This window comes from Stegodyphus dumicola, chromosome 6 (assembly GCF_044657685.1).
Source record: "Stegodyphus dumicola isolate Sdum_Otavi_A_Nest chromosome 6, ASM4465768v1".
NCBI classification, from domain to species: Eukaryota; Metazoa; Arthropoda; class Arachnida; order Araneae; family Eresidae; genus Stegodyphus; species Stegodyphus dumicola.
In genome coordinates, this window is record NC_140773.1 from 60,434,115 (window position 1) to 60,578,293 (window position 144,179).

The window sequence follows — 144,179 nt, forward strand, 5'->3', positions numbered from 1 at the left end:
ATTACTAAAGTAAAATTCTACGTGATCGAAAGGATTATCTGCTGAAATTGTAGTTCAGTTTTCTTAAAATATGTTTTGAAGCCACTATTATTTAGCTTGTCGTAGTATCCAGCTAGCATTGTGAATTATCTCAAAACTAAATAGCACGAGAGCCGGACTCCGTATTATTTAAGCTGTATTTATAATCTGTTGTGATAAAACTTAAGTCGTAATTGAGGAAACCATCCATTTTAACTGAACAAAATTTATTCTTATGTTGGCTCCATAGCAAAAGTCGATGTATCTTCGGAACTTATACTACTGCCTTTTTTTGAAGAAGTAGAAATACTCTCAGCCATTTTTCCAAAATACAGCCATTCACAAAATAAAGCTAAATCCTTTACCAAACATTCCAGTACTAACTTTAGATTTCAATCCTTAAGCAAAACTGATAGATAGACAGATCAGGGTCTGCCTTCAAGAACATCTTTCTCAAAGTTTCACTGAAATGTCTAACAACGATTAGCCAAGAAAGATTTATTATTGCCCTCTCTTCTGAAGTAAGAGTCACGTTCTTTGTATTTCTTTTTAGTCATTTTATTTATCAAAATAATAACCGAAAGCGATACATTTCAGGCAATTCATATCATTTTGTCCATTAAAGTCTTTTGGTCAGACAGATGAATATTCGGTATTCTACGAATAAACTTATCACATGTTGTTCTTAAGAATGTTTTTTTTTTTCCCGGAGAACAGGAGGCCGGAATAAAGAAATAAAGAAAAGGAACAAAATTTTAATAGCCAAAATGAGACGAAGATACATCATACCTCATTGACACGTAGGCGGGGGTCAGCAGACAGGGAAAGGGTAATCAGTTATCACCCGTGGGGCCTAAATATCGAATAAATAGGGTCCTATTGTGCAGCACTCCATGAGGCAAACAAGCCGTCTGTTTGAGGATCCTTATTAACTGCAGCTCCTATTTAACTCCTAACACATTTATTTTTGTTTGAAAGCACTTTTATTTTTCTTTTTTAATTCCACCTTTCAGGGTGTGTAACAAGCTTACACACAAAACTAAGTGAGTAATATTGCTTTCAGCTAAGTTTTTGTCATATTGCATAAGCCCCCCTAGTGGTTAGTATGAAAGGCCGGATCTCAGCAGGGTATCCGAAGAAGCCATATTTGGCTATTTATCACCTTCAGATAGGCATGAACTGGCGGGAATTTTTATCACTGCAGGGGATCCTGTCTTTTTCATCTCCTTCTTATACTTTTTGCTGCCATCCAGCAACTGCTGCTATATGTATAAAGTTAAATGGCTATAATTTACAAGGTATTTAAGTGCTGGATCTCTGCTGTCTAACCGAAATACTTGAAATGTATTTACGTTTAGGGCGCAGGAAGTGACCTTGGTTATCTTTCTGCTCGGAGACAGACGAATTCATCATCCACTCAGGAGGTCTGATCTAAAGGTTTCGATTAAACTGAAAATTTTGGATTAATATGACGGAACACAGATATTGCTTCGCCTTCACTTTAGAAAGAGAGTATTAATCCTTCATTGATATAAAATATTTGGTGACCGGAAAAAATGCCCACAGAAAAAATGATCACAGAATAATCCTCACAGGTATAAATGCTCACAGGAAAAAAGCCCACACAGAAATATGCCCGCATAGAAAAACGCTCACATGGAAAAACGCTCACTTAGAAATATGCTCACACGGAAAAAAGCTCACATAGATATATGCTCCCATGGAAATAAGCCCACTGATAAATAAAATACGTAGAAAATCCTTACATTAATCAATCAATGATTAATCAATTAAAACATTGTACACCTACTTGAATTTTTCAAAGAAAAATTATTTAAATTACCGAAACATCTATGCTATATATATCTAAAACTCTATAACTTATAATTAGATTTAAGTTGTTATATAAGATTAACAAATGGGCCGTTTTGAATTCGGAAAAAGAGAGGAGGAAGGAAGAAAAATGAAACAGAATATACAGCGAAAAATTATTACAATTTTAATTGTTAAAAAAATAAATTAATAGTAAGGATAAGTACACATTTTATAATACAAACATTTAGAAGAATAAGCAAATAGAAATAATTATAATATTTAAATTATGTAAAATACCTTGTTATATATAAATCATATTTATTTCAAAACTTATATGTATTTCTCCCGCCTTCTTAGCATGCCTTCGTGGTGTGGTGGTCTGCATGCTCTGCGCTTATTCCAGACGTCCGTGGTTCGATTTCCGGGGAAGGCTTTGCTCACTTTTTCACATCTCCTGCTTCCAAAATACCTAATGTCTCTACGGTTGCGCCCGAACTAAAAGGGTGGTGGATGATGATTCTCCACACCCAGGATTTCGAGATTACGTCCCTTAAAAACCCCAGTCGCCCTTTAAAAGGGGAGTATATGAGGTATTTCTTCCGCCTTTCTAGCATGCCTTCGTGGTGTGGTGGTCTGCATGCTGGCCGCGTACTAGGGAGGTACGTGGTTCGATTCCGGACGAAGGCTTTGCTCACTTTTCACAACCCCTGCTTCCAAAATACCTAATGTCTCTACAAACTTAATATTAGCTAATATATGTAAATATCTAATTTTATCATCGATTTCAATAGTTTCTTACATGATTCACGATTACCAAATGTAATTTTTCATTTTTTTTTTTTTTTTTTTTTTTTTTTTTTTTTTTTTACTTCAGTATTCCCCCTGTATTTAGAATAACTAGTAATAAACGTTGACAGGCTAAATCCTTTTTCAGTCCGTCAAAGAAAAAAAACATACTAAAGCTCTCGTAATATTTTGTTGTTTTAGGAGATTTTTCGAAGGCTGCTTCATAATGATTCCACACTTCGATTGATTGGAAACTGTGGTCTTCTAGAACTCTTTTGGCTCCAAACTTAAATAGCTGCATTCAAACATCAATGTCTATAGATACACATCAAAAGTATGCAAAAATAGAGCAAATAAAAAACCAAAATAAACTATTGGCAGTTACAGGGAAAAAACAAAAAACGTCGTACAGGGGACAGTGGTATAAAATATTACAGTACATGCAAAATTTTACTATAGTTTTCATTCTTTTATATACCGCCCCTGAAAAGGTCAGTATGAAACATTTGGCCAATAACTTTTTCAAATGATCAAATAATTTTTCTTTAAAAAATTCAAGTAGGTGTACCATGTTCAAATTGATTAATTATTGATTTATTAATATAAGGATACTTCTACGTATTTTATTTATCAGTGAGCTTATTTCCACGTGAGCATATATCTATGTGAGCTTTTTTCCGTGTGAGTATATCTCTAACTGAGCATTTTTCCATGTGAGTATTTTTCTATGTGGGCATATTTCTGTGTGGGCTTTTTTCCTGTGAGCATTTATACCTGTGAGCATTATTCTGTGAGCATTATTCCTGTGGGCTTTTTTCCTGTGGGTTTTTTCCTAGAACCAGAATATTTACTCCATTTCTGGTGGGAAGAAGTAAATTTAAAAAATTAAATTAAATTGCATCTTAAACCTTGAAGAGTTTACAATTTAATTTTTTTTTAAACTTAAATATTTAAATATATAAAAATCATTAACCTTAAAAACCTTTCAGTCTAAGCTTTGTATACATATTCCAGATTAAAGCCTAAAAGAATTTTTAGTTAAACAGTTACGAATTTATAAGTTAATAATTCTCTGGAATTCAATATATAAAACACAGGTAACCTCTAGCTTTGAGGTTAGGTTAGGTTATTTGAAATTTCAAAGTCTTCAAGGCTATCTGCTTAATGCCTTTTTGAAGGACTTTCTAATGGAAACTAATTTGTATGTGCTTTACACAGGAAAACTATACGAAAACTAACTTTTCAGCCAGCCGTTTCGCCTGGCATCGAACCTAGGTCGAACGCGCAATGTTCAGTGATCCTAAAAACTCACCATTGGTGGGATCTGTATAGTTGAAGTGAGTTATCAAAAATAACAACGCTAAATGGAAGGGAGTAGCTATGATATTATTTCATCATAAATTAGCATTGCGTGGATACTAACACTGCTTGCAGCATAAGTTAGCATTGCGTGAAACATATGTTTAATAAAGAATAGCTTTGACTACTCAAGGCATAAGTAGGCATTTGGTTTCACTTCATCACTTGGGCTTGCAACAAATATTTCCCTCGAGTGATAATGCTGTTTATTTTGCCATGTCGCCAAATACCCTTACCAAAAACAACAAACACCCTAACAGCGGCTGCAATTTAAACAGAGGGAAAGTTAAATAAAAGCAAATATATCTGTACCAGGTAGTTAATATACGGCATTAAAAACATCTGCTATTTATTTTTATAATGTGATCTAATTTAAATCATTCAGATATATTATTAAAAAATAAAGACATCGGCTATTAAGAAATGTGTCTATTGCTTTTATATCACTCATTTTGGTAGCCTGTTACAGATCGATTCAATTCAAAAGCTAAGTTAAAGATTTTATGTTTTGCGAAATATTCTGAAAGCTGGTTACACAAGAAACGCGGGGAAAGTAAATTAAACAGTAGCAACACTCGCGAAGGTATCGTAATGTTCATGATAATATAACGCAACATTCTAAATTTTTTGGAGAAATACCGCTGAGAACATTTTTAATTTCATTAAAATATATTAACATTCTATAATTTTATCTCACTCAATGTCTTTTCATGATCGAAATATCTCATTCGTTAGCAGAAATTAGAGAACAGTTTGCATCGTTGTAAGGTTAATTGACTTAATCTAAACACTAGTTTGACTTACTTAGATTACCAGTTGAATTGTCATCCCGTTTGTACCTTTCAATCTCTAAACATTAAATACAACAATGTACAACAATATAAAAACAACTTACAGATTAATTTGCGCTTCAGCTACAGAAATTAAAATAATTAAAAAAAATTGCTAGCCTGAAGGGCCAAAAATGATTTAAATTACTTTTTAATTTATGTTCCGTTTTAAAGCTTAACCTAGCTTTGCTATCCCGCTATTTCCAAGACCCAGTGGCACCGTAGTACAGTGCACGACAATGCATAATGTATAAATACTGCAATTTCCAGTGTAGACAAACTAAAATCAAAGGTAAAGTCACCAAACTCAAATCAAAGACAAACTCATCAAACTCGAAGTACATTGCTGCAGACAGGAGATAGCATGAAAGTTTTAAAATAGCAGATGAGGTTACCACTCTCTGTCCTAAATTTTTAATCTCCCGCTTTATTTAAATTCACTTAATTTACATTTTCTCGTGGTTGAAACATTGGAGATTCAGGAAAGCTTTAACATCTGAAATTATGCTTTTATTTTAAATAAATGTTACGTATGAACTATTACGTGTTGTTGTGACTTATCTCACTTGCCTGACAGTGACATCAGGACAATCTCATGGAATTCATTGTAGAAAGGAAAGCAAGATTGCGCCTGACGTTGGCAAGAGCCTTGAGCACCATACAGGTGATAATACGACTTCGCTCAGTTCCGCCCCCAATTTTGAAGGAGGGCTCCCCGGGGGAAGGGACCTACGGTCTTCCATCCTTCTTCCCCTACCATCAACCTTTCGAGAGGACTTTCTGCTCTCCCCATATTTACAGTGTCCTCATGCCGCACAGACACAAACATTACAAACATCCATGCCTTCTTCGGAATTTGAACCAGCCCATCCGTATTGCACCAGGCTCTCCTAACCACTATACCGTCTGGGCGGTATATGAACTATTAAAAACCAGTAAAGAAATTACATCTTTATAGGATCACATATATCGATCGAATAAAAATTAACAGGTCATGCAAAAAACAACCAAAAAGAGATTTTATGGCATAATACTTTTTACTTCTTTCCCTGAATAAAATGCAAGATAGCTATAAGCGATGGGGAATTAATTAGCCTAGAACATACTGAGGTCTTCCATGTGAGGGTCAACGTCTCCAGATGACTTTTCATTTTTATATATAATACGTTTACCAATTCATTAAATATTTTACGTAACTCCTTACTACTGCATATTTGCTACTTAATCTTATCAAAACGTTTTTATGACTTTTTATGTAGATAGAGAAATTTAATATACTGTTAGTTACTTACTACTAAGTTATTAGCTTCTTATGAGATATACAGCATGAGGTAGTGATAATTCGTGCTAAGCCAGGATCAAATATTTTGTATTTAATGAATAAAACGAAAGTTAGCAAATGAAACGTTTTTGCAAAAAGTTTGTACACATTACACTCGGAAAGCGTACACTTTTGGATGTAAGAATGTAAGAATTAACATTAGCTTCTTTTCAATTAAAAGCAGGCCTTTTCCCGTCTTATCATCAATATCAAAATTCCGATCATCAGCACGTTCGTCTACTTAAAAATGATGGATTATCCTTGGCTCTAATGCTTTTCTTCCAAACATCGTTTTAATATCAGCTTTCTTCTATTGTTTGAAAAATCGACATATTGTTTCAAAAGCAGATTTGATTTTATTATTTTTATGCTAGATTTAAAAGATAGCTTTAAGTATTTCCTTCAAATATTTTCCCGTTGTTCCATAACGAAGGCTAAAAGACTGGCTACAATGTATATACAAAGTTCAGAAATGATTTTCGAATTCAGGTTTGAGCTAAGCACTTTAAGTTTTTAAGGAGGTCTATACGCTTATAGCATTAATTTACCTAATATAATATATATCAGATGCCCACTTAAGATGAGTATCATCCGTTTAACTGCCGAACTGTTGCAGCTATAATCATAAAACAAGGTGTTTAGGTACAGTAAGCACCTCGTGGACACGAATGCTAAAAACAGAACACTGAAAACGCACATTTGTTTCGCAATTTCCGAACGTGTGACGTCACGAAACTTGAATGAAAATTGAAAAGATTTATCGTTCGAACGAAAACCAGCTCGCATTGCGGCATAGTGACATCACTTGTAATCTGCATTCGAGAGGACTGTGGTTCAAACCTCGCGAGGTTCGTGCTTGTACTTATCTTCACCAACAGAGTATACAATATACAGATCGTGTCGCAAAACGCATCAAATCAACGCAACTTGAGGATGATGTGCGAAATTTGTGCATTATGCAAATACTATATGAAACGTCCCGCCTGTTCTCCTGAGACAGCTATAAAAGGAATATCTCCTCGGGGTAATATGTTGAAGCTCATGGTCATGAAATGATTTTCAAAAAATGATTATTGTGAGACAGTTCTACTTTACAGTGAAGGTATGATCTGCAGCGCAATTGTATCGGCATTATTCCTCCTTCACACAGACCCATCCTACAAGTTGTGAAACGTTTAAAGGAGACAAGCTGCGTGACTAGCCGGCTTCGATCGACAGACAAGCTAAGGTAGGATGGAAAATATAACCTGAAGTTGTATTATCAGACACCTTCCCATATCCAAACAGCAGCACAAGACAGATAAGTGAAAACTGTGGCTTCTCAAAAAGTCTCATTTGGAAAAACCTAAACGAATTAGATGCTCATCCATACTTGCCAACATCTAATAAAGCATTACTGGTCGGGAATGGCGAGAGACGTTTCGCATGGTGAAACTTCGTCATGAACCAGACAAAGGTCCAGCCAACATTCTTTGCAGATATAATGTAGACAGATGAGGCATGCTTTTCGTTGAATGAAATGTACACCCATTACTGGACTCTGTAAAATCCATCATGTTCTGCCCACATTCTACATCAAACACAGTTTTCGATTAATGTTTGGAGTAGAATTTACAATAACAGGATAATCGGCCCAATATTTTGCCAGGATACGTTAACGGCTGCACGATATTTAGACGTTCTGAAGTGTGTAACATTCGATTTTGTTCAAAAACTGCTGTTGTTTCAACTGTGGAACGGATGGTTCCAAGATGACGGCGGGCTTGCCCACAAGACATCACCAGACAAGCAGTACCTGATGGAAGAATTCGGAGAACGAATAATCGGGTGTGGTGGTTTCGAAATGTGTCCTCCAAGTTCACCTTTGCTGTAACATAGAAACTCTAACTCCGCCATGTTCCAACAGGTGGCGCTGTAAGCTGTCTCATCTAGTAGCGCATAGCCGTTTTACTATACATAGAAACCTTTCTTATGAGTACAACTGCAAGCTTTCGGCAGTTAAACGGTTATACCGGACTTACGTGGGCACCCTTATATACAAACGCATTAAGAATATCCGTCTCTGTTCTGCATTAAGAATATCCGTATCTGTGTTGCTGCCGGTGTTTATTTCACATCATCGCTGTCTTGCTGGCATGATGGTAGGCGAGCTGGGTACCATTGCCTCGAGCCTCTTTTCGAATTTCGGAGAAGTTATGGAATGTTTGTAAGTGTGAAATGCTTTTCCTGCATGGGAGTATTTAAAATACTGTTGAGCCGAAACTCTCTCGAGAAACTGGTTGAAGGGGAACAAAGTGAGAAATCCTCTTAACTGTTTCTCTGGGAATTTGCCTTCAAAACTGTGATGAAGCTGGGCAGATTCGTACTGTCACCTATAAGGGGACGTTCACAAGATTATTGTCACTACTGTCATAGTCCTAAGGCATAAAAGTTAATAATTCCGTTCTCATCTGCAGAATATGGAATAAATTCTATGTCGCAACCAGTCAGGAAAGATGAAGTTGCGCATCCATGAATGTGCAACTGTTTCAGTGAAGTCATCGACCGAAAATTAGTACGTATTTCCTTCACTATGACTGGTCGGTTTTCATGAAGTTAACCAGTTTCTCTGATATAGCAAGTCTCGTTGCCTAGCAATGAAGCTCGGCTTCTGCTACTTATGAGAGCAAAGCCATGATATGAACGATCCCTAAGATACCCAAATCTGAAACCAACGACAAGAGAAACTCTTACTTTTGGACCAAGCTAAAATTCGCAAACTTGATCTGATATTCTTGTCAGAGATGTGAGATAAGTCACAATGTTTTGCACCATTTTTTTTTCTACATTCCAACACATAATAAAAAATACAAATATGCTTTTATACGATTTGTCTAGAAATCTATCTTTTCTCATTTTCAGCAGCAACTTAAAAGGACGTCGTTAGCTCAAGAAATTCAGAGGTGTTAAATTTAGTAGAGAATAGCTGGATTCAACCATGCGTAATAAATAGCATCTTAAAGCGTTGTAATAATTGCAAATAGGTATCCTTTTGTTACTACAGCGAGATTAGAGCTAAACGCAATATTTAAGTATTTAAATGCTCATTAACCATTAAAACCATTTTGAGGTTTTGTTGCGCTTTTCTTGATATGAATTTAATGCAATAGTTATCGTGTTTCACTAATTCGTAGTCTTGTCGCCATGTCACAGTTTATAAATCGTTCAACTGAATAAGTACCAAGGAATAGAAAGATTATTAATGTTATTTAAATAGTAATAAAAAAATGAACAGACAGCAAGGTATAGAGAGGGGGGAGATGACTCGGTAGTGGCTAGAAAGGGGAATGCGTCATATACTTAATGTAGTTCCCTCTCCGAAAACATTTGAACTAACCGAAGACCTATGACATTCATGAATGATGTTTAATTTCAATTTTTTTTTTATTTCTTATACACTTCGTCTGCTTTTTACTTTTTAAATTCTTATTCCCTCTCCTTTCTTCCCCTTTTCGTTTTGCTTTTCTCTTCTTTTTTTTTTTTTTTTTTTTTTTTTTGAGTGACAGCAGAATGGGATTTGAGTTCTAAGCTATGTTTCTTGTCCCCACCTACAGTGAAAGGATCAGCAATAAAACTAACAACAACTGGAGTTATTGGCTCTGTCAGGGAAGACTGCTTAATAAGCTTAAATGGGGGAATCTATGTGTTATTTTGTTGTTATTGTCATTTTTTTAAGCAATGAAGAGGGGGGATACCAGAAGATTAACATCCCAACTAATTGCGAACGTGCTGAAAATGGAATAACATTCTTGTCTTGAAGGGTTGTAAGAATTAAAGATCTATTTGGAAATGAAGGGTATTTAATTGGATAATTGCGTCCAGTTTTGCCTTTTCTACCATCATCATCTGTCGGATCAAAGAATATAAGTTTATGAAGTTTGCAGCTACGTTCCACGGAGTTTTGTACTTTACTAGTGGACCATAAAATTTTGTAGCTCAAGAAAGCACTGACAAATCTTTTGTATGCAGAATCGTCGGATTAAAATTTTGGTTTAAAGCCAAGCAATAGTAATGGAGATTTTAGTGATCCATAAGTAATTAAACAAGCATTAGCCGCATGGCAAAGCATGGATCACATTCTGGGCATTTTCATCCCCTTTGTAAGAATACCATCATAGTGGCACCCTGTTATATAGGTACTGGTCCTCTTATGCAATGTTAATCAATATTTGCAGAGGAAAAAAAATTCTTCGCAGTGGCTTCCATGCATAATAGTGCTTTAACATTCCTATGAAGTCATTTTTAATCTTGAGAAAGGCAATTTTCAGATTTTGAGGAATGAAGAGTTAAGGATCTGCAAAAGCCTCATTTGAAGAGGAAAAAAGTCCGCATGAATAATATTTTAAAGACAAAATGTTAAAAAAAAAAAAACACTCTCATAACCTCCTTTACATCTTGAATTCTTTCGTTTGTGTTTGTAGAGAAGATATTAATGCAACCGGCAGAGATAAAACTAATCTTACTTTTTCAAATCCTTTCGAGTCCTTCAAATAAGAATTTGAGAATGCGAATATTAAATGTACATCTACAGTTTTTAATAAAATCTAAATAGGATTTAGTATACACAAATTAAAACTTTCGAATCTTAAAGTTCGTTTCCTTAGTATAATATCGTAAAAAATTTTTCGAAATACTTTTATCAAATTTTTTATATTTTTTCAAAATTTTTTTAAATCAAACAAATATTAAAGATGGAAGGCTATTTTGAGTAATTTAGACAGAATTTGTTAATGAGAGTTAAAACATTAACAAATTCTGTCTAAATTACCTCCAAAAATTAAGAATGTAACATTTAGTGCTGCATTCATTTGACGCTGAGGATCAAGCGAAATTGCAACAAAAGTATTTATTTTAATGAATGCTTCTATTGAACGTCAATAAAACTAATCTTTCTAAAATTATTTTAAGAGATGAAAAATTTAACCCGTTGTTAGGTTCAAGAGAATCAAATGAGGAGAAATTCGTGTTTTCGAACCTTGATTTAGCAAGACTGTGGCATTCGAGAATTCGATTGTTCCGTCTCAAATCAGCCTAAAGCTAGACACAAAATACGATGTAGTATGATTTGCTTTTTTTCTACTAATCTTCTTATAATTTTAAAGACAAGTGCGAAATCAAAAGCTTCTAACTCACATTTTAAAGCATTCTTACTAACATTTTAAAGCATTCTTACTAAAAAGTAGTGATGAACCAAGACAATAGATCAAATATCAGTTTTTTGGTTCAAAATATTGAGAAAAAGGACGAGAACATTTAGTTGCTCGCGGTTTATTTTTTAAAGCAAGGAATGAATCAGCTTTGGGATGCAGACGATTTTAAAGCAAATTATATCTGAGAATGATCAACGTACTATAAAAACTTGATAACTTATAAAATTAGATTCTTTCAAAACTCGCCTGCCTTCTGAAAAATTTGGTGCTCATCAGTGACTGGATGGATAAGATCGCCGAACAATGGTTGCTTGAATTGTATTCAAATCTTGGCGAATGGGCTGGCTGCAAAGGTATTTCCGTAGTTTTCTTCACGAGTAGCGTAAATGCCTTAGAAAGGCCTTCATTAGGTCATCCCTCAGATCTTCCTTCTCGCTTGGTTTGCGTAATCGTTTAACAATCAACTTATTATTTGAGACTATGAAAAGCTGCTGAAAAGTTCAAGTCAACCAAAATTGTTAGAGTTTGTATTGTCTCTTACATCGTGGCTATGGAGATGAATGTTAGTTTTCCATCTAGAAAACGTAATATACAGTCTCTCAAATTAATGAATGGATGGCCGAGATAGCTAAACTGTTATGTCATTCATCTGTAGACTGTGAAATAATGTTTTCGAATCCTACTTTAAAAACTTATTGAACAAGGTTTCAAGTCCATTAGCTTGAAATGTCTTAGGGACAAAAACTCGTGAATATGGCAAGCATCCTCTCCAATTGTCCCTGCATAACCAATCAATGAAGTTGCCCAAACGCTACGCTTCCAGGTTCAAAGACAGAATCCGATATCTTCATGTTCTAGCACATCTTGGCGTTAAGTCGCGATGGCCCTGCCACTGTTCGTGTTATTATAATCAGTTAATGCGTCTGCAAAGTATTAAATAATTCTGCTCGCCGAAAGAGATGAGAGGGAGATACAGATAACACTGCATACTTTCTACAGAGCGCTAGATCTCCAATGCCATCGGATGACCTTGGGCCCCCACGATCGCCATCTCCGGCGGAAAGCAAAAAAGTACGTTGGCTGCAATTACCTCATAATGGCGTTACTTTTCACGCTCTCTCATCAGATAACTTGTTGCCTTTTGAATGTGGGACACGCGGGGACTCGTCTGCGGATGAGGAAAGTGCAAGGAGAGAGAGGTAATTCGATTCAGGTTTCAGACCCAACAGCTTCTTGCTAAATCACGCAACTCTGCCGTTGCACAGGTAATCAGGAATTTAAGCAAGAAGAAAATGGCAACAATAAAAAAGGACTTTCTTTAAATGTGATGCCTAACAAAATGGCATTCTATAAAAAAAAAAAAAAAAAAAAAAAAAAAAAAAATAGTGTCAAGGTTTAATTATCACTAATTTAATCGTAAATTACACGTTAGTATAGTTCTGTGTTTCGAAGGGAAGTCGCAATTATTGTTTTTATTGGTCACGTCAGAAATGCTCTGAAATGCCAGCACACAAGAGAACATTGTATTTTACAAGATAGTCATTTCCAGTTTTGGGAGCTTGTTTACATATTATGAGTATATGCTCAGATTAGTATTCTACGTATGTGAAAGCACGCAGTCCTTTCGCCTTTTAGAGGCCTGTTTGTATAATAATTATGAGTGTAATATTAAAATAAGTGTCCTTTTTTATTTTAAGCATTATGCTTCTAATAATAATACTGGTTGAATATAGCTTTAATATTTATGAATGCGATGGTACTTGTAGATTTAAACAAGCTATGGCAATAGCATTAATATTTATGATTGTCATATTAGTTGAACATATGTCTTAACTTATTTTAAAAGAATAAATTTTAAAAGCGCAATGAACGATTCTATTACGAATTGCAGTGACGTTGTACATGTTTATAAAAATAATCAGTTTATTATAAATCACATAATTTAGATGTACTATTAAAAATAATTTCAGTTAGCTATATTACAAAAATATCTTTAAATTAAAAGGTAATACTTGCCGGAGGCAAGCGGTTATAAATAACAGCCGTAAAATAATAAATTATAAATAACAGCCGTAAAATGACGTGAAAATAGGAACACCCTACTACAGATATGTTTCTAATGTCATTACTACTACTATTGCTGCTGCTAATAATAATAAAAATAATGTATAATAAAATTAAAATATAAATAATAAAAAACACTGGAGTCTGAAAACTTAAGATTACATTCCTCACAACTAAAAATCCCCCCCTTTTTTAATTCAAAAATTTAAAAATAGTACAAATAAAAAAAGTAATTTTATTCCATTTGTGCTGGAATTATAAATAGCTCATGCTGTTAGGAACATAGTTTATTAACTACAAAAGAGGTTCAAATTTTCTTAAAACTTGTTAATGTTCCAGTATAGACTGACTGAGTGTAAAAGGATACATGTCACACAACTTCCTGATAAGAGCAATTTTTTAAGTATTTAATAATGATGTGAAATAATTTAACAGAACAATAGTGTTATCTATTATTTTTCCAGTTTAGTACTATTAATCATAAAAATTTAAGCAAAAATTCTCAATTTTATTTGTTTTTATAATTATTTTATTGTCTTTAAACGCTAAAAAGAAAAACGTAAGGTACTGAATTTTATTTCAACGTCTTGTAAAATTAAAAAACAACAATAACAAAAACAATGATTTGAGTTGTAGTGTAATTTAAATTATATTTGTTTTTAAATACTTCAGTTATAAAATTATACTTTTTGACACTGCATTCAATATAAAATTATTTAATTATTGCTCAACCAAAATGTCAACGAATCCTATACAGTAGGATTCGCTGACATAATTATTTAACATAATGACATAATTATATTTAGCATGATTAATCTTAATGATATAATTATTTAACATAAATTATTTAATTATTAGCACAATCGGAATGTTATTCCTTAAGGGGCTATAGTCTCGAAATGGCATTTTGCGTTAAATCACTATAAACGCCGTATCATTTTTCAAATTGTTGCTATCAAATACTATCGCCCTGTATTATACATGTTAAAAGAAATTAAATAAATGAAACTGCTTGAATGTATGCATGTTCCTCGCCCTGTCAAAAAACAACGGTACCTAGAGCCTTCAAATTTTGAATAACGCAACCCTCCAGCCTTGGGCACCTAGAAGCCTGAATTTTGAATTTCGAATTTTATATTTTATAAAACGTTAATGAATTTTTGATTAAGAATCTTAACTATTTGAAAGCGATCAGTTACAACACTTTAATAAATTATTTTAATCTCCAATGAGAGATGATCAACTGGGAATTCTAAAGATATGCTTTTTTTGAATATTTTGTGATTTTTCCTCTTGCCTTAAATTTTAGGTTGAGTAAGGGCGAAGAACTTGATATTTAATAAACAAAATTACATAAAAAACACATAAAACATTAATAATAAAAAGACAAAAATATTTTTAAGCCGTCTTGCTAAGAAAACCTAATATGAACTGAGAAAAGGTTGAAAAATAATAGAAAAATGTATGCCAATTGATTAACACTACATGGGGAATCATAAACATATGCTGCTTTTAAAATTTTGTGATTTTGCTGTTGAATTATACACGGCGTAATTGCAAAGGAAATGATGTTTAATAATAAAGCTAAAAAGACTAAAAGCAATGGGTCAGCAGGAGGGAGTGCAATAGCAAACTAGTAGACTGCAGAGCTCTGCGAGAGCGTAAAAAAACCTTAACAGCCTGAATTTTTGCCTTTTGGCGCGACAGATTTTTCTTTGTCTTTCCTTTTTTTGACGTAGTTTTTTGATGAAGCATTTATGTTCTTCTTGTATTAAAATCTAATTCCAAATTTTTTGCATAGTGTATAGGATTGGTAAAGTAGTTTTAAAATTTAGTTCCCTTCCCGGTCGGGTGTAACCTTTGTTTTCAATAAGTTACTTATTTATATGGGAACAGAATTTCCTTGTTGGTACGTATCCTCCACGATATTCCTAGTCACAACAAAGCTAATCAGCATTCTTGACTCCTAAAGTTAAATGCCTAGACAGAAAGCGAAAAGTTGTTAAGATGCATTGTTTTAGATTCAAGCAGCTTGATTTCTTCATGTGTTTGTCTGTTGTTTTAAATTTAAGAGATAACTCAAATAGTTTTTTTAAATTGTCTGAAATTTTTCTAACTAACGTATTTATCGTGATCTTGTTAACTTATTAAACTATTTTTTGACTAACACTAATGGCACTAATTTGTGACTAGCACTAATTTATGGGAAAATATTGTACTGCTTTCGATAACCAGCTGAGTGATATAACAAGAACTTCCTTAAAGAAATATTCCTCATTATTAACATTTTTCATTTACATCTTTGCATCAGTTCTGTTTGCACTGATAATTCTTACTTGATTTTTAAACTATGCAAAGCATTTTCGTTACAGCTGTAGGTCGACCAATCTTCATACGTTCTCACATATATATTTCTTTTCTTTTTTCTTAAATTTTATTCAAACATTTAAGAATGTTTTCAGTGTTCTGATATTTTCGTTTTTATACCATTTTACGTCCGGAAAAGAAATACAGAAATGAACGCCAGAGTTTTAGAACTGAAAGTTCGAGGAAAATATAAGTAAGACAGCTCTATTTGAAATGCAAAAGACGTACTCATTTAAAAATCGAAACCGTCAGAAAATTCTTTTCTAATAATGCTTACAGTCTTTATTACAATATTAAACATCATCAAAGCATTATAATTTTAATTGAAAATCGGGAACCAATCCAGTTAATGTTCTTCTTTTGTAACAATTGTCTTCATTTTGTGGTGACGCTTTCCTGTCTATTACAGCATAATAATAATAATAATAATAATAATAATAATAATAATTGCTGTTATTCCACCACACAACTGACTGTCACTCCTGATTCTCGCTACCTGCAACGGAATAGAAGGGCTACCTCTCTGAATTTCAGAATACCGTATGCTTTTGTCAAATGCACAAACTTATTATCTAGTTACCTTAAAACTTCGAAGTAACATCCATCGGAACACACATTTGCTCCAGTGTTTTTAAAATTATTGAAAACATTGACAGAATGGCTCTTCTGTTTTCTGTCATTGACTGTTCATTAAGCCTTGGTCATGGTCGAAAGAGGTTCTTAACTCCGTTTTTGCTACAATACAAACTATGCTATCTTAGAAGATGTCCTTTACACATTTCTTCTAGGGAGAATGCATAACACTGTCTAGCAGTCAAATTCAGTTATAGCAAGTTTCATGACGACATGACCTTTTCACGAACGAGCTGAGGAATATTTCATATAAATGAATGGTTCTCAAACTACAGCAATTTTCATACAGCAAGTTCCTTGAAGTACGCAGGCAATTCTCAAGCAGATGCTTCTTTAACGGTATTCCTTTTTTTTTTTTTTTTTTAAAGCTGAAAGCTTTTTCAGATCATTCGCCATGCCTATAAGTTTATGATGCTTTTTGTTTTTTCCAAAAACTTTATCTAAGCATTGTTCTTCATCCTTAATGTACCTAAAAAGAAGTACTGTCTTACGTTAACTATAACTAAACATTGAATAATAAATTACTTTGCCACATGTAAGTCAGTAGTTCTGTTTTTGAATAGTATAAACCTTTTCAAAACACATTCTTTAATAAAAGGTTAAAGTTTAAAATTGATGGTCATTGCCGGTTGCCATTGACTTGTGTGTTTTAAATTTTATGTACAATTTTGTCTTCGTGGGGTGACAGGGGGGCTATAATGCCTCCTTGGATCACCTCTGGAGGGAATGGCGCATTTAATCGTTTTGGGCGTAATGTAAAATCTGAAGGCTTTCAGATTTTATTCTTATTTAATAATTTTTTTTTTTATTATGAAAACATATTCTGCTATGGAAAGAGTAAAAAAAATACACTGCTGCCAATAAAATTGAAACACCAGGGAAAAATTATATGACGTACGTCAAAATCACATGAAAGGAAGAAGAGGTTGGGACATAGGAATGATTTAGTATTTCAGCGCATTTAGACGGCACAGGAGGAAGAAACGGCATCTGAAGCACTACACAAAACTTGTTGTTTTCTGTTTTATTTATTTTTAAACTTTTAAAAATATAATACGTTTTAAGAACATTTTATGTTTAAAAAATTAATTGTAATCCGAAAGTTTCAAAATAAAAGTTTTTATTTATTTACTTATTCATTTTTAATCCCTTCTTAACTATTAGCTTTCTTCTCACCTAAAACCAAATAAAGGAATAATAAAATGATATTGGTACGCAATGAGTATTGAATCTGACACAAAACTCGAAATTTATAGTTGTTTCATGATCTTCGCGTGCATCGGTCGAGAACATTTTTTAACGATTGTAACATTAGTTTCGGCTGATTTGAAGTCCAATTTCGTACCTCTCCCTCCCCTTCCATTTCATTCGGCTGCAGGCTGCCAAGGCCAGTGTGAAAAAGAGGTTGGTCCCAACCGGGTAACCTTGGCCTTTCCAACACCTCTACCTTGCCACGCTGAGAAACCGTCTGCGGGTACCATTGGGACGGTTTCATCGTGATAGTTTTGACACCTCGCAACCACTCGCTATATTGGAATTTGCACGGCCGGTTTCGGGATGGTACCGCGAGCGGTGCTGTTAAACTTCGGAATAATATTTTAACTGTTTTCTGTTGTGTCGCCTCCAGATCTTTCAGTATTACTTCTGGTAATTACTGATTTATAATTGTAATGAATTTCCAGAAAACATCATTTAATACCATTTTACAAAAGCATGTGGTTTGTTGTGAGTAAGAGAGAAAAAAAGCAGTGTATTTCTGTTCTTCTCTTGGTAAACGTTGCTTTTTAGCACATTGGGGGAGGATGGGTTTTAAACAGTCTAATGTTTAAATTAGATGTGCTTGAACCTTATGGAAAGGTTACCGAAATTAAATAATATCAAATAATAAAATTAAATAAAATATATGGAAATAAATAAAGAATTAATAATTTAAGTTAAATTAATGAAGAGCTGTTAAATTAAAATACCGAAGATTATCTTATTCGGCGCTCAGTCTGGAGTTATGCTCCCGTTGTTACTGAAAGACTGAGGATTACCGAAACCGGGCCCTGGCTGAGTTTAAGGTTTAATTTTAGTTCCCATTTTTTTTCAGTAACCGCAAATTAGGGAAAATGAGCAAACAAAAATATGAGTCTCAATAATTCTGAAGTGCACATCGATATTACAGGGCTTCTGAAACAACCAATAAGCGTGCGGAAACATTTACTGATGATTTTTAAGGTATTCTTCTGCTATTTTATTACGCGATTTCGCGGTGTCTGTAAGCACGTCCGACCAGCAATCAGAAGGTCCGAAGTTCTATAGCCATCGTTGATTTTTCATATTTCTCAACTACCCGACTTAGTTTCGTATACTAATATTTAGCCCAAGTTTCTGTCTGTATTTCGATGTGCTATTGCCATATGCAGTTAGATACTAAGTTATATTATTGCTAAAGGCTTATAGAGACATTATGTATTTTTTGGAAGCATGAAAGTGATGAAAAATGAGCAACGCCTTCGCCAGGAATCGAACCACGGACCTCTGGAATACGCGCCCAGCGTGCAGACCACTACACTACGAAGGCAAGCTAAGAAGGCGGGAGAAATACCTTATAAGTTATTAGATAATAATCTATTATTTTCTGAAAATTTAGTTTAGCTTTTTGCCCCAAAAGAAAAGGATCAAGGTTATCAAAGTCACTTATAGAAAGTGCTTGCTAGTTACAATGTGTAACTGCAATCCATGCATAATAAATTAAATGTACTGTTTGATAATATAAGAATGATCTAATAGATGTAAACGTAGTTAGACCTTATATTTTTTTCAAAAGTATATTATTATGTACCTAATAAATGAGTGAACTATTTGTGTTCCTTTTTATCTACTCAGTTACAGTGTTATAAATTACTATTTAAACTGAAGATAATATTTATTTAAGAAGTATTATTTTTGTATTAAGGACAGTTTTTATTTAGCTATTTATTTATTTTTTTTGGTTTTAACTAAAAGTGAAGAAATGAAATTTTTCTTCCCATTATCTGGATATTAGAAAAAAAATTTAAGTAATTATTCTCTGTAGTGGAGGGACATGTAATGTCCTTCTAAGTTATACAAATACATTGTATTTCGGTTACACTGAAAAGGTGTTTTTGCTTTTTGATCTCAAAGTCGACTGTAAATAACAACATAAAATGCATTTACGATGATATAAATAATATACCATGCAACTACATGTGCACTTATATATCTACTCCACGTAGCTTAATAATAATTCAAAAAAAAAAAAAAAATTCAGATTTTACATTACGCCCAAAGGGGCGTTTTTTTAACGTTCTGTGTGTTACCTTTAATTATTAAATATCATGTTCTTCTCCCTTAAACCATAACATTCAATTCAACAGCAACATCGCAAAATGATTTTAAAATGAGTATATCTTTAGAATTTCCGATACACAGTCTCGCGCGCTGGAGATAATTCTTTTTTTTTTTTTTTTTTTTTTTTTTTTTTTTTTTTTTTTTCCGCGTACAGTGTCGCTATTGCTCGCTTTGAAATCGTTGAGTTTGTTAATCAAAAATTCGTTAAAGTGTTACAAAATATAAAATCGATAATAAAAGAAATTTCAGATTCCAAATGAGGGCTTCCAGACGCCCATATTTAGTGGAGGATTACATTATTCAAAATTGGATGGCTCTAGGTACCGTTGTTTTATCACAATGCGAGAAACATACATACATTTATACAGATTTTTCGTTATTTAATTTCTTTAAATATAATACAGGGCGATAATATTTGGTGAGAACAATTTGAAAAGTGAAACGAACATTTAAAGTTTTCGACGCAAAATGCCAAAACGAAATTAATAGCCCTTCTGGGCTAACGCAGTTTGGGCTAAAAAGAAGATAAAGAAGAAAAGTGCCTAAGACGCTTTTCGTGAAAAATCACAAAATATGAATAAATGATGATAAATAATTTATGCCTTTCTTAATTACCGTACTTCCAACTGTCAGTGAGGTTAAATCGCCTTATTTAGTGCCGTAAACTATGCAGATTTATCAAAAAATAGGGCTTCATCCTACGCCATATCCTTTTCTTAATTATGTAAATGTCGGAGCTTTTATAATTTCCGATTAATCATAAATGAATCCTTTAACTCTTAGAGGAGTATATGTATAATTAAAAGCCTCTTACTAGAACAGTGATCATTATGTTGCGATGATCAAGCTTTTAATGCCAATTATTATTAAAATTAATTGCAGCATGATTTAATTTAATAAGGATCCTTATTTAAATTAATAACCATCAGCATTTCAAGCAAATTATTCTCTAAAAAATATGTCGCCATATAAAAATTTGCTTGTGTGTGTGCATGATATAATTTTCAGAAATTTAAACTGCAATTTATTTAGATATTAAAACATTTATCAGTCGCTTTTGCAGGATGTTACTTACCCAAACACCTACATGCACGTTTGAATACTCTCAGTTAAAGCCATAAAAAGAGCTGTTTTTGAAATGGATAATTCTTCTTATCTGTATTACATGTAAGTTTACTACACTGATATGCAAAACTAAGAGAATTTGCAAATTATGTCTATTTTTTCCGAGGGTAAGATACCAAAGGTATTAATTATGCTGCTCAAATGTAAATATTGAGAATCGAATACGTAAACGTACGCGTACGTGTATACGGAGCTGTGTTTGTGGAGGGAAGTGCGCGAGAGGTTCTCCGCGATTTGTGTGCTCGTACACCTTCACGACATTTGTGTATTTCTCGCAAGTGTTGAGTAAATTTTATAAAGTATCAGGTAAAACGAGTAGCCGCGAGCATATGAATGAAAGAATGGGATGGAGAATTGTCTGTAGATAGAGGCAGGCCAGTCACACTATTACGGTGGTGGAAGTGTAATGGTTTAGGTAGGCATTATGTTGGATCACCGCACATCCCTACAATGTGTTTCACAAGGACTTCTGACTGCTGTGGGGTATAGAGAGGAGTCTTAGAGCCCTATGTTCGACTTTTCAGGGGCTCAGTTGGTCCTGTGTTTCTGCTAATGGACGATAAAGCTTTTCCACATAGGGTTCAGCTCGTCGGCGATTACCTAGAAAAGCGAGGATATTCGCCGCTTTGTCCAGTCACATTTCCTGACCTTAACCTATGTAGCATGTCTGAGACGTTCTGACTAGGATAATTTCCTCTGCCATCATCCTCCTAAACCAGAATTAAAAACTATCCTGTTGTAGGAGTGAAGTTGAGTGCCACAAGCACTCCTTAAGTACCTCCTGGCCAGTATACCATCACATTGCGCGACCTGTCTGGCTGTGAGAAGGTAACATACCGCATATTGGACTCAATTTTAATTCTATAACCGATGTTGAGCATCCCTGCACTATGGGCTTTACTGATATTCATGTATACATAAAACTATTTTTTAATAGTTTATCTCTGTATTTGTTATAAATCTGTTTTCATTTCAAATTTTATTAAAAATCTGCCCGGTAGTTATTCAGAAATTCTACATAATGTGCAAATTCTCTTAATTTTGTACACGAGTGAACATGAAATATCAACATTTTTCTTATGCTAGTAAGAATCATATTAAATATTTTTCTTAATAGCCATAATTAACTTGTCAAAACTACCTAATTTTTATAATATAATATTCTATTAAAATAATAATGATACTCATTAGAAGGCAGAACACGCAATATTTCGATTCTCAGAATTCTTAGTGAAACTACTTTGTCCAACTTTGCCTCTTGCAGTTTCTGTTTAGCCGTATTATCGTAGACTTCCTTATTATATGCTTTGAAATAATCTTCCTTTAAAATTAGACAGTACTGCCAAAGAAAAAGTTACCGCTGTGTAGTAATAATAACAATAATTATTCCGAACTGATTGAACAGTTTATTTATTCAAATAAAGTATGCGATAATGTAAAAGCAGATATGTAGTTATAGGAATAAATAAATTTTCAAAAGGAATTTTTTGAAATCGTGTTGATGTTTTTATACATTTAAAATGATATTAATATCATTCGGGTACTTATATTGGTCGTCATTGACAGTGTTTAAATGTTTACTTACATGGATCGTATTATGTATTTCACTGTTTATATATAAATCTCTGCATGGTTTAAAATTTGAAAGTCTTTCCTTGGTGCCTGGTACTCAGGGGTTCATCAGTTACTGCAACAGAAACAACATCTGAATGCTCCAAAACTGCATATTTTTGTAAAAGTAGAATTCAAGTTGTTCAGTCAAGAGCACTAGAAGTCAAAAGTTGCCTTCAGTAACTGCTTGTATTGCCAATATAATTTTTTCTGACAATGAAATATTTAAAGAATTATTCCCAAATTCTAAATTAATGATAAATAGCTTAATAAAACTGACTTATTTTTATTGAAAATTAAATATATGAAAAAAGTGTTATTTATATGATCAAGAATATTCTAATAAACAAAAAAAAAAAAAAAAAAAAAAAAAAGATTACTTCGTGGCATTACGTTTGAGTTTCACTAATAGAGCTTAGTTAATTTACGTTTTTTCTATTGCCTCTTTACTCCGCGAGGTTTGCGCGTTCTAAAATTTATGTAGATTCGAGTGGCAAACAGTTTAGTAAAGTTACAGGAATAGCTCGAATCCCTGTATGAGAGTTCTTGGCTTTAACATTGACCGCCTACCGTTTAATTGGTCCCTTGGTGATCAGCTGCTGCCTCGCGTAAGTTTGAAAATCTCAAAATAAACTTGGTTGGTAAATTCATAATTTTGAACCACTGCTAGCGGTCATCCGTGAAACTTGTAAAAAAAAACTAGATATTGCAATTAGGCTCCATAAGTTCCAGGCGACTGGAAGTTTTGCGTCGTCTAATTTCAGTTTAACCCTTACAAGAGGTGAGGTAGAATAAACTACTGCTGTGTCTACTTGCTTGATGAGTTTAGCTATTCTAGAAGTGGAAACGCACCCGAAGAATCAAAATAACTCCTAGATAAAATTTTATTTGAGCTAGTTCGGGGAAGCGGAAACTAAATCCCCGGGTAAGTGTTCCAAAGTTTTACAAAGCTGGCCATTAAAACTGGTAAACCAGGAAGGAAAGCAAATAGAGTAAGCTTATTTCTCTTTCATAACATATACAGTATAATGAGAAGAAGACAGGATTAAATTTACATGTGATTTGAGATACACAGAGTGCAGAATTCAGTACCCAGAGCTATGATCTTGGCAACAACAGTGGCTGTAATCCGGCTGAACACTGAGTTGAACATCGAGTCTTAAATGACAGATACGGTACTTCATTCCTTGCAGCTTCAGCTGTAAGTCAGAGTTTATCAAAGGCAGTGGCTGGCAAATTGTGGTATCCCAGATTCAAGGCAACAAATGACCAGATGTTCTGGAAGAATGCAAGATCTGGAGAACGTGCTGGCCAGGATAACTGTAGAACACCTTCTGTATCGACGAAAGTCCGGATAGCACGAGCAACATGCACTCGTGCATTATTTTTTTGAAAGATCGCGTCACGCAGGCCTCGAAGATAGGACACAGCCAGGGTCAGAAACAAGGTCTTAACAAGTCAGAAATATAACAGTGGCTATTCATATTTCCATTTATGCAAACAAGACGTGACCAGAATTTGTATACAATGATACCCCATACCATCAAAGTGCTGGGTCCGCATGACGATGCTGAATGCAAGATAGCAACGTTCGTTCTCCTCAGTGCCCCCATACAACCGATTCGTCCATCTTGAGGCTGTACACAGAACCGGGATTCATCTGAAAAGATGACGTGGTGGTTGCACTCCTGTGTCCAGTTTTGTCGTTCGCCACACCACTATAGGTACATCTGGTCTCTGAAACAGTCTGAAGGGAAGCTGCAAAAATGGTCGCCTTGCTGAAAGTCCGTAACACTGCAGAAAGTCCTAACAGTCCGCGTCGTCACTTTATCTATGCGGGCACTTGTCATCCTTCACGCGAGCTGAGTTCCTAAATCAGAGTGCGTGATGTGACTGTAATGTCTTGCAAGGCGGGAGGACGTGTTTGACAAACTAAGTCGTGGTTGTAAGTAAGATCGCCGGTCACGTGGGAAGTCACCCACCCAAGTAGTAACTCTAGCCACTGCTGCTTAAGAATTGAGTTAAACTCAGGCAGTCCTTCGTGGAAATAATAGTTGCAATAATGAAAATAAAAGCCATAATTCAGTAGATGGAGAGAGTAAAGCACACATATACATATTTACATGATACGCAGTTCTGCAGTAATTCGTATGATGCAAAATACATGACGGGAAAGTCACGTGGGGTGGCCACACATCCAGGTTGTGGCCCTTAAAGTTGCTGCTTAAGTTATCCAAATCCATGAACGTCCGTCTTGTTTGTAACATTAGGCGGAAATAAATTGTGTTAATTTAGGATGTTTAGGTTGGAAAATTTTGATCAGCACTAAGAAGATAAGCCGCGTAGCGCCTGAAATATTTATCTTCTTTTAAAATTTCAAAGTTTAAAGTAATTCAGTTGGTCGCAGTCCTGTGTATTAGTGAAGAAGAGCTTGTTGACATTTTGAAGAAATTTCTTCAGAGGTTCAATCCATAGGTCTTCATGTAGAAGTTTATTTCGGACGTAGAAATAGAGGTTTGTGATAATGTGTAGGAATCCATTTTGCACAATTTATCAATTTATAGTTTTTTTCAAATCAGAATCAGTAGCTGTAGCTCATGCTGGCGAAGCGTACGTCATGATTGGTCGGATGATAGATAGTTAGATAAGTCTTTTTTTCTTGCTGAATTCACATTCGAAAGTTTTCCAGAAATGGGATAGAGACGCTATAATTTTAACAGCTTTGTTTCGAACTTGTAAAATATGAGAAGACTGAATAAATTTGTGATTCAAGATAATTCCTAAATATTTGGCTTCTTTAACCACAGGAACAGGTTCACTAACCAGGATCATATTGGTCTTGAGAGCAGTATTACGTTTTTCCCTTCTAATGAGTAATTGTTGAAACTTCTGGACGTTTATATTAACTTTCCAGCATTTGCACCAGTCTTCTATGGAGGGAATATTATCTTGCAGCTTCTGGATCGCATGAATGATGTTTGCAGACTTTACTGCCAAGGCAATATCATCTTCGTAGCATGACAGCATACAATTAATTCAGTAATCAAGCTTAGGAAAGTCAGAAACATAAAGTAGATACAGAACGGGTCCAATAACCGAACCTTAAGGGACGCCCAGATTCAATGCGATAATTTAAAGGTTTGTGCAGTTTTCTCTGTTATACACAAAGTAGATAGCGTTATTCGTACCTGCTTTGTGCGCATTTATTGAAATGTTAATGAGTTGCATATCCATCATGCAGAATTTTTTTGATGCAAATTTGACGTTTGTTGCATACCGCCTTCGTGGTGTAGCAACTTCAGTGGCAGTCTTTAATGCATTTGATAATAATTGTGTAGCTCAAAAAGAATTATGTATTTTATTATTAGTCCACAGAATACGAACAAAAAATGAAAAAGGAAATTACTGCCTCTGAATATCGAAAAATTATCTTTCGAATCTGGTACAAGATTACATTCAGCCCTTTTAAGTGTCTGTTTGATTTAAAAATCCGTTCTCATCCTCACATAATATCACGGGGGTGTTAGCAAAGAAGCAAATTCTAAATTAAATCTTTTGAATTAAAAACTCATCTTCGTTGTTATCTGCAGGATAGCTAGAAATTTCAGCAACGTTCGAAAACTACTCAAAATTAAACAGCTTATGTTAAGAACTGCGAAAAACTTTCATTTGAAAGATTATTTTTCTGTTTTTTCGATAATTTGAAGATCAAAATTCTGAGCTGAAAGAAAAGGATTTGTGAGAAATGTGCAAAACTAAATTTTATAAAATCTATATTGTGCTTAGAAAATATTCCTACGCAACTTTATATTGTGACTGTAAATGCATATGGGTAAAAAATTTCAATAAAATCGGATCAACAGAAGGGAGTTGAAAAATTAATTTCAAAGCTTTAACTTCAGAGAAAAAAAAAAAAAAATTAAATTAAACGGTGTAAAAGATACTAAGAAAAAATCTCTCTCAAATGTTCTAATTGGCTCACCAGCGGCCGAGCAGTTAAGTAAGTTCGGGTAAAGGTAGTTCGATCCGGGGTTCGAGTCCCGGCGAACGGGCTGGCTGCATGGGCGTTTTTGTGGTTTTCCCCATGCGAACTTGGATACGAGCCAGTTTCCCTTAAAAAGACCTCCACGGGGCATCCCTCCCCCCCCAAAAAAAATGTTCTAATTGTTCTTCTCTGTTTTATGCATGAATGTTAAAACAAATCTATGGATTTAACATGCTTTGTATAATAATCGTGTAAGTACTGCATTGTACATAGTAGCATTTCTTGCAATAAATGAATATGCTTCCTAAAGATTAACTAATTTCTGCCTTTCACATATCTCAGACAATAATTTCTAAGTGAGTCACAGTTCAGAATCTTTGAAAGCTGAACTTGTCTTACAGAAATAAGTAGTCTAACATTATATTAAAAACATTTCATTTATCTGCGTTATCTCGAGTCCCTGAATATTTGTCCACTTTCATTCCTTCTTAAGCTTCCCGTAACGTTTTACCGTGGCGTGGAGAAAACAAAATCCTTTTCATCCTCGCTTGAGAAGTCACTCAGGAAACAATAGTATTCACATTCCCTTTCCTCTTGAAAAGCTGGCAGATTCATGGATGTCTGCTTATTTCGAAGTTCTCCCGTTTCTGAGGGGAAACTTCAAATAAACGAAGGGTCGTGCTTTATCGCTAAATCGCGCACAAAATGGAATCATGTGTACTGTTGTATAGACATGGAGTGGATTCCTATCTTCTGAAACGTTTGGACAACTGCTGCAGTTTTAAAAACTTAGGTGAGAAAGCAAGTTCTTGGTTTATGCGTGTTCAACTAAATAGTTTCAAGCAACTATGTCTGCTTGCAGTATCATCTGTTTTTTGTATCATTTTAATACCGGATATAATTGAACAAAAGTGATAATTAAAAGGAGATTAAAGGAGCTAGCTTTTCCCTTTTTAATAATAAAGCGAAGAAAGAATAAAAAGCTGTCATATTATGCTCCCAAGTTGGCAAAAATATGGAGCCGTTTGCTTCTTTTTACTAGTAAATACATTGTTTATATCATATGTTGTTTTTATACGTTTAGTAAAAACACAGCGGCATTTATTTTTTTCCCTTTCTTTTGCAATAAGCGTTTTGAACAATGAATTATGCTCTTGCAGGGAATCAAATCTGAGATTTTCATGTTGCTAGCCAGGTGTACTGATCAGTATGTTACAAACATACATGGAAGGAATGTCTTTTAATTCCTCGCAACACAAATGATTAAAAAAAAGAGTTGCAAAAATTGACTCATTAAAAGATCTTACGAGATAAAACAGTAGTCTTTCTAGAAGTCAAAACTGAAGTGCATTGCAAAATCCTAATATAAGAGTCCTCCCACCTATTCGACAAGAACAGTTCTGTCAAAAGCGGCAATAGTTGAAATGCAAACGCAGTACGTTTGTAGCTTAAAAACGTGAATATTAATAATACGCTAATAAAAACTGGTACTTTTTGCGTTATCAGCAAGAGCAGGGGGGAGCTAAATTATGCATTTTATATGAAATATGGTGTAGAAAAAAGGATCGAAAGTTTATCTTTAAATTCACGAAACATGGCAGATAGAAACATCAAATTCTGAGTGGAATATAATATGCGCCTGACATTAATATACGAATAATTTCCGAATTAGGAAGAATAAGTATAATCCTAAACGGATAAAACTAAATTTGGGGATACGTTTTCACTATTGTAAAGTAATTCAGTGTACTGCTATTTGACTATTCATGAGACAACCATCTCTTAAAGAGAAATAGTTTTAAAGAAAAAAATAAGTTAAGGAAAAAAAAAATTATCGTTGAAAACCGAGGGATATCCGCATCTGTGTAAGGAGTTAAGACACTTCTTCCATGCTGTATTGCATTTTAACTGTCAGCATATTTAGCCAATTGTTCATCAATATCGATTCTGGGCAAAGGTACTGTGTAAGGTATTTTATCCTGTAACTTTTCGGTGTAATTGGAAAGCATGTCTGTCTCTCAATCAAAAATTCTGGAGTTTGACTCACAACGAGGGCAGTGCTCAATTTCTCCTGTTTCCAAAAAATGTCCAATAATGTCTCTACAATAGCTACCTAACTAAAGTGCAGTGGACTATACTGTAACTCGTCATCATCCGGATTTGGCAACTAGGATCTTTTCTACTTCAGTTACCAATTGTGTGAGGTAGTGCAGCACCTTCTAGATAGTTACAGTTCTTCGAGACGGTGTTGGGTAGAGCAGAGCCTTAAGTATGCATACAGCGCTTGTGGCAAAGGTCAAACTTGCGCTCGTCGCATTTCTTCTTGATTTAATGATAACTATTCTGAAACTAAATTATCCCCATCAAATTGGGTTGATTTTGAAGCTGCTGTAAGGTAATAATTTATTTCTAGGTATAAATAAAAATAATTTAAACAATTTTGATTCGTATTTAATGAATAAAATTGATAAATACGGGTATTGTAGTACAGTCAAAATAATAGTTATCACAAAAACAAAAGTTTAACATATTTTAGAATTAAAGAAATTGGTTAAGTACGTTTTCATTCACGCTTAACAAAGAACTTTAAGACGAACAGCTAAAATTTCCTTTAGAAGATGCCATGAACTACTGGAATATATATTAAAAAAATTTAACAATTATTGAATCATTTCAAAACATGATTTCATCTGTACGAATGCTTGCGCAGCACGGACGCCTGCTAAATTATGGCTGTGAATAGTTCATGGAACAAACTTATTATTCCCTTTATCATATATTCCTTAAATTATCATAAATTTCTTAACAAAGGCTGCTTAAAATAATTAAGCTTCAACAATATTCAATCTGTGATAGGCTTTAGTTCCATAGATAAGCTTCGTACATGGTATAGGTACCAAACGCAAACCTTTTCCTCAAGAAACAAAAGTAATATTAATTTCTTTAGGTGCAATGTAGTTATGATTTTCTCGCGTATTTGTTATTACACGAAATAGTTAGTTGTCTATACATATTTGAAAGATAAGAATTAATTAAGATAATGATTGAAGTCTATGGAACAGACTTTACATAACAAATAATAATCATTTTACAACAATTCTTACATTTTGGCTGTTACACAGTTTGCCGTAATCTTCTTTTTGATTGTTATCGATTGGTATTACACATAAATAAATTTATCAATAAAAGTCCATTTTGACTGAGCACTATTTTCTTAAAAAAAAATTTCTCATCATGTTTTATATGTGGTGATTAAAACTATTATGACATGCCTTCATTGTTTTTGCATTACTATATTTGTTAAAAGCTTGTGGAAGCCAAGGCTAGGTATATAAGTCTAATCCTTTGAACAAATATTTGGTAATATGAAACAACCTTTTATCGATTATTTACAAAAGAAATATCAGAAGCGTTTCTTAAGCGAACATGGTTTCTTTTTTCTTTTCTATTCAAAGATGGCCCATTACCTCCTAATTACTTTGTAGCTCGCACCATAAACTAGCAATAATGATGACACTCTTGACACAGAACAAAATTAATTTATCTTTAAAAATTTATGCAAGAAAAATGCCTACGGAGAACAAAATAATTTATCTGTAGAATCTATCCAAGAAGAAAAGCTTTCTTTGATGGTGAGTTTCAGGCAAGTGGATAGTAGCTACAGGTTGAAAAGAGCGCACCTTTAAACAGTGCTGCCATCAGAATATTTAAATCTCTTTTATGTATGCAACAATTACTTTCGCCGCTGTCACAAAGCGATGACAATTAATCACACGCAATTCGAAGGCGATCAGCATTTCTGATAAATAATGTCATCTATCATTTCTGTAAAAAAGATAAAAATTCTGTTCGAGACTCCAGAGTTAACCAAATAATCTAATTTCAGTGGCCGTTTGTTTTTTAGGTAATGAATGAATCATTACTTAAAAACAAAGCTTTATGAATAAAGATGCAATGGCCAATAACCTTGGTTTGAAGGTGTAACATGAAAACTATATTCTCTTTCATTCAAGAAGTTTACTGAATATGCTGGTAGAACAGCTTTATTTGAAATGTAAAAAATGTTTTCTTGTCACCTTTCGAGTAGCATCTATCTGAACATACATACTTCTTCCATTCCTAAAAATATTTGGGTTTGGATTTATTGTAAAGCTCGCTATCGAATTATTGTCTTGAAGGTAATGATGCTTTCGTGGGAGACTTTCTAAGGAAAATCAGCTTCTATTCACGTCATAAAATGTAAAATCACTAAAACAGCCATATAGCAGGTCCATTCGCAGGGATCTGAGCGAGTCAAATAATAACTACTCAGCTATTTTATTCACTTGGCCTTTGGTGAGCCTTGGAGCATTGATAGACTGTCCCTTTTGGTTATCTTTCATAGCCTGGTCATCGCAATGGTTTGAGTTATTTAAAAACTTTGACCTGGAAATGTCCTTTTGATAAGAGAGAACATGGCTAGAAGCGTGAAAACCTAACAAATATGGTAGTTAAGTAAGGTAGGGAAGGATTTGTTTTTGATTTAAGAAACTGTAGCTTTTTTGCTCAGAATGCGACACTGTGATCGAAAGATGCTTTAAGCTCCTCTTCACTACAGCACGAATTAAGCTGTCTTGGATAAGTTCGCTTTATATATTTGTAAGGAATGTTTTGTTAATTAGCCAGTTATTTATAATTTCAGTCTTTACTATAGCTTCTCCTTTCCATATTCCTGACTAGAATAGAAATTAGTAGCGAGCATTTAACTTGGGATTTTTGGTTTTGAGACAGAATGTGTTTTGGGCATCACATGCGCGCTACGTGGTTAAGTTCCTGCCAGCTATAATTATTCGGATTTGCGTTCAATCGCTGCCGACACTTTAATTCTGGCTCTCCGGTAGAGTTAGTGAGCTAGCTTCTAGTGGTATTTAATTGCGTAATCCTTGACTACTGTTCAATGTTTGATTTAATTTGGACTGCTCTACTTTATTCTGCATCACCACGAGTTCTGGAAATTTGTAGCGCAAGAGAATGCCTCTATGTTCTAAATTCTGTTTAATTGAAAAGGTTATTTTAACGTTTTCAAAACTTTATCATTGTTCTGAGAGACACAGTTATAATTCATTTCACGTTTGTTAGGGTTATTAGACTAAAATAGCATTACCAGATCAAGTGTAACCATACACATTTTTTTAATTTAGAGTAGGTTATTGCCCGTTGATAATCAAATTCAGCCGTTACAGTGGCATGACTTGTTGAATACAGCAAACGTTTTGAACACAGGCGTGAAACTGTATCCATGCTCTGTGCTGCCTCCAAAACTCACCCAATTAAACCTACGTGCTGAACTCAGAAATGCGTTATTGAGTAAGAATTTCATAGGAAATATCGATATTAATTCTCTTTACATATAAATCCAAAATACGAAACAGTTTTAGATTTTGAGTTTTGAAATTTTTTATCCAGAGGGCAAATACAGTTTTCTTTGGAAAGAAATAAAATTCGGAAAATGTGCTAAGCTTCTTAATTACCCCATTACAACTTTTTATGGTCCTATACTAAGCTACAAAAATGCGTTGTTAATTTTGAAACTGTTTCACAACGCTTTGGTAGTTCACCAAACTGAACTGACAGTTATTTCTATGATATTCAGATGTTTTAATAATACCTTTGTTTCAATTACCAGTATCTGTGAGAGTAAGCGATGTTCCGAAACCTTTCCTGATAAAAGCATGTTATTAGAAAAATTAGATATTTCATTTTGAACAAAGAGGTTACTAAGCTAAAAGCCATACGGAAACTAAAATCAATGAACTTGTTAACAGATTTGTTTAAAGGAAGGACATTTTTGTCCATGGCTGATAAGCGAAACGAACAGTGGCAGTTAAAAATTTATATCTTTCGAAAAATAGTTGGAATGTTGGAATAGAATGAAAAAGGCAGATACATACTTTTTTGCTTACAGTACTGCTTTTGGGAATAATGGATTTCATCACAGATAGCTGCGGCCACTGAAGGTGATACTTTTCTGAGGGCTCTAAACGTTTTCATAAAAATGCGGCTGATCTTTAGCAGGCATAAACGGCTGGTGTTCTTCGCTGTATTTAGGAATACTTTTTATGAGCAACACTTGAGCATTTCATTTTGCTAAAAGTATTCTGTTTGATGAATATGCTGAAAACGTAGAAAAATAATTTTAAAAAAGAAAATGCAGTTTGACGATGACAATTTTTTTTTCTGCTATATTCTTTATTCTTAATTTCATGAATTTGTTTGAAATTTTGTTTGATTGTTCTGCTTTTATCATATGTTTCCATTCTTTACAATTTTCTGGTCTGGAATTTTCGCAGATTCCCCCCCCCCCCGTTCCTGTGTATGTATGTAAAGCTTTTTCTTAGCGCATTTTCTTTTCGCTTTTAATACATTTCTACTGTATTGTAATACAGAGGCTTTCAAACTCTGCAGTATTGTAAAGGTGGTGAGAAAATGTCGCAATATGCTTGTTGTACTATGTTGTTCATATTATAGTATGTTCGTTCGTTATTATGTCATTTATTTGTTGTTATTATACCGTTTATTCGTTTTGTGCCCTCAGAATAATGTAGAAATGTAAAACATTTTGTAGAATTTCTAATTTAATATAGAAAATCCTTGAAAACTGACTGATACTGTAGCTTCCACTAAATGCTATTTTAAGTTTTAAGAAAGTGAACATTAGTGTAAAGCTCCTAAAAGTTTTATTTAATCATTCTATGGTGACCAGATGCTATTAATCACGGCAATATGCAGTGAGAGTTATCAGTTTAGGATTCAAAGTTGTTAATCTCAAGTTAACTTCTTTAATTAAGTCGATAAGGTATACACTCTCAGTTTCTAACTACCTAATAATTATTCTTATCTAAATCAGTACTTGCAGTTTTCTCCCATACTGCTGTTCATAACACACATAAGTTTAGCATATTATTACAGTATTAGGACACATAAGCACAGATATTGAGTTAGATATGGCTTGCCTGTAACAGTAGGAGTATTGCTATCGTTTTACGACCTCCACTCATGAGAAATAGCACGTCTGTTCTATCTTAGTCGCGTCGTTTCAATAATTCTTATTTTCATTTATGATAATAAAAATAAAGCATTGCAGTTTTGTTATTAAGGTATTGTTTCTGAGGGGTTATAAACCATTTCTTGTGACACGCAAACAAGGAGAGAAAAAAAAATTGCGGGTTGGGTGTCAATATGTTTGAGAGCATTTGATATAATGGTTGACAAAATTCAGGTTTCGAATGATGTTGATTTCGTACAGAAAAGGGAAGTACATTTCGAGAGACAAAAACCTAGTCTTCCATCTACAGGTACAAATTGCAAAAGCAAATTATACTGAGTGAACGTATTAATTCTCTTTTCCAAAATAAGACACACGAAGAATACCGAGCGCCATCTATTAAAAAAAGAAAGAACGAAATAGACCGAACGGAGGGCAGAGAATTCAAGATAGATGGCTTCATAATTCTGCATACTAAAAGATTGAATGAAAAGCATTGATAAAAGTAGCAGCTTTTATTTAGCGTGTAAACCTCAAATTTTATTCATATTATTGATTTTTCACTCGCCCCCCCCAAAAAAAAACATATAATTGTTTTACTGAGTTTATTATTATTTATTTATTATTCATTTTACTACCGATGAGTATTTACAGCTCTCATGGTGTTTATTTGGGTTAATTTTATTTCTTCCTCTCCATAATTCCATGCTCACCGTATTTAGGATGATTGAACTGATAAACTTACTTAATGGGACTGTAGTTTCAGGTTTGATTTTGTTATCATTAGGGTTTTCGTTCTTGACGAAAGCATACAGTGTCTTCTGAATTTCGAAGTACATTTATCATTTCATAAACAAAATTTAAATTTTAACTGCAAGACAATAAGGTGAATTGCTAAACATCTTGTGGTGTATTAACTAAAACATCAGTGCCGTCATTTGAAGACATTGTTTCGATTCTCAATATACGGACATTTCCATTTCGTATTTTTCTCACTCACAGAAGTTTCTAATGCCTTCAGAATTTTACTAATTAAAGTTTCTAACTCTTAGAGGGAAACATATGATAATTCTTTGCCACAGCAATCGAAAGGAAGTCTGAGAACAAATTATTTGTAGACGACTAGCTGGGAAATATTTTCAATCAAAAGAACAATAAAAATTATTTTGAAAGTATTTGTTTGAAGACTGATATGTGATTGATACAAAAAATACCAAAATTAGGAGCGATGTACATTTATAATTAATAAGGAATTATAATGAGTGAAAATAACACGCCGAGAACCGAGAAAATAGCCATACTATGGCTCTATTTGCATTGGTCTGGGAGATCTATGGATAAACTTTAATCCTGTTTTATCCGCTCTGAGCAATGTAACCTCATCTCAGAATGACTAAGTATACACAGAAGATGTTTGTCTGAATTTTTAGTTCTAAATTTAATCTTGGAAATTGGTAATGTTAACAGAACCTCCAAAGTGTAAAGGGGAATCATTTTCTTAATCTCTGTATAATAAATAATGAACTTCTAAAAGACAGATCTTTAAAAGAGAGCCATAATTTTAAAATGATTTGACGACTGTACGGCTTTCAATTTTCTTAATCAAGTAGCTGAATCAAAAAGAGCTTTCAAATGTATTATTGTATAATATATTTTTTTTCTTCTTTCCGCTTGTCTTCGCTGTGTAAATGGATAGCATGTCCAGCTATAACAACTTGGAGGTCCGATGTTCGAATCCCGGCTAGGCTATTTCCTTACTTCGAAAAATTGTAAAATAATTCTACAAGTGACGACCGAACTAAAAGGTGGTGAAAGCTAATTAGCAATCGGAAGGTCCGGTGTTGGAGTCCCGGCGAAGGTACTGCATGTTTTTCATGTCTCCCGCTCCGAGATATTATAGTGCCTAATAGCCTTTATAAATAGAGCCGAATTAAAAGGTAATGGACTATAATTCATCATCATCAGAACTGGGCGATTGAGTCCCTACATCCCCAACAGCCCTTTAAGACGGAAATATATAAGGTATTTTCTCCCTTCTTTTCGCGTGTCTTCGTGGTGTGATAGAATAGCTATAGCATCGGGAGGTTTGGTATTCGAATCCCGGCATGGGCATTGCGCATTTTTATTTTTCCTGCATCGATATAACCTAATGACTCTACCTTTGTAAATCTGAAAAATTCCTGAAAGGTTGTATAATTATAATTTCTAATTAAGAACTCGAATTTTTCAGCGTTTTTTCGTTGTTGTTGCCAAAATGATTTATGCGGCCATGAAATAATTATGTATAGGCCGATATAGATAATCCGAGCCCTTAGGCACAGTGACCATCTTGTCTGTGTCCACACTTTTTTTTTTTTTTCAATGAAAGTTAGAATTATGAGAAATTAAACACAATCTGAGCACGTTCTAAAAGCTAGGATCTTGCAAAACAAATGCTCTAATTAAGCCCCAGTACATTTTCCAAAACTTAAGAAGTGTTTCTTCATTATGTCAAAGGCTGCATAACTGTGTTGAATGTATTGCTATTATACTAGTTCATCAATATTCCTGGAATAGGGGAGGAATTTTATTGTCCTATTCGAGGAAGAAGTAAGATCGAGGAAGAAGTCGTTGTGTAAGATTTGTCCATTCGATGGTGATGATTTCAGGGAGATCTGAATAGTTGAATTTCTGAATAGTTGAGCCCCCCCCCTGGGTTATTATAAGTAATTGCTTTGCCTAACTGCAATGATAGCATTCTTTAGCTATTTATTTAAAATACCAAATGTACAACAGAAAGTATTTTTTGGGAATAAATTTTAGGTTTAACTAAATATTTGTTGGTCCCTGTTTTAAAATTCATTATTATGATTATCAACAGTCATTCTTATATATAATAGGGTTTACTGTAATACAGCTTGGATTTTCGTAATGCTTGGAAATTCCATAAATTTCAGATATTTACAAAATTACTGACTCCTTCATTCGCATTTAAAAACGAAACTATTTCATTATTATTAAAACCAATATAAGTTTTCAAAGAAACTGGACAATTATTTTTGCGTCATACGACCTTTCCTTGTTGAAGACATTTGTGTATTACCTTGAAGTCATTCACATAAAGTTCCTGTTTCAAGTTCAAACCTCCTATTCGTAAAAGCTTTTCATTAGAAAGACGGCGACATTTACGCGAAAGGAATCCTTGCATATCATTACAGAAATAATGCAATGAAATGCGGTGGATAGTTAGACAGCTTTCCTAATTCGGCGCCTGTATTGTTGGACACTGAATTGCGCATTGTATAAATAATTGCCCCGTAGAGCTTTTGCATTATGTCACTGAGTCACGTCTTGGGCAATGTAACGCCCCTCTTTCTATTGCTGGCTTTAGTGACTGTTCTTGGTCTGCCACAGTCACCACCTTCTGTCTTGTTCTACAATGGCTAACCTTAAGTACTTTGAAACAAATCCAGAAAATGACTCCTTTCTTATAAAGAAAATCTTTAATGCTGCGAGCCCATGAATAATAGGTCAACTATTTCATCTATAGTGTAAACGAATGGAAATTGATTGGCGCGAAGAGTTTTCTACAAGGAGGAATGGTTGGTCAGTGCAAAACCGTCACTTGCACTCAAGCTTCTGGAGATTAATGATCAATAGAAAAAAGCCGTAAAAAATGAGCTCTGTTACAAACTATTTCACCCTATGAAAAGGTTTGTTAACCCGTAAGTCACGCATCAGGCGTTTAAAAATAAAAATAAAGATAAAATGTGCCTCGTCTTTTTTTTTATATATATATGGGCTTCTCCGTGTATCGGAAAAGGGCATAGAAGAAATTCCTCCCTCCCTGACCCAAAATGGTGTGGAGGAAAAAGTGCAGATCTTGCTTTTGTCAGCTAGGTTTCTCTTTTTGTGTGAACGTTGTCGTGTATCACTTTGTCCCCATTCTGTCATAACCAAGCGTCGGAACATCTCTTTCGAGTCCAAAAGAGGATGAAAGTTGGAAAAAAGTGAACCCTTCTTTTCGTCCTATTACCGTAATGTTCCGATAAAGCTCCGGAAGTTCCGCCGCTCCTCTTTTTCTTCCTCGGAATATCGAATCGATTCCTTCGATTTGGAAACAAATCACCGCAGCAAATATTGCTTCAGTTTTAAATTCTATACGTAAAAGTATAGCAGAAATTTAAGATTTCTTTAAAATGCCTTTTAGAGTTTGAGCGTAATCTCGAAGTTTATGAGAAATTTGCTTTTATCAGTTCACGAGTCGGTGTTCTGCAAACTATAAATTCTTCTCTAATAAGTATGAGAAGTTTCTTAACAAAAATAGCAAATGCTTCTGTAACATACATACTTGATTCATCCATTAGAAGACTAAACAAAGTAGCGCTCCCGTATTCGTGCTTAATACAACACACCAACAAATCGCGCATTACAGTGAATGCTAGAAAACAGCATATTCGTGTAACATACATATTTGCGACTAGATTAAATTAAAAAATATTGCAAGTAAAAAATTTCCACCGCTAATTAAAGCAAGAGGAAAATATTTTGCGCACTACGGCACATTGTGCAAATAAATAAAGTCATGTAAAATTTACTGTACTCTAGAATATATTCTCTCTTGGACTTAGGAAAGTAAGGGATTCTGACATTTTATTTGAACCTTCAAACGCCAAGTGAAAATGAAAAAAATTAATTCTCACATTATTTAAGATGATGAACAAAGCAAACTAAGTAGTAAAACAAAGTAGAACTAAGAACTAAGAAACACTCATTTTCCTAGCATTAGTAGCACTCTACAGTCTGTACACAGTTAGTCTGTTTCTTTAAAATAAGATTTTCAAGCTCTTTTTGAAATTTACTCATTACAACCATAACATGTGTCGTCATCACCGCACAGCATTTCCCCATTTTATCTAAAACTGTAGATCAAGCCAGCCTTCATTCCTGCGCTTTTTACGAAGCGAAAAGCTCTAAACGGCAGTGAGAAAGGGGTGATGAGAGAACTGGACCATCTTCTACAGTTGTCGTTACCATGCTTATGACGCAAGTCAAGCGGGGAAAAATGACCTTGAAGTGCCTATTCTAAACAGTAATTTCCAAAAACTTGCAACATTGTTTTCTCACGTTTAGGACGTTTTTGTGGTAAATAAGAAGTTAAAGAACACAGAATTGTGCTAGCAAGTAACAAATGAGAATAAGGAGATTATTAAAAACAACAGGGGAGAAAAGTTAAAAGAAGTATGAGTGCAGAAACGATGATAAATCAAATTTCCATCTCACTATTCGGTAGCCGAGATTCTTTACCTACCATTAAATGATCAAGTTCGAATGTGAGCTGTGTATCTGAGTGATTGTATCAGAATATATATTGCCTGTAACTGGAAAATACATATAAAGTTCACATTAACCATTTCTAGCCCCTGTACTTTATATGACCAAGGAAAAGAAAGATTCAGGTATTTAGTTAAAATCGGTCCTAAACGAGCGTGCATACGCATAGGAAGACATTGTCGGCTTGCTGTGCTGCGAAGTATAGTAACTTCTGTTGCATTTCTAAGCTTACAACTTACGAAACTTAATAAACTTATGAAACACAAAAACGCAATCCCCCCCCCAATCTTCCTCTGATAGTTTAAACTGTGTGTAAGTGAAACCGTGGATACTGAATCAGCAGATATGTGGGGGGGGGAAGCGAGACAATAAATCTAATTTACTATTCGGAAAAAAAAAAAAAAAAAAAAAAAAAAAAAGATCAACAGAAATTTTAAGAAGTATTTACGTATTATCACTACCATCTCGGTAGAAATCTCCAAAGCTTTAAGATGCGTCAAACACTATTAACCTCGCGCATAACAGTTTTTCGGATTTTTACGGATAAATAGTGAATTACTATTCCAAAGGGGCAATTTGCCTAGAAGGACTATTAATTTCGTTTTGGAATTTCGCGTTGATTAACTACAAGCGTTGTTTCACTTTTTAAATTGTTGCCGCCAAATATTATAAATCTATGAAAGAAACCTCGGGAAGCTTTGTTTTAAATAGAAGACGTTCTAACTCATATAGACCTTTTTTGTTTCTCATGCCTTTGGAAAAGATTTAAACAAAATATACATAGCGAAGATTCTGAATGTCTAAAAATAACTGCCGTTTGTGACGATACTTTCGAAGCAAAATCGTTTGGCGAAAAGAATGGTCGCCAAATATCTCTTGCATTCATGGCATTTCTAATCCGATAATCTTTTTTTAAAAAATAGAAAGATCCAAGTCATTTGCCAACTTACCGCCTATGGACTATACCACCTGAGCCCTCCTTCTCCCCAAAATAGAGAGGATTTTTATCGAGGTAGAAAAACGTATTGCACACAGCTATGAGTGTATAATTCCAAGAATGTGTCTGTGGACTTACTTTTTCGTCTCTGCACGCAGTCTTATGAACCTGAACTTGTACAAAAGGTCTTAAAAACTAAGAAATGCCGCTATGGGAAATTGTTAGAAGCGACTCTCATACCTTGCGGGAAAAGCTTGTCATGTCACTAATAGATTGCATAATCAGTTTTCAGTGGATAGTGGTTAGGGGGGAGCCTATTACGGTACCCAAGGCCCGAGTTCGAATCCTGGGGAAGACATAGATGTTTGTAAATGCATAGTGTCGGAGCGGCATGGTGGCACTCTAAATATACGACGAAGCCGAAAGTCCTCTTGTGTGGATTGGTGGAAGGGGAAAGAGGTGGGAGACTCCTGAATCCCCCTCCCTCCCTTCAAAATTGGGGTGGAAAATAGAAGTCCAACTTCTCTTTGGAGTAGGCTCTGACAACCATTGTTCCATGTAATATGGACAAGACAACAACATAACTTGTGAACTTAAAAATTTTCATTACAGGATAATATGAAAGTTTGTCATATTCATCGTCCGTTATATCTTCAGGCCCATCATGGAATTCTGTTTCATCTTCACCATCGCTGTTATTCTGATCTGTAAATAAATAATCATCTTCCATTCCGTCTTTAGAAATACTACACTTTCTAAATAACTTTTGAATTACGGGTTTAATTTCATTTCATGCTTTTATTATCCACACACACAATATTTCTAGACTAACAGTTCTATCTAGACTGGCAAATGCATCATAGACTGGCATGACGCATTTGCCCCTCTTTGTAAATGTTTTTCCTTCTTCTAACACTCCTCGTACTTCACTGTCATTTTAAAATTTCTATAAATGTTTTATTGATAAACATATCTAAAGTCTGAACTAATGATGTTAATTCGCATTGAATAACTGCCATGTCTGTATTGCACTTTTTCAATATTTTCTACTCATTATCTGTTTGATGGATTTTGAACATGTCCTAAACTAAAAATCTTTCTGGATTCTTTAAGGCAACAGAACGCTTTTGCCAAATTTTTCTTATGCACATTTTCACCATATTTTCGTCCATCCATCCTTTCTCGGGAACATAAATGAGAACTCCATTTGGGAGATTTTTGCACAGTCGCCTCCGCCTTTCTTTTAAAAATAACCATAGGTTTTAACTTTTGTACTGTCTTGCTAAGCAGGAGAGTACTACGGTGAGGTGAGATTTTTTTGTCGCCTGTTGTTTTATGTAAGCCGTTTTTGTGCCTTTCACATCAATCACACGCATTTTGTTTCCCTTATGGCCTGTCAATTCAGTATACCATTGTCTGAAAGCCTGGAAATAATCTTCGACTGAAAGACTTCAAAAAGTAAGAGTATTGCGTATGTATTGTTACGTTTTTCCTCCGGGCGTGTGTTCGAATCCCACTTCTGACACCAGCTGTTACATTATTTTCTTCCTCTTGACGTAGCGTACGTACGGGGTTCGTGCGGATTTGGAGTGAATAACGAGAACAGCACTCGATGAAGTATCGAAACACACTTTATTGGCGAGTATTCTCAGGAGAGCTCCAAAATCAAGTTTTTACAGTCGTCGAAGAAGTACTATAAACACGCTGACACAATCAGCGACACAGCCTCCAGGTTATCAGTCTATAACGGTGGTGACAGCTTCATTGCAAAGCATCAGAGTACAGCCTCTGACTCTGCTCGGTCGTTCTGGGAACTCCACGTACTCTCGAGACTCTCCACGCTACAGCTCGCGATGCACTCGACGATACACTAGAGTACAGCTCCCGACTCGATTCAGTCGTTCCCGGAGCTCAGCGCACTCTAAGACAAAACTCGACGATGTACTACACTAAAAGACTCCTGCAATGAACACGACGACCAACTCGGCGCTAGACTTCGAGACACTCGCTCAATGATTTACTATCAACTCGCTAGACGAGGCACACTAAATCCGCACAAATTGACTAACTCTCCGCGTACCAGAAGGGTGTATATAGCTTTTGGCTTGTGTTTGAGAACATTCTGGTCTAAACCGGTGCGAATTCGTTCCAGAAGGTTCTCCATCCGTCTCTGGCATATCGCCAGATCGGCAATTTCTGACCAAATGTGGCAACCCTGCTTTCCCTTGCCATTTTATGGAAACCCTAAAACTGATTTGCGGGGAAGCCATCTTACCTCACCTTGACATTTCGTAACAGTATCCGTCATATTTTTTCGTAAAGAAAAGGGTGCGCGTTATATGGTGAATATACTTAAAATTAAAAAGGATTCTTTAAAATTATAGGTGTGAGTTATATGCCGAAATATACGGTATGTAAATTTTCCCATTTTAAGGGGCCCAAAAAATAAAATCTTCAAGGGGCATGTAGAAGGTTAGTTGTTCTTTCACTTGTAACCATTATTGTCACTGACATGAAATGTTCGTCATTCACTTAAAACCATTATTGTACACTGTAACCATTGTAATCACTTGTAGCCATTATTGTCACTGACATGAAGTGTTCGTCATTCACTTGTAACCATTATTGTACATGAAGACTTCTTTCTTCCTTCCCCCCCCTTCAATGCTTTTCTGACTTATACTATTTTTCGTTCGTTATTTTATGCCATGACGCTTTAAGAATTTTTATTTACCGTTACTTTCAAGATGCCCAACTAGGCATCATTCTGCAAACTGGATTTGTGGCACTTTTATTTTAGTTCGTATCATTCTTCTAAATTTCATTTAAACCTAGACTATCTTTCATGCCTACTTACTCAGATAGTTCCTTATTACGAAATGCAGTCAGCAATTCTTCGGAATTTTGCTAACATTTTGCTTTTTAATTAAATGATTTTTTATTCTGAACTTTATTTATCTACTTATTATCATTACTTGGCTGAAAGGGGGATCTTTTAATATGCTACTTAGATGCAAAATTAAGAAGTCATTGTGAGTTTATCAGTTCTTCTATCTAGTTATGTTCATTAATATTAAGCACTGATTCAAGCTGAAGTCCCTGCCTTCCTGAATCATTGCTGTTTATAATTTGCGATGGCACTTAAAACGCAAGTTTGCATTCCTAAAAATAAAAATATGGTAATAATAACAAGTACAGCATTATTCTGTCGTCGACTGACACTTTGTCTTCAGCAGCTCTGGCTACAGCTTTCAAAGGATCAACTCCAGGGGAGTGATCAATCATATCTTGGATTAAACTTCTGGCGGACTGACGAATTCGGTGACATTGTTAATACTCACCACACATCAAGCGCATTGTTGTATGTATTTTTGAGGAAGTTAATGCTCATATACATTTTTATCTTCTGCCTTAACATAATTTTATCTGAAATATACATCATGAGCTTAACGGCTTATTTTTTAATTCATCTCACATGAATAACTTTCCTGTTCTGTTGGCAGTAAAATAAAGAATATCTTTTTTCTGTGCTCAGATGAAGTGTTTCTTTGCTTACCAAGTATTAGTGACTGATCTAAAAACTGTTAAAAATTAAAAAATTTACAAGAAATATAGAAGTCGTTCTTTGAAAACTTGATTAAATGTCTAGATTATTTGTATAAACTGGCTTAGTCGAGAGAAAGGGAGCTTCGGCTGTATAATTGCTTTCCTTTTTTCATCTCCGTGAAAATATTTAAAATCTAAAGCCGATTTTCCTTAACAGTTTTACGAATCTACTTTTACGCCTGTGGAACTGCAAAATTTAAATGCAAAATAATTTGGAGGCATAAATAAAAAAAAAAAAAAGTCGTTTAAGCAATTTTGATTCGTATTTAATGATTAACCTCCTGAAAATTCAGGTGCTGTATTATAAAGTCAAAATAATAATTATCATAAAAATAAAAGTTTAACATATTTTACAAGTTGTATCTCTAAATTTTCAAAGGCTTCCATCGTTTGATATTTGAAACTCTCTATTTCGCAGTCAAATTCACAAGCAAAGTCGGTATTATATTTCAAAGCCAATTCAGCTGCGCATTGCTGCAGTTGAACTAGTCCTTTCTGATTTCAATGTTTATTTTTTCAGTTGAAACTTTTTCCGAATTGTGAAGCACATCGAAAACGCTATTTCAATGTTGCTGAATTCTCTCAGTTACTGCTTTTATTATTTCAGCACCCTTTTTAATAGTAGTGTTTTTCTTCTGTAAAAGTATTTTTTAAATTTATAGTTTCCTTAATACTGTATCCCAGAACACTAATAATACAACGAAGATGAGTTTTGTTAGCAAATTAATAACATTCGAGCATTTACTGCAATTTCTACTATAACTTGAATTTGTCCGTCACACATTTCTTTTAGAAATACTAAGGCATTTGACTTCGTAATACTTTTACCGCATCCGCATCCATTTTTCTAGACCATCTTGCTTCACTAAAACTTTTAAAACGAACAGATAATTTTACCTTTAGGGTGCGAGACTGCCTATCGTAAATTCTAAAGATATGCAGTTTTTAATACTTTATGATATTGCTCTTGAGTTGAATTGTTTGTGGTTTAAATGCGAAGAACGTGATATTTCATAAATAAAGGTAAAACACAAAAGGTTAAAAAAACGCCCCTTTCGGTGTATTGTTATTATTATTTTTACTTCCTTGTACAAATTGTAATCACGAAAAATTTCGAGCATAATGTTGTAGAGACATTAGGCATATTTTTTGGAAGCATTCAAGATGAAAAATTAACAACGCCTTCGCCGGAAATCAAACCACGGACCTCTGGAATACCGACCCAGCGTGCAGAACCACTACACCACGAAGGACGCTTGGAAAGCGGGAAAAATACCTTATATAATCCCCTTTTTTAAAGGGCGACTAGGGTTTTAGGGGACCTAGTCGCCAAATCCTGGGTTGGAGAATCAGCATCCACAACCCTTTTAGTTCGGGCGCCACTGTAGAGACATTAGGCATATTTTTTGAAAGCAGTCAAGATGAAAAATTAACAGCGCCTTCGCCAGGAATCGAACCACGGACCTCTGGAATATCGGCCCAGTGTGCAGAACCACTACAGCACGAAGAACGCTTGGAAAGCGGGAAAAATACCTTATAATATTTCAATGAAAATATTCATTTCAACTCCTTGAATCATTTGAACGATGTTTTTGCATGACATCTGTACGTACGGACAGAATAAAAGACTGTTTTTGTGAAAAAGGATTGTAAAAATGGGTTTAAAATGGATTTAGAAGAGTTTTTTTTTTCTTAACGTATACGTACGTACGTACGTACACTACGCCAAAAAAAGGGGGGGACAGTTATATGTCTTCCGTTCTACTGGAGCCGATTGACGAAATTCAACTCGCATTTTTCCATGTCTCGAAAGCGCGACTTGGAATATGTATTAGAATGTATACATAGCATTGTTCTAATATAAGTATTTTGACACAAAATCGGACTTTTTCTGAAATAACATATCAATTTTTTTGGTAAATCGTCATTTACGTACTTTATATTATACGAAAATTTTGAGATAAATTTACATTAAAATTGTGAAATCTCCCTTCATAAGAGGTTTAATTTCCTGAATTTACTACCACGTCTAAACAGCAACACACCATTAAGACACAACCGACTAACGTGAAAACAAAGAGCTGATGTATACATTATAATGCACTTGCGCATTGATTGGCTAATAGATGAAATTACAACTTCACCTGACAGCTCGTGATGAGCAGCAAATGCATTAAAAGAGGAAAAAGTGATAAATATCAATTTTTGTCTTTCTGATTGGGAGAAGAAATATGTTAACTGAAAAAGAATGTTAGTGAGATGTCGTTCATTGAAAAATGCATAAAAATAGGATGAAAATGTTTAATTTAAATGATAGGATTCATAATTCTTTCATACCTTATACAGGATGCGCTCATTTTCAGCCTTAACTTTGTTAAAGAGGCTAAGTTTTTTCACTCACTGCATAAAAAATTAAAAGAAACTCCGTGAGTCGAAATGATTGCTGACACTTTTGATTAATTTATTCATCTTGTGAAAGGACTTAAACAACTGTAAAGCTTCTCTTTCAAGATTTTATTTCCCTTTCATTGAAGTTCATTTTATTCCAATTAATTTTCAATTTGCTCCATGTCAAGAGAATGAACCCGAAATTATAGAGTGTAATTCAAATTAAACTACAATTTGACTTGAAAATGTGCGCAGCTAATTGGAAAGATATTTTAAAGAGTACATTTAAATTATTTTGAATTGCTGAAAAAAATTTAAATTATAAAGAAAAGTGAACATAGAATTTTTAAGAAAGCTGCCGATAATAATATTCCGTCTGAAAGGCGGGAAAATGCTTATTGTCTTTGAGAAGTTGTAAAAATATGCATGTTCATACTGAAACCGGAGAAAGCCACAATTATTGACGTAATTTGGGCTGATATTCAGTTGTGTCAGTTACTCTGCATAGTCAAAATATACCAAAAATATACCACAGTTTAAACCTCAGCATATTTATAACTACACGGTTTGTGATCGCAAATTTTTTATTATTGCTTAATTATCCTTGATATCGAATTTTCTCTTTTATTTAATATTACGTATATAAAAATACTTAAAATAAATAAAATAAAAATAAAATGCCATTCTTATCATCGACATAAAATTGTAATGTATATTTAGCACTATTTTCGATGTGCAGTACGCATATCACTATCAAATCACTGGCAAAAAGCTTTCCATCAAAATGTTTAAATTAAGATTTCTCATTATTATCTTATTTTTGCTACCTATTGCGGCAAAAAGTAAAAAGTAAATAAATAATAGACGTAAAAATAGACATGAAAATGGGGGGGGAGGAAAATTAGTACGTATATTATGGATTCATCAAACGTGGAGGTAACTAAGATTTAATCGAGTTCAAAATTCTACCACAGTCGTAGAATTGCGAAAAATACGATAAAGTTTCTTAAAGAGCCGCGATAACATAGACGTTTCAAAACATCAACAAATTCAAGGTTTGCTTAAAGAAAAAGGAAAATTGTGTGATATCCTCGAAAATAAGATATAATATGCAACACGTTGCAAGGGCGCTTGTACGTTGACCTGAAAGCGATCTTCATTTCTTTCTTTTTTTTTTTTTTTTTCTGTTAAAACTGATTTGGTTGTCGATCAAATGCTGTAAATCCCATCTCTTTTTCTCTTCGTCATCCATCTCATTCATTTTTTCTGTTTATTGTAGTCTTAGCATCGGCAGCTTTGTTTTTTAACTATAGTACAGGAACGGCACATGGTTAGTCTGACTTTTCAGCACAATCATTTTATTGCATTTTTCAATAATTTAAAATTTGCATTTTATCAATCACGAAAAATTATTCAATTTTTTATAGTGTTCTTGTCTGTCTGTCATGACTGAAAATCTGTAATATCAAATTTGTGCAGTATATTTTTTTTAAGTGAAACCGATTGCTTATTATTTCTGTTAACCGTTTTCATCTCAAAATTCTCATCAAACGAAAAGGATAAAAAATCTGAATCTGATAGCTCTAATTTGACTAGACAAATAGTTAAAAATGAACTGGAGGACTTTTAAGGGAGGGAAATTGGTTTACTATCCGTCACTCTTATTTCCTGCAGTTTAGAACAAGGAAGAAGAGTTGATCTGAAAAGAGATAATTGTACACTACGCCCACGACTTTTGAATTATCCGTCATTCCCACATAATACTTAAATTTCGAGTTTGATTTCATATGGAATAATCTGGTTGTGTAGACTGGCTCCTGCTTTATTTTTCACGGCTTTCCTTCATATATACAGTAGTGTTCCTCCATTTTATACTACTAAACTAAGAGTTGAGGAATCTAGTGATCAACTAAGCGAATAATCGCTTAAGTCCAAGAACAGAAACGTAAACTCATTTAATTACTCCAAATTATCATTTATTTGCACCTCATTTAATTGTTCCAAATAAAAATATACAGACGGCCTCTTTCTCAGGGCGTCCAGCAAAGCCTTCACTTGGTATTAACTTAAGAAATAAGAACTACCTAATGACAAACGCAAGAGATTTAGCCGAAGCTAATCCAAATTCTAACCTAGTTGGCCCGTAATATAAACTAGCAGCGAAGACATCAAAAGGTGCGTAATATGGCCGAGCGTAGTAACAGAGACGTAGGCCGAGAGACGTAGCCAGTGAATTCTCAAGTCAGTGGATTCTCATTTGCTTTTAACGCGATTCTAAAAACTCATTCTGGTAAGGAATTGTAAGCTGAGGCTAGAAGAGATGCGAAAAGATAATAAACTTAACTGTGAACAATAACTGTTATAAAATTAGGATATACCTTACAATAACCACAACTATAAGTTCATCCTTATTAGCAAATTCTCATCCTAAAAATATTCTGAAGGGCATTCTTTTTTCAAAAATTAATTAATTAATTAATAATATTTCTAACCATAATTTGATTGGGCTTACATTGCGCCATATGTTTAATATAAATCGAAGCAAAGTAACTACTTCTCCAAACATTTTGGTTTTCATCCTTTTTATAGGTAGTATTATTTAATAATACCGCTCGAAAAGAAGATATTTTTACGGCTTAGTTATAGGGTTAGGGTGGAATTATTACGCCAGTATTTTCTCTATTCCTTCTTTCTCACGGATTTGGTTAAGCTGCACCATGCATCCTATGGTAAAACTGACAAGGGGAGATTTTTTGGGGGGCTTCCTTTCCAGAATACCGAAGGACTTTTTTTTTTTTTTTTTTTTTTTTTTGTGGTCGCCTCTTTCCTTGATCCTCTAAGCACGTGCTAATATTGCTTAATGGTTCAATCCTGAGGAAGGAACAGATTAGGTATGAATCTAAAATTTACATGCTTCAGAGCTGTGGAAACCAAATATGCTAATTTTTGCTTAAGAAAGTTACGCAAATGACATGCTGCATGTCATTAGTATGTCTGCACGATCTGACCATTTTCACTCTTCAAATTTAACCTTTCCCCGATTTTGGTTTAAATTGGTAAAGATTCGTAAACATCAAGTCAGCTGCAATGTTTCTTCGAAATATGCTTTATGTTAAGTTAGCCTCCAACTGGTAGCTTCGATCAAACATCAAATAGACGTCTTTCATTAGTTTGCCAAAAGAGGATTCTTAGCCATCCTCTACGCCAGTTGTCTCCAACTCAAACTGCATGCAGACCGAATTCACTGTCTAAAACCAGCTGAGAGGTAAAAAAAAAAAATTTAGCAGAATTTATATGTTTACTGTAAAAAATATTTTAAATATATTTTTAATTTCGTTTGTTAAATATTTATCAAAACATACATAAACATCAATAATAATATCGCAAAGGACAAAATTCAAATTTATATTTATTTTCTATTTGAGATTTAAAGTTCATAACTGTAAGGGTAAGATTTCTGTCGTTTGAAATTCAAATGCATTGACAGCTAAATATTAAATTCTTATACTGACATGTCTTTCAAATAATTCTAACATGTTTAATTAACCATTAAATAAATTACTTAAACTAGAACAAATTACGAAAAGCTTCTAAGTTTCCGGAAAAAATTTAGGACAAAATTTGACCGTAAATAAAAACAAACTGATCTCTTTCTCTTATTTAATGAAATTTTTCTTCGATGCATAAATAAATGAAAATACATATGTTAATATGTAAGTAATTGTGATATTCTTTATTTCTTACTATAGCGTGACACTTGATGGCGTTTCAATTCTGATAAAGTTTGTAACCTTGGATAGAAATTACTAGAAATTATCTTAATCACAGGTTGAAAGTGCTGATAGATCAGTCAGGTTCTTTTCTTTTTAATTTTCAATTATGAAAAAAAAATCTGTTCACATGCAAATGTATTCGCAAACAAAATGATTATTCTTAGTGTAAAATTTCGTGACTGAGATTTCTTTTTATAAATTACGAATCGCTGTTAATCAATTCTATTATATCTTCATATGCTTGAATAAGATTAATATCCCCTTTCAAATTAGCTCCATTTATAGGCTTTCTGAGACGTAATTCATTTTTGTTTTTAATGGAAATGGAAATAATATAAACTCAGACTTCAAATAACTAAAATTTTGAAATCTTTGCAGCACAATATTTATTACAAATGTGAAAGTATTCGCAGGCCACATAAAATTGCTTAGAGGATGCAGTTTAAGACCACTGGTCTACTTTACTGCTTACTGGCTAAACTACTCGCAACACCACGTAAGAAGCAGCATTTTTGATCTAGGACTAAAATGTTGCGGTTGTTAATCTAGCTGTTAAATTCTAAGGAAATGTGAGTTTCTTGGAAAAGTGGCTTGTTGGCTTAGTATCCTGCTATCCGGTAGCTATTTAAAAGTCATATCAGTACATAAAAATGTTCTTTAGTAGTTTTCTGCTTTACCACATAACCGTTGCGAGCATACTACATAAACGTCAACTTTCGCAAAGTATTCTCGAAGCAGCCTTTAAAAATAATCAGTTACTCATGATAATCGTGGAGATGAAGTTTCGGTGGTAATAGCCAATTGGTTGAAAAGTGATAATGCTTTAAATTGGATCATGTCTCGAGCAACTTCATTACAGTGGATAGTACCTTGTACCTATCCAGAAGTCATTCTTGGTCTTTTTCCTGCAACCATCTCCACTTTGAATAGCATTTAAACCAAGATTTCCCGTTTGCGATGTCAGGTTAAGGCAAATTCAAAATTAAATTACTGCACGCTAATTTCACTCTATTCCAAGTTGATCGTTAAAGTTTCACAATAGCTGCGTTTAGGAACTCTCTCAACACGTCAGGCATCAATCAAATAGTAACAAGAAATTGTTAAGGCGCTAAGTTAAGTGACATTCAGTCATATCATACTTGCACTTTTTCTAGTTACTTGTAGTTAATCCTTAATTTAAGTATACTTTCATTTTTTTCAGAAATCAGCAAAAGGTGTAAACGAAGTTACAGAGTAGAAAATTGGGGAAATTAAAATATCTCACATATTCTTATATATTCTGTCTTACATATTACATATTTTGTCTTACATGTTCTTATATATTCTGTCTTACGTATTGCGTATTTTGTCTTACATATTCTTATATATTCTGTCTTACGTGTTATATATGAAATATGTATTACATATTAACCTTTTTCGGTTAGATTCAATAATATAACGGGGAAAAAATATTTTGCTTCATCCTCTGTGTGTAGCAAATCCCAAGAAACTTGTTTCCGACAGAATAAGAATTTTTCAATGGCGTTTTGTTGCCAGTTTAATTTTAGCATAAACTAATATGCGTAGCTTTAAAATTTGCGCTTATTAAAACCTTATCTAAACATAAAAACTAAAAACCAATTTACGCTTAAGTGCAAATATTATGTAATCGATGTTGTGAATCCGTATTTTTTTTTTTTTAATATTCATCCGTTCTAAATATGAAAGCCTGAACAGTGATTAGTTAATTTATTTGCCGATTTAGCATAAGAGTCTGAATACACTGTATATATAAGTAGTGCTACATCAGTTAAGTCGCTTCAAATACATTACATGATACTCAAGTGAGTAGATAAAAACAAAACAAAAAAATAAATAAATATCTTACTTCTTCGATTCTAAGGCAGCCAGCCAACGGTTGAAGGGGATAAGATCGCTGAACATTGATATTTGGTCCAAGATTGAAGCGCGGGGTACCGAATTGGCTGCATGTTCATTTTCGTAGTTTGCCTCATGTGCAATGTGAAGATGAGTTAATGTTCTTATGACAATGTAAATATGAGTGAATTTACTTTTCTTAATCTCTCCTTTATTAGCTAATTTTCGTTTGTTTTACATAAACAGAAGCAACCAGTCATCGACTTTAAGGCGCGATTAACGTCGCTAAAAATGGGGCTCATCTTACAATCACAGCTTTTCCCAGATTATATTTGTTCCGAAATAATCTGTTTTTAAAAATTAATTATTTAAATAGAAATAATACTCTTAGCATTAAATCAAAGTCGATCATTAAGAGAATATTTGCGAAATGTATTTGAACGTTTAATTTAATTCGCTTTACATTTTCTTCTATTGGCGGCACTAATATTAAAGTGTGCATTTTGGAACCACGCAACAGCATTTTAGAATAGGAAAGAAAAAAAGTGTTTTTGAAACGCAGTTCATGCCTGAAAGAATTTCACGATGATAGACCTATAAAGCTGTTTCTGACTTCTGCCTAAAATCAGTATAATCATTTTCTCAATAAACTTAGCAATTGACTACTAGGTTAAATAAAATAAAATAACACCCGAATAACGCTTATTAGAGATACTGAGGCAGGAGGAATCAGCGGCAATTTTCATAAATTTACAGAACTAGTTTTGAAGGTTTGAATACAGAATCCTCTTCAATTGCAGGAGTGAAAAAAAAATGATTTATATTTTTTATTTTTATTTCTTTATTTCTTTTATTTCTTTTTTATTTATTTATTTGCTTTATTTCCTCTTGTAAGTGAAGAAGAAGTTTCTGTATTCAAACCTTCGAAACTAATATTCGAATCTAAATTTATGAAAATTGCCGCTGACTCCTGTTGCCTGAAATTTTTAATTAGGGCTCAAAAATATTTATTTTTTACTCTCATCCCCCAAACTGTCATACCTATATTCGAATCTTGAGATTTCACTATTTATTCAAAACATTGCAGCGTGTTAAATGCATCGAGACCTATACAGTTTACCAAAATCGTATGTAAATTGTTTCACGCCGAGAATCGAACTTGCTACTTCTTAGGTTGCAGATGAGCGCGCTTCGATTGTTCTACCCCAATAAGAATTGTCATATATATCGCCTGAATTCCAAAATGTCATTAACCTATTAATTTAAGAATTAATATTAAAGTGTGTTTCTAACTGATTATTTGCTTTTAGTATAGAAAAAATAACCGAAATTAAATATTTGCTGTTATTTAATTGTTTCCATTTTTATTAACTTTTTGAGGCTTAGTGATCGAATAAAAATTCTTAGTCAACGGCAGATTCTAAGCTTCTTGTGTGTAATAAAATCTAGATAAGACAGCTTAAGAATGAAGTACGGATTTTGTTTCTAATATGAAAATGAATGCGAGACGTTAATTAAATTAACTTTTCTATACTGATTTCAATATCTAAACTATGCATCTGGAAATCTCGTTAAGATATTTTTTAACAATAATCTGAGAGCAAGCACTTTCTTTCATTCTCAGAGCAAAATAACTTCTACTTCAACTTCTGATTAAATTATTAAACTTCTAAGAAGTTTCTTTGTCTTTTATACTTTTACAGCAGAATTTAGTCAGAGGACTGTCAACCCGAAAACAAATGCCGTTACATACTTAACACTTTGTTATTTATAACTTTCCCTTTTTATCGTATATTTAATTTTTTTTCTGCTTCTCATATTATCTGTTCGTTCTTGACTTCCGAAATGAAATAATTGCTCTTCACGTCGCAGCGTAAAATTGCTTCCTATGCAAGTGTTTTCTTTGATTATCATAAATAGCTTGAATTTCATTGTCTTACTAAATTCTGCTAAAACTATCTCAGAAGTGATTTTGCGATATATAGAGAACTGTCGACTCGAAAACAAAGTTGCACATTCATATATAAGCACAATGCATTTATTACTTATAACTTTCTCTTCCTAGCATGCATTTAATTTTTTCCTGCTTCGCATAATATTTATTCGTTCTTGCTTCCGAAATAAAATAATTGCTTTTCTCGTCGCGGCGTAGACATTTAAAAAAAAAAATCAGAAAACACTAATTTGCAATCAATTATACTATCTCCGTTTTCTCATTCATATTTCAGCACAAAAGGAAAGAACGACGAGAAAAGATTTGTTGCGATGAGTCCGTTGCATTCAGTTGCAAATTGCCGAAATCATTAACAATACTCAGAATAGAAAACGACCCTCTTTTCTTTTTCTCCTCTCCCCTTCAACTTCTTTCCTCTATTTTCTTTTAAAGAACAAGAACTGTAATTAAAATGACGCGGCGCAAAACATTGCCTAATGACAATCGGAGTGCGCGGAAGAAGAATTAAATGGAAATGCAAATATATTGGACTTTCCCTTACATCAGGGTGATGGGCAATTGTAATTAAGAGTCTGTATATTCTTTCCTGACAATGCCGGAGCGGAATACGGAAAACAATTATTGTTTTGTTAAATTATTAAGGCTTCCTTATTAAGTCAGTTTGAAGTATTGAAGTATATAAACAAGCTATAATGAAGAGCGCTGATTAAACATTGCTCCGGTATACGGATGTTCGTATCCATGCATTTTCCATGAACAAAAAATCCTCCGATTATATTTTTGCACGCGCGATGATTTAAAAAACAAGACAGAAAAGAATAGCCGTTGTCGGGCCTTGTAATTGATTATTTTTTCGGGAAGTGTCCATCAGTATTTGCTTTAGTTGGCGTTATTACATATCCTATAAGTTGCAATATAGAGTAATATTAAATTGCAAAATCTTTCTAACTTTTAAATAATAACATAATGAAAATAATTATCTGGAGCCTCGACATTATTTGACATCATTCGAGGTATTATGTCACCGATGCAGATCGAGTAATTGCAAACTTCAATAAAATGCAAAGCCTGTTCTGGATTCAAAATTGCAAATATTAAAACCACGGATTTATGCAGCGCAGTAGCGCTTCTTTTTAACACAGGTTGGTGAATTTAATGTAAGGTAAAAGTAAAGAGATGCATAAAAAAATTTTCCACTAATATTGTTGTGTGTAACATAAATATAAAGCACTTTTTCTCAAAATGTTATCCGCGAAGACATCTTTACTATAGCAAATAGCCCTAGTGTGCTTTGGCATTATCAAAAACGATCTATTCTCTCATAACGCATTTACTATACAGCTAACACAAACAGAAATTCTTAAATACATATTATTTTAATTATATTCTAATGTGAATTGTCTATTTCGCGTTAAAACTAATGATAAAATGATAAAAATTAATTTTTAAAAAAATCTGAAAGGTTTCAGATTTTAAATTACATCTACATTTTAAATTACATTTAACGTTTTGTGTGTTACCTCTATTTATTAAATATCATGTTCTTTGAACTTAAACCATAAAATTCAGTTCAGTAGCAATGTCGCAAAATAATTTTAAAATGAGCATAGTTTTAGAATTTCCGATACACAGTTCCGCTCCCACTGGAGATAAAAAGGTTTTTTCCCCCCGCAGTAGAGTGTTGTCATTGCTCGCTTTTAAATCATTGAGTTTGTTACTCAAAAATTCGTTAAAGTTTTGCAAAATATGAAATCGATCATAAAACAAATTCCAAATTTCAAATTTGGTCTTCCACATGCCCATATTCGTAGGAGGATTACGTCATTCAAAATTCGATGGCTCTATGTTTTATCACAATGCGGGAAATAGACATACATTTATGCAGATTTTTCATTATTAATTTCTTCAAATATAATTCAAGACTCTAACATTCGGTGGCAACAGTTTGAAAAGTGAAACGGACATTTATAGTGATTATATTATGATGATAAGTATTATATTATTATGATTGAACGCAAAATCGCAAAACGAAAACAATAGTCCTTCAGGGACAAAGCCCCTTTGGACTAAAAATAATTTTCCGTACATGTTTTTCTTCTTTTAAACACATTTAAAATTGTCAAAATTTTTTATTTTATATTTTATTCTGTGCATTTTGTTTGTTTATTTTTTAACATTATTCTGGCAAAGCTTTAGGAATTATTATTGTGCTTGAGTGTAACAACTAAAATAATTGCAAATCTTGTAAGAAATGAAATAAATTTCCGTTCTTTTCTTAAATAACTTAAATTCGTTAAACATTTTATAAGCTGAAACCCAAGCATGATAAATAATACAACTCTAAATTGGCCATAAGTTTAGTTACTATCAGAAGTTCGTCTCGGATAATGCTATTGCTATTGTTTGTCGAAAAGTGCATTTAATTAATTTTAAAACTTCCATATATAGTATAGCATTTTAATGGGAATCAAGAGCACCACATAAAATTACAGATCAATTTGACAATGAAAATTGGGGGAAAAAAAAACTCCAGCAATTAAAATTATATTCTCACGAGATTTAAATAGAAAACTCTTAGAACCGAGTATTTGAACTGAGCTCGAAAAAAACGATAGTAAATGAAAATTTAACAGCCAAACAAATTTCTAAATGTGCTTAATTTATCATCATAATAATAATGTGAAATACGATAGTAATATTTCTTTGTCATGTGCAGTGAAAGAACTCATAAATTCGAATTAAACTATGTAACACAGTTTCAAATAAATAAATACTAATTTAAATATAAAAATTAATTTTGTCGTATGCTCAAAGACCCTATCATAAAAACTAATTAAATTTCGTGCGTATATGTGTTGTTGCATAAATTTAACACCTGAATTTCAGATTAAAATGTCGGACTTCATTATATATTCTATTTTAAGTAAGAATGTTCTTTAATTAAGACATAATAACATGCCGAACAAATACTAATTCAGAAGTCAAACAACAAAAACCAATTTTGAAAATATAAGGCTGATTTTTGTTGTTTGACTTCTGAAATTAGTAAGAATGTTCTTTGTTTACATTTTTGTATATGTTTTACTCTCGGTTGTATGAACTCTGCCTTAACTTCATGAATAATAGTTTTATTAAAATATGAAATAAATTTTCTGACAAATGAGATAAACCAGTTTAAACAGTGTTATCTTAATTTTACTCAGAGATTCACTGCTAGCGTAGGAAGGGTTGACAGGTCTTCTTCATTCTGTGTATGCTCTATGTTTTTGTGTTGGTACACATTCATGCATGCAGGTTTCTCGTTATCTCCTTTCATTATTATTAGGTTGTTTCCAATATTAGTGTGCATATTTACAAAATCTGGTAGGAGTATACTTACACTTTTATAATGAGGTTTCTTTTTTAAATGATTATGTTGTCATTATTAATTAATACAGCCATTTATCATGGCAAAGCAGAAAACTTTAGCTCTCGAAGCAGATATTAATCTGCTAATATTAATAGAAGATGATACGGTGCTAGAATTTTCTCTTTGATTGACAAGGTTGTCGTGGATTTTCCCCTTCTTTCCTATTTGAGGCATATTTACTAGACAAATCATGGTAACTGAATTCTTTAAAGGCAGGTGCAACTCGTACATTTAATTTTAAAACTTCCATATATAGTATAGCATTTGACTAATTAATTAATTAAAAATAAATTAATGAATAAGAAATAGAAATAAAAAACATTTTTTTTTATCCAATTGCAGGCATTTTCCTATTCAGCATTGGCCACTCAGAGAAATAACAGTAGCTGTACTCATTAAAATCGTTACCTACATTTTTCTTTTTAGGGTAACTCTTTTAGGCGGCTGGCATTCTAAGTACCTAGAACCAACATAGAACCTTTCATTCATTACTAACTTTTTTTTTAAAAAAAAGTGAGCTCTTTTTTTTTTTTTTTTTTTTTTTTGTTGTTGTTGTTGTTGTTGTTGTTGTTGTTTTGTTTGTAATATGGTTTACATTCCATCCATTCCTTTCTATTAGAAACTTTACCAATCAGGATTTTTGTAAACAAGTGCTCTATGATTGAACTGTATTAATTATCTACACAATAAAAAAAATTCGTTAGCACAAAAACAGCGCTTCATATATCATACCTCAGATTTAAGAACGTCTGTCAAAAGACTCTTAATATATATAATACAGTTATTCATATTAGAACACAAGATAATATCCTACTTGAAGTTTTGACCTCACAAAAGTACAGCCTAAGGGTCGCTACGATGGCGGTATCCGAGTTGTTCCAGCAGAAGGAGGCCTTTATCTAGAAGCAATCGGACAGTTAGCAGTTATATAAAATAATATGTAACGTCAACTGCCAGGTAGTTCAGAGTTTAATAACTACGCGCAGCTATCGGACGCCTTGATCTAACTGGAGAAGAAAGATAACAGGTCCTAGTTTGGAACATCATCACTGGGTGGCGCGCCGCTTCCACTAGCCTAGCTAACCCCCGTTGAAAGAAAGAGATGGAAAGATACTACATTTTAAAAGATAACTCTGTTAATTACATTTCATAGCTAAATCAAAAAGGATCTGCTTGTACAAGTCACATTTTTCATCTCTTCTCATGACGTGAGGATCGAAAGGTAAATTAAGGAAAATTGAGCAGAGAACATAACATATCTGCTTCTAAAAGTTGCATTTTTCACTTCTTAATTGACATCAGGATCAAATGTAAATTGAAGGAAAATGAGTAAAGAACATAATGTTATTTCAATTGCAGAACAGAGAAGAGGATGCTTTAGTAACTGAAAAGATTTAAATGTTTTTATCGTTGTCTCTTAAACATATATTTAAATATACGCTTTGGTTTGGCAGACTGGTTAATTGATTACGACAAAACATGTTAGAGCCATTTGACTTAGAAAGAATGTCTTAGCAGAATTTTTTTAAACTATTTTTTATGCAATCGCTATTCGCGTAACGTAAAGAATAATTGCTGAAGCCAGCCCGTTTACTGGAAACTGAAATTGATATAAACCACCACTGATCTGTAATCTTATCCAATCCGTTTACTGGTAGGTTGAATAATGTAGGATTAATTTATAGTTTTATTAATTAATATGCTTAATAATCAAGTGAAAATTTAAATTACATAAGGAAAAGAAGACACCTTTTGATTTTGAGAGAAAGGAAAATAATTTTAGCTATAATCCATACTCCTGAGGAAAATTTAAAGATAATTATGTTAAGTGAAATCTTCAGTAAAAAAATGAATCAAAGTAACACAAATGTTATTTAATACAAAGACATATAAACTGGATTCTTAACGCATTCATTCGAACCATATGGAACTACAGTAATTACCTGAAGACCACAGAAAATAATTTAGCTGAGCTGACATAGCATAATATTTCAAAATATCTTGCGATATAAAATAAAACAAATGCGATACTTTGCATACTTTGTCAGTCTTTGTAAAGGCGTCCAACCAACAAGCATATTCACACTTATGCTTGTTTTTAGATCCTTATTCTTTGCAGACCGGTGTATGACATGGTAGTACAATTTAAACCCAATAAAAATCAGGTACTGAGGCTCTCGTTAATGTAACCAGAGTACCATGCTACATTAGTTAAATTCTCTTTTTTCTTTTCGCAAGCCAATTTCACATAAAGAGCTCCCTTTTGGCTTGGTGGTAGAAAATATGGTTGCCATACCTTTGGGCTTATGTTCAAATCACGCAGAAGGTATGGGTGTTTGTAAGTATACAGTGTCTTTGGGGCATGGAGGCACTAAAATACGGTCGATCCGAAAGTCATGTCGAGAGAATGGTGGTATCGGAAGAGAACAAATTCCTCGGACCTGTCTCCTCTGTCAAAATTAGGAAGGAGCTTGGCAGATTCGTATTGTCACTTATAAGGTACTTAAAGGTACTGTACTTATAAGGTACTGTACTAAGATACGGAACAAATATATTTTAGGACACTATATCACATATGTTTGCTTGCAGCCAAAGAACTTGAATGTTTCCTCTCGTTCAGTGTAAGTGTCTGCATTGAGCTCTGAGGCAGAGCTCATTGAAGAAACTCTGATACTATGATGGAAATTGTGAGACTACTTACCGGATAAAGGAAAAGTAGTAAATAAATCCTTATAAACTTTGAGCTGCACATGTGATTCGTATTTTTGGAAAGGAAATTTTTTTATTATTTTCAGTTAGTTTTATGTTAACTCTTAAATCACGTCCATGTCTTCAGAATGGAAAATTTTGCATTCTTAGAACTTTTGCAAGAATAAGGATATTCCTCATAAATGCTGAAAGAAATGAATGCGCTCTAAAGGAACATTGGATATTCAGATTATTGATGAAATTATCTTCAGTTTTCATACTTTCCTTAAGGGCGAAACATTATATGTTCTTTTACCTAACTCTATTCACTGCGTACTGAAGAGAATTTTTATGTCAAAATTCATCAGGACGTGAAGCTGTAAACATATAACTTTCTGCATTGAAAATAAGATTAATATTGTCGACAAAATAAAAAAAAAAGTACTTAAATTCACGACAAGAGTAATCCTTACCTCTTGGCCACGATAAAATTCGTGGACCTGATCTGCTTGTAAGATTCATATCAGAAGAATTAGAAACAACAGAAAAAAAAAAAAAAAATCTGAAATGTTTCAGATTTTAAATTACGTCCAAAGGGGCGTTTTTAACATTTTGTGTGTTACCTTTCTTTATTAAATATCATGTTCCTCGCACTTAAACCATAAGATCCAGTGCAACAGCAATATCGCAAAATAGTTTTAAAACGAGCATATCTTTAGAATTTCCGATACAGAGACTCACGCGCTGGAGATAAAAATGTTTTTTCTGCACAACGTTGCCATTGCTCGCTTTGAAATCCTTGAGTTTGTTAATCAAAAATTCGTCAAAGTTTTAAAAAATAGGAAATCGATCATAAAACAAATTTCAAATTTCAAATTTGGTCTTCCACATGCTCATATTCGTTGGAGGATTACGTTATTCAAAATTCGATGACTCTATGTGCCGTTGTTTTATCACAATAAGAGAAATATACATACATTTATGCAGATTTTTCATTATTTAATTTCTTCAAATATAATGCAGGACTCTAACATTTTGTGGCAACAGTTTGAAAAGTGAACCGACATTTATGAGTCCGACGCAAAATGCCAAAACGAAACTAATAGTCCTTCGGGATTCAAATCCCTTTGGACTAAAAAAAAAAACTAGTACCTATTATATTGTTGGAAACACTGTGAATACTCACACTAGAGTGACAAAATTTTACTGAAGACCACCTGTGATTATCATAGCCAGCGTTCTCTCTAATTTTTCGCACAGCTTTACGAAACAAAATTACAGCAGCACCGAACAAAATTATTAACTGTATGCAATAAAATTAAGGCTATAGAATGTTTCGTTTGAATCTTCTTCAACCATCTGCATTTTAGTGTCCTGTTGTCGGATGTACGTCAGAAACGAGAAGTAACTTCTCAGAAATTTATGGAGAGAGCATTAATCATAGTAGCCAGTGCGTTAATGTAAGTTTTACTGTATCTCTGTGAGATCTGCTCTGGCGTCTAAGGAATAAAGTAAACTGACAGTGAAAATTTTTGCTGCATTTTAAAAGATATTCACTTTTAATAGTTCAGCAGCATTAATAAATAAATCAGAAATCTGAATTTAATTATATTTGCTACGAAACAGAATAAGCTTGAAATCACTAAATGCTATGAAATTAATCAAATGAGTTTAAAACTATACGTTTTGCATATTTTCTACAGTGATAAGTATTATACATCAAATTTCATGTTTCTCAAACTGTTTTGCTCGTACAAACAAATTCGGCGATAGTATCGAAAGAAAATGTTGCATACAGCCCACAAGAACAGCAAATGTAAACAACATTTTCATAATAAAGACTGTAAAATCCCTTTTTGCGCATGTACATCCATTTAATTTTGCAACAAGCATTAACACTGTCATCGCAATTTCTTTACATAGCTGACGCTTTGAATCTGTAAACCTCAAATATTCTATTTTAATTAATGAAACAAAAAAAAAATGCATCGAACATTTTGAAGACGACTGTGCGCGGTTTTTTGTCTTCTGTGAAAAGTGATCACTTCAGAGAGAGGATGATTATCAAGGATGTTGATTATAATAGATCTGTATTTTTTGTTTACTCCATCAAAATTTCACTGTCTGTGTGTTTGTGTGATACAGAAAAATGGTAAATAAAAGTGCAATAGATCGGTTTATTGATATTAATCGAAAATGAGCGGCCATTACGTTAATAAAATTATGAATTAAATATAAAGAGAAATAGCAAATAATGTAAGCAATTTATTAAAAAATATCAATATTAGTAAAAAATGTTGCTTCTGAAGAAGAAGGCTTTATATACTCTAGAAATTGTTTTGTTCGAAATTTATGACTCGATACGATTTCTCTTCCCCCCCCCAAAAAAAAACACTTTTAAATATCGTAAAAAACATACTGCCCTTCTGCTTAAAAATTAAACCTGTTGATTAAAATAAATTTCTCTAGCGATATATAAACTATTTTTAATCAATCTCTGCTTCTTTCTTCCAGTTTTTATTTTATTTAAACAGTAAAATATTCTTGTTTTATTAGAAAGAATTATTATTTTTTGGTTGAAAATTATACTTGAAATACTGGTTGAAATACTACTTGAAAATTATAGTTGTAAATATTAGTTGTAAAATAAATATTTATTACTTATAACTTTTTAAACATAATGTACATTATATGCATTATGTTTAAAAAGTTATGAGTAATAAATATTGTAACAGACCTATTTAAGTGTAATTGAACTATTTTATTCACGCAATGAACTCATGAACTGTAACCGAACTATTTTATTTAAACGCCATCTCGTGGCGATATGAAAAAACGTCAGTCGACCTCCAGCCGCCATGAAGCGAAACTATTCCACCATAGAAAAAGAAGCCTTAGCAGTAGTATGGGCACTCAACAAATTTAGAGGATATGTTGAAAGCCAGTCTATCACAATCACCTCTGACCACCAACCATTGAAATGGCTGATGTCTTTAAAGTCACCAACTGGTAGGCTCGCAAGATGGGCCTTACAAATCCAATCCTACAATCTGACTATCAATTACATTCCTGGACGATTGAACTTTATTGCTGATCTATTGTCTTGTCCTATTTGTGAACACTCAAGTACAGATTCTTGTCAAGTATGTGCTGTCTCTGTCGAAATCCCTACTATTAGCCCTGCAGAATTAAGACAATCACAGCTAGAAGATGATGATCTTCGGAAGATCATCGAAACTTTTGAGAGTCCAGAGAAAGAAACAGACTGTGCAACTTGGACTGGAAGAGGCTACGTTATGAACAGAGGAGTTTTGTACCGATATTCCCCTGATTCAGAAGAGGAAGAAGCTCAACTAGTTATACCTCAAAAAAGAAAAGCAGAAATCTTGAAAGAATACCATGATTCGCCAACGGCCGGTCACTATGGATCTGAAGGAAAATTTTATCGAATAGCAAAACGATACTACTGGGTTGGAATGAGAAAGGATATAGCAGAATATGTCAAAAGCTGTCTCGAATGCTGTCGTTATAAAGCCACTAATCAAAAGCCATCTGGCTTACTTCAAACTCCAGTCTATGCTCAACGTTTTGAGACCTTGTCAATTGATCTTTTCGGTCCCCTTCCTGAAACACCGTCTGGTGAAAAATGGATTTTTATTGTGCAGGACTGTGCTACGAAGTGGACAGAACTATTTGCTTTAAAGGAAGCCACAGCCAGAGAATGTGCCACTATTATTTTGGAGGAAGTCGCCCTTCGATTTGGGTTACCTAGGAAAATAATAAGTGATAATGGTACCCAGTTTACTAGTGCTGTTATGCAACAACTATGCTATATCTTGAACATTGATCAAAGTCTTACTCCTGTCTATCACCCACAATCTAACCCAGTTGAAAGGAAGAATAGAGATCTGAAACCACGTTTAGCAATACTTGTTGGTAACGACCATCAGTCATGGAAGGATAAACTGCCATTAATAAGGTTTGCTTTGAATACAGCCAAATGTGATTCAACTGGACATTCTGCTGCTTTTCTTCAATTTGCACGAGAGTTACGAACCTTAGATGATGTAAAGCATGATATAAAAGCCGTAATTGAGAACGATAATTTTGTTCCCGAAATTACTCCATATTTGAAACGTTTTGCAAGAAATGTACAACAGGTACGAGAAAGAGTCGAAATGCATCAAGATAAGCAGAAACGATATGCTGACAGAAAACGAAGAGAAACACCGAAATTCGTTCCTGGAGATAAAGTTTGGGTCACCCTCCACCCAATCAGCAAAGGTCCACTGAAGAAAACTGCTAAATTCATGCCCAAGAGAGATGGTCCTTATGTGATAGTGACTACAAGATCTCCAACCACTTATGATATTGCCGATCCTCATGAACCAGACAAAATTCTCGGCAAGTATCATGTTTCAGCCTTGAAACCATATCAAGATCGAAATAAGCAAAACTCAGCTCGTGTAATTCCAGTGGTTCCCTTAAAGAAAAGAGGACGCCCGAAACGTGTAATACCGCCCGAATCTGCACCTGTTGCACAAGGTGCTGGTGACGCAAAATCTACTGCTCGTCAAACTGGAGCCCATTCATCTGATTCTCCGCCCGCTGCACAAAGTAGACAAATGTCAGTTCCTGACTTCTTTCCGAGACGTCTACGAAGTCAGAGGGGGAGGATGTAACAGACCTATTTAAGTGTAATTGAACTATTTTATTCACGCAATGAACTCATGAACTGTAACCGAACTATTTTATTTAAACGCCATCTCGTGGCGATATGAAAAAACGTCAGTCGACCTCCAGCCGCCATGATGATAGCTTACTATGTTATGTTATTCTCAATGTTTGATGTTCCATTTGGTATATGTTTCATTTTTATGTATATTTCTTTTGCTTGTAACCGTTCCTGTGTGCTCTGTTAATAAATCCTTTTAAAGCTAGCCGGCATTAGTGTCTATTGAGGAACGGCTACATCACAATATTTATTTTATTCTGTTTCGAAAGTTATTTTAAAAGTCATGCCAGTGTAAAATAGTTGTTGATTACCGTTTGAATTTGTAAAAGACTTAAAATAGCAATAGGCTATCTGTAGGGCTACTACTACCGGCAGCATTTAGTGGACGGGGCACACTAGGACTTCACTGTAAGTCCTATCACTTTGTTAGTCCAAAAGAATTATCTCATTATTATTATTTATATTTTTTATGCATTTAATAAAATTTTGCGGACAAGCCTTTTCTCAGACATTGCCAGTTCGTTAATGGCACTTTCCATGCATTAAGGTGGAAGCTGATGTATCAAGTTTTTTTAAATGAACTTTCGTTCAAATTCCATGAATTTCAAGCAATGAATATATCTGATCCGAAGAAAGTAGGCTGGTGGAGTGCCGCATGGAAATGTTTCAGTTTGGTACCGGTGTCTGCATTTTTCTCTGCAGCTATCCCAGGTTGCGTAGTTAAGCTGTTTACTAGTACTACGAATAGCCACGCTCTAGTGGCTGTATTGATACTATTCCAGAAAAGAACAATACTAGCTTTACTGTGGATCGCATGGAGCTGCGGATCACCGCCTTTTTACTTCTTTTGTTTTACATTACGTTACTTTATGTTAAGAATAGCAAATGTTCTGTTTGATTTAAAGAGTGTCGTTTCATTGATTACTTTATTTTAGGTTCATCACTGAACCTGTTACTTGGATCATGATATGCATTGGTCATTCTCACTTTAAATTAAAGTTAAACAAAAGCGGAGTTTTGTCAGCTATTAAATTTGGCATGCATTTATTCCGTCGATAAATATATTATTTAATTAAAATTGAATCTTCATCTCACTGCCAAAGGCATTTGCAAGAGCTCGCTTTCAGCTTACGAGAACACACTACTGTTTAAGAAGATAACCTTCGCGTGCTTGTCCATATTCGATTAAACGAAAAAACAAACACAAAACTGAACCTTTCGAAAGTCTTAGTGCCCTGGTATAGTTCTTAGTATTGTGCTATTCTTTCTTAGTTTCAGGAATTTTGCCAAAGAATAAGACATCTTCAAAACATTAAAATTTCAGACACGTTTCTATCATTAAATCTCTGAGTATAAAATATCTGATACTAGCCTATTGCTGACTGCTTAACCTGTTAGTAAGTCTTTATTAATGATGTTTCTTTCCGGCATTCTTCAAGATATTACAATGTTTCTCTTCACAGAGAAGGAAAAAAAAGAATTGTTTCTCTCAAAATGCACTGAAGGTGACCCTTATTTCGACATACAGCCTTTAACATCGCTAATGTTTTTTTCACTTTTAGATTGGCGATACCAATATCTGCATTTGAACTATTTTGCAGATTATATTGAAAAGAAAACATGAAATTTGTTTAGTGAAATCAATGTGATTTGCCAGTGTATCACACTCACTTCAAATTTAGGATTTAGAATAGTTCGTAAATATTTCTTCACAAGCTTTAAAAAAAAGGGGGGGAGAAATGTTTGGGAGATGCTGAATGTTCGTTTCTATTATCTTAAAATTTTATGCAGCCTTTAACTTTTGATAACAAGGTTTATAGCTAGAGACATAAGACCTTGTAATACTCGTAGCATACAGCCTTTGGACTCTTGATTCAAACTGTTTGTGGCGTTTCTAACGACAAAACAGAAATTAGAATTTCTATCTTGTAAACGAAGCAAGGTAGTCAAAGATGTTTAGCAAAATATTAGAGAGTTCTTGATAATATGGGAAAACGCGCTGTCTGCACATAATTTGCTTACAGATGATAAAGTTTTGATAAACAAAAGGAATGTTTACATAGACATCTTTATTATTTTTGCAGTACATGAGTAATAAATTAGAAATGAACGATTCTGACAACATTGCAACTTCGGTTATTTCTTTGGTGTTGGAATATGAGTATCCCATCCACAACATCTATCCTCACTACACAGCAGAATCATCTCTCAACACAGACTGATTCTCTGAATCGTTTCCAGTCTTATTTGATGACAAATTAAAAGGTGCTTATCCCCAGGTTTTGCAGAACCTTTATATCTTTCAAAGCCACTATTTCAGTGATGCAATTGGGTTCTATCTTTAATTATGCACTTTATTTCTAAACAAATAATGTAAATAAATTAAAATTAATTTATTAAATAGATTATTATTTTCCTTGCAAATTTCTTGCCATTAACTTCATATCTTTTAGCATTACATGATATACACCCATGTCCATAAATTAAGGATAATTCGGAGTCACGCGGAAATCGAACTCTAAAATAAATATATCACCTGTAAAATCACTACACACATCTTCAAGAATCATATGCAAATTTCAGGAAGTAACCAGGTGACACCAATGGTACGTCACAATGACGAGAGTGTAAGAGAGTGATATATAAGGAATGCAGGCAAAGAAGTAAAATTATTCGCAGGCGCTTTATAAGCATTTCAGTACAATAACCGAATAGTTATGACACAAAGGATGCATTTGGATGATTTTTTACGTGGTAGAATTATCGGCCGTCTGGAATGTGGGCGTACCCAACTGGAAGTATCAGATGAACTTGGAATTGCCCAGAGTGTCATCTCCAGGCTTTGCAACGATTCCAAGATGATGATAATGTGAGTAGACGTTACAGCACAGGTCGCCCCAGAGTTACAACGCCGAATAAGGATCGCTATTTGGCAGTTACTGCCAAAAGAAACAGGCGGAGCACAGCCTCAGACCTGTCTCGTCAGCTCTCTTCAGCCACTGGTACGACAATTTCAAGGCAGACCGTGTACAGACGCTTAGGGCAGATTGGTCTAAATGCTCGTAGACCTGTCAAATGCGTTTTACTTACTGCAACTCACTGTCGCCTGCGGTTAGCCTGGAGTAGAGAGCAGTGGGCTTGTGTGATGTTTTCCGACGATTCTAGGTTTAGCTTGCAGTCTGATTCTCGCCGGACTTTCATATGGAGAGCTCCAGGTACCCGTTACCACCAAGAAAACATCATTGAACGACACCGTTACGGTGGTGCAGGAGTGCTTGTTTGGGGTGAAATTATTCTGGGTTCCAGAACTGACCTTCATGTTCAAATTGGAACCATGACAAGCCAAGTCTATCGGGACGTCATTCTGAAGCAAAATGTACGTTTGTTTCGGGGCGCCATGGGCGCACAATTTGTGTTTATGGATGACAACGCCCGTCCTCACCGTGCAAACATCGTAAGCGAATGCCTTCAATCGGAGGATATCACCCATATGGACTGGCCAGCATTCTCACCGGACTTGAATCCAGTAGAGCACGTGTGGGACATGCTTGGCCGACGAGTTGCAGTCCGTCAACCTCCTCCTACAGGTCTACCAGAACTTCGGAGAGCATTGCTTTTTGAGTGGTGTAATATCCCCCAAGATCAGATCGATAATTTGATACCCAGCATGCCTAGGTGTTGTACGGACTGTATTGCATCGTCTGGGAGACATACAATGTATTAACAATCATACCAACCATGTAATATGGGTTTTTAGTAAATAGGTTTTTTTTTTTTTTTTTGTAATTTGCTCCAGGGAGAAAAAATCGCTAATTTTTTTAATAATATCAAACATATAGCATCTTTTTTTGCTCTTTACCTTTTGTTTAATAAATAAGCTTTACAAATAAGTCAAACTTGTTTTGCTTCTAACTCTTCCTTTGCCTGATTTTGCATTATCCTTAATTTAGGGACATGAGTGTATTTATTCAATCAAAACTTTACTTTTAATTTCATTAACTAGTAATTTTATCTGCTGAACATGGCGCACAACTACTTGTTTAAAAAGTAATCATTTGCGTAATTACTCTGTGTCTACAGCTCTAGAATGATCCATTCGAAGGTTAAAGAGATGCTGATGGACTGATGTTAAAACTTGGAACGTGCATATATATTTAATAATCTTACTGATTAATCATTAATTTTTTCCCTGTTAAAGACAAATGCCGTCTATCCTTTCATGAAAGAAAGGAATTATTGTAGCAGAGTCAAGGAATCACTCTTCGTAGTTGTTTTATGTTGCGAAATAAATACCAGAATTGCTTTCATTGTTTAATTCTTTTAGTTATTAAGCGTTTAATTATTGTAGACAGTATAAACTCACATTCTAAGCTGAAATGTGGGATATCTCGAAATAATATTTTTAGTCTTTGAACGTTAATAACAAGATCACTAGTAACTGCAAATATTAACTTTTTGGTGTCACATATCTCAAAGTTATAATGTTCAACTTGCTACGCTATTGGCAAGCAATACATTACATTCAATGCCGCAAAAGAAGTCAACAAAAATTAAAAAGCATAAACATATAATATAACAAATATAACAAGATACATAATAAACTTATGTATCTTGTTATACCGTGGCCGTGGCTTTGTAATCGTACACGTTAAAAAAATCTATTACATCGTCACCGCACTTTGTTCCTTGTTGTTTTGTTGTTGCTACTCGACCCTTTTTTTCAGGTCACTCTCAGTTCAATCCTTCTTATGCATAGTTAGGTAATCTCTTAACTATTACGTATCATCTTAGCAGAATATCAAATTCTGTCCTTCATTGTCTTCGCATACTTTGCATTTGTTTTTTGTTTTCTTATCACTGAGAATGTATGCGAGTACTTTGCTTGGAAAGGAAACGCTCACTTCTACTATTTAGTTTCCTCTGACACTTATCTTACAGTATGCTGTGACAGAAATAAAAGCAACAGATTGTCCTCATGCCTCACATATACTCAATGGAGACAATAAAACTTCAAATGCAAAACATTCAGTCAAGTAATCTTTAACTACTCAAAAAGCGTAAACATTGTTTTGGAACTCTTTATAAACGTAAGTTGTTAACAGTAATTTACACGTACAGTCGAAATTGCGTGTTTTGCAAGAGAATGGCACTTCTAATTAAGAGGCTACAGTAGCTTCGTTCTACCCTTGAGGAGTAAAAATGGAAAATCTATTGGTTAGGAAAAGGCCTAAGAGATTTTAAGGTATCTTGGAATAAAAAAGGGTCAATGCTCAAAATATTCGAATTTTGGATTTTCACCACCTGCGATATCATAATCATAAATTTCATCTTAGGAAAAGACACAATGTGGTTCCGCTATCGCATTTTAAGTTAGACTTATTTTTTAAAGAATAACTTTGTTGTAGGGGTATTTTGAAAGATTTATTATAATAAGGTTTTTCACTAATTTATAAAGTATTATTGTATTTCCCTGAGGGTGCTTTTATGATGTACCTGGTAGAATGTCGAAATGGCAATTAAAAGATCCGTGGCTCTATTCCCGGCAAGGATATAGCTAATTTTTTACATTTCTTCCTTAAAAAAAGTCTGATGTCGCTACAACAAGCGCATTAAAATAAGAATTAACTATATACTTTCTTAAATATGTGAAAAGACATCCCTTAGGAAAATATTTTTCATGAATTAAATTTTACTTTAAAATTAAAATATCAGTTGATATTTAAGTATCTTACTCTGAAAATATATGAAATAGACCCTGGGCCGTTTTATACCACAATACGGATTCTCTTAAATTTCTGTTTAAATTTCATTGACTATATTTGATTGATTCGTTAGAGATTTGGGGGGGGGTTAAACACAGCGACAGATTTCAGTCGGAAAGGAAAAGTTTAAAACCTTTAATTAGTGTAAAAATCTGTAAAATAAAAGAACTTTACCGTTAATAATGCTAAACCCTTTTTAGAAACATATTTGGAAAGCGTTAAAATAATTCTGATGCGCACAGCAGTAAATGCATTTTCTGAAATAAGAGTATCTAGCAAAAGTAAGTGGACGATAGAATTTTTTTTCTCTTTTACAACTATAATACGATGAGACAGTAAGGAACGTTTATAAATATACCAGTTTAGTTGAGAATTGCCAAGTCAGGGAGTATGAAGAGCCGGTAGACAAGTAGTCGAGAGGGGAGGTCTACAGAGTTGATTTCCAGGATGGTATTTTTTTTTTTTTCTCTCTCTTTATTTATCCAAGAGTACGTGCTTGATGAAGATGTTCTTTAACATCTTACTTTTGGCGATTTAATCCATCAAAGAGGAAAAAAAATCGCCTTTTTTTATATTGATGTACGTTTTTTTTTTATGAAAATTTCTGCATATTTCTGCAAAAGGAAATGTCATTACTTACTCAATATGGCATTTTTCTATGAAACGTTTTGTACTTCTGATCATGACTAAAATTCTTAGACTATTCAATGAATGGTTACAGTTTTAAAAAACTGTCAACCGAAATTAAAAGAATACATACATTTTAATTGATGTTAATATTTTAATTAGGATACTATATTTCCAATTATAAGCTCACTTCAGCGTACTAGAAAGCTTGTTTAGCAGCGCACGAGAGAACTTAGGTGGAGAGAACACCGAATTAGAACCAAACTTCAGTGGAAGACCGTTCTCTTCACAGATGAGTTCCACTCTAACCATTTACTCTCGACATATCTACACCCAGAAAGAACCAGAGATCCGCTGTCTGTTCCCTCAACATCCAAGACGGAGAAGTATGGCAACGAGGTTTGACAGTCTGGGTGGACCTTATATTGAACGGACATACAGACCTTTATGCCTTTCAAAGAGACTCTTTGACTTTGTGGGGGGTATAGGGGAGAAATCTTAAAGCCCTGTATTCTCTTTTTTAGGGCTGAAATTGGCCTTCAATTTATTTTTATGGATGCCGACGCTCATTTACACACGACTAATCTGGTGGATGGTTCTCTGGAGAGTCAGTATATTAAGCGTATGGCTTGTATAGCCAGATCTCCAGACCTAAACCTTATAGAACATGTCTGGAACTCTCTTGGAAGGATAATTGTAACGCGCCATTCTCTCTCTCTCTCAAAACCCTTCAATTAGTATAGTATAACACCGAAGTTCATAGTATAACACCGAAGTTCAATTAGTGTTGCTGTGGGTGGGGAAATGACTACCATTGGGACTTATAAATGGCCTCATTTCCAGTGAGAACTGTTAGAAGGTACCACACGCCCTATTAGCTTATTTTTTGTTCGATTTTGCAGGTCATGTCTGTGTATCATGACTGTTGTACGATATACATTTTTTGTATTTTATCGACCCCTCTTAGTATCAGATTTCATTAAAATGTGTCCTTCAGTTCTGGAGATAAGCAACTAAATGAGGACATTCTCTTAATTTGGAACACCAATGTGTTTAAGGGAAAAAAAGGTCATCAAATTAAAAGTACTTAAGTAGAGAAAAGATATCATCGCTTAAATTAGTATCTAAACCAACATTAAACTATATAATCAGAATTAAACGGGTTAAAATAGCTAGAAATTTAAATGCAATACAACTGCAAGACACCTACACCTGCGTTGTGTAGGTAATTAGCCAGACATTGCTGTGTTAAGTTCTAATAAAGAAAAATTAAATGAAAAAATTTGAAATGTAATAATGCAAAGGAATTTTATTCAGTCCATAGTATAACACCGAAGTACGGACTTCTACATCTTCTGATGTAATCTTTGGTTAAAAAAAAACCCTCAAACGTACTGGAATCACTTTATTACGCATTCAAGTTTGAGCAATTCATTGAAGCACCCATTCTGAAGTTCGTCGATTAATAACTGTATTTTCACAACTCTCAGAAACGAATAAAGTACTGCCAAATTGCTATTTTATTTCTGACAATGGGCATTCATTTTTATTACTCTTCCCAAGAAAAAGGGTGTACGTAGTAATCTTTGTCCACTTTCATTATCATAACAGCCAAACCTGGCGCCAGAATCTTCTAACTGTGGCAACCCTGACCGTGAAAGACCACTAGAGGTGGGTCCAGGCACTCGAATTTCAACAAGGAAGCCAAATATTTAGCTTGTTCTCGAGATTTTATTTTCCTACAGGGGAGAAAGAGACGGCCTGGAGTGCCATATACCACAAACTTACTAAGATGACTTTTCATTTTTTTTACGAGTTTTGGATGGCTAAATGAGTCATAGTTGTTGCAAGCATGCTCAACATTTCCCGCACGGCTTCGTTTCCGCTGATATCATCCTTCCTGATGGCGGTAGATCGGGGGGATTTAAACCTAAAAGCTTTTTTTAATTTGGTTTTTGTTTTTAACAAGAAAGCTAGTGATTCTTTATTTTAAATGCTCAGCACAGTGTAACTGATTACAAGACAAAATCAACAGATTTTTCTCCAAGTGATCGATCGATTGTCAATTACAAAAATTTCATTTTTGAGAGCAAATCTGTACAAAAGTAGATAAACATATGGCAGTAGTTAAAGCAATTTTTCATCTAATTTATCTTTTCACCTACACTGCATTTATTAAAATGCCATGAACTAAAATTTACGAAGCTGTTTAAATTCTTAAATACCCTTTTAACATTTTTGCTATTTTTGAGATTTCTGTGCATTTATTGTTTATGTGTTTATTCCAGATCTCCAGTGTAAATAAATGAATAAATGTTCATACTTTCCCTTTTGCTTTTGGTAGTAAAATTACAAACGCAACCTTCTCCGCTCTTAGGTATCTTATTTGCAACTCGTATAGGAAGGTATCCAAAGTTACACCTTCTCTTCTAAGGAATACAAATCTGAAACAGAACAGCGCACAAAACTGCATATGGCTCTTAACTGTATAATTTCTATTAACTGCAGTCTCTTAGAATACGTTGAATAGTCTTTACATATAAGATTATTTCTATGAAAATTCAAGGTTTATGAGAGAGTGAATTGCTTAAGTGTCAGAACACATCTATTTCCGCTCAAGTTCAGTTTGAAGCAGCTGACTACTTAAGACTACTTTCGTTATATTATCCTCATTGGGCTACGTAAATACAAGCTAACATTCTTAGAAAGTCTTTCACAAAAAAATTCCTTCACATAGGCGGATTAGCCATTCTTTGCATCTCCATATTAACTGACCGATTTAGAAATAAAATAATTCCGTTCGATTGTTATGTACATATTTAAGAAATAAAAATACTTTTTACTTGATTTTTTTTACATTGAACTTGAAGCTTTAAGTTCCGCAATTCGAAATAGCATTCAAAAATTGTAAATTATGCTGTAATAAAAATTCGAAATTTTCAGTTATCATATCTGAGTAATCATTAAAACATTCCAAACTATTTTCAGTTTTCCCATCTCTCACATCTCTATGTTTGGTTTTGATATATGAGGTTTAGCATATCGAGTAAAATTTAAAGGATCTTATGTTTACTATTTTGTAAAAATAACTTTTAGAATCTTTAGAATCTTTATTTGAAAAGGTAAAAACTAGCGTACTATGAAGGAAAATCCCAAGTAGCGGAGAAGCCTATACGCCCTTTGTGCTATCTCAGCAAGTAAAAGCAGGGAGGAAAAAAAAAAATTTCTTTTTCAAAATACGTCTCCGTTTCACCTCCATCATCTTTGAATGTACCTAAACGAAGCATGATCATATCAATGATGGTCAGCTGAGGATGTTTCTGCATCGCCTGCATTTATACCATTGTCCGACTCTCCGGCACTTTAAGTTCCTTACCGCCAGTAAGGGGAGAGGAAAAGAACCCTACATATCTGTTTTTTTTTTTTTTAATATCTTTTCCTCCTCCCCCGGACACACTTCGGTGGCGCCTTGGGGGACAGATGGTTATCTACTACAACTCCACAAAAGGTGGGCTCTTCAAGAGATGAAGCGTGCGATCATCCCGAACGAATGCATCTTAGTTCGTATTTTCACGCGCAGGTGGCGTCTGTAAAATTTTTTCTTAATTCTTTTTTTTTTATTTCAGTTGTGGACCAGAAAAACCTCAGCAAACAGGAGATGCAACTCTCCCTTAGCTGACAATTGTGTGCTTAAAAACCAGCTTGAATATAGTGTCTGCTTGTTTGTAAATGTTTCAGCATGTCATGCGTTTGCAGTGCATAAACATGCTGCATTGTTTACATATAAATAGTTAAAGAAAGCATTTTAGTTTCTTCATGGATAACCAAACGAAAATTTTAAATTATATTTAAAACATTTACATCTGATTACATTTTTCGGAAAGAATACATCAATAGTTCAACTGAATCTCCATCGCTTGTATAATGTACAGGGTTAGCATAAATGAGCCTTGGAAATTTGCATAGAAATTTTTGTCAGAACATTAACAAGAAATAAATAATTAAAAATATTAAAATTATATAAATTGAAAATATTACTGTATTTTTATAGTAAAAAATCAAAAACATAAAATTACTGTAATAAAAATTAGGAGTGAATTAAAAAAAAAAAGATAGCAGCAATACTCAGCACATATTTTTTTACTATTTGATTCATATTCTTAATATGATACAGTTTTTCATTTTTATAGAACTGCATTAGAAAATCTATCTTTTCATTCTGTTTGACTCATGTAATGAACAGTTTACCTTTTAGTTGAGGACTTAAAGTTAACAAAATCATTTATTTCAAGCATTCCCTAATTCATTATCAATCACATTAAAATTTCGTCAGATATGTTTTATACTCATTATAGAGGTTTAAATTCTATATTATTATGTACGTTTTCATTTCACTTAAAGTTTGCTGCTATATATAGTAAAACCAAAGAAATTATGTCTTTATTACATGGAATTTATTGATGGAGATACTTCATCCACAAAATTATGTAACCTTAAAAGAACTGGATTGAATATCTCCAGTGTGTTTAAAGCAAAAATATTTTTGGATTTTAAAAAAAAACTAATTATTTCTAGAAATTACAACTATAGAATAAATGCAAGAAATTTTAAAATAACGCATAAGGAAATTTCTGAAGTCATATAATAAAAAATTAGACTATCAAGGTGCCTACATTCCAGAAAGATGAGTTTGCTGCTTTTAAAAAATCAGTTCTCATGTACTCAAATAGTCCAAATCCTTATTACTAAATGCATTGCATATTAAACAATGAAAGTAAAATATCGTTAATAGAAAAAAAGAGAAAAAGGTTTGATTTTCTAAAACTACATATTTATTAAAACGTTTCCTTGTTTGCTGTTGAGAGAAATCTGGAAGGGAAGAATTAAAGCCTAAATTTTCATGAAATTTAACTATCTTTCTTGCAAAAATTATAAATTTTTGAAATTGTTCATAATTTTCATCATTGCTACGACGTTTGTAAAATGACTTTTTAATTATCAAAAAAGAATTGAATGTTGTATCGTCGTACTTGCCCCTTTAAATATACTAGACACGTAAGCGGCCTGCCACTTAAAATAGTTGTAGTAAAAAATAAATAAATAAATAAATAAATAATAATAATAATAATACATAAGAATTTTTAATAAGTCTAGCTAATGTAATTTCGTGGAGTAATAAGACAAACTTACGTATTTTTAAATCCAACGTATGGAAACAAATTATGCTTGTTTATGGAAAATATTTCTAACTAACTAGTACAACCAGCATATGTATTATTAGCATACTTCCTTAACAATATCTAATGTTTTTAAGAATTAACCAAAAATCTAACTTTTTTATTACACTAATTCAGTCCGACGATTCTAGACTTTATGCAATAATGTATTTGATGATTGTAACAGAATAACTTTTATGTCCCCAACCGATGAATTCTTCAATCAAAGCAAAAGAAAAACCGAAACAATCGGGTTTTTTAGTTAATATCAGCACTGCTAATGTATACTGACAAATAGCGTAACATACCAAAAATAATAATAAATACAGATAAGGAGATGCGAAGGAAAGAAATAAGCTGATGTTTTCTTATTTCATAACGTACCAAAAATAATAATAAATATTGTTAAGGAGATGTGAAGAAAAGAAATAACCTGATGTTTTCTCATTGTTGCATTGACGTGCATTTCTACACTGAAAATTAAAATGCTTTAAAATATAATTCTTCATTCCTGTCTTTTTCGGCAATAATTAAACAACTTCTTCTAATTCGTTACGCTCCGAAAAGGACAAAAATGCTTAAAAATGTCTTATTTTTTAACATTAAATACCGAGAATAAAAAAATATATCAGCTTATATGTTTTCTTCACATCTTTTTAACTAATTAAGACACAATAACACGCCGAATAAGTACTAATTCAGAAGTCAAACAACAAAAATCAGCGTTATATTTACAAAATTTTTCACAGGACTAGTTTCGATGGTTTTACCGAACCACCATCCTCAGCTGCAAAACCGCAAATGAACAAATTCTTCATTCCTGTCTTGTCAAAATAAATATTACAAGCAAACTGAGGGATTAGCCATGGGAAGCCCCCTCAGTCCCATCCTGGCTGATATCTACATGCATTATTATGAATCAAAATTGTTTGAAACTTTAAAATTCCCGGCATGGTTCCGCTACGTAGACGATACTTTTACCCTGTTTGAAGGCAATAAAGATGATTTAAATAAAGTTCTTTCAACAATGAATTCTATTGATCCTGCTATTCAGTTCACTTTTGAACTTGAAACTTGCAATTCTCTTCCGTTTCTCGACATTCTGGTCACACGTAACACATCCAACTTCAGTACTACAGTTTACCGTAAACCTTCATCGGTTTGCCTTCCACCACACTTTAAATCATGTCATCCGACTAAACAAAAGTTAGCTTCATTTTATTCCTATGTTTACCGTGCTCTTCAAGTTTGCTCCTTCAAATTAGCCCTTGATGAAGAACTAAATTATTTAAAAGCAATAGCTATTGACAGGGGCTTTTCACCCAACATTATTAATCAAGCAGTTAAAAAATTCTCATCTCAACACACTAAAAGCCACACTCTTATTTTAGGAGATTATAAAAATTCTGTTGTCATTCCCTTCTTTCCATCAATTAGCTATAAAGTTGCACATATTTTGCAGAAATTTAACTTTCGGGTTGTTTTTTCTCCCATCAATAAAATTCCAACTTCTATACTCAAGGACCCCATTCCGAATAATATACCCAATAAAAATTTCCTGGGGTATTTATAGGATTCCTTGCCAGTGTGGTTTAATTTACATTGGCCAAACTAAGAGAGCCTTAAAATTTCGCGTCAGAGAACATGAGGCATATGATAGAAAAAAGGAAACACAGAGGTCTTCTGTTGCTCAACATTGTTGGTCCAAAAATCACACTTTCAATTTTTCTGCTGCCAAAATTATTCAAAAAACATCTTCCATTGGAGATCTGGATTTTCTAGAGGCATTTCACATTCATAAAAATCTTTCTGTTCTAGTTAACGATCCTAATTCCAATCCAAATTTGCCTTCGGCTTTTAGAGAAATTATGTTTTAGTTCTGGTTTCGCCAACAGATGGCGCCACTTGCTTATTCTTGTCCAGGCTTTCTTATCTTATCTAATCATTATTTCCTAATTTGTTCATTTGCGGTTTTGCAGCTGAGGATGGTGGTTCGGTAAAACCATCGAAACTAGTCCTGTGAAAAATTTTGTAAATATAACGCTGATTTTTGTTGTTTGACTTCTGAATCTTTTTAACTATATATATTATTTGTAGAGATGAGTGAATACTATCTTAGTGTTCTTTTTAAATCTTAAAAAAGATCTTTTTTCATTTAGCAAACTTTAGTTACGTTTTTATGATTTTAAACAACAATGGGACCCCTTTTTTTTTAGTTCAAAGCGGCAATTTGCCCAGAAGGACTATTAATTTCTTTTTGGCATTTTGCGTCGATTCACGATAAGCGTTGTTTCCCTTTTTAAATTGTTGCCACCAAATATTATCGCCCTGTATATTTAAAGAAATTAAATAATGAAGAATCTGCATGAATGTATGTATGTTTCTCGCATTGTGATAAAACAATGGTACCTAGAGCGATCAAAATTTGGATAACGTAATCTTCCATAGAATATGGGCATGCGGAAGCCCTGATTTGAATTTGAAATTTGTTTTAATATCGATTTTATATTTTGTAACACTTCAACGAATTTTTGCTAAACAAACTAAACGATTTCAAAGGGAGCAATGGCAATGTATTTTTTTTTAAATGTACAGTGATGTACAGCAAAAAAAAAAAAAAAAAAAAATTATCTCCAGCGTGCGAAAATGTGTATCGAAAACTCTAAAGATATGCTCATTTTAAATTATTTTGTGATATTGCTGTTTAACTGAATTTTATGGTTTAAGTGCGAAGAACATAATACTTAATAAATAAAGGTAACACACAAAACGTTAAAAATATCGTACGTAGTTTATAATCTGAAAGCCTTCTTTTTTCTCTTTTTTTTTTTTTTTTTTTTTTTTTTTTTAATTCGAAATTTTGACACTGCTTATGTTTGACTACTACATAAAAAAATCCGAATATCACATATTTTAGATCGAGCTCTTCTAGTACATGAAAGAGTATAATTGTCCAAGTTCTTGGTTCGTTTCAAAGTAATTTCTCATTCTATATGGTTTTAAGCTGCGCGATTATACATATCTATTGCTGTATTATATGCTGTTTGAAAATATTAATAGCATCTACAAAAGCATATCATTATTTCTTAGACATTTGTGGAATATACATAGGTTATATTTTTAAACAAGGTCCGTCATATCATTTGAAATTTCATACTTACTTGAGAATGATAGCACATGTATGCTGTCGGCATTCTTTGCATAGTATCCTACGTAGCTTAATTCGCAATTTAGTTTCTGCGCTTCGCGGTATGAGATTAAAATGTTTAAAAACAATGAGTTGGTTGACCGGGAGATATGATTAGTCATCTAGATCTTAACAGCCGGAAACATGAAAGTTGCAAGTATTCTTCGCCAGGTTCGGTGACAAGGCAATGAGTGATATATTAAAATACAAAAAGTGGGTGAGATTATTCAAATAAGATTGAAACATTTACTGATGGAGAAGAGAAAACAGAAATTAGGCGTTGGGGTGGCGGTGGGGAGGATATCCAAAATGCATTGTTAGGTGCAATACATGCTTATAGCGACAAGGAAATTATGTTGAAAAAGAGAAAATTATATGTAAATTCAGATTTTTTTTTTGATAAGACAGATCTTATTTTTTAAAAAAAGTCATATTTATTTGATTAAAATATTTGCCTATGTATAGTCTATATTGTTTACATTCCACATAGTTAGAATACAGTGTGGCTTGAACTAAATGAATGTAACAATGTACGATAGTAAGATAAGTTTGAACCTACCATCCAGATCATTGATATGGAAATAGTGCTCCTTATTTGAATTTCAGTGTGATTGGCGCGTTTCTGGAACGTGATATCCCGGGGTAGAGAATAAAATCTGCGCGTTGACCAGTTCGTTGTCTCGCCTTTCTGTGCTTGGTGAACAACAGTGGTAGATACCAGCGACCTTACTTTGGAGGAGCGCTTAGTTACAAGTCTACGGATGCATGAAAGGAAACACAACAACGAAAATCTAACACAGGTGATGGATAGATCTCGTGAATATTTCGGTAAGGAGCCACCAGATCGTCAGATTTTGATAACGTGAGAGAAGGAAGCTTTTCGCCTGGCGCCTGGATCCTTGACCGTCTTGAAGTCCGGACCTTACAACATCAGATAGTGTCCTCTGGGGATCATCAAATGGCACGTCAGGAAGAAGCAGTACGTGAAGAATGATGTTCTGCGAGCAAGCTTTCCAGCATGTGACAAGGAACTTTAATCTGTGCAGGGATATGATGGTGTACGTACGGACCTTTTGGACGAATAACTGTAAATGTTACTAAAGTTACAATAGAATAACTGCACGTGTAAATAACTTTCTGTCCACTCTGTAGAATGTTACTTCTAAATATTACGCTTTTTTGCTAACTGCATCAAAAATCTGCATTCGTGAGATGTATGCTTAGCAGACCTATTTATTGCATGTTTTATATTCCTCGAAGTATCCCTGTCTATCATGTCAATTTTTAATTATTCAGTAGTAGGCAAAAGGGAATTGCAATTTTCATGGCATACTCTCCTTTTTGCGTATATCCTGCATATTTTTTGGGGCGGGCGGGCACTTTTTGTCTTATATTTTTGCACTTTTTGTCTGAGCAAAACATCACAGCTACTACTGTGCTTCTTTTATGTCCCTTTTGTCCTCGGTTGAATGATGCTGTTTAAGTACAGTAACCTAATAAACATAATTTAACATATAAGGAATGACAGAAATAAATTATATGCAAAATAAGAGAATAACGAAAATAATTTTATAAAAGGGATATTGAACATGAAATATTTTTGAATAACGTGAAAGTTGAGGTGAAATTTATACGGTGGGAAACTACCGACTAGTGACTGATTTAACTAACTACGCGTACTTGCATAACAAAAACCCAATCACATCTTCTCATATTACTTACTTTTAAAGAACGAAATGCAACGTGATACTGTAGACACGCTTATGGGTTTACGAGGATATGTAACCTTATATTTCAAGGTATACTTTTCTTGACCTGTCTCACAACAACGATTGCCATCGACACCAAAAAAGCCTTCAATGCTAAAAGCTTCTCATTTTCTCAGACCTTTTTTAGATCATAAAACCTCCGTCGAGATCTTGAGTCGAAAAGATTTAAGAGGGGTGTGCACACAGCGTAACGCCTTTGAAAGAAGAATGAGCACGGAAACGATCTCGCAGAATAAAGAGGCATCTCGGTCGACCAGGGGTCTATAGAGTTCGTCTACTGGGGCGTGACTGAAATAGAGTCCTGAGGATTCAAAAGAGATGTGAAATGAAAGCCGTGAATATTTCTAAGACTCTTCAGAACGGCGGAACAAATTTTGGTCTGTAAAAATGTCTGTTAAGGATTCTTTCATGTTTTGCTTTTGCATTAATCCGTGGACATTCTTTTCCTTTTCGAACTTTATTCCCCCCCCCCACGAGTTTTCTTACAAGAATTTTTATGTTTTGTTCTTTATTTTTTCATCTAAGAGTTTATTATTTTCAGAAGTGAGGAAATTCGCAGAAACTTCTTATTTGCATTAAGAGTAATAGAATAAAGTCCTGGTTAAACTATTTGGACCGGATTGGACCTTAGATCGGATAATCAAAAGGCAGGTTAAATTACGAAAGCATAAAAAAATTATGTAAAATAAATCTGATTACAAAAATTGTTACATAATTATTCGTTAGGCATTTATTTATTTTATTATAAAAGGCAAAGTTTTCCATTTCTCTTACTGCTGTTTTGGTAACACGAGTGCGATTTAGTAGGTACTGATAATTGATAATTATTGAAACGTAAACCGGAGAACTTTAGAGCTTTAATTATCAGTATTATCACTGAACTTTATCTCTTGATAAAGTCCTTCATGATCGTTGAGTACCGTACGTTTTATTCAAAAACATCGCCTATTGTAGTGAATATATTTTTTTCAAGCAATGCAAAGGAAATTTGGTTCGTGCGGGAGAATTCTTGACGAAAATATGTCTGGTTAAATTGAAGCCGAAGGAGATATTTTACCTTTTAATATTGCATGAAATGGAAAAAAAAGAAATTAAATTTATTGCTTATAGTAATAATTTAGAATATTCAATAAATTTAAGGATATCTTACTTGGATGAGATATCTTAACCTTTTTAAAACTGCATTCTTTTGACGTTAATTATTAATTTAATAAATTTTATAAAAGTGCAAAATAGTAGGGTTTAATGCCCGATGTAGTACAATTTACAGTCTGTCTAATATTCTGATAAGTTTTATCTTAATTTTTTTTCCCTTAATTTTAGTATCTGTGGGCAACAAAATGCAAACTTCGTTTTCGTTTGATTCATAGATTCCATAATTTAGGTTTCAATATGTTTTCCAGAATATTAAAAAATATATTCTTCCCCCTCTAAATGTTGTTATAATTTCTAATCTATATTTAAAAGCTGGCTTCTTAACTTACTCTAGTATTTCTTCTCTACTTTGTAAGAAATACGTTAGTGTAACAAATAAATTGTTTTACATGTAACAAATATCTCAATGAATTCTAATGTTTCTTGCCTGTTCGGCAGTAATTTGTTTTTCACTTAATTTTTTTGCCAAACGTCAGTGCTTTTATTTTATATCATTTTATTTTTATTTATTAATTCACTTTCGCTTTTCTTTTTCCTCCCCTTCCTTTTTGCGGGAAGAAATGCATATTTTGCATTTCTTCCCGCAATCAAATGCGAAATGAAACGTAACAGCTCGCTCGATGGACCTCTTAATTTTGATATTTTATTACGGAAATTGCTTTAGTTTTATAAAATTTAATTAATACAAAATACTTATTCGCGAAATGAAAATAATGTATTGCAAACGATTTTCTACTAGGGAGATAGTATTCTTTATAGTAAGTTAATTTATTATTCGCTAATTAATGAATAGCAATAAAAAATATTGAACAAGTACTGCCAGAAATTGTATTAAGTTACATATATTGAAACGGCTGTCAACAAAAATTGAAATTACATAAAAACAATTTACTTCATTGAACGAATGGCAAAAACATCACATCCGTCCACAGTACTTTTCTTTTTTTTTTTTTTTTTTAAATTATAAGGAGTGTTGCCGAGTCTGTTGTTTGGCGCGAATGGCAGATGCATAGAAAAATGATGGAATGCTTTGAAAGCGATCCTTTCCCAAAAGTCCGGATTTAGAGAAAGAAGACAGTTGGTGGCTTTTGTTACTCCAATCAAGTGGAAGCCTTCCCTTCCTGTCATTTTTTGCAAAGCTCTTGTCGTCGAAAAGCTCGTAATCTAAATTTATCGTTTTTTTTCCGGACAAACTGTGACACGCAAAGCGCTTTGGAATCTTTGTTTTTAGTTCATTACTTGCTGTAGAAGCATTACTTTTCAGCAGAGCAATATACTTCCGCTGCTGTTATCCAGACATTTAATACTCTATTGAGTAAGAGATTTAATACTCTATTGAGTAAGCATTACTTTTCAGCAGAGCAATATACTTCCGCTGCTGTTATCCAGACATTTAATACTCTATTGAGTAAGAGATTTAATACTCTATTGAGTAAGCATTACTTTTCAGCAGAGCAATATACTTCCGCTGCTGTTATCCAGACATTTAATACTCTATTGAGTAAGAGATTTAATACTCTATTGAGTAAGCATTACTTTTCAGCAGAGCAATATACTTCCGCTGCTGTTATCCAGACATTTAATACTCTATTGAGTAAGAGATTTAATACTCTATTGAGTAAGCATTACTTTTCAGCAGAGCAATATACTTCCGCTGCTGTTATCCAGACATTTAATACTCTATTGAGTAAGAGATTTAATACTCTATTGAGTAAGCATTACTTTTCAGCAGAGCAATATACTTCCGCTGCTGTTATCCAGACATTTAATACTCTATTGAGTAAGAGATTTAATACTCTATTGAGTAAGAGATTTAATACTCTATTGAGTAAGCATTACTTTTCAGCAGAGCAATATACTTCCGCTGCTGTTATCCAGACATTTAATACTCTATTGAGTAAGAGATTTAATACTCTATTGAGTAAGCATTACTTTTCAGCAGAGCAATATACTTCCGCTGCTGTTATCCAGACATTTAATACTCTATTGAGTAAGAGATTTAATACTCTATTGAGTAAGCATTACTTTTCAGCAGAGCAATATACTTCCGCTGCTGTTATCCAGACATTTAATACTCTATTGAGTAAGAGATTTAATACTCTATTGAGTAAGCATTACTTTTCAGCAGAGCAATATACTTCCGCTGCTGTTATCCAGACATTTAATACTCTATTGAGTAAGAGATTTAATACTCTATTGAGTAAGCATTACTTTTCAGCAGAGCAATATACTTCCGCTGCTGTTATCCAGACATTTAATACTCTATTGAGTAAGAGATTTAATACTCTATTGAGTAAGCATTACTTTTCAGCAGAGCAATATACTTCCGCTGCTGTTATCCAGACATTTAATACTCTATTGAGTAAGAGATTTAATACTCTATTGAGTAAGCATTACTTTTCAGCAGAGCAATATACTTCCGCTGCTGTTATCCAGACATTTAATACTCTATTGAGTAAGAGATTTAATACTCTATTGAGTAAGCATTACTTTTCAGCAGAGCAATATACTTCCGCTGCTGTTATCCAGACATTTAATACTCTATTGAGTAAGAGATTTAATACTCTATTGAGTAAGCATTACTTTTCAGCAGAGCAATATACTTCCGCTGCTGTTATCCAGACATTTAATACTCTATTGAGTAAGAGATTTAATACTCTATTGAGTAAGCATTACTTTTCAGCAGAGCAATATACTTCCGCTGCTGTTATCCAGACATTTAATACTCTATTGAGTAAGAGATTTAATACTCTATTGAGTAAGCATTACTTTTCAGCAGAGCAATATACTTCCGCTGCTGTTATCCAGACATTTAATACTCTATTGAGTAAGAGATTTAATACTCTATTGAGTAAGCATTACTTTTCAGCAGAGCAATATACTTCCGCTGCTGTTATCCAGACATTTAATACTCTATTGAGTAAGAGATTTAATACTCTATTGAGTAAGCATTACTTTTCAGCAGAGCAATATACTTCCGCTGCTGTTATCCAGACATTTAATACTCTATTGAGTAAGAGATTTAATACTCTATTGAGTAAGCATTACTTTTCAGCAGAGCAATATACTTCCGCTGCTGTTATCCAGACATTTAATACTCTATTGAGTAAGAGATTTAATACTCTATTGAGTAAGCATTACTTTTCAGCAGAGCAATATACTTCCGCTGCTGTTATCCAGACATTTAATACTCTATTGAGTAAGAGATTTAATACTCTATTGAGTAAGCATTACTTTTCAGCAGAGCAATATACTTCCGCTGCTGTTATCCAGACATTTAATACTCTATTGAGTAAGAGATTTAATACTCTATTGAGTAAGCATTACTTTTCAGCAGAGCAATATACTTCCGCTGCTGTTATCCAGACATTTAATACTCTATTGAGTAAGAGATTTAATACTCTATTGAGTAAGCATTACTTTTCAGCAGAGCAATATACTTCCGCTGCTGTTATCCAGACATTTAATACTCTATTGAGTAAGAGATTTAATACTCTATTGAGTAAGCATTACTTTTCAGCAGAGCAATATACTTCCGCTGCTGTTATCCAGACATTTAATACTCTATTGAGTAAGAGATTTAATACTCTATTGAGTAAGCATTACTTTTCAGCAGAGCAATATACTTCCGCTGCTGTTATCCAGACATTTAATACTCTATTGAGTAAGAGATTTAATACTCTATTGAGTAAGCATTACTTTTCAGCAGAGCAATATACTTCCGCTGCTGTTATCCAGACATTTAATACTCTATTGAGTAAGAGATTTAATACTCTATTGAGTAAGCATTACTTTTCAGCAGAGCAATATACTTCCGCTGCTGTTATCCAGACATTTAATACTCTATTGAGTAAGAGATTTAATACTCTATTGAGTAAGCATTACTTTTCAGCAGAGCAATATACTTCCGCTGCTGTTATCCAGACATTTAATACTCTATTGAGTAAGAGATTTAATACTCTATTGAGTAAGCATTACTTTTCAGCAGAGCAATATACTTCCGCTGCTGTTATCCAGACATTTAATACTCTATTGAGTAAGAGATTTAATACTCTATTGAGTAAGCATTACTTTTCAGCAGAGCAATATACTTCCGCTGCTGTTATCCAGACATTTAATACTCTATTGAGTAAGAGATTTAATACTCTATTGAGTAAGCATTACTTTTCAGCAGAGCAATATACTTCCGCTGCTGTTATCCAGACATTTAATACTCTATTGAGTAAGAGATTTAATACTCTATTGAGTAAGCATTACTTTTCAGCAGAGCAATATACTTCCGCTGCTGTTATCCAGACATTTAATACTCTATTGAGTAAGAGATTTAATACTCTATTGAGTAAGCATTACTTTTCAGCAGAGCAATATACTTCCGCTGCTGTTATCCAGACATTTAATACTCTATTGAGTAAGAGATTTAATACTCTATTGAGTAAGCATTACTTTTCAGCAGAGCAATATACTTCCGCTGCTGTTATCCAGACATTTAATACTCTATTGAGTAAGAGATTTAATACTCTATTGAGTAAGCATTACTTTTCAGCAGAGCAATATACTTCCGCTGCTGTTATCCAGACATTTAATACTCTATTGAGTAAGAGATTTAATACTCTATTGAGTAAGCATTACTTTTCAGCAGAGCAATATACTTCCGCTGCTGTTATCCAGACATTTAATACTCTATTGAGTAAGAGATGCTTAGTGGGATTATTGTATTGGAAAGGAAAAATAATGACGGACTATGCCCTCAAAAGTGAGAGATAATCAGTTTTCTGGAAGATCTTGAATGGCAGCATGTCCTACCGAAATAACAGTATCTTCATTTTCAATAGTTGCATCTTCTTGAGTCAGCAGTATGTGAGCAGACATAACTTTTGAACTCTGAAAATTTCATCTTTCGTTTTTATTTCTTCTGAAACTGGTTAATCTATCAAAAGAAATTCATTGTTTTGCGAGGGCAAGACAAATGCGAACAGTCTACATGTAAAACGCTTAATATGAAAATCTTCTGTTTCTATGGTTCATAACTGTTGCCTGCCTTGCTGTCAAACTAATCTCCATTTTTCTCTTGACATCATAGATTCTAATAATATGAACAAAGCTATCGTAAAATATCTCTCTAGAAAGCATCTCTCCCAGCACTGAACAAAGCCATGATACTATGACATAATTAACAATCAATTCAGGCTTTTAGAGAAGTGTATGCAAATCTAACAGATTAAAAAGTCTTGGAATTGAAATATTTAGAAGTTTTTCCTTTCCATTTTTGAAAACTGCCACGTTTGCCCGAGATTAGTTGCACTTTGTGTCATCGTACCTATCAGCAAAATATCAAAATGTTTGATTACAAGATTTCGTTCCTTTTTTTCAGTGTTTTATTTTAAAATGGAGATGATTAGTTCATCAATTTGAAGATGCAATAAAAAGAAAATGCTTATGCTAAAAACATACGTCAAATTGATTCTCTTATAAGTAAATTCAACATGTGCCATGTTTACTTGATAAGCTCTTTCGAACGCCAAGTTGAGTTAAAGAAATTATGATAAATACTTTTTTTCAGATATGAAAGATATTTAAAACAGATTGTTAAATGTTCGAATTTAGTACTGGTAAAGGTTTTTAATATAATTTCTTCCAAGATTTCAGATTTTTACAATAATAATAATAATAATGCGATAAAATGTTTCAGATTAAGGTATAAAGAATTTCTGCATGTTTAGCACACACCTTACAGTTACCCATTGTGAAAGAGCAAACGTTGCCTCGACGGAAGGTCATCTTCGTTTTGCATCTCATAGGTAACCAGACACGGTAAAATATTTTTTCGAGTCCAACCAGGATAGTATTTAATGACTCTTGCCCGGATTCCAATCCCGGAGAAAGCATGGATGTTTGTAAATGTATCGTGTCCGTGCGGGATGTGGGCACCCTAAATATGCGGCGAGCCGAAAGTTCTCTCGAGAGGTTGCTGGTACGGGAAGAGAGGAGGGGAGACCTTGGACCTGTTTCCACCTGTATGCTGCTCGAGGCTCTCGCCAACGACAAGCACAATCTTGCACTCCTTGCCACAATGCATTTCGTGAGCTTGTTCGTGCCATTACGACTGAAAACTATCGGTTAAATCTATAGTTATTTGAAAGGGCCTATCAGAAGCTCAAATTCGAAAAGAGTGTTTATGCATTAATGGTCCCCTTTTTTGCTGTACTCATTATACGTAACTATTGTATTATAAATTTTCAAAATACCAAAATTACTATGTTATAGGATTCTTAGCTTTATTTCACTGTAGGAAATATGGAAAATGCGTGGCACTTTCGTCTATATTCCAGTTTTAGACCTCCGGACTGCCAGCCGGACTTGCTTATAATTACACTATGAAGGCATATGGTAAAGAGTACTTTGTAGTGTAAAAATCTCGTCTTTCGTCTGCTACTTGAAAATGGAAATGCTGCACCTTATCTATATTAGCAAATAAATAATATAGTCGACAATGTCGAGAAATACCCAGTTGTCTCAATTTCAGTAAATAATGGATACAATATGCTCAAATTTATTTAAATTAACTCTTTTGGGGTTTTAAATAGTAAATTTTAGGAAATAAAAATTAATTACATCAAAGCATTATTATCAGAATTCAGGTTTATTTTAAAATAATCATTTTGATAATTATTCTACCTGATGATATAATAAATTTATGCTAAGCATATAACAATAATCTCTGTCAGCAATACCAGCAATCTCTCTTTCTCTAAATTTGTGAACAGCATTTCGAAATTCAAAACCCTGTTTTACTCAAAGGTTTAGTTTAAAGCTCAAGATTTAATTCACTATATATATATTTTTTTTAGTTCACGCAATTTTTTTTTCTTATAAAATGTATTTTATTCTTTTTCCGTTCTTTGATTTCTATTCTTTGACACCACATTATCATTCAGTAGTCACGAACAGAAGTTTTCATACGTTGCTTTCAAATTTCATAGCGATAGGTCTTTTCTTGCTTGAAACCCCGCACATACATTCAGCCATTATGTAAAGTGGATTCGCAGTGTGCTTGCACAAAAATATGAGTTTCCCTTCCGCAATAAGCACTCTCTTTTGGATATATCCCCTCTGTTTTGAAACATATCCTCCCAGGAAGTCGTATTCTTCCAGAGGTTTTTAAGACTGAGCGAACTCTCAACCTTTGGAATCTGAAGCTTTCCTTGAGTGGTAACCTTCAAGGATCACTTGCAACCCCAGAAACTCCGACTTGAGGGATGGATGAAAGGGTCCTTTTCTCAAGATCACCCTTAACCTTTATTTTAAGGGCCACCTCCAGATAGACTTTTAATTTTTGAAACCTCAGTCTTCTATACTCTATAAAAGACTTTATTCCTTGGAAAATGTTACCACTACATTCCTTCTAGCCTTGACTAACGTCAACTTTCTCTAATAGTCATACGTAAATACCATACATAAATTTAAGCTTGTTAGACTGTCAAAATTTTGCTTAAAAATAGAAAATAGTTTCGAAATTATTGATACAGAATTTCATTATCGAATTTCTGTTTGCAATGAAGAGAAGAAATTTTATAGATTTTATCGACTCCTATATCATTTTAAATTGCCTTTGATAGTATCTACAAAATAAGTATAATTACTTTATTGTAGAACTATTTTTATGCATCGTGATGTTTAAATGAAATTTTCAAAATATGTATCTTTGTCAACTTCTGTACTACCAGTAAATTTAAAGAAAATAACCCTTTCCAATAAAACCTTTTTATTTTCTTTAAAATTGTATTTCCGTGTTGAAGTGTTTTCTTGTTGAAAGCGAAGTTAAACTAATATGTGCACGAACTGCATTAACGATAAATTGCTGCAAAAGTTTTTTTTAAAGCACGAGTTTATATTATAAATAAATATCAAGGAAGTTGCTAATATTTAACTCGTAAAAAGTATATTTCTGCAATAAAGGAATTTCATGGCTATTGATATATCATCTTTGAAAATCATTCACATTATTTAAATATCAGAATTGTTTTATATTACTGTATAAGGTATTTCTCCCGCCTTCTTGGCATGCCTTCGTGGTGTAATGGCCAGCACACACGGCGTGTATTCGAGAGGTCCGAGGTTTGAGTCTCGGCGAGGGCATTGCTCATTTTTCACGTCTCTCGGCATCAAAAATTCTAATGTCTTCACAACTTTAAAGACCTTATTTTATTCTAACCAATTATTTTTGGCTTTAGAAACTTTCCTTCGCACTATCATTGAAAATTTCAAAGCAAAGACTTTGAAAGAATTTTCTGTCTTTGAAAATTAACTTACTATCTTACTATCAAATATTAAGAAACTAAATTATTATCTTTTAATCATTGAATTAATCTTGTCTCAAGTCTACACAACGAAAAATAAAGTTAGGCTTCTAGTACTAAAAAGTTCCGTGTTCCCCCCTACTATGCCTATTTCGCAAAAACATAACAGTATTTATCACGATAAGGTTATCATCATATAGTATTTGAAGATAATACAATGAAAATATGAAACCACATTTAAAGCTTATCATCGTATAGTATTTGAAGATAATACAATAAGAACATGAAACCACATTTAAAGCTTATCATCATATAGTATTTGAAGATAATACAATAAGAACATGAAACCACATTTAAAGCTTATCATAGCTTACATGCCCACGAAATAAGTACAAGGTGGTTATAAAAAAAACTGCCCGATATCTAGAAAGCACTTTATTTGGATGCTCATGATTTGGGAACTTATTTCTTAATGAATGCTGTATTTAATTTAAATGATTCTAATAAATTAATATTAGTAGCAAATATATCAGTTCGAACTGATACTACCGTTTCTTGCAAAATTGGAATCTTGGATTATAGAGAAAATTCTCTTACAAAATAATGTATTTGGCATCATGTCAAAAACACAAGTCTATAGTTTTGAAACACGAAACTATAGTTTTAAAGAAAACGTGGTGAAAAGTTTTGCACGTGCTTGTGTTTGAGAAAAATCGAATTGTAGCTTCTATTCCGAAGAGTTCTCAAATAGAATTTGCGCCTTCCTGTTTAAGTATAATATGAATAACATAAAAATTGCATTTGAGAAAAAAAGGACTGAAAATTATGGTTCTTTTTTTTAAGTTAGTAAAGCTGTAGAAACATTAGGTTAATTGGAAAAGCCGGAGAGATGAAAAATTAGCAACCGCCTTCGCTGGGAATCGAACCAGGGACCTCTGGATTACCGGCTCGGCGTGCAGAACCACTACAACACGAAGGCATGCTAGGAAAGCGGGAGAAATACCTTATATACTACCCTTTTTAAAGGGCGACTGGGTGAGGAGAATCATCATCCAACACCCTTTTTAGTTCGAGCGCCACTGTAGAGACATTAGGATTTTTTGGAAGAAAGAAAGATGAAAAATTAGCAACGCCTTCGCCGGGAATCGAACCACGGACCTGTGGAATACCGCCCCAGTGTGCATAACTACTACACCACGAAGGCATGCTAGGAAGGTGGGGGAAATACCTTATAAAGGTGGCGATGATATAACAGATGTAATGAATATGTGAGTATTCAGGAAAAAGATTATTTGTTTGTTTGTTTAATAATTTATAGAGAAACACATAAGAGTTATCTGTCTTGGTAAAAGATTGTTTGTTTTTGTGGAAGAAATTTTACGAGTAAGTTGGCTCGTGCTGTTATTACGTATGACATAAATTTTATAGTTATTTTATGTCAAATACAGATTGTACATTTCTAAACAGGTAATTAGTTATAGCTGTAAAAAACACACGCACTGCGATTTTACTACAAGCTAGTCAAACAATTTGTTAGATTTCAGAACAAGCACATTCCAACTCCGCATTAAATTGTGAGATATGTAAGACATACCACTGCATTAAACATTGCGATTACAATAACCTTCGAAACCATAGTGATATATCCAGCTGCTCGTACAAAGCATTCTTAAGCTATGACTTTTTATACATATTAGATACAATGCAATAGTATTCATAGTATTATTCTTGTGAAGCTTTCTGACGCTGGCACAAAATTTCTATTTACATTCAGTATGAAATAGTTTTACTTTATCTGCTTGCTTCATTCTGATTCGCTAAGAGATATAAACTTGTGCGTAACTCCAATCGTGTTCTGGTATTTGCCTTATTTGACTTACTAACAGGCATAAACTAGCGGACCGAGCACCTTTTATGCTGAGGCTCTACTGTGCAAATAAGGTTTTCGTTTTCTACTCTGAATAGTAAAGCAAACGAAATCCTTATCGCATAGCCAAGGCTTAATGGCCCTCACCTCTATATAGAGGTTGCTTTACTCAAGTCGAAAATTCGAAAATTGTTCTTCATAAGGATATGGACGCCTTCAAGTCGAGGAACTCTTAGAAAGACCTTCTGTCTTAAATAACAAAGGTTGATTTGCATAAGGGTGTTCGCACTCAATAAATAATATGTTTCGTTTTTACCTGCTTCCAACCTTTCCAACCTAGATTTCAGATAATAATTGAAATTTAAACTTCTATCATCACAATATTTTGGAAAAAACAAATTCTGGGTGTCAAATTGCCCACGGTATTAGTCTTAATGCAAACTGTAGCAGTCTTAAAATATGGGCACCATTTACCATTACAAATCATAAAGTCCATAGTCTATTTTCAGTCAAAGATAACTATGCTGAGAATGATGGTGGAAATAGGCATGCCGCTAAAATCCCTTACTCTGGAACGAAGCTGATTTTCCCAAAAAATTGAGTTCTCACTTTTCTGTAACTTGGGCTGACAGGCATAGAGAGGTCTGAAAGGGGGGACTAAGGGTTCTCCACACGTGCTTGTACATTAACGAGACAAGGCAACAGCTGCACAGAAAGTACTCTGGCTCATTTGTGGATAAAACCGACACACGTTTTCGGTATTAGTGGTTAGCGCCGCCAAAAGATAGGGTCCGACAACTGTGACAGACAGCAACAGACATCAACGACGAAATTCGACACTTCCGAGAGATGCCGATGTGGAAGGGAAAAGAAGTGTTGAAGGAACCGAGTCGCAGTAATAAAGAAAAGGTTTGTTAGGTACAGAAAACAGCATGATGGAATGCTACAGAAGGAAAAATAAATATTTTTATTGTTAAAATGCTGTCGATAACCCTAACCTAATTAAGTTTATTTAAGTCGAGAATAAGCTTCTTATATTCACCAAAAATGCTTTTGAAATCATGCAAGAATCTATGCTTCTAACGTCCTCAAATCATCGTTCTCTCTAATTAAGTTGCGAGGATATGCTGTCCTACAATAATTTTTTTCCCTACTCTGTACTGGTATTTTTACTTCAATACACAAAATACACGCACACATAATGCATTAGCTCAGGTGCGTTGCTGCCTTGACAGCTGTAAATAGAAAATTAAATTATGAAATTATATCCTCTAACGTCAGTATGTATATATGCAAGATAAAAAAAATCAATACAGAATATGCAAAAATCAGTATAAATATATGCAAGATAAAAAATATGCAAATCAAAATTCGAATTTTAATTCGCAGTAGTCTCTTAAATGCTTCACCCAGTCATAATTTTAAAAACTTTAATATTAACCAATTATGATAATCAAACCGAAATTAACATTATAAGCCAAAATTCAAAATTACTCTGAACTAATATCATCATCAATATTGATTAATGTAAATATTGTAAAATTGTAAATACTGATAAATAAATGATGAATTAAAATATTATTGAAATTAAACGAAAATAAATAAATTATAATAAATTAACATAAATTCGGAAATATTAAATGAAAGAAATGAAAGGTTAGTTCATAACACATGATACAGAGGATAAAAGATAATTTTCTTATTCTCTCTGTCTTTCTTTTTTCGCATTTTTTTTTTCCAAATGTCCTGACACACACTTCTTACGCATTTGTCTAGAATAGCCGAACTGATTAGTCTTATAATCGTCTCATCACCGAAAAACATCATGCAGAGTACATCACCAGGGATAGTTTGATAATATACTCGTGAAAAGATGTAACAACACACCAATAACCAGTTCTTACACAGGATTCAAACCCTTACCTTGCGATGGAGGTTAGTAGTCAGCCTCCGCTAACCGTTTATAACAGTCCGTGGAGACGATAAAACAAAATTAAATATTTTCATTCAAGGAAAAACAAGAATGTCCGTATATTTAAGTGGGAAGAAGATTTTTCTTTGCACTGAGATATATGTGAATTTTTATTTTGGCTTCTAATCCATTTAAACGCGTTTTGACCAAATGAATATAGCCCATAAAATTTTCGTTTCAGGATCGCCTTTTGACAAGGAGGATTTTTTTCCTTAGCTGCTGAAGCTAACTCACGCATTTTGCTCTTCGCATGGAAACTCAGTTTTTCATTCTGTTTCTAGTGCTAATATCAGTTTTACTAACTGCTAAATAAAATACGGCATTAATATTTTCTGTTAACAGTATTTTTCGACACTATTGTAATTCAGGTGTACGACGGAGTTTGTCTGAGTTGTAGCTCCAATGCGCTTTGGTTAGAGTTACGATTTCTCCCACAAAATTGAGAAGCATCGGAACCGAATATTGCCTGAAATCAAGTCTTGATCTGAATGAAATGTTTCAGGTCTTAAAATAGATACTAATAACATACTGAACTAGTTAAATTCATAACATACAACTGATCATAGTGAAAGAAAACTTTTCTTTAACTAGCTAGTTTTCTTGCACTTTGATTAAGTTTCGTATTTTTCCTTTATATTTACTGCACATGCCGACTACTTTTTATTACTTTTCTATAACTTTTTATTAAGAGCATGATCAAAATTGAAATAGAGGTTGCATTAAGTCCTTTAAAAGCCCCTCTGTTTCATTTTTTAGCTATGCTTCAATTTTCTGAAAAACGATGCTTCATTTCATATGGTAGGTCTAATATGTTATGCGGAATTCTGAAAGAAACCCAGAAATGAGAATAAACATTTTAAAACAAGTCAACTTTAAACAAGCTGCTTTAAATGCCAACTTCGCTACAGAACACTCGCCTTTGCGTAACAGTAATGCCTAAAACATAATAAATAATGAATAGCGTTAAATTCAGCGCTAACAACGAACGCTCACTTCTTTCTGCCTGTATGCTATGCCGAGACAGCATGCAGACAGAGAAAAACTGGTCAATCATCTCACATTGCGGAGATAAGGGGGGGGGGTAAGTTTTCTCCTTTGCCTGCTTGAAATACATCATTTCATTAATGATGTTGGTATATGGATAGCATGCAGAAGTAGAATTAAACATTGGATTACTGACACGATATAGAATCGATGTCGCAATGCAAAACTATGTATCTGAAATAATTTCATAAGGATTTTACCATATGAAAGAAGTTAAAAAATAATTATTCCTTTTAAACAGTTTCAAATTTATAAGCATGCGGCGCATACATTGCATGTTCTGAGACGATGCTCCTGTTCGTGCGGTGATTAGCGTGTTTGACGCGCTATTTAGCAGCAGTTGCTGAATGGTGGCTATCAGAACGAATTAATGAAACTTAAATATTTCAGTATGATTATGTACATTGTTTTTAATAAACTGTTAACAAATTTGTGTTAAGTAAAATAATAAGTAAAAATTTACAATTTATTTAATTAAATAATATAATAATTCACAAAATTATTAAATACTGTTCATATTAAATTTTTTTATATGTATACTATATTAAATCACTTACGTAGTGTAGATATGGAATGAATTACTGTTTATCATACATAGTCAAATTCGTTTCCGTGCGTGGTTATAACATTTGGCAACAAAAGGTATTTTCCTAGGCCCAATTAGCTCCAATACCGCTTCTTTCGTCAAGGCCGCTATAGAAGATAAGTACTACGTAAATATGTCTTTTAAGTGAACAGGCCTTTTTGCGCATTATCAGTTTTACTTATTTACAATAAATTCCTTTCTCATCATTTCCGAGACTTTTATTACTCATATAATTTGTTTTCTATACATTTAATATGAACTTAAATTAAAAAAATACAGTGAATCTTGAACTATAGAGAAAAAGCACTCAGTTAAGGAGGTATCGTTTCGTTTATCCTTGGAAATATATTTCTTGGTAGGTCACATATGTTTGTCACGTATTTTGCGCGAAATTTGCGTTGACTTTTATTACGAAGAATGAATTTTACTTGAGTTTTATTTTTCTTTTATTGTGAATATGCTTTGGAATTGCTTCTTTTGGGTCTTCCATATTTATAAGCTGAAGAAATTTTGGTAATTCTTTAGACCTAAATAATAAGCTATATGTCGTAATACGTTCTTCATTTCCTTTTTAAGTACTCAACCCTCTGTTGAATGAATCAGGCGATATCTATTTGAGATAATTGTTATTCTTCATTGGTTTATCCCCTGTAATGCAAGTTGTTTATTACTTTTATTGTTATAAAAATTTTTTCGAAATTATTTTCATTATTGTTGTTGTAAATTATTCTAAAATTGTTTGTTTTCGTTTTAAATATTTTTAGAACTTTCTTATTGCTAAACTTATTTATAGATTTTCTTTTAAATATTTATAAATAATACTTCAAAAAATAATATAAATAATATTTTTAAAAATTTCATCATGATTATTATCTTTAGAATCATTCCTATTATAAATATTATTTTTATTTAAAATTTCACCTTTGGTACCAACCTTATTATAAAGATTATTTTAAATATTACTTGAGGCTTGTTTTTATTCTAAATATTAAACTTGGGGTCTAGGCGAGTGCAATTTACTGTTGCAAGTACTGTTTTATTCTTTAGCAGGAGCAGTTTTAGCTCGTCTAATGGAAAAACACTAAAATAATCTCAGCTCTGATCTCCACCAAATATGCTCTGACACCAAATATGCTAGTATTAACTAACGTTAAAAAAATTCCATTTGAAGTTAGACGTTTAACACTTACATTGTATTTTAAGTTAGACGTTTAACACTTACATTGGGGGGAGGGCGAGATACTTTCCATCGAGAGGAGGAGGTAGACAAATTTCCTGAAAGGGAAACCCCTTACTGTCCACTATACTACCAAAGGCAAGGCAAACTTGGATTAGGCTACGTCGAGAAGAACCCGTTACGAGCCCCTTAGGTCTCTAGAATTAATTTTTAGACCGTGAGAGCGTTCTGCTTCTAGTTTTGCGTGCATATGCATCGGTTGCTGGGCTTCCGGCGGGGAGTTTTCGCTTTCACGCATTTTCTGTACATTGGAGACTTTAAAGTCTGTGTTTAGAGCTTAGACCTATGTCATTCTACAATTCAAATTTCAGAATTCAGTTCTATCTCTTTGTAGTGGGGCTTCATGCAGTGTCTTGATGGTAGATCAGGCGGCTTGAAATGTAGATCGAAGTTTCGCCTAGAATTTTAAGCGCAGTTTCTTTTTCTTATATTCAATTAATTTAAGAGGAATTTAGTTGGCCTTCAGAACTTTTTCTAGTTAACAAGATGCAGTAAATTGAACCATTGGATACGTGTGCGCGAAAAATACGTAATTAACTGATTCGATTCCAACGAGAACATGCGGCTAGGCACTATGGCGTGATTAAATGTCTTTTCATGTGGCTTAAATTAGATAATTTCGGCATGGCAACGGACACGAGGATATTGACCTAAAGAGGCATCATCTTGAAGGCCTTTCTAAGGGAAATTAACTCGTATTCGCGTTACGCATGGAGAAATTCACGAAAACTGTCTATGCAACTAGCCGTTTCGTATGGGTTTGAACTCGTGTCGAGCTACAAGTATTTAACAAACACTCACAAACAAACAACTTTCACAACTCTCAAACACTCGGTCATTGCTAGAGTTCTTTCCTTCCCCCCTTTTTTTTTTTTTTTTTTTTTTTCTGTGTGTGTGTGTGTGTGTGTGTGTGTGTGTGTGTGTACGATCTAGCATACAGCTCCATAAAAAATTTTAACGAGTAAGTTCATCAATATACAATAAAAATGGACCAAAATTAAGTAAAAACTATAAATTTATTCCATGTTTTATTTATATTATAAAACACATGTTGCTAAAAAAGAAATATCTTTATCTAATACAGATTAGTAAGGCTGCATATTCTTCATGGAAGTTCCTCTGGATAAGCTATGATTTCCTTGCTATTTTGTCCCAACTAAGCCAATTATCTGTTTTCAGTTACATAAGGAGTACTCACCAAAAGATGCAGAAATGTATCGACAAACCTTCCTGGTGACAAAATGGAACGACAGGCAAATTCAAAATAAGACTTACCTCTAATTTTATCCTGCCGTCTGCTACAAATAAATAAAATTAAATTATCTGGAAACTGCTTCATTTTTTCAAACAAGGATGAAAATATTGAGACCTGGAAGAGAAAAAATTTGAATTTAGAACATGAACCGTTGGGAAAAAACTACTCCTTGCAGCAGTAAATTTTGTTTTCTGTGGTCAAGAATACACTTTAGCAAGTTTTAAGAGTAAGCAGTCTTGTATTGTCTTACATGGAAGAGAGTAGTCTGTTGTGAGTTGGTAGTATAACGACGATTAGCCAGGATTCCGCTCCTGTTCTTCAAACAGGAAAGGGGATTTTTGAAAATGCACAAATGGCTACGATAAGATGCTGTTCAAATTCCGTTTGGAGAGCTACGTATGTGAAGGAATGTGTACTTTCTTACGACGTATCATTAAACTGAAGACATCGAAACTAAATGCTAATTGACCAAGGTAATCACGAAATTCAAAAGTTCATCTGAATCCTAGCAGTATGATGTATAATTAAAGTAACATTACAATTTATTTAATAAAATTACACATTAATAAACAGTAGTTATGCAAAGTAACATTACAAATAATTGTTTTCACTTAACCTCCAACCAGAAGTGAAAACGAAGCTAGGACACTTTCTGAAGAATTTCTTCTATCAAAAATTGAGTTTCCAGACGTTGTATTTGTGTAAAATGGCAGGAAACAAAACAATCTTGTCGAAAGATGCACTGCATCTTGAGTTCCTTCTTAAGCAATAAAGTTTTAACACTTATGTAATGCTTCGTTAGAAATTTCTTGAGTCAAAGCAGAAATTTATTGCGTATATTTGGTAATAACATACATTTTGTATCCAGCCTATAGATCAGATCACTTCTAAAACATAAACAAAAGTTTTGGAAGGATCTTTATTTGCTTCCTTTCGTGATTACCTTGAGTTCAACACTACTACGTAACATCTACATCGGTATTTCATATTAATATGTAGTTTTTCGATGAATTAAAAAGCAATCCTGTCCATTAACATACGCACTATAACATTAAAAATAATGAAATATTTTCAAAAAGAACAAAAACGCGCACTTTGTAAATCTGTCTTGATTTTGCACTAGCAATATTTATTCCGGTTTCGTGAAAATGAGACATGATGTTCAATGCACTTGAAATGAGAAACGTGACTCTTCTTCCAGCCCATTAATAAGTCGAATGCACATGACACTGAAACTGAAGACATAAAAAATCCATAATGGGTGACGTCACGCTTGCAATCGAACCCTGCAGGAGGGAAAAAAATCACAATAAATTCGTACTTAAATTTGCTAATCCCGTAACTTAGATTCATCGCGTGATTAGGTTCAGTCCCTTTTATTTTTTTTTTTTAAACGGCCCTCACTTTTAATCCCTTCTGCTTCTGAATTTTGCTTAAACATTTATTTTCTTACCTTTCCTCTTGCTATTCTTGTCTTCAACATAAGGCCCGTGGAGTCGTAAAGTATTCTTATGTGTTACAGCTGCCACGTTATTATATGTAAAGACCTCTCACGCAGCATCGGTCAAGAGAGAGTGATGATATTGATTCTATTCAAAAAGAGTGAAAGAGAAAAATTCGTATTTTTTCAGTAGATTCACATCTAATCCAAAGTAACTACGAAATATGTTTGTGATTACTGCATTTCTATATATTAAACTTTACCGATTTCCTTAGAATTATGTGTCGCATTCATTTTGTAAGTTAAACTTACAAAATGTATAAGTTCCTTTTCTTTAGGTTCATTAAAATGCAACGGAATAATAAATATTAAAGAATAATTTCAGATATTGGAATATATTTAATACAAGAAACTCACGGATTAAGAATTCTTCGACGTATATTATCAATTCAGAAGTGAATGTGGAAGAGAATTTTTTCACGAAGGTCTACCTGCCGGTTTTATACTCCCAGTTTGCTCTTTTAGAGCATGAGGGGAATCAAACTGAACATGAGCTAAGATACCCTTTCAAGTGATTACGAATGTTTTGATTGAAATAAATAAAGATTTTTTTTTAATTAAACGGTTACAAGAAACGAGATTTTATATAATTCAGGAAATAAAATGTATAAAAATACGCAAAGGATGTCTATCAAATCTCTCAAATCTCCAAAAGAAAAAACAAATGTTAGTCTAAATAAAAACTAGATTTCGTGCACAAACATTCCAAACCAATTTTGTTGTTTGACTCCTGAATTAGTATTTGTTCGGCGTGTTATTGTGTCTTAATCAATGAAGAAAGGTAAGCCACTGGTCACGAATGCATTTGTATGTCATCTGAAAAGTTTTACTTGAAAGTTCTGGAACGTCTATGCTATGCTGAAGAATAAAACTAAAGTAACTTCTGTTTAAGGCTAGAATATTGGCGAAAATGCAGCTAGTTTATTTCTTCACGATAATATACCCTGTTACAAGATTATTATATTTCAAGAGTTCTGAAAAAAAAAAAAAAACTGCAATGAGAACCGACTGTTTCTTATTTTCAAAATCAAAGCATGATTTATTTTGATCGCCTGAGTTCAAACTGGCAAAGCATCATTTATAAACTTTAGGCATATATATGCTATATGATTTTAATATGCTACATATTTAGGCACTATATGCTTTATGGCAAAGCTCCATTTATATGCCCTGGGCAAAGCATCATTTATATTGAACCCTGGGATTCGATGAAATTTCAAATGAGAACAATGATGATCAAGAGGTCGACTGGAGCTTGATAGCCCGAATATGGAACTGCAATTGATCGGCATACTCAAAATTCCTTTGATTACAGTGGGTCATGAAAAGTCTAAAGAGAGCGAAGCTCTGCCGGAAAAATAAAACTATAGGGGCAAGTCTATTTAATAGAGGTAAATAAATGGCTATCCCACTAAAACTGGCAAGATACCGCCAAGCTGGTGATGATCTTTGCCATTAATTTTTGTTGCCAAATTTAGCAAGAAATCTTCAAAAGTGGCCAAACTTTGAGAGGATTTGGCGACATTTTGGTCCGATCCCTGTATTAATGTAATTGCTACTGCAACCGAATAAATATAATTGATCCCTATATGTAACTATAACCGTTTCCGACCCTTGTATGTAATTTTAACCGTATATGCCTTCCAATAATTTCGAGAAACGGAAGTACTGAAGCTTTCTCAGTGGTCGGGGGAAAAACTATATAAGCCCGTGGAGAGCATCAGCTCTCAGTTGTTTAGTTAGCATTAACTTCGGAGTATTGAGATCTCCACGCGAGCTTCGCTGTTTAGATTTCTTTGCGTTGCGTTGTGTTTGACGTTCTTAGTGGTTTGAAGTGCAACTACTAATTGTGCTCTGTGATGGTAGCTATACGAGAGCTTCTGTGGAAAGTTCCAGAACTGTTAAGTGTTCTTTTTTTTTGGGCGGGAGGGTGGAAATAAATTTTATCAAACTTTCATTGGTGCTATGGAATTTGCATGCAATCCGTTACAAATCCATACGTACGCAACAATATGAATACTGAATGAGAAAAATGACATTATTTTCACAACCTAATGCGATTGTCCGTTATTGACGAGGGACTGTATTCCTTTAGAAGATGTGTTGTTACACACAAGCCATTTGCAAAATTTAAAAGAAGATTTTTATATTCGCTTCCAAGACATTGAAAATTTTAATATGCCAGCATGGCTCATAGGACCTCTGAGCTGCTGTCTGTCTAATTTTGATATTACGATGCAAGGATAGTTGATTGCATTGAAAAAGAGTGTTCAAGGCCCAAGAATTATTCAAAACACATGTATATATTCTGTAATTTAAAAGGTCATCCGAGAGAAGAACTATCCCCAAATAAAAGTTGTTACCAAACTATCATTATTGACTATTCCCATTTTTACTTCCTTGTACCAAGTACAGGAAGTGTTGTAATCGCGAAAATTTCCGGATATCATATTTCAGCGAAAATATCCATTTCAACTGCTCTCGAAACCATTTTAACGATGTTTTTGCGTGACATTTGTACGTGCATGCCGAAGAAAGGGCTGTTTTTGCAAAAAACGATTGTAAAATGGATTCGGAACAGATTTTTTTCCTTGATGTACGTATATATGTATCTTGTTTCTAGCATAAGCCTCATGTTACAAAAAAGGAAACACAGAAGTCTTCTGTTGCCCAACATTGTTGATCAAAAAATCACACTTTCAATTTTTCTGCTGCCAAAATTATTCAAAAAACATCTTCCATTGGTGAACTGGATTTTTTAGAGGCATTTCACATTCAAAAAAATCTTTCTGTTCTAATTAACGACCCTAATTCCAATCCATCTTTGCCTTCAGCCTTTAAAAAAATAATGTTTTAGTTTCTGGTTTCATCAACAGATGACGCCAGTAGCTTGACTCCTTTCCAGGCTTTCTTATCTTATCTTATTTAATCATTATATCTTATCTCGTTCATTTGCGCTTTGGCAGCTGAGGTTGATTGGTTAGGTAAAACCATCGAAACTAGTCCTGTGAAAATTTGAAAATATAATGCTGATTTTTGTTGTTTGACTTCTAAATTAATATTTGTTCTACCTGTTATTGTATCTTAATTTAATATTTTAATTCTTAGTCATTTTACTTGCTAAATTTCTCAAAATTCCTACTAGTTTAAATTTCTTTTTTAATAATTAACAACATTTGTTTTTAATTTTTGGTTTTGAATTTTACTTTTACCTTTTCCTATATGGATGACGAAACACGAATTGAATAATTGAAGAGTTAGGTTTGGAGGCAACTTCCCTTGATAAGCCTGTCTCCTGCCTGCTGAACAATTATTCACTTATGCAATTTAATTTGCTCTTAAAAATTCCTTAAAAAAGTTTTTGAGATTAATTTTTTGGAATATTATATATTTTTTCTTGTTTTCAGATACGTGCACTTAATTTACATATGCTCTTAGAATTTAAATGATATTGTAAATTAGTTCGCAGCAATAATTAATTTTATTGCTATTTTATATTTTTGCAATTAAATTTTCTTAATTAAATTTTTAATTTATATTAGCTTTATGCGAATAGAGAATATTGTTAAATTCAAATATATATATAAAGTAAGAAATTTAGAACTAATATTTCACAAAGACTAGAAATTTAAATTCATAATTAAAACTTTCAAATAATCATATAAATGCAACAACGAATTTTAAAAATGTTAAAACCAAAACATTTCAAACAAGCAAAATCTCACTTAAAAAAATTTATGAAATTTAATGTGAAATGAACAAAAGCAGAAGAAGAATTCAATCAATCTCAATGTCACTTCATCGAGGGGGGGGGGAACTTTGAAATTAATTGAAATCTCTCCTTTACAAAAATCCTTGCTTTTCTGTATCCAGAATTAGCCGATGAACACTTTCATTGTATTTTAATTATAATCAGAATAGTTTATCCGAAAATTCTGGCCCTTCTCCAAAGCAGGAGAAAAACAAAGTAAATTCTATTAGAAAAATTAGAATAATCTTAAAAAAAAAAAAAAAAAAAAAAAAAAAAAAAAATTCTTTTTAAAAGAATTGAAAACGAAAGTGAAAAACAAAAGTGATTAATATTTGTTCAGTGAAAAATGTTTTAAATCAAAATGTTTGCCTTTAAACGGATAATCCAATCAATTAAGATGTAGTTGAAAAAAAACCATTAAGAACACACAAAAAGTAATTAAGAACTTCAATCACTCTCATTAGATTCCATTCTAAATACATAAGCATCGAAACAGAAAGGTACGTACAGGTTTGCCATCTTGGCTTCATTGCTGAAACTAAAAAAAAACCTTGGCTAGAAAGTAATCGCTTAAAAGGCTAAAACCTTGTACGTAAAATGTAATTTTGAACCCTCCTTCCCCCTAAAAAAAAAAACTTTAAAGTATTTAAAGGAAAATTTATTTTTATTTTTAGTCAAAGAAAAACATTGCATATTATTCGATGTAAAATCTTACTCTTGTAAAACAAAAAGGGAATATCATCGGCTAATTCTGGATGCAGAAAATCAAGGATTTTTGTAAAGGAGAGATTTCAATTAATTACAAAGTTCCTCCCCCTGAGGTTGATTGAATTCCTCTGATGTTTTTGATAATTTTTCATTAAATTTCATAAATTTTTTGAAGTGGAATTTTGCGTGTTTGAAACGTTTTGGATTTAAAATTTAAAATTTCTTTGTTGCATTTATATGATTATTTGAAATTTATTAATTATGAATTTCTGGTCTTTGTGAAATATTAGTTCTAAATTTCTGACTTTATGTCTTTAATGATAATTTTTCTGCAGCTTAATGCGAGAAAATACTAGGCATATTTGTGTTTTGTTTTCAAAGGAATTGTATTATATATATATATATTCTCACTCTGTTACATGGCTCGGTGATCTTAGTTTTTTTCCCCCTTAATTCCCATGTCGGTTAATTGTGCATCTTTTGTTTTAAAAGATATTGAATTATGTGGTTTTTTTGTTCCAGTTAAGAATTTTATGCTTTTATTTAATCTGAATGCAACAGCTGTAGAGTTATCAACAACTTAAATGATTAACTAGCAAGTTTAGAACGCCGTTTGTTACATTTGAAACTTAGTAGAATAGTCAGTTTCTGCATCTTCAATGTCTTTTTGCCGAGTGGGACCAAAAGTAAACTTTCAGTTTTGTGCACCGAAAAATCTGCCGTCTTGTCCGCTGACCAAATTTCTTGCTTTTGCATAGAAACTAATTTTAATTGAAAAAATTGTTTTTTAACTGTTTTAGCTATATTTTCTGTTTTATGTCCTTTTGTATGTTACAATTTTTAATGAAGATGTTTTGAGATTTTATGTATTTTTGCTTTGCCGCGAAGTGAAAACTAAATTAATGAAATGACAAATATATCTCTAATGAAATTCGAGGAAATAAGTTTAAATGAAATGCAGCAAAAAATGTGTATAATTTAACAGGCCACACAAGGAAGTCATGTCAGATTTTTTTTATTTACCTAGTAGAAATAGACTTAAAATAAAAATAAATAAATAAATAAATAAATAAAAAATAAAAAATAAAAAAAAAAATCAAGTCAATAACTTTAGTCAAGTCAGTAGTTTACTTCGGGAAACAAGAAACAGGTTGAATATTTACGAGAGAGGCGATTTAAAATAAATTAAGCAGTTTTATGTCAAATACTAAAATATGTTGCATCGATATATTAAACTACAGCTATCACATTAATCACTGTTACATTAATTAAAATGTAACTTATGTGCAATTCGAATCTGTAATTTTGTTTCTAAAAACATATTTATATTTGTAAAATAAAAAATTTTAATAAGAAAAAAAATTGACATAAATTTAATAAAATATTTTTTATCAAAAAACATTTTGATTTTAGTCCATATTCTTAATTTTATTGCTGTATTTGTATTAATTATGTGCAATTATTTGTATTATGATTTGTGCTGCATGCTGTATGTTATAGACGAAAATGTAAGGGGATGGTGAAGAAAGCGATTCTTTTAAAAGGGGTCGATGGAAGGAAAGGGTTTTGAATCGCTAATTTAAAAGATGCTCAACAACTGAGCAATTGTGAAAAATGGCTTGAAAACAGCATTTCTTCGACTGAATACTAATGATTATTCATATACAGTTTGGGATATTACAAAACAGTTTATAGATTCCAGAAAAAGAATGAATGAAGACTGGGCCATTTACAGAAGTTAATTCATTACTTTGACATGGCATCAATCTCGCTTTCAAATTGCCGGATTTTTTATTTGACATTTTAAAAATAAATGCCGAAAAGAGTAATGGTCTGGCTTTTAAGAGCTTTTGGAATTCACAATCCCTATAACGTTTAAATACAGCAAATCTTAAGCTGTATTAATGTTAATTTTCGAAGCTTAATTATGCTTCGCTATGTAATATAATGAAATTTTAGAAACTTTTTAAACTATTATTCTTCGTATTGAATGAAACTGGTAACGCTGTTATTTATTTTCAGAGTTTTTCAAGTTTATTAGCTAATTTGATAAATATGTTTTTAATCTATGAGTTTCCTTTTTGAGTGGCTCTGAAAATAAAAATTAGAACTTAAATATGGTTCTAAAAGTCAGCCTAATGAAGATGAATGTTGATGATGAAGAAGGTTTTCCGTCTTTGTTTCTCTGATAAAATTGTTTGATGATTAATTGCTACTAGGTTTTTTTTCTAATTAGTACCTGTAGCAATGATTTTAGCTGCTTAATTAATAATTCATTTTACTTTCTGTTGATTTGTTTAATAACGATACTTCTTTTTTCTTTTATAGGTAAGTACAAGCTCCATTTATCTCTCACCTGAAATTTGGGCGCGTGAAGTTATGTAAGTGTGAATGTTTTATGATACAATTTTTTCTAATTTAAATAATAACATGAAAAATCAAATTAATGAAATGCTTTCATAACAAAAGTAGATAGCTCTTATTTGTGGTTAGTTTGGTAATCACAATTTTACAGTAGTATGCTCAGAATGTTTTATAATTTTCATCATCGATGAAGAATCATCAAAATAAGCTCTAAAATCGAATGCAATACTTTATTTTCATCGCGTAAAATATCAAATAATAAACGGAGCAAAGCGAAGTTGTTTCGTTTTGCTTGAGTTATTTATTTGATATTCGAATATCGTCAAAAGTCAGTTTATTCGATATAAATGTTTCCTGCCAGCTTCCACCACTTAAAAATAAATATAATAAAAATGGTGAAATGGAAAAAAAATTAATAACTTTTAAATGTTAGCTAATGTATATATTTTTTAAACCAAAAAACTAGGTTGATTTACAGAATATTTTTATGCTTCAATAACATTTAATATTGCATAAAATAAATGTAAAGTGCCTGTTTGTGACGTGGTTCTTGGAAATATGTTGACTTAATTATTTATGGGAAAAAATTCTTATTATAAATGCATTTTAAAACTCGTAAATGAAACGCATGAATATTCGTGAGACAATGAAATTTAGTTTGATGGACAGAACGAGTTCAAAAATCCGTCATTCAGTAGCGCTGGGATACTTATTTGAAGATCAAAAGATGCAAGATACATGTACCTATGGCGAGCATTAGAATTAAAAGTTGAGCCACGGAATGTGCTTCTTTTACATGCAAAAAAGTGACTTTTCTATGGTAATGCTTCCGCAATTCGAGCATTTCTTTGTAAAACTGCTTTATTAAACCTGCAATTCTTATTTAAAAGCTGTCAGAAATCTGCTAAATGTGCAACATTCTGGTTCAATATTTGCAAATATTTACAATTTTTTTTAATTATCTTAAGACTGGCTCAAGATGATTTTAAAATTTGTAAAGAATGGGTGTTCCGATCTTAAATCTCATCGGGAACGAATAATAATAAGAAGTTTCGGTTAGAGTGCTTTGAAATTTTACTGAATACTTGTGAAGCAATGGGATTTGGCAATTATGGCAAAGCACTTTACGGCTATCTACCTATAGGAAGGGATGCCTTTCGTGGAGAGTTTTCTAAGGGGAATTGGCTCGTATACACGTTACACATGGGAAAAATAATGAAAACGTCCATGCCGCTTACCCGTTCGTCGGGATTCGAGCCCCGAATCAAACTATCAGTGTTCAGCAACTTTACCGCTCGGCTGCTGGTGGGTCCAGTTCCTGGAGGAAAGCAAAGTATATGCTCAGAGGCTATTGGGTGCTTAAGTCAAAACTCCCGAGGGCGGGATCCTTGAATTACGCATTCGCCATTTATACTAAACATGCGCGAAGAACATTCTTTTTGCGTCGGAAGCAGCCAGGATTTCAACTGCAATCAGTTTCGCAGGAAGAAAAGGTACTTTTTCTTTTCTTTTTACGCTTTTATGAATTTTGTACCTACAGTTAAAGTAAAGCTAAAAAGCGATGCAACAATAGAAAAAATTATGAGTGACATAAGAAATATTCAATATCCAGTACATAACGATTGTCCAGTGCTCCGTGCTATGTAGTTCACGAATATGACTGTCTTTCTGTTAATGCTGTAGCTATATTTCCACGACCCATTATTGTCTGAATGGATAAAACCGGAAACTAATCGACTGCCAGGGAATGAATGAATTCTTTGATGACGCAAAGTACGTTAGAATTATGTGCCTAAGAAAAAGGATGCCTTCGCATGGAGGAATTTTTGAGAGAAACTGCCCCGCATTTGTGTTGCGCGTAGAGAAACTTCAAAAACGCCAACGTTCATTTACTGGGATTTGAATCTATGTCGAACTGTAAGAGTTTACCGGTTTTATCCATTCAGACAATAATGGGTTAGTGGAAATATAGCTACAGCATTAACAGAAGACAGTCATATTCCTTAACTACATAGCACGGAGCACTGGACAATCGTTATGTACTGGATATTGAATATTTCTTATGTCACTCATAATTTTTTCTATTTTTGCATCGCTTTCTAGCTTTACTTTAACTGTAGGTACAAAATTCATAAAAGCGTAAAAAGAAAAGAAAAAGTACCTTTTCTTCCTGCGAAACTGATTGCAGTTGAAATCCAAATCCTAGCTGCTTCCGACGCGATAAGAATGTTCTTCGCGCATGTTTAGTATAAATGGCGAATGTGTAATTCAAGGATCCCGCGCTCGGGAGTTTTGACTTAAGCACCCAATAGCCTCCGAGCATATACTTTGCTTTCCTCCAGGAACTGGACCCACCAGCAGCCGAGCGGTAAAGTTGCTGAACACTGATAGTTCGGTTCGGGGCTCGAATCCCGACGAACGGGCTAGCGGCATGGACGTTTTCATTATTTTCCCCATGTGTAACGTTTATACGAGCCAATTCCCCTTAGAAAACTCTCCACGAAAGGCATCCCTTCCCATAGCCGTAGAGTACTTTGCCATAATTCCCAAATCCCATTGCTTCACAAGTGTTCAGTAAAATTTCAAAGCACTCTAACCGAAACTTCTTATTATAGTCCCTTTTTAAATGTGAATTTTAGTTAGGACTCTCCTGTAGAAGGAGTCAGAAATGTTTCTGTTCTTTTTTTTTTTTTTTTTTTGTTATTATTTATTTTTATTTCGACGACGTTATTCTCCGTCATAATGCATGGCTTTTCTTATAAAACCAATTATCAGTCTAGAATTTAAGTTTCCCCTAGATCACGCTTTTCTTCTACATATTAATATTCTTATATCATTTTGTCTGTCTTTGTTGTTTCTAAGTTTTAGCAAACAAAGTCTTTACTTATTCTCAAACAAAGATACGTCTTCTACTGTCACTTGTGCGTAAAATAAATAGAAGCCAGTTGAGAGATGTGTAGTGAAATGTCGAGAAATGATCGTGATTAAGAGAAGTGTCTAGCTCCCAATTTATCAAGAACTTGGAGACTTTGCCAAATCTCTGCACTCTCCTTTGAATTGCGCCGAGTGAGAGAACTTCTTTTTCCCTAAAGACTAAAAATATGTGCTTTTATTTCAACTTTTACCATTTTTTTCTATCGCATAGACGTTTTTCCTACAGCATGGCATGCCGCGGTAAAACCAAAATGAAATATTTTCTGGATCAAGAAGAGAAAAACAGGATTTAAAAAGAAAACCATTGAAAAGATTTTTATACTTTTTATTGCCCAAATACTGAAAAGTTCTTTATAATAAGCTGTAGCTAAAGTTTCTGTCGCACTCCAACGCTGGGAAGAGTATGATAAACTGCTTACTACTGCGGCACAGAGCTTACGACTTAACAAACTGATAATGAAAGTAAATAAATAAATGCAATCTGAAAACTCCAGATTGTAAACATCTTCAACAGTCTATTATCAAAGATTCAAAAAGTTGAATTTTAAATTTAAATGGGGAAAAATTAAAGCGAAATTGCAACTTGATCTTAGATTTCAGTTTAACACCTGAAACAATTTTAAATTTAGAAATTACGATAGAGCTACTAGTTAGGTCTATTTTTTATCCTCTTGCATTAAAGAGGATGCTACCATTTAATTCAAAAGCTTTGTAACATATAGGACCACTTACATTTTACACAAGTGTCATCCTAATTTTTTACAACTTTTGAATAACACCGATGCTTTAAATCTGTAAAATGCTTAATTCTTATCAACTTTATTTTCAAAATGATGCCATATTTGTCTAATAATTATTATGTTATATTTGTATATTTTTGTAATAATAGAGCTTACCTTTCTAAAACTACCTCAAATTGTAAGTGAATGTTCATTTGAAGTTCTAGAACTAAAGTACACTTAGAATGAATGTTTTCTCTCGGATGCATTTTCAAAGTTTAGATTGTTACAGTTGTAAATGCCTTTAACGAAGGAAGATCACACTCTGTTGTTAACTGTCTTGAATCTAGATGCATGTTAAAAGTTACTGTTGTCTTATAAAAATAATTGTCGTTCTTTTTTTTTTCGTTAAAGCAATTATATTAAATCAGTAGCTTGTATAACATTCCAGCTATTTTTAGCTTAGCTTATCTTATCTTATCACTATATCTTATCTCGTTCATTTGCACTTTGACAGCTAAGGCTGATTGGTTCGTTAAAACCATCGAAACTAGTCCCGTGAAAATTTGCAAATATAAAGCTGATTTTTGTTGTTTGATTTCTATATTAATACCTTAATTAAACTACATTTACCAATTAAGTTTTAATTTTTATTCATTTAAGGAACGATGTGACTGATATTAAAATAAAAGCTTTAGCCTTATCAGACAAACTGGTAAATCGAAATTTTAACTTTAATTTATGCTTTATAGTTAAAAATCAGTTTTTATTAAAACTGCAATATAAAACTAAAGATTTAACGATTTTTTTTTAATCATTAGCGTTAAAAGCAGAAAATACATAAAACTGGCTTAAAAGTCCTACAAGGAATATGTATTTCTAAAATATGAACTCATTAAAACAAGTAACGCCAGTTCTAAGCATAATAAGAGTTAAGATATTTCAAAGACAATTTTTAAGGAATGCAAAGATTTGCGGGTTTAAAATAGCATTACTTGTAAAATAATGATCAATGATTCTTGGGAAATGCGTATGATCCCAATTATTTCAAAACTTTTACATCTGGTTGTATTTGAACTGCTACGTTTGTGTAAACTGTAATATATTTCATACAAAATGCAGAGCTTTGGAGATGGTATAAAGTACATTTCGTCGTAGGTTCTAAAATACAGTATAACAAAATTTAAGCTTCCTATGCCAAACTAGCATTATATACTATGAGAAGTAAACGTAGTTTTTGAGATTTTAGAAGTAAAATAATGATGATGATGAAACAGGAGAATATAAACCGAAGAAAAGTTTCATAAATCTTATAACATCTGGTCACCTGGAAGAATAAAACTACCTCTGTTGTCATAGCAACCAAAGTAAGTAAAGAAAAGAAACTGAGCATATATTTTCTCCGTAAAGTCTTTAACTTAAAATAGCGTATTCAGTCGAGAGTTAAAATACGGTTTTATGTTCCTAACTTTAAAAAATTTTCTTTGAAGAAGAGAAGGGAAACGGAAATTCCGTGTTAAGCTCGTTACTAAACAGCGAACAACAGCAATCGGATTCCAGGAAAATGCGAAGTTTTTTTGCTGTTGTTGCAGGCTTTGAAGGCTGTTTTGTCGGCAGGTAAAAAATATGCTCCTTCTTCCACGGTTTCCATTTTGAAACAAAAGCGAAAAATTCACCAAAGAATAAAACTATGCAGTTTTGAATAACTTCTGGTGAAATTTTTTTTTTTTTGTTTTGTTTGTTTTGTTTTTGTTTAATTAGACAAGGTTTTTGCGTATAATACTTTCTTTAACTGAGTCTCCGCTTAGAAGAAAAGTGAACATGCTCTGTACATGTTTTCATAAAAAAGCAGATGTTTCATGAAAGAAACTACTGTACCTTTAAATTTACCATACTTTATTACTGACATATCATATTCTAGATAAAAAATTTAGAGAGTTCTTTAGCAATTTCACGTCAACATAACCTCCATCGTAGGAAATGTTCAATCTGTGTATCTCTTCTACGAAATTTTAGAACTGAGTTCGTACAAAATCGAAAGTTGAAGAAAGCAACATTCTTACATCTCAGCTTTGAATGCACAATTCTTTTAAGTGTGTATGACACTTGGCACGTTCATACAGCTTAATTCCTTCATAGAACTCAGGCCCACCAGCGGTCGAGCGGAGCGGTAAAATCACTGAACGCCGGTAGTTCCGACTTACAGGCGAATTCGATTACAGGCGAACGGGCTGACTGCATGGGCGTTTTCGTGGTTTTCCCTAGGTGCAGAGTGTATACCAGTCAGTTTCCCTTATAAAATCCACTACGAAGTCATCCCTTTCCTTAGGCAGATAGCACTAGTATGCTTTGCCAAAATCAACCAAACCAAACCTTCGTAGAACTCATCTTTTAGAATAATGTTTAAATATCTAGTTGTAATTTTAAATCTCTTCAGTGCTATCAAAATAACAATTTTTGAAATGAGGCTTTAGGGCAGAAGTCTGTCATGTCTGTTGTCATCTTAAGGAAATACCAAGCGTGTTTATGATGCTGTATTTCAATATTCTGCAACCGTTTTTTCTTGATTCCTTTACTTTTAAAAGAATCTGAGTGCGATGAATATTGAATAAGAAGATGAGTCCCGAATGTACTCTAAGTATGTTTCCGTACACATTTTTGAACGAAAAGACAGCTATTACATTCCAAAGAATATACAGAAAGAAATAAGCGAATAAGCTTATATTTAATATTCTGACCACATAATAACTGAATGTATAAAATTATCTATCATTGTTATCTTTAAACAAGAAATTTTCGATTCTTTCGTCCCACACTGTCAAACCTCAGAATTTTATTCGTTGCTACCGATCGTGGTAATCTCTTTAAGGCATGTTCTTGAAATTTAGATGTGCTACCTTTTTCTAGCAGCCTTTTGTCACTCTGAAATGAACAGTTCCTAATCCACTGGAAATTCCAGACAGCGATTTGCATTTTTATTCAGATTCAGCAAGTTCTTCTTCTTATTATTATTGCTACGTTTCATTGAGGTGACCGTCCTCTTAAAAAACCCTTGCTGTAACCTCTATGATTGGCTCACTTTAGTATCCCTGCTCTCTGGTTACGATGGTAATTTCACTATCTTCAGAAGAGGAAGGATTAGTTAAACAAAGGCACCAAAATCATTACTTTGTAAAGCTTATTAAAGTAGCTCATAAAGATTGTAAACCATTACTTCTTCTTTCCTTTCCTTTGTTGTTTATTTTTCTAGTGTAATTTTCCCAGCTTTTTTAAACACTTCGTTCTCAGAATGGAAATTCGCTTTCAAGATGCACACACAACTCATTATGCGATATGTGTAGGAAAAAAAAAAAAAAAGAGCATACTAAAATGTTTTAAGCACGCTGCTGTAGTTATATTTTAGGCAAGAAACAATTAAGATCGCCAGAGAGAGGGAAATAAATGCTGGATATGATTGAGTAGTTTACATCCATAGAGAATTTTAGACTGAGTGATTGGTATTAAGGAAATTCTATAGCCCATCTTTTTTACTTACTAATGTTTAACTGAAGAATTTCGTCATTTCGGTTATTTGCAGAAATATTTAAGTGTGTGGGGGAGTGTAGGAGTTTAAAAGAAATATGCTATATTTTCTTTACTCTTGCGTAACTTTTGTTACACCCGTTCTCAAAAGCTTACCGGAAAATGCTTTTAACCCCGTTCTGTTACAAAATTTAAAATTAATACCTAGTCGCCATCGAAGTAAAATTTAACTGAACATATGTAATTGCTCCAGCGCTCTTTAACATTTGTGGAAGCACTGGGAAAATACCTCTTTTATAGCCCGTAACTTTATTATAGGCACTTAAAGATCTTTTCGGCCTCCCTTATATATGATCATAGGACATCGTCAAAGCATAGCACTTATTTTCTGTACCTCATTTGAGATTATAGTTCAAGTCAACCTTCATTCATACTCTTTTCACGAAACGAAACACACTAAACGGAATGAAATCACATAAAGGTAGAAAAATGCAGTAGTTTACGGGAAGTGCAAGCTGGCCATCTGATATCATGACATGATTCCGAAAATCCTCGCAAAGTCTAATCTATTTTTCTGCAAACCAAAAGCAAACACGAATAGTTTGTATCATCAAAGTAGAATTTTGATTTATGGTAGTAAAAGTAAAATTTTGCTTTTAAAAGAAGCTGAAAAACGTTGCCCAGACAAATGATATATGTTCCATCAAGACTTTATTCTGCCACATGTTTAGTGTACTACGAAATGGCATGATGATAGAAATAATAGTTACTTGCTTCTCCTGCTGTTATTTGCACCCACTGTTGTTCCTCATGATTATTTCATGTTAGATATTTAAAAATTAAAAAAAAAAAAACTCGAAAAGCACAAAGTAAAGATTCTAAAAGATCTTCAAAACTCATTAATAACAGAGATCAAGAAAATAAATTGAATAACCGTTGTTGACTTCCTAAGTCTAGACGTAAAATTTTCTAAACTACTGGAGATTATATTAAAAATTAGTGGGTTAGCCATAGCTTTTCTTAGAACTTTTTCCTACTCCGCTCTTTGTTTGACTGAGTTAAAACGAATTTATTAAATAAAGAGTAATAAAACTTTATATATGGTTCTACAATTTAAAGTTGGTGAATTGTCAACCGAAATACTGAAGTCCGAAATGCGAAGCTAGGAGACTGATACCTTCTCTGGCGCCTTATATTCAACAAAACTGTATCGATGTTAAGCATGTCGATCCTACGTCGATTATATGCAGTGTCGATTCTGTAAATGTAATCTCTGAAATCAATTCTGTTCTTCTTTACACAGTTCGTCGTCCTACATTGTAGCTGCTTACCTGCTGACTTTGAGAGCCACAAGCATTGTTTAGGAACACAGGTCTGCCTGGCATTGTTTAGGGAAAATTCCGGTAATAATCCCATCTCTGGCTGATCTATCTATTTGAGAGAGAGGAAAAAAAAAGTCCTTTTAGAATCACTGTAATAGTTTTTAAGAACCACTTGTTAGATTGTTTGGTATTGGTGTATGGTAGCGGGCAGTATGTCACACTGTCAACTCTTTTCATGATTCTTAGGTCCAATAACTGATGCCATGGGTTAAAATTCGCATCTTAATCATTTCATCTTCAGAATGAGCGATCTTAAAAATTTTTGGTTGAGCAACTGGCTTTTTCTCCCGTCGCGCTCCGGTGACGCGATTATTTTTTCCATTTCGATGAAAGTCGGTTTTTAAACCACCCGCTTGAATATTTTGTGAAGGGGAATTCCTGAGAACTAATAATCCAACCGAATCATTATCCCCTCTGCCTTCTCTACTTTTATTTCCAGATTTCACTGAGCGAAAAAAGAAGTCCAATTACTATATGTGCCGTGGCTTCCGAGGTCAAAGATTCTGCGGCGAAATGAGCATGTTCCAACCCTCGGTTTGGCGTTAAATGGAAAAAATTTCGCACCGAACATTTGTTGTGGATCTTCATAGGGTAATAATAATTGGTGTGGATATTCGCTTAGAGGAATGATTAAATTCATTGGAAAAATACATATTCAATTATTTATTTATTTGCCTGAGGTTCATAGTTTTTATTAATCAAATTTCGATTTGGTATTTTGGAACAAATAAATAGATAAAAGGAAGTTACTGAAGAAAGCAAGAGTTTACAATAGATGGGATAAGGATAATAATACTTAATTCTTCTTCCTGGCCTTCCTTAGGGAGATGAGTTACCAATCTTACACAGCTTCATATCTGGAATTAGAATGAAGCACTTTTATTCAGTGATTTAGTATCCATGATTTCAATTATTCTTAGTTTAAGATTTTTTAATAAAGTTTATAATTTTTTAATAATAGTTTTAAAAAAGCGTGCCCCTGTAGAAAATTAATTATAAATAATTTTTTATTTAACGAATAAATTTTTTAACAAAAATTATAACGAAACTAATTTTTTACTGAAATAATAACGAAACGAAATAAATTTTTTATTATTTCATAGATGGCGTGTAATTCTTGGCAATGTTCACTTGGTAAATAATCAATTAAATTTAAGTTGCAGCATCGTTGCTTGCATTTTGTTTGTTTGGGATTAAAATGATTTCGCCCTATTTGCATGGCGGTTTTTTAGTCCGCCATGCAAATAGAGCTTTTTTTTTTTTTTTTTTTTTTAGTTTTTAGTTTTTCCCTGAGGGACTATTTTTTTAGTTATGCGATTTTGCGTCGAATCACTCTGAATGTCCGTTTCACTTTTCAGTCTGTTGCTACTAAATATTATCGCCCTGCATTATATTTGAAGAAGTTAAAAATTGAAGAATCTGCAGAAATGTATATATATTTCTCTCATCGTGATAATAAAACAACGGTACTTAGAGCCATCCAATTTTGAATGACGTAATCCTACTGCGAATTTGGGCATCTGGAAGCTGGAATTTGTTTTATTATCTATTTCATATTTTGCAAAACTTGAAGAACGAATTTTTGATTAACAAACTCAAGGATTTCAAAGCGAGCAATGGCAACGTCGTACAGAAAAAGCGTTTTTATCTCCAGCGCGTGAGACTGTATCGGAAATTCTAAAGATATACTCATTTTAAAATTATTTTGCTATATTGCTCTTGAACTGAATTTTATGGTTTATGTGCGAAGAACATGATATTTAATAAATAAAGGTTGAAAATAAGCAACGGTACCTAGAACCATCAAAATTTGAATAACGTAATCTTCCATAGAATATGGGTATGTGGAAGCCCTAATTTGAAATTCAAATTTGTTTTATTATTGATTTCCTATTTTGTAACACTTCAACGAAATTTTGATTAAAAACGATTTTAAAACTAGCAATGGCAACACTGTACGAAAAATTTTTTTTTATCTCCAGCGCGCTAGGAAATTATAAAGATATGCTTATTTTAAAAGTTAATTTTAGATGTTTCTGTTGAACTGAATTTTAAAGTTTGAGCACGTAGACCATGATATTTAATAAATAAAGGTAACACACAAAAACGTTAAAAAAGCGCCCTTTTGGCTGTAATTTAAAATCTCAAACTTTTCAGGTTTTCTTTCCCCCCCCCTTTTCTTTCTTTCTATCTTTTTTTTTTTTTTTTAATTTTTTTTTCGGTATGAGAACATTAAAGATTGATCGAATGAATGAAATACGCTGTTTTCCGTCTTACATGAGACTTTCACACCGACATGAATGTTCTGTTCTGTTGATGATGCTCAACGTGCTTCTAACCATATCGGATTCGTCTAAAAACTTGTTGATTGTCATTTCCTATGCAACACTGCATCGAATAAATCATGACACGCAAACGCATTTGAACAGGAAATAAAGTTTAGAATTTTTTTTATCAAAATGTGGAAAACAGATTCTTATGAAAAGATGGGAAGGAATCTCAATGGTGATATTATTCAAAAATTATTCAAAATTATTAAAATTAAGGAAATGCAATTAGTTTAAATTAAAAATTTGATAATTTGATTTTGAAAATAGGTCTAAATAGTAATATTTATTAATATTATGAAATGATGCAAAACTGTGCCAAGAGTGGTAAGAGCGAAATTACTAACAGATTAACAAATATGGGGGAGCAAAATATCAAAATAAAATTAAATAAATATTAATTTGAAAATGAAAAAAATGTGCAGGCGAAATTTTCAGATTTATCTTAGGGGTTAAACCTTGTTGACACGATTCTGAAAACAAAATAGTGCGTAAAAGTATTTTGGAGTGTTAAAAAATGATTTATGGATGAACAATGGTTAAGCTGAAGTCATAAATTATGTTATCTACTTTTTGGTAAACGAAAGCAGCAGCAAAAATTTGTACAGGTATTTACAGAATATCGATTTCATCTCTCTCAAGCTATGATATTCTTTCTCAACATTTGAGAAGCTCACTTGAACAATTATTTGTCATTTCATATTATTTACGTTTTTGTTAAGAACTATTGACATCAAATTCCTGAGGTCGCATAGCTGTTGTAGGGTGTATAGTGTTCTTTTGTGGTTTGAGGAGCTTAAAATACTGTCGATCCAAGAAACCTCTCAAGGGGTTGATGGTAAGGAAAGAGACCCTCAGATCTGTTTCGTGCTCTGGGAGATTCTCCATCTAAATTCCCTTTATCACCCAACAACAAGTGCAGTTCTTGCCTCTTGGCCACGATAAAATTCGTTGATTTGTTCTGGCTATACGTTCAGATCACGAGAATCTGTTGTTGTACAACAGCAGAATAGTAATGTCACCTTTTTTTTTTAAGAATATTTTTATATGCCACTTATTCGAGCAATGAAACTAAGAAATAAAATATGTGCTCGTTTCAGAATACTTCACACATTTTCTAATTTTTGATTAACCGGGTGTAAGCTATAGATGATAGAGTGTTAATGATAAAATTCTTGTTAATATTAGTATGACGTTCTGACTGTTCATTTCTCTGGCCAGACGAGAGTAAATTTTAGTAGTGAAATTTAAGGAAGTTTTAGATTGTGAAAGTTATTATAATTGAGTTTGAACGTTAGGAAACATCAGCTATAGGAGAAATGCATAAAGTGAACGTCATCCAACAACAATCGGCTTAATTCATGTTGTAATGCAAATAGAATTAAAGTATCTTTCTATCTTATAGATCGATATCGCATTTTGAGCAAAGGACGTTTCAGCAAAGATGCTTTGATTTCTTTGATCAGAAACAGATTCCTATAATGCTACTAGCTTTATGCTATGCTACTAGCTAGCTACTACCGTACTAGCTTTTATTGTCGCACATATTTTTATAACATAATTTTCTACGTTTTTCTTAAATTTTTAAGTGATAAATATATCCATTTCTTTTAAATATTCAAATAAACTAATTCATTATTACTAAGAGTTATTCTAAACCAAACTTTAGGTGGCAGAGCATTTAATTGCGAAAATATTAATGGTTAATAAATAAAACAGAGAACTTATATCTGAAATTTAAAACTGGACGAAATTCAAATAATAGCTTGACGTGGATTTTATGTAAAACACTGAATTTCGAGAAAAACAGAAGTAATCATATATTTTTGCTTCTACGGAAAAGGAACTAATATTTGTCTCCTTAGAAATGCGTAAAATGTTTTAAATATCATCATCACTTTAAATTTAAATTTCATTAGTTATAACTGTACTGTTTTTTTTTATTAATTGCAGTAAACATAGAATTGCTATAGTCGTGATATATTATATTAAGCTCTGATAATTTTAAAAAGAAATATCTAATTAAAACTGTCGTTTATTAAGACTGAAATTAATTGAAACTCAGTTTCTTTAAAAATTACTTAATTGAGAATTTCAGAATAAAGTTTAAAAAGCGTTCATCTTGTTTTTTCCCTTTTATATACTAAAAATTGTTCAGAATAACTATAAAGATTATTTACTATTCTGTTTGTACAAAAGGCTGATCATATGCTTCGGACACTGCTTGCTGAGCAAATATGAACCTGTCCTATAATTCTATTCACTGTGGAGCAATGAGATAGTTTCAAACCAGTAACTTCGTTTTAATCGCCGAAAGCCCTGATTTACATTCATAACTTACCGTGTCATGCCCGTATGTTTCAGCGCGATCATAAATTAAGATGGTCTTTTTATCGCTGTATAAAAATGACAGTCTGAAACTGTAGCAGTGAGCGATGGATTAAAAGGGGAAATGAGAGTGACAAACCATGAAGCCAAAGTCACAAAACCATGAAAGCAGAGTGACGAACCATGAAACCAGTGACAACCTTGCTGATCACTTACCATGCAGTTTGTAATTATACCGCTTGAACAGCCTGGGAATGATTCCTATATATCCATCCATAGTTGATAGGGGTGGCTTGTAAATATGAACTCTTCCCGAACGCTGTTTGTTTAAATATTATAACCATGTTATTTTTTGCACTATGACTTCCAACAGAAGAGGAAACAGTTTTCTTATTTATTTCCGTGATAACTGTTCTCTCTGTATATCAATATATGAATTGTTCTTTCTAAGAAATATCTGGAGAAGTTTTAGAATTTTTAGTACCTAAAAATACAGTTTTTGACACTCTTGCGTAGTGGAGAAAGGTGATAGAAACACCCACTGAATGATGCAAAAATATGAACTGCAGCCTGAAACTTCAACGATTACGAACGCGCGAACAACAGAGTTTGAGGTAACTTTTAAGTTGTGCGTTCTGCAAGGTACACTGCGCAGAACTGCGTTTTCCATGTCTCGACAGCGCCGAGACATGGAATTATTATATTATATTAGGATATATATTAGATTTATGTATAGCAACATAGGTATTTTGACACAAAAGCTGACTTTTCTGAAATAACATACCAATTTTGTTTTTCTGCATTTCGAATCTACGACTCAAATCATGCCTATATGTTGAATTTTGTAATTTTTGGTGAGAAATTTAAAAATTTATCTTGGCACACTTTTTTTTCAGTTTGAGCCAAGAATAATTCACTTGGCGAACTTTGTAATTTATAGCAACCTATTTTCCTTTCCTTTTTTTTATTATCCACGAGCGGAAAAAATTCATCGTTCATACTTTCAAATAATTTTAAAAAAGTGCGTAACCACATTTTCGTTATTATCGCTTATAACAAATATGCCAAATTTCAAAACGCGCCAAAATGTAAATTCACGTATATTTTCGGAAACTTTGAATAAAAATCTGTAACTTTTTGCAGGTATGCTCAGAAATACATTTTCTTTAAGATAATGGCAAAAATTGTATAGGTTATAATTCAAATTTTTTTTCGAAAAATTTATAAAAATTATTTTAAAATACAAATTTAAAAAGTAACATAAAATAAAATATTTAAAAATGGGCGAATTTAATTTGGTATGAACCTAAATTTCGAAATATGAAAGTAAAACTCAAATAATTTTAATAAAATAAAGAGATATTAATGAATATATATCAAATTCAATTAACATTGAGGAGCTAAAATTTTGCGAGCTAATTTTTTTAAAAACTACTCTTGCGAGTTTTACAAAACTTGGCAGTTTGGCATAATCTGAGTCGTAGAATCGAAATATGGAAAAAAATTGGCATGTCATTTGAGAAAAAGTCCGATTTTGTGACAAACTACCTATATTAGAACAAAGCTATATGAATCTAATACATATCCTAAGTCGCGCTTTCGAGACATGAAAACAGCAAGTTGAATTTCGTCAATCGGCCCAGTAGAGCGGGAGATATTGCGCAGTGTACGTGCTGTTATTTCATTTTTTGTTTTCTTTATAGTTTTCAGATCATCCGCTCTATAATGTAGATCACTCTACATTACACGTGGGCTACGAGAATTTGTTGATTTTGAAGCTGAAACGAACACTTTGAAATGCATTTATTAAAACTATATAAAAAAACACGCTTAATTCGGTGTAGATTTTATATAAAAATCACTTGATTTCCAGAGAAAAAGAGATCAAGTCCCTTCCCCTTCTGAAGAAAAAAGGACCTGTATCTGATCGCCTTCGAAATCGACATGCAATCTTAGTAATCCTATATACTGTTTGTTTGAAACTTTTGTTGTATGCTTGTTTGGAATTAGTTCATTTTGGTTAGAAATAAACGTGAGAGATAAGTTTCTTTCCAAAGCTTCAGCTAATGCTAAGTTGCAGTATTTAGTTAAGTAATTTTATACTGTTTCTCTTATTATTTAAGGAGATTCCTAAATTTATCAAATTGTCTCACGGAATTCATATTGTGTATCTCCATGAAAAACTCATATGTTAGTTTTTGTATACAAGCAACCAACGATGTTATAGAGTGTATTTATTCAAATCCACATGATAGGGTCATTTGAGGATCATTAAGTATCTCAAGCAGGTACACTGAAATTGAGCACAAGAATCTAAGGAACAATTAAACATAAAAAGATTCTGCCGAACATCTTGATGCAAAAAGTAACTAACAAAAGTGCTTTTCTTCTCCCCGATTCGATGCGATAACTAAAGTCGCTCATATCCTAATGTTGATCCTGTTGTCGTTTTATGCCGTGTCGATTCTGCAGCATATTGATACTATGAATATAAGCCACATTACTTTGTGATGTTCCATGGGATAGCTCGCAGAAGTTTTTGACTCATCGCCCTCTTTTTGACGTTTACTTTGTTCAGCATCGTTCTACTTTTGCAATAATGATAGGCTAGGTGTCCTTTGAATGTAGTCTGTGGAACAAGGGGGACATCTTCCCTCAGGCGCAGCATCTAGGAGACGCCAAACTGATGTTACGAAATTTTGGAATTAAATGTTTTCCATTTTTGGCAAACAGAAGAGGGCGCGAAATCTTCGGACGCTGAAAAAAGCTACGGTTCTGCTGTAAACAGGTATTAATTGATTTTGTTTTGCTTCAAACTGACAACTAAAACTCATTTTTGCAGGACGGAAACATAATGTTAAATATTAAAAAATTTTCAGACTATTTGTAGTATTCTCACAAAATATGCACAGATTCCTGCCCTCGCATGCTCAGTAGCTTAGCATGCTTAGGAAAAACAAGTGCATACTGGATATCATTATAAAATCAGACATGTGGTCATGTCTTTTAGAAATTTAGGCTGATAGTTTTCAACTCCCGTTTCCTTTGACTAAACGAATGAGTGCACTTCATCTTGGATCATCATCTATGAAGAAACTAGTGCCACGATTCTTGTAAAGGTTCGTGATTGTGATATTTGAATAACCAAATGAACGTTCAAATGTGTGTTTCAAAATTGTTTAAATGAAATTTTTTGAGGATATTCTTATAGTCCATATTCTTCTCTATGCTCTTACTGCCCCTCGACCAGAAGCGCATCTCTAGATCTCCTCAGAGCCTACCAAGAAGCTTTAGCTAGAGCCCGCGTTGGGAAACGCTGTTTTCAAGGAATAAAGCATCTTCTAAGAAAATAAAACACTGGGAAACCAGCATTCTTGTCATACTGCATTAGATATTTGCTGCCATGACTCTTTGAAAGTATTGCAACATTAGTAAAATATAACTCTAAAACTCTTTCATAAATATGAACCTGGAAAACTATTTCTTGCAAGAACTCTTCTAAGGCAATTTAAATGAGAAAATTTCGTATTAAGTGAACTCATGTTTCATAAGCACGCCTACAGCGCCAAATTAATGTTATCTACTAGCTGATTGGGATAAAAGAAGATTATATACTCTGGATAGACTACCTTTCGAAAGTAACTTAGCTTTGGAGGCTCAGTAGCATACCAGTTTGATAATAAATAGTTCTTTTTAATATATTTAAGATTTTGTTAGGCTATAATTTTTTTAATTAGTTCTGCATCCTGCGGACAATTAGACCTCCTGTGAAAGTTATAAATCTGTCTTTGATACTGTAAATGTAGTTAAACAAATAAAGAATATAACTATTTAACCGTGGTGTGTATCAGCGGTACGATCAAGTGTAAAAGTGCAAAGTAAAGTTTTCATATGAGAGCTGTATTTTTTAGAGGGCCCCCCCTAGAAAATATGAAGAGGGATGGGAGACGTAGGGAGAATAAATATCTTAGCGGCAAAAACACCGACTCAAAAAGAAGGAAATAATAATAAAAGATGGATGTAAATATAGCGCTTTATCCAGTAATTACGAAGCCGAGGAAATAGAAATCCTTATTGGCATGCGTACGAGCGCGCAAAGGTGAGGGGGGGACAGCAACCCCAGAGGATGGAGGAGGGAACAGAAATATAGAAAAATATTCATAAAGGTGGGAGGGAGAGCAGAAGGGGAGGAAATGAAGATTGGTGAGAGGGGGATACGCAGGTGACATGATTATAGGGATTCAGGGTGTCAATCGGTGGCAGTGGCTTGGCCGGTTTATCGCTGTTACTTGGCGATCAGATTTAAATACATAAATATATAAACAAAACAAATAAAAAAAATCCGTGTCATTAGTAACATTGTGCAAATCCCATTCTAGAAGGACGTTGACAAATGGAAGTCATAACAAAGAAAACAGATATAGATAACCTTCTCATTTCGTACGAAGACAATGCAGATAAATCTTGAGCTTGGGCTCTTTCTTCCTCACCAACCTTCCTAAAACTTTGGGACAAAAAGAATTTATACTCAGAAGATGATCGTTAGTCAAGAGCTAATGATCAAAATATTAATGATGCTTTCGAAGTCTAAGTAGTACATTAAATCAGCAGACAAAAGTTGCTGCAATCATTTTCTTTCAAACATTCAATATCTGTTGAAGAATAAAAGAATTATCCTTCAACAGATATTGAATTACATAATGACAACAGATATTGAATCCTCCATAATGATTCGTACCCAGAATTTCAAGGCTTCTGTACAGAAAAAAAAATTCAACTTTAGAGCATATTTATTAACGCCGTTATTTCCTTCAGGCGTAAAACTTAAAAAAAATATAAGGAATCTGAATCATTGCCAATCTACATTTCATAGAAATTAGATTATGGTTCAGAATACATGCTCTCATTATTCTCAACCTGAATGATCTGAATAAGTATGAAAAGAAGTTCTTTACATTCACAGCGTAATAAGGGCGTGATAATAGATGAAGACGTTTTGCTTTAATGTATTATTTAGAATACTGTAAAAAGAAATTTCGTCAACTTAGCAGTTTGCTTAAATTTTTTTTTTTTTTCCTGATTTTTTGTTTATCGTATATTTTTGCATACAGTACCAGAGTATTTAGCAAAATTTTAATTACTGAAAAGTTAAGGGTCAGCTTTTAGTAAGTTCAGAGTAATTTACAAATAATTAGATTACAAAAAAGATGATTTGAAAATATATTAATAATTCAAACAAATAAAATAAATTGGAAAATATTACTTTTATTTTATTTAATTCTAACATACATTAATCAAATTTCTCAATATTAATCTGAATTTTCTAGCAATTTTATTTTATTTAATTCTAACATACATTAATCAAATTTCTCAATATTAATCTGAATTTTCTAGCAATTTTATTTTATTTAATTCTAACATACATTAATCAAATTTCTCAATATTAATCTGAATTTTCTAGCAATTTTCAGAAGTCTCTTTCTCTGTTACAGCCAAGTCCGGGTGAAAGCAACATCGCCATCGTCCGCTACATAGGTAATATCATCTTCAATTCGATCAGCATTGCTGATGCCACATTTTCTGAACAAACGTTTCTTGTCTATTTTTCGAATGGATGAGAACTCGTCTGATACATCTAAGGTCAATTATTTGAATTTTTGCCAATATGTAGCAGAATTCATAAGAATTTTTTCATTTTGAATTTTCCTCAATATGTGTGTCCTGCTGAGAGGCTTTCTGCTGTTTCCTTTTCTTACTTCAAACATATTATCAAAAATGTGAAAAGTATTACGGCGAATTTGAAACTCGGAAGCATGTCTTGCGCGGGTTTAGCTGTGTACATCCGCTTCGAAAACGTTTTGTCAAGCAAAAGAAAGGTGTGGAAACAACTATCATTGCAATTTATTTAAGCACTTGCTACTTTATGTTAACGTTATTTCGATAACAAATGAAAGATCTTTTATCAGGACGTGATTTTAATTTCATAATACATAACAAATGTTTCAGTGCAAGCTTAATCAGATACACTTATCTAACATAGTTGCATATTCTAAGACAAGCTGTGGTTAAAAATATAAAGCACTTATACAAGATACAAAAATATTTGTGACTACAATTACTACGTTAAAAAACAGTGTTGCCAGATCGTGCGAATTTTCGCAATTTGCGACTTTTGACAAACTTGTGCTACTACAGTTTTAGTATTTGCGATTTTGCGAAATTTTTGCTATATCCACCATTTTCTAATGCTACTTTTTGCGACTTCAATTTTTTTTTTAATTTATCTTAAAATACTTTAATAGTGTATCAAAAATAAAATTAAAATAGTGTATCAATTGAAAATAATTTATATTAAAAAAAAGCACTTTATTTAGGCTTAAATACAAGTTGGCATCTGGAAATCTGATTTACATGTAGGCTTTCCTTTAGAAGTCTGCACAGCCTGACGCCGGTACAACGAAAAAGGGGTACGGTAAGGGGTACAGGGGTAGTGAAAAAAGTGGAAAGAAAGGGAAAAAAAATACTTCGTTACCCTCGTCCCCAGTGTGTTTTGTTTTGAAGTCAGTTCCCCCCCATCCCCAGTTCTATGGTGGTAATAAATCGAATCAAAGAACTTGCAGCTTGTGCGCCATATATTGGGTTCTCAAACAGGAAAGAAATGAAATTCATACTCTTGTTGAAATTCAAAGAATTATAATATTGCTAAGAACTAAGCAATGGAAATGACTTAAAAATCAAAGCAAAGACATTTTTCTAAATAACAACACAAATAAATTTAACAATGAAAGGCTTTCTTAAGTAATCAGAATATGAAACAGATCCACCACTCAGAAAGGAAAACTCACTGAAAAGCATTCTTCAATTAATATGTTCAAAATTAAGAAAAAAAAATGAATTAAAAAAATTAACTGCCAAAAGTGCTAACAGTCTAAACGTGAGGAATCTCTTAAGAATGGATATCCGCAAATTAATTTAAAAATAGAAACTTAAATTAAATTAGAATTAATTAAAAACGAAAGGGATATTTAAGCAATAGAAAATGAGCAATATAGTTTTCAAATTTTCGTTAAAGCTAAGATACATAATTAAAAAGACTAACAATCGAATACAATCTGTAACTATCAATAGACGGTAAATTCGGTAAATTTGTGATGATGTTAGAGGTCATGTGATCATGTGTAACTATGACGTTACAAAAGTCATGTGATTTCTGACATCATTTGCGATTTTGGGGACAGTTTTTTATCTACTTTTGCTACTTTAGTTGAAAATTTTCCGGCAAAAATTATGTGAGGAAAATAGTGCAAGTTTTAGTTTGGAATAATTTGGAAAACATTTCGTACTCAACGTGTCATCTTTCATAAAGCCAAAAATAAATCTATAAGAAAGTAGATGGACCTGATAGCGAATGGCGTGTTGTCTCCTAAAATTCCCTCATACGCCCAGTTCTGCTTTCTAAGATAATTTCTTTATAAAAAAACTATCATCTTGATCTGTACGTTATTTTTATTTTACTTTGATGCTTTCAGTCTTATTTTATTCATCTGCTGCCATTCAGTTTTCAAACAGGGAATTAAATGTCTTTATAAGTTATGACTGCACATATAAAAATTAATTTGTGTTAAATATTTTTTTAAAGTTGTATTTGAAAAAAGTAGGGGTTATTTTTTTTAACTAAGGGTATATTTTCTTTTTACAGTAAATGTATTCGTCTTTTGATTCCAACGCTAAACTATTGTCATTCAAAAATATGAAACTTTTTAAACTACTTTAAATATCCTTTTCTAGAAAATCCGTTATAACGCGGATAACAGAAATCGTAAATATCAAGGAATTGTAAGAGGCTACACCCACTGAGTGGATCATGCAATATTCAATCATCCGAAAACTTCCCGGGAAATGGGAATGCTGCATCCATTTAGACGGGAATTATCTTAAATATTCATGCATGTAATACGGGAATTATTCAGACAATTAAGGTACGTTGTGTCCCTTTCCCATGACTGCCAATCTTTAAATGTGAAAAGCCGGGAGCTTCCGGGAAGATATTTTGTTGCATGGTAACACAATTTCGAAAGAACTCTAAATGAACCTAAATTTATTTTATAATGCATGATTCAGGCTATTGAAAAATGTGATTCTGACTTAAAAGATATTAATTTTCATTTAGGTATTATAAATTTTATGTTCTTTGGCTAATTTTATTTATTTTTTTTTTACACTTTTATACATAGAAAACTTTCATCAGAGAAAAAAAAAAGCTTTTATTTATCAAAGTACTTTTAAATACCATAAAAATAAAATTAATAATTAATGTACATACTGTCGTGTGAATAAATTTAGGATTGTGTGGATATATCATAAATGTACCATTTTATGATATATAAAATTAAATACAGATATTAAATGATTAAACTTTGGTTCAGTATTCTTAAAAATTTCTACAAATCTCTACAGTGGATTCAAATTAAATAAAATGTTATAAGAAAGGTTATACGGAAAATTAAGAGACGTGGGAAAATGGTATCTGCACAGTTTAAGTTTCATTATTTCAATGAATTTCCTTGCTTTCTGGGAAGCATATTTTCTAATAAAGGCTAAAAATTAAAGACCGGAAGATTAGTGATCTGATAGACCGGAAGATATGATGAAAAATGTGGCTGCTATGCTTTTCTCGTCTTAGTTCAAATATCACTATTGACTGACAAATATTATTCTACACTTTTATAGAAAAACTGTTTTATTTTTAGACTAGTTTTCTCGAAAATATTTTGAAAGACTGTCATAAGTATAATAAGAAAGTCCTTTAAATTGATAATAAATTTTAAATAATTTATAATAAAATAGCTGGAAAATTTTTACTCAATAATCGCTTTCCTGTAATTTTGATCACTTACTGTATTTTATTAAGAAATTTTAATTACTACGGAATAAAACTATTTCTTCTTTCTTTCCAGGAACAAGAAAAACTTTAGAATAGTGCACTGTAACTCTGTTGTGCGAAATCAATTTAACGTAAACATTGAACTTAATGGCTAACACACGGAGTTAATTTGTTGATTAGTTATTGTTCTTAACAATTGTCAACATAAGCGCAGTGAAATTCAAATTCAAATAAAGCTTTATACCAGTGGATTACAATTGAAATTTCAGAAAAAGTTAATACGATGTCTTTCGCATAAACTGTTGCAAAGATGAGGCTGCTTACCTTGTCGCTAAAGGTCAAATCTTTACAAAATAAAATTCCAATTCAAAGAAAAATACTTGGTCTGCTTACGTTACGGGAAAACTTTTAATTTAAATTTTTTACATTAGATCCTGAATGGATGCAGGAGAAACTAGTGCATAGTGACACAGCGGGGATGCGGTGAATTCTCCAATAGGCCACTGTTAAGGTTAAAGACCTACTTTTAAACTAAGCCTTATCTTTAACGGTATCCTTATACGGTGAAATATTTATCTTTAAATATATATAATCTTTTGGTCTGAACGAAAATTGTGACATAAGCTAAAAAAGATACGATATGATTTAGCTCAAACTCTAATTGTTACTAAAACTTAAGAATGGCTGTGACAATTTAACGTAACTGCCGCCAATTAACCTCTTCAGAAGACAGTGTTCCACTGTTCTCAACTTTTAAATCAAAGATAGTTCTGTCCATCGCAACCTCGAGAATCAATTTATTTCGAGGCACACACTACTCTCCTGATCTGTAACTAACTTATTCCTAGCTCTTCCTGAAAATGAAAGTTACTGCTTATGAAAAATTTAAGACAGGTAAGATAACATTATCAAGATCATCACTTTTCCCTCAAACTAAGCAAAAGGATAACCAAGGAAAGGTAATCTTCGTATCTGTTTCAAGCAATAAATTCATTCTCTGAAAAACTGCATCAAGATTTATCTAATCTGATGAAAAATATTGAATAACTGAAGGTTTAAAATGAACTAGAAGTTAATGCACATAAATTATTTTCATTATATTAAGCGAAATTTATGACTTTTCCAAGTGTCTTAACCATGTGTTGCTAATTATTGTAGAGAAGAAAATTGTGATAAATAGACCAATTATTACTTAGAACCAAAGGCCTCAGGCTTAGGCCCCAGATTTTAGAAGAATCCACGAATTTTTAACAGGTCCCATAATCCTCTCTTTTTTTAAATAAAAACGAAGAAGTGAGGAACACTGAGAGTCCTAGAAAGTGCACTGTGACTAGAGCTTAAGAGCTTGGCTTAACTGGGTCTCTGTAAAAAAAATTATTATAAAGTAGTTGGATATTTCAGTCTTCTGTTGTACAATGTGGATCCATAAAAGTCTTCTCAGTGCCCGTCCCCCAGTGTTATGTTAGTGTTTTCTCGGAATACATACTAGTGAGCTAAAGAAGCAAAATTTAGCTTTGCAAATATCTTGAAGTGAAAAGTCAAAGCAGAAATAATGGTGTACTAAGCGTAAGATTTTCATGACGTAACTTTTACCATAGGAAATCGTGCCACCGAATCCAAGGGATGGAAACACATTAACTCGTATTTCTATGAGTTTCCTTTCCGAGACGTAACTATTTGCTTTTTCAACATTCCTTTTCAGACAAAGCATCTAACAGCCGAGAGCCCTAGACGTGAAAAATATTATAATCATTACCACTGTCAAATCCCTCCTCTTTTTCGTCTCTTAATTTTCAAAATCAGCGCTTCTCCAACTTGTTTACTGCTTGTCTTCCCCCATCGAGATTGTCAAATGTTGACGCGTCTTTCGTCGTGCATTTCTGTCCCCCTTCCCAACTACTCGTCGGGATTCCGATTTCTGTCGTCGCAGGGCTTTTATATTTCCATCATTATTGTTATTACTGCCAATTAATTTGAAATGGCGGCTTTTTTTGTGTTGTGTGTCTTTCTTTGCATTTTCTTTTATTTGTGTATTTTCAAATCATTTGCCAGTCTAGGATTCGTTAACAGGGCCTTGACCCACCATCTGTACTGTCTCAGAAAGAATTAAATTGGACTCGGCACTCGTGAATTTGCCGAAGAAATGAAGATTTGTTGAATATCAACCGCCCTTTTTCCCCCCAATTTCTTTCCTTTTTATTATTATTTTCTTTTTTACAGTAGTTATTGTAAACGTCTTAATATAACGCAATTTAGAAATAAAAGTAATTCAATGATGACAACCTAGCATGAGGAAAATTTCACGGCATGTCTCATTTAAATAGAGAGAAAGACTCCTTATCTGATGGATGAAATAATAAAAACGGTCAGCTATGATGAATTTTGATGAAACAGTTTAATGCATTTGGCTGATCGAGAGAGTAGATTAAGAAGTCTATTCAAATCTCAGTCTCCAATTTTTTTAGAATAAAATATGTAAAAGAAATTATTACACATTTTTAATTACAAACATTAAAAAATAAAAAATCGCGTGTTAGCTCTCATAATTATTTTGACGATACGTGACTAAAAGCAAAACCGCAGAACTGCTAACAACAGCGGATTTTAAATCAAAATTTATGGAAGAAAAGATATTTAATTAAATTGCCTATTATTTTTATATTTTTGTAGAATTTCTATATTATGACTTCTATTTTAACTTGAAAATTTTACTTAGCGCAATTAGTATATGGACACCTCACTATTTCATTTTCAGTGCATTTTTCCAAAGCAGTTTAAGTTAAAACATTTTCTTATATATTTCATTGTACAATTTTTAAGCTATAGTAAAATAACAAGAAAAGAAAATTACCGCCTCCGGATGCAGGAAATTATTCCTTCTAACCAGCATAGCAACGAAGTACCCGTGACGTCATCTTTTACCGAGATCTTCCGGTGGCTAAGGTTATATTCAATTAATTTAAACTTGTGTTTGATTGAAACATTAGCTCTCTTGATCAGTTAAACTTTTATATTTGTAAACAATGAAGAATTATATATTTTTATTTAAAAATTATCTCTGTTGAACGATAGTAAAAATTGAGCGATTTTTGAAGAACCGATAAAATTTTATTAATTCTTTCAGAAATTTGAAAGAGACTTCATTTGGAATATTATTTTTCAAACTATCCGATGGTGTAAAGATTGAAATTTTATGATGCTTAGTTTCATCGTTAAACTGTTATGTGAAAAACAAATAATTACAAATTACTGTAATAAACAAACCTATATCGAATTTTGAAAATATTCCCCGTGGAATAGGCGTATTATCAATAGAAATACATAATCATGAAAAACTGGGAGAAAATCTGGTCTGTAGAAGGAGCTGAGAAATTAATATCAAGATTTGACCAAAAAAAACAGATAAAGTAAGATAATGAAGCCACAGTAAGGTAAAATATGATTACCTTACTGTGTTACTCAAAGGGTGAACTTTTCATCAAAGTTTTAAACTTTGGCCCGAAGTTACATCGGAATCTGGATCATTACATGAGTCAATTTAGTTACGATATCCGTATTGCTGAGAGAAAGATGTTTAAATTTGTGCTTATTTTTGTTGCGTAACAAGTGCAAAAGTTGCAAACCAATTTGAACTTAAATGGTTTCAATATTCTACTTACACATAACATTAATTTTAGAAAAAAACACATAAATTTTTAAAGAATGAAAAACAGTGGTTTCTGCCTCTAGAAGAAAATTGTTTAATTCCTTATATGTAATTTGCTTCAATGGCTTTTAGGAGAGGTAAAGATTAATTTGCTTGTCTAATTAAGAAGACCCGCAAAAGTTTTGGTTTGTGATAAGTACTTCTTTTTCCTAAATTAAATTTGAAATCAAACCTTCTTCCTTTCGTTTCGATTTAAATAAGTAATTTCCTATTTTTAAACTATGAAATTTTGCATTTTTACTCTAAATCACAGCTTTGTTACGATTCTACTTGCCTAACTTTTCCTTTAAAGCTGATAAATTCCAACAAATAAATGAAAAAGTAAATAAAATAAAATAATAAATAAATAATTACTTGAATAAAAGTAAAAACAAAAATATATGAAAAGTTATGAAATTTACATGTTGCTATGTTGCTTCAAAAAGATTCCTCACTACAAACCGATTTTATTCTGGATGTAGACGAGAGCGTACACAAGAAGCCCGGTGAGAAATTTTGCACGTAGACAATTATAGAGTGATCAAAACATAATATATGACAAGCATAACATTAAAATAATACTTGCTGTAAAATATAGTTCCGACGAAATTTTAAAAATTAACTCAGAAGATGTTTTTATGATAAAGACAAAGGAATGATCTTGTGCATTGTCGTTTGGAAACAGCATCAGTTTATCTCGGACACGAAGTATCGTTAAATCGAAAATAATAATAAAAACGCGACAGTATTTAACAAATAAATGATTCTTTTCGGAAGTGTGATTAAGGTGAAGAAAATTTCTTTACTTCTTTTTGAAGCTAGATGAAATTTCGTGTTGCATTTTACACTTTAATTTATCTACTTAGTCATTTTGTTCATAAAAAAATTACCCCCTCTCCCAAAGTGTAATGCATATGAAAAAGACATGGAGTAGGAAAATACATGAACTTGAGATGCCTTAACGATGCGAATGGGTATTATTCTTTCAGAATGAGAATAAAGAAATAAATAAAACAAAGTATTTTGGAGGGAGGGGTAGCAAAATTTCATAATTAGAAAAGAAGAAATTATTCCCTCAGAAAGCGTTCTGTCCATTGTGCGTTATTAATTATAATTCTTGGCAATTACATTTTTTATTAAATATATCATGATCTTTGTTTGTCAGAAATTCCACGTTTTCTTCTCTCAAAGTACAAAAACTGGGCCGTTGCCACTGATCACGGCAGTGTAGCTCCTTTTTCTTCAAATTCTGCTCGCATAGATTAGCTTGGACCTAATTAGCTCTAGAGAGAGGAATGCAATAAAATAAACTGCCTGCGTGAAATATTTAAGAATTCGTCAAAATATAATTTCGATAAAATTTGTCATGCTTTTTCTCATTCTGACGAGCGTGCATTTCCACTTGGAATGCCATATAAAAAGTAGAGAATGAAGAGCATACTGAATTGCATCATCCTTTTACATCTGTTTATGAGGTCTACATTATATTTTTTACCTTGTTCTTTGCAATAGTTCTTTTGGCCTTTAACTTCTCATATCTGCAAAAAATAAATAGGTGCAAAATATGTGCAAATGAAGGAAACTGAGTCTTAAGTCTTGAGATGCCTTAACTCTACGACTAAATTATCTAGGTTGTTTATTTCTAAAATATATGTTAGTCATCTCGATATGATATGCATTTTCTCTTCTTTCTGCAGTCTGCATCACTATGCGAATAACACATGGAGGTAAGAATTTATTTCCTACCTCCCATAGGATAACACTCCTGCTATTATACTTGTTATATATCCTCTGAAAGAGGAAATCTTTTAGCTGTGCACTATGAACAAAGGTCGGGTGGGTTGAATAGACGACCCACCCGGCCTTTGCTGTTTGGCCAGCAGGCGACATTTTTCAAACTTATGTTGTTGAAATGAGCATACAAGATTCTTAAGGGCCATTCCCACTGAGGTTTATCTGAGCTAACGGAGTCAGTTCCATGTGTCGACTAGCTCCGCTGTACCTGCAGCTCAGATTTTTCAACTCGCTGCCCTATGGGAAAAACTGGTTTTGGAGATGGGTCGACTATGTCTGCCAGATGTCTCCGTTAGCTCAAATAAACCCCATTTTGAACTACCCTTTAAAGCAAATTGGAATCTTGTGCTCTACAAATGAACATAGAGCTAACTAGCAGTGGATTATAATATTAATAGTTGTACTGCTGAAATTAAAGAAATATTTGCATCAGTACTAATATTTTAACTGAATCTCTGACGTGTATGTATGTGAAAAGCCCTATGTGACTGTGATATTGGCATTAACTATTAAAGTTTTCAAATTATGTCTAATAGGATATGTAATGAAAACAGTTTGGGCCGGTGAACAGTCGAATATAAAAAACACTCAACAAATTTCATTTGATAACTTAAAGAATTTCATTGATTTATAAGCATTAACTAAAAAGTTTGTATCTACAGATTTTCAGCTATATGTTTCTTTAAAACTTTGGGCCATAAAGTACTTCCAGATGATTTTCTTCAAACGCTTTCCCTTTTCGAAAGTTTCTTAATTAATAGGAACAATACATAAAATGCATAGTGGACTGGAGCCATATAAAAAGCATAGCTTTCCTTACTTTGGCATAGAACACAGAAGCTTATTTTTTCTTCGACTTTGATCGGCTTACCTGCGGCCGAGCAGTAACAACATGACTCTGGTAGCTAAATCCGAATTCAAATCTCGGCTGCATGCTTTCTCATATGTAACGTGAATACAAGTCAGTTTCTCTTCCTCCAAGAAGGCATCTTTCCCTTTCCTATTCATAAAAACCCTTCTATGCCTTGCCGTAACACAATTAATCCAATGGTCTTATCTCAAAGATGATAGATCAATGAAAGCACAGTAATATTCGCTCAAATATGTTTTGCCTTATAATACTGTTTGAGTGATGGCTACAGAAACCGCAAGGTATAAAAAGTGTATCGTACTACAGCTTTTCTTTTTTTCTTCTTATGGAGAAATTATCAAGCTAATGCGATTTGTCTTAGCATCATTAAAGAAAAGTCAGAAGGCAAAGTTTGCGCAAGTATTAGGTATGAATAAATAATCAGTATCTGCATTTAATAAAATCAAACAGCAGAAAAGTAACTACGCCTGTTCAGCTTGTGCTTATGATTAAAAAAATCAGAAATAGAAATAAACAAAAATCAATGCTCAGTAGAGCGTGTTCTGCCTTCGGACCACGTCGTTGCTTTAAGCCTATCGTTGCTTTAAGCCACGTCGTTGCTACGTGCCTGTTGGTATTCGCCGTAGGTTTAATTACGGACCAACTCCATTAGTTATCTTTGTATAGCTTCGGCTAAAGTTTAACTAGTTAGAATTAGTTTAGTTTCTTATTTTCTATCTGAAGTTAAAGCCCAAGTGGAGACTTTCCTGTAAGCCTGAGACAGGCCGTCTGTTAGCGTTGAGTGAACTGAAGGGTATTTTAACCCCTTTTTGGAAAATGTATTTTATAGTTGTTGGAAAATGTATTTTATATTTGTTGGAAAATCAGCGAATAGACACTTCCTTAAGGTTCTAGTAGCCAAGGCCACGTAATTTAACTAGAACTTTATATATTCTTTAATAATTTCACAAGTTCCTTGCGCCCACCAGTCACTGAATGGCTACGGATCTGAATTCCGGCTAACCGGCTGGCTGCATGTGCATTTACCGGTTAAGTCCAATAATGTAAAGTTTCTTCCCTTTGGCAGATAGACTTATTGTACTTTTACCATTAGCAAAAAAATGCGATTCTTCCTCTCTTCCCTTTCCCCCTCCAATCGTCAACGAAACAAAACTTTTTCCACATGAAACTATTAAATATTTGAATCGATTGCCTTACTGTAAATAACAGCACTCGATACTGTATTTCGAAAAAAAAAAAAAAAATTTCTATAATTTCTATAAACATAAATTTTTTATCATTGGATATCTTTGATACGGCTTCTTATCATTTACAGTTAGGTAATCGATTAAAATGCTTAACAGTTTTAAACGCAAGAAGTTTTATTATGTAAGATGAATGCAAAAAATAATTTAGTTTACGAGAAATGAAACGCATATGCATTCAGATATTTCGTTGGCCAAGTTATAAAAACGCTTCTTGTAAAAAATACCGGCAAATAATTCCTATGTATAATTACTAATATCAGTATCGATGTATGCAATGTATAATTACTAATCAATGATTAAGTTTGTTAAATAAGCTTATATATAGGATTCTGATAGAAAAGTTGAACATTCTGATTGAAAGCTATGAAGAATTTTTACGCCAAGAATAAATATTTTAAATTTCTATTGAAACTGCCTTTCGATGTTGTGTGGTACCAGTAATTATGCTGTTAAAGTTAGATTTACATCAGGAAATTTTCTTTGGATTGAGTATCCTTTCGATAAAACTATTATTTACATATGCAGAAGATATTTGCCATAGAATTCTTTTCAATCAATGCAGCGTTTCTGGCGAGACAAAAGTGTCTGCGGTATATCCGTTTCGAAAGCATTTCTTAAAACGCAAAACGTCAGCTAGAATAAAACTGAGTGATCTGTTTCGCCCTTGAGGGGTAAGGGGTAGCGAACGAACGATAAGGGCAATTTTTTCCCTGTTCTCTCTCCACATCACTTTCCATTTCTAACACAAATAAAACGGAACGGACACATTTCTCAGTCCACCCCCTCCTAATTCATAACACAATAGCGACAGGGGGGCCTCAGAATCGCGAAATTGCCTGATCCATCAAAGTCACTCTCAGACTTCCAAACAGTTCGGGCACGGGGATGATAGAAAAAAAATCTCTCTCTCCTCCATCGGTGCTCACCTTCCATGATTCCGTCGTGTCTTTTTTATCTCATTCTTCGCTTCGCAAAAACTTCTTGCTGTAAGTCAGTGTTGAATCTGGACGGCTGGTTTCACAATGTAATGTAACATAGATCACGTAGTAAGACTTCTGCGCGTGTCATGGTATTTATAAGCAAAATAATGGAAGTTTTTTCTCTCTAGTAGCACTTTAGGAAGTGGAGCATAAAAAGATCGCCCCTGTAATGGAATGAAAATAAAAACTGTCATTCGCAGAGCGGGGTAGATTACCCCTAAAAAAATCGAAAAAGGTCGGGGGAAAAACAGCAGAATGCTGGCTTTTTAATTGGATGGACTTATGTTTGGTAAAAGATTCTAAAAGCCCGGTTATGGTAACTAAATGAAAAATTATGTTACTTCAGCCTGAACTTTGTTTTATATTGACCAGTCTTTAAACTGGTGTCTAGAATTAAATTATGAAAGCCCAAATCAAGACATTCTCAAAAAAGTATTACTCTGAATTTGGATATTTATCTGTCAGAAAAGCGAAATAAGTAGCTGTCATGTTAAATATTCAATCAATATTTTTCTTCTACTTTTTTCCAAAACATGCAAATAAAGATTTTACGTTATTAAGCTTTAATACACGTGTTGTGAGAAAATGGTCACTTTCAGCAAATATAGATGAGCGAAACTTAAATAATTTTCTGGGAAATAATGTTTCCCATCCATCCTTCAGATGCTGAAATTAAAAAATATTGTCAACAAATCTTAAGCTGAAATAGCCGGATGATTCAGCATTTAGAGGTAACTTGATTTCATTCCTTGAAAATAGATTTAATAGATTTTTAAAATATCGGATTTTAGCAAAAGTTTTCCCCCACTGCATATATCGCCTGCGCAAATAGTTTGCGTTGGCGTGATGAATCATATTTTGTAAACATAAATCATATTTTGTAAAGAGACAGTTTTGGGCATTTGAAAGAGGCTTGATTTAGAACACTGTGTTGTGAAATTTGTATGAAAAAATATCTTTATTATTAAGTATAAGGCGCCTGAAATGGAACTATCATGCTACCAGATTAGAAGCATCCTTTATTTCTAGTTCTGTTGTAAATGTCAGCTACAGAATGTCACAAAATCATGCGTATAGCTTTAAGTACTAACGTTGTATCACATACCACTGTGAAGGTTTGGTACCGAAAGTTCAAAAACAAACTACTATAACATTCAAGAAACAGAGCGTTCTGACTGGCCTACTGATGTTGATGAGGCTTGCCTGCGAGAACTTGTGGAAGAAGATCAGTATGCAACCATTCGAGAGCTTGCTAAGGAGTTAGACGTTAGTGCCATGTCCATTTGTCGTGCTATGCATCATATAAACTTGACGTACAAGTTCAATCGCTGGGTGCCGCATGAGCTGACTCAAGCAGATAAGAACAGACGTGTTCGGGCCTGCTCTAATCTGCTCGAATATCAACGTAAGGACAAAATTCTTGACCGTATCGTCACTTGGGATGAAAAGTGGATTAACTTCAGCAATACAGGCAGAAAAGGGGATTGGTCTGCGCCTGGTGACCTCGTCGGCAGCGTCGCAAAGCGCAATTTGACTAATAAAAAGATCATGCTTTGTATTACCTTTGGTGGACTGCCTTGGTATTATCCACGAAGATAATCTGGAAAAATGTAAAACCACAACATCAAAGTCTACAGCGAGATGCTGGTCCGTGATGACGTTGCTATCAAGGAAAATCGTCGAACTGAATTCCGACGCAAAAAGGTTATGTTCAACCCAGATGGTACAAGCTTACGTATGTCTTCATTCACCGGCTAGGCTCTATATGGACTCGAACAGGATCTTTTGCCACACCCACCATATAACTCCAATATCGCTCGTTCGGATTTCTACCTTTTTCCACACCTTCAGTTTCATCTTGCTGGTGCTATCTTCCATTCTGCATAGGACGTCCGAAATAAAGTTGATCTGTTTTTGAACTCGCCGTCACCAAGTTTCTAGGCTGAAGGTTTTGAAAAACTACCAAAACATTGACGGAAAATCATAGATTTGGGTGGTGATTACTACCTGCACTAAAGTCCTGCTTTCATGATTTTTTTCCTAACTTTATTAAGAAATTTGTTTGGCGGAAAACTTTCCTTACAAACAGATATATTCTAAAAACTTAAATCGAGAACAAGACCACCGAACATCATTACAGATTGTGACAGTCATTATTTTTTAAATTCTCGTTGAAGTATGAAGTTGACATTTAAGTAATTCTCCTTAAAAGGCAACCTTAATGGCATGATGAATAATTTATTGTAGTCCACACACTATTTTGTCAAAATTCCTATTGTCTTTATTCCATTCAGTCACTCTCTTAGAAATATTATTCCAAATTGATGAGGGTTTATCAGAATTGGATTCAAAATCAGAGGTATAGTATACTTTTTGAACGAAGGTGAGTTGCTTAAAGTAGCTCCCCAGCGAATAATCCCAAAGTTCAAATTCAACTCTGATATTCGAAGTATTCCAAAAATCTAAATTTTCCAGCTAGCGTCAAAGAAATTAATCACTACGGGTGGCAGTGGACTCGTTCTTAATAAGGAATGACATGATAATATACAGACTTTTGCTGTTTCATATATCTGCAAGAGGTTAGGTGATTAGCCTAAGACGCAAGAATAAAATTTAAAAATATATAAAAAAGGTTTTAGAAAAGTTAGCTATTCTATATTAGTTTGAGAAAAGATAGCTATTTTTAGGGCATTTTATGTCCACGTTCTCGAGTGAAATTGGATTGAATGATTCATATATTGATAGGCAAATCATTCCAAGACCAGGGTGGCTAGTTGGATCTCCAGATTTGACTTCCATGTAGCATGTCTGAGATGCTTCAGAAAGCAACCTCTTTCCCGAATTTTTTTAAATTAGGGAAGGATCAGGATAGGAAAATAGGACTTTCTGCCCCTTTCCTTAATATTTATTCCTTTGTCTTGTAAACAGCACCAGAACTCACTGTTTACTTTGCATAGCAATTAGAAATTAACTTTCTTACCATCACCTTTTCTGAAACTACACTACATTCTGGTTTGTTTCTATACTCTAATTATATGATCCTTGGTCACTATCCTAATTTATTGAATATTTAGCAGAAATACAAAATTCTTTTCTGCATCAAATGCCATTGAAATACTCTGCTTTTTCTAGATAAATGGTTGATTTTACTTTTACCAATTTACTTTTAAACTCCAATGTATTTGTAAAAGAATCTGGATTTCAGAATTAAATTAAGAATTTCCTTTCATCTAGCATACAAGTACATTTTCAAATGCTCGTCCTAAACATGATCCTTTTTACTGTCACCCTCACTTATTTATTTTTTTAGTCTTCATTAAAGTGTTTGAAATCCAATGACGTGCATAAGCTATTGAGTGATGCTCTAAAAACTTCCACTTTCACGTGTGTTATACTGTTTCTTTCCCTCCTTCGCTCTTTGCTTAATTCCATTTTATGCGGTAACGAATGTGTTTCCTTTACAATTACGTACATTGTTTCTTCTACAAAATTCAAGCAAAAGGTTAATAAGCATAAACATTACAAAAAGTGGCGCGATTACCTCTTTTGCAATAAAACAAGGTTAATACATACCTTTCAATTTAATGAAAAATAAATTTTAATTGCTACTGCAAAAGGAAAAATTTATACTGCATTTTGAAACATGATGCATTTCTTCTTAGAAGCGGAATCTTTACTAAACAGAGCACAACGCATTTCTTTTCATTTGCGATTTAAAATTCCTCCGTCTCCAGACTAGCTTTTCTGTCATTACTATAAGAGGCATACTCATCAACTTTAAAGCGTGACCCATGCACGTCGAACTTAATGAAACGTAACTTTTATAACAAGAAATACTGCTACTTTCTATTTTTTTCTTCTTGTTTATTTATTTGCATAAAGGAATCGTCCTACAACCCCCTTGATAGATCGAAGAAGGAATGGAGTTCTTTCTTTCGATTCTGCATCGATAGAAATTTGGGATTTGAATTTCGAATTATAAAATTATGTTTATTTTCGTTCTGGAATATTCGTTTCTTCACAGACGAGCGAACGCGGTTGTCTAGGGCCATCTTTGTAATAAAAGAAACATCAGTATGCAAAAGATATTTATATACAGAACTGGCTTATACAGCACAATCAAAGCATTTTGAAATATAAGTTAACTCCTTTCCGTTGTTACTAAGGAAAAGTATTCCTATGTAAACATTTTTTTAGTTCTTTTTCGACTACTATAGAATACTGGTGTTATAAGGCATTTTCTCCCTCCTTTCTGAATGCCTTCGTGCAACGGTAGCACACTCGGAGCGTATTCGAGAGGTCCAGGTTTGAATCCAGTCCCGGTGAAGGCACAGCTTCTTTTTCATTTCTACTGCTTCAAAAAATCCTAATGACTCTACAGTAACGCCCGAACTAAAATAAGGGAGTGGATGATGATTCTTCACCACCAGGATTTGGCGATGAGTCCTGTAATCTCCAGTCGCTCTTTAAAAAGGGGAGTATATAAGATATTTTCTCCCTCCTTTCTTCATGGTGTAACGATAATACGCTCGGTGGAGACGTCCATGTTCAAGTCCTGGCGAGGGCATTGCACATTTTTCACATCTCCAGGTTAAAATAGCCTAATGTCTCTACAGTGTAAGGTCTAACCTTAAAAATTCTTAACATCTTATTCGCTTTAGTTAGCTTTGTTGCTGACAATCTTCTGAGTCTGAAACAACAGTAATTAAATACTGGGTTATGAAGCATAGTCAGCTGAGATTTATTATTAGCAGTATAGATTGTGTCCAGTTTCATTTGTAAATTCCATCCGAAATATGTGTTCATTCAAGGTCTGCCAAGGTCAGCTTGCCAACTGCAAAAATTTTTTTTTTTTTTTTTTGTTTTTTTTTTTTTTTTTTTTGTTTGTTTGTTTGTTTGACCATTAAATACGAAAAATAGCTCTTTATCTGGCTGATTGTTCATCGCTATTCGCAACGGTAGTTTGCGATGGTTTCGTCATAAATTACGTGGTTTAACTCTCTATTTATGTAAAATTGTAATTCATACTTAGAATGATAGTCGCAAGAAAAAGCAGTAAATGTCAGATGAGCAAAACTAAGGATAGCTCACAAATTTTAAATGAAATTAAGTATTTTTAAAGTCTAACTTTAAAAACTCTTAACGTTTTAATCACTTTAGTTAACTTCATCGCCGTCAGACTTCTAGGACAACAATGACTAAATACTTAGTCTGCTTAAAAATTTTTGCTGGCTGTGTAGGTTGTGTCCAGCTTTATTTGTGATGTGCACTTGAAGCATCATGGTTTGCCAATTCAACTTGCCATCAAGTTGCAACGTTAAAAAAAAAAAAATTGTATTTTGTCATTAAATATGAGCAATAACTGTTTATTGAAAAACCTCGCTCAAGCATTTTTTTAATAATGTCATTTTTTTTTCAATAATGCAAAAATCGTCTTTCGTTTTTCACATCTCTTTAAAAATGCGAGTGGTTGGATTTATTGTTAGCTGGCTGGGTCTGTTTAAAAGAAGTGGCTCGTAAATGAATATTATAGATAATCATCTAATGGTAACGCATGTTAATTCCGTTCAAGAAGTCTAGGATAAAGTATATTTTCATAAAGTATTTTACCGTTTGAAACTATGTAATGAGCATTTCTAGTTAATTTAGCGGTTAATTTACCAGAAAACAACAGTGACATTAAATTATTATTATTATGTCCTTCGAATTCACCATTATTCTTATTTTAGGTAAGCATCTGTTCGAATTGTCTCTATAGTTTGTATTGTTCAATATAAGGTAAGGTCCGTTCGAACAGTTTCAATTATGTAAAAGATCATCCGTTAGAAAAAAAAAAAAAAAAAAAAAAAAAACTTTTGCTAATCTAAGACTTGCCAAAAACCTTTTTGGATATCACTCATTAGTTCATGAATATATCAGTTTAGAAAAATAAATTGAGATGAGAAAGTATTGTATAGAAATTATTATTAGTGTACTTAGTGGAGAGTATTATTGCTTAGAGAGTATGCTGAGATCGAGATTCAGCCAAATTTAAAACATTAAAAATTTTTCCCACATGCAAACTGATCGTCATAAGAATAAATCATAATAAATAAAAGTTCCCAAAAAAATCTGCTTGTCTTGCAAAATATATTCTGCTATTTAAAAAGAAAAATAAATCTGCAGAGTTTCGTGTTAATTAACGCGTTATCTTATCTTTTTATCTGGACTTTTACTTTCATCGGTTCCCATCAGGATACTAATTAGTTAACTTATATAAGCGCAGACTTCTTTATTTCTAGAAGAAAGAGTTCGTCAGCCATCACTAACCTGTCACTGCATGACATCTCCTTACTTGAACTTAATCACCAGTATTCCATCCATCAGCTTATATATGGACAGTATGAGCGTCCTACAGGCACTGAACAAGAACGGCACGCAAGCCTTCCACATCTCTTCGTTAAAATAAGTGCTTATTACCCTGTCTTCTTCCAGACAAGTGCATCTATGCTGGGTGCGTAGTCATCGAGGTACCCAGGTAACGAAAGGGCCGAATCTTTAGCTAAAGAAGCCACACATCACTCTTCCATCGACTCAGAGATCCCATCTCCATAGTCGCTGCCAAACACAAAAGATCCTCTGCGCCTTCATGTCCGTCTGGCAAGCTCGCTGGAACGACTCAGACATCGGTCGACCCACCTACGCCCTCTTTCCCGTGGTCTCCACCAAGAGGATCAAAACAGACTTCTATCTACAACAAGCTTTCACAAATCACGCAAGATTTCCCGCGTACCTCAGCAGGTTCTGCCATCAAAACGTCAAATGCACCTGTAGTGCCTCAACTTCTCCAGCAGATGTCTCACATTACATCCACGACTGTCCACTCACTTCTCCCATCAGATCCTCCCTTCTTTAGCTCCAAGGATCATGTAGCCTCAGAGACCTTGTTCAGGATTACTACCGACAGCGGAGCGTCAGAACCATCATAAAGTATGTCTATTCTAAGAGAAACATAATCATAGCAGATAACCAGCTTTAGGCACCTGATGAAATGTAAAGGCAGCAAGCCTCCATTCATGTATATA